The sequence below is a fragment of the Rhinoderma darwinii genome, chromosome 2, assembly GCF_050947455.1.
Source record: "Rhinoderma darwinii isolate aRhiDar2 chromosome 2, aRhiDar2.hap1, whole genome shotgun sequence".
Lineage (NCBI taxonomy): Eukaryota > Metazoa > Chordata > Amphibia > Anura > Rhinodermatidae > Rhinoderma > Rhinoderma darwinii.
This window is the reverse complement of record NC_134688.1, coordinates 187,816,679-187,960,857: the sequence shown is the minus strand read 5'-3', so window position 1 is coordinate 187,960,857 and position 144,179 is coordinate 187,816,679. Positions and strand designations below refer to the sequence as shown.

Genomic DNA, 144,179 nt, shown 5'->3' with positions numbered 1-144,179 from the left:
CATATGTATCCTAGGCTCCAGGGAATGAGTATTTTTTGCAATAGAAAGCTCTAGCTTTCCAATCTTGGCTTAAGGAAAAGCCGGAAAAAGGGCCTGGAGTTGGATTGGGGAAGAGCAGGGCGGGTTCCCCAATCCCTAGTCCATCTCTGTTTGCAGGACAAGGCTGCTGCTCAATTAGCTGCGCCTGCAGCCTGTGTATAAAAAGGTGCAGACACAGTGTGTGTGAGTCTCACCCCTGACTCAGACTGGAGACTACTAAGTCTGGCGTAGCCTTTATTCTATGTGAGTAAAGACCTGTGTTACTTTGTGTCCAGTGCCTGGTAGGAAGGCACTTGGTATAGTTAGATAATATCTTGTTTAGTTAGTGCTCAGACGAGCAGGATTTATTTTGTATTTTGCCTTGTTGTACAAGAGGCTGTTTCTTTGACAAGAATAAAACACAGGCAAAGCCCTGTTATGAACGTTAATGCACGGTGTCCCTGTCTCTGGCTACTAAGAAACCGCTGTACCAACCTCTCCTGATGCTAAACCCTCACAATAGACAAATGTGCACACAGAGAAGCATCCAAAAGAATGTACACCTTCAATTATTTACAATAATATTTATTAAAAAAATATTCACAATCCTATTTAATAGCATAACAAAAAAAGGCATTTAGAGATTTGTAAATAACAGTGACAATGTTGTTTCCTAAAATAACAATAAAAAACACTACAATTGACTACAATAATACTTAATACATAATTTAAAAAAAAAAAGAAGAAAGAACCATCATATATAATCTACATAGGAAAATAACATTTATGCAATTCAATTCAATAAAATATTATCGCCCAATTAACAGAATATATAACTAAGGTTCGCTGTGAAGGATAAGTATTCCCATAAGCATAAAAAAGATTGGCTATAGGAAAACAGAAAAGTCATTTGGGGGCAGCCTGCATGTCAATAGTGTTCCAACCTGTATACATGATACAATATTGAGTTTATCAGGGGTGAATAATGAGCAGTGCTAAAGTCTTTACATGACTGCACACAAGTAGACGGTTCTAAGTAGTTTCCGTAACACAGTTTGATAAATGTTATTGAGTAAAATCCAGCACTCCCTCGCAGTAAAACTCAGTGTTTTATTCCTTCATTTAAAATCAGTGTTGAATGCACTAACAAAGCTTACGCATTTCAAGTCAGTTTGGCCCTAGGGACCAATGCGTAAGCATTGTTAGTGCATTCAACACTGATTTTAAATGAAGGAATAAAATATTGAGTTTTACTGCAAGTAAGTTCTGGATTTTACTCCCTTTTCAATTTTATTCATGGCCTGCGATCCACCAAGCTGTCTGTGCCCCCTCCACAGACCCAGCAGTCAACATATAGGATAATCTGATCACTGGGGTGAGCTGACTATCAATTCTTGATAATTGATACATCAGATTGGTTGCTGTAAGAAATATGTGATATTTCACCATTTGTTCAGCGTTGAAGTTGAATAACACAAAGCTTGTTTTTCTTTAAGGTCCAATCGAAGCAACAAGTTGACCTAATCCAGAACAAAACAACAAGCACATCAGCTTTATTTCTTCCAGAAATGTATGGGCAAGACACCAAAACTGAAAAGAGTGAGCAGAGGCCGAGAGCAAACACATTGCCACATCCTGTCCATGGTGAGAAAACAGCTTTTCTCTGGATGAGGTTGCCTTTTGTTTAGCTTCAGCACGAGAGCTTTTGGAGAACAAATTAATATTCCAAAAGTTGATGTCCTCCATGTACACAATACATCTCAACCAGTGTGTGAAGACTCATTAACCTCAAGCTTTCCTAATTTCTCACAATTAGGTCATTTCTGTAGGGGTTAAAAACACCAGTCATAGGCACAAGTCATCTATAATTTCCATTAAAATGATCTACTCTGTACAATTTGAAAGCAGGCTTCCATGTAAGGAACGTGCACTTTAGGGCTTGTTCACATCACATTTACAGCACTATGTTTGATGTGGGAAAGCTCCAGCGTCTACACCAAACGTATTCATAGGCCGCTATTCACCATGCGTATGCCTTGTGGCACATGCTGGTCCGGTATGCATCGGTATACCCTATTTTTTGCTATTTTCTACAGATAGATACAGGAAAAAAAGTCTACCATGTGGTCTACTTTTTCTTTTTTTACAATGGGAACTATTAGTGATATGTCCGACTATATATGCCTATACCGTGGAATATGTTGCAACCTTCAGTCATCCTCTCGACTAACACCTCCAACGTAGGACTGTAACGTGATGTGAACACAGACTTGATAAGGGTAGTAAACAGTCAGTCATAATAATTTGGATCTGACCAATAATTTTGAAAATGTAATGTATATTCAAGTTTTGTATATCATAGAAATAAAAATATAGACATACTGCCAATGGAGTATTACAAGCCACTTGAATACAGAAGTAAAAACTGGCTAGTAAAGGTCAACCCCTTTTCATGACAGATGTAAGGCCCCATGCACACAACTGTATTTTTTCTCTCCCGTAAATACTGGCGTAAATACGGGTCCTTTGTCACCCGTATTTAACCAGTATTTACGGACCGTGCTTGTAAATACGGGTCCGTAGTCACCGGTATTTACGGATCCGTTTTCTCTGCTTCTTTTTACACGTAGAAGGAGATATTGCACTGCACTAATCAGCAGCCCCTTCTCTCTATCCAGCACTGATCGGCTGACTCTTCTCTCTATCAAGCTCTGATCGGCAGCCTCTTCTCTCTATCCAGCTCTGATCGGCAGCCTCTTCTCTCTATCAGTGCTGCATAGAGAGAAGGGGCAGCCCTTTTGGGAAAAGTTTCCGCAGCGGAAGACGGCGATAGAAAGAAAAAGCAGTTCATACGTACCCTGGCCGTTGTCTTGGTGACGCGTCCCCATTTTGACATCCAGTCCGACCTCCCTGAATGACGCGGCAGTCCATGTGACCACTGCAGTCTGTGATTGGCTGCAGCGGTCACATGGGATGAAACGTTATCCCAGGAGGACGGACTGGAGGAAGAATCAGGGAGTTCTGGGTAAGTAACTTTTTTTTGTTGCAGGTTTTTGAAGGAAACACTAGAAATGTACTGTATATTGTGAGTGCCGCACATGTTACTCACATGGTAATTACGGGAGCATTGCTACGCATGGTACTCACTGTCCAGCGGTAGTCACTGTCCAGAGTGCTGAAAGAGTTACTGCCGATCAGTGCAGCCCCTATGCTCTATCCAGCACTTGATCGTTTAACTCTTTCAGCACCCTGGACAGTGACTACCGCTGGACAGTGAGTACCATGCGTAGCAACGCACCCATAATTACGGGAGCCCCATAGACTTATATGAGCCTGCCCGTGCCGTAATTACAGACTGAAATAGGACATGTTCTTTATTTTTTAACGGCCCGGGCACCTTCCCGTAAGCAAATGGGAAGGTACCCGTGGCCAACAGAAGTCTATGGGCCCGTAATTACGGTCGTTTTTATGTTCGTGTGCATGGGGCCTAATAGAGAGGATTCCTCTCTTTCCCCCTCCTTCAAAGAGCTGCTCATTTAGCATATTGCGTTATATTTCTCCATTTGTGTGTCACATTAGGCTGGGTTCACACGACCTATTTTCAGGTGTAATGGAGGCGTTTTATGCCTCGAATTACGCCTGAAAACACGGCTCCAATATGTCGGCAAAAATCTGCCCATTCATTTCAATGGGTTTGCCGATGTACTGTGCCGATGACCTGTAATTTTACACGTCGCTGTCAAAAGACGGCGTGTACTATAACAGCCTCGTCAAAGAAGTGCAGGACACTTCTTGGGACGTAATTGGAGCCGTTTTTCATTGAATCCAATGGAGAACAGCTCCAAATTACGGCCGTAATTGACGCCTCGCAAAACGCGAGTACGAGCAATTACGTCTGAAATGCAGGAGCTGTTTTCTCCTGAAAACAGCTCCGTAATTTCAGCCGTAATTGACGTTATTGTGTGCACATACCCTTAGGGGAAATGAAGACCAGCCAGCCAGCTTTTCTATATAGGGCCTTTCAGATGGGCAAGGTTTATAAAATCTCCTTTTAAAGATTTCAAATTTAGTTTGACTACAGTAAATCCCGATATCCCACTCTGCCACTCTTGTAACACTTACAAGTAAAAGATATACCTGGATTTTAAGATCTACAGTATGTAGATTTTCCCTTTGCAATTCCAAAGCCGCATCATATTTGTTTGTCAGTTTCCCTTTAAATATATTATTTATAGAGATAAGCAAATCATTTTGCCTTAATTTCCAGTTTCAGGTTTACCAGTCCATATTATACAATGGGAGAATAGATTTTGCTATTTACCTTATTCTCTAAAATTCAATCTCAAACTAAGTGAATCAGTTTTCCAGTGCATCCTAAGGGCTGATGAATGGCAAACTGATTCACAAATTGGAAAAACTTAAATAAAACAAGAAAATGTGCACATCTCAAATTATTTACTCATATGAGATATATCAGCTAACCACTGGACATACTTATTACATTTCTTTGCAGCTACACAATTGTCATTGCTGACAGAAAAAGAGGAAAAATCTCGACACAAACGACAAACATTTTCAGTCTCACAGGAGCCTTCTTGGATGGAATTGGCGAAGAAGAAATCCCAGGCCTGGAGTGACAAGCCTCACATCATTAAATAAGAAAAGACAATGCCTGTTGTCTGTATCTGTCATACTTGACTGGTTATTACAAGCACAAAATACAACTGAACATGTAGAAATAGAGGAACCTCCAGCAGTTTTATATACTCTGATACTATATGAGTGATTTCTAATTTTTTCGCTCGTAGAGGACCATTTTGTTTAAGATGTATATAATACATGTTAACAAGTAAAGCTGTTCATGCTTCAAACCGTTGATCTTAGTTTCTTATACATTGACTTAAATTGTGCTTTTTGTCTGTTTGTGTCAGAGCTTTCTTTTTGTTTTTTTAACAACTTTTATAGATCATATGCTGAAATCTGGATGAAAACTTGAAGGAGAGCAGCCATTTAGGGTCTCCCTGTTCTCTGATAGGTTTGATTCATTGTGAAATGCACCTTTCACATGTAATAAATGCAGCCAGTTTGTAAGGGCCTGTTCACATCAGCGTTGGGCTTCTGTTCATGGGTTCCATTCGACCTTTCCGTAGGACGAACCCATGAACAGAAAGGCAAACGGAAACCATAGATTCCGTTTGCATTACCATTGATTTCAATAGTAACGCTTCCGTTGCAGTTGGTTTCCGTTTGTTTCCGCACCGTAAGCTTTCAGATTTTCCCGTGGAAACAATAGCGTAGTCGACTATGCTATTGTTTCCACTAAAAAAAAGGGAACCTTAAGGAACGGAGACAAATGAAAACCAACTAAAATGGAAGCATTACCATTGAAATCAATGGTAATGCAAACATAAGCTATGGTTTCCGTTTATCGGTTCCTCCAATGGAAAGGTCGAACGGAACCCATGAACGGAATCCCGACGCTGATGTGAACACAGACTTAGATGAACACTATGAGGCCTGTTATGCCCTTTTTGGCACATTTTGACAACAGTTGAAGAGTATTTTGGTCTAAACTAAAAAATCACTAGTGAAGATTAATCCTTTTTGGAAAAGGTATTATGGTTTCTGCGAATAAGGGCGGGTTCACACATGGCGGAATTTCACTTAAATTCCGCTGCGGACACTCCGCAGCGTTATTCCGCAGCGGAGCCGTTTCTCCATTGACTTTCACTTTAATTTAGCAGTGTTCGTTTACACGATGCGTACAATTCCGCTGCGGAGCATAGGCTGCGGAGCGGAATTTGGTGTCCGCAGCATGCTCTGTCTGTTGCGGAGCAGTGGCGGACTCATGGCGGAATTTCTCCATTGACTTCAATGGAGATTCAAAGTTCCGCAATGAAGTCCGCAGCTGTCATGCACATGTCATGTGTGCTGCGGATGCGTCTTGCTTTTTTAACTTGACATTTCTTCATTCTGGCTGGACCTATGTATTTCTAGGTCTACAGCCAGACTGAGGAAGTCAATGGGGCTCCCGTAATGACGGGAGCGTTGCTAGGAGACGTCAGTAAATAGTCACTGTCCAGGGTGCTGAAAGAGTTAAGCGATCGGCAGTAACTGTTTCTGCACCCGGGACAGTGACTACCGATCACAATATACAGCAACCTGTCAAAAAAATAGAAGTTCGTACTTACCGAGAACTCCCTGTTTCTGTCTCCAGTCCGGCCTCCCAGGATGACGTTTCAGTGTAAGTGACGGCTGCAGCCAATCACAGGCCAAGCACAGGCTGCAGCGGTCACATGGACTGGCGCGTCATCCAGGGAGGTCGGGCTGGATGCCGAAGGAGGGACGCGTCATAAAGACAACGGGCGGTAAGTATGAATTTCTTTTACTATCACTAGGGAAAGTGCTGTCCCTTCTCTCTATCCTGCACTGATAGGGAGAAGGGAAGCACTTTTCCCGCAGTCCGCAGCAGCTAGTCCGCATCAATTTTCTGCACATTTTGTGCAGATCCGCAGCCGTAATCCGCAACCCGGATTAGGTGCGGCATTGATGCGGACAGTTGCGGAGGAATTCCGCCATGTGTGGTCATGCCCTAAAGCTTATGGATTGTATCATGAAAAGTTCTGCAGTTGTACGGTTTTCCAATATATTTTTTTGTATCAATTCTTCTGCTTGCTGTCATTCAATAGGAACCTTCATTGTTTACTCCCATGGGATTAAAGTTTGTCCTGATGATGTGATGCTAACTTTACTATAACCGTAAGAAGCCATGACCTGCGGTGATCATCACATGACCAGGACAGATTTTTATCCCCTAGAACAGGAGTCAGAAACCTTCGACACTCCAGCTGTTGTGAAACTACAACTACCAGCATGCACTGACAGCCAAAGGCTGTATTATTCTAGCCAAAGGCTGTCAGGGCATGCTTCGAAGTGTAGCTTCACAACAGCTGGAGTGCCGAAGGTTGCTAACCCGTGCCCTAGAAGTAAATAATGATGGTTTCCATTGAGTGACTGTGAGCAGAGATCTTATATATAAGAAAATATATTTGGAAATTGTACAGGGTGGGCCATTTATATGGATACACCTAAATAAAATGGGAATGGTTGGTGATATTAACTTCCTGTTTGTGGCACATTAGTATATGGGAGGGGGGAAACTTTTCAAGCTGGGTGTTGACCATGGCGGCCATTTTGAAGTCGGCCATTTTGTATCCAACTTTAGTTTTTTCAATGGGAAGAGGGTCATTTGACACATCAAACTTATCGAGAATTTCACAAGAAAAACAATGGTGTGCTTGGTTTTAACGTTACTTTATTCTTTAATGAGTTATTTACAAGTTTCTGACCACTTATAAAATGTGTTCAAAGTGCTGCCCATTGTGTTGGATTGTCAATGCAACCCTCTTCTCCCACTCTTCACACACTGATAGCAACACCGCAGAAGAAATGCCTCTCGATCTGACCCCCTTAGACTTTTATCTTTGGGGTCATCTGAAGGCAATTGTCTATGCTGTGAAGATACAAGATGTGCAGCAACTGAAACTACGGATACTGGAAGCCTGTGCTAGCCTTTCTTCTGCGGTGTTGCTATCAGTGTGTGAAGAGTGGGAGAAGAGGGTTGCATTGACAATCCAACACAATGGGCAGCACGTTGAACACATTTTATAAGTTGTCAGAAACTTGTAAATAACTCATGAAAGAATAAAGTAACGTTAAAACCAAGCACACCATTGTTTTTCTTGTGAAATTCTCGATTAGTTTGATGTGTCACATGACCCTCTTCCCATTGAAAAAACTAAAGTTGGATACAAAATGGCAGACTTCAAAATCGCCGCCATGGTCAACACCCAGCTTGAAAAGTTTCCCCCCTCCCATATACTAATGTGCCACAAACAAGAAGTTAATATCACCAACCATTCCCATTTTATTTAGGTGTATCAATATAAATGACCCACCCTGTACAATACCAAAAATTGAACAATGAGTAAGCTTTATTTGCTTAAACCATAATACCCCTTTTACATGGTAAAACCCCTTTAATAGATACACAAATTTTTAACATCACATAAACCGATGACATATCGCTAAAATATGCCATCACAATATGACCGGGGGTGCAACGACTCCCTGGATCCCCATCGATTTTAAGAAAGAAGGGGCCAAGGCACTGCTTTAGCTCTACATCCCCTTCACATGTTTTTCCCTGCACCACGGTGCTCTCTGTGCGAAGAACTGCTCTATTCACTTCTTGGCAGTGGGACAATCACTGATCATAAAGTGATGGCATATCCGAGTGATATTACAATACTTTATGAGATGGAAAAAACACTCTTCAATATTTCTTTCTGGTTGATCACTAATATAACTGCCATTACAGACCTCATATAACGTCCCATAGCGTTGCCAGACTCCTGAATGATTAATCGTCCATGTTGTGCAGTAATAGATTCCTTGTTCTGATATTGTAGCATAACTAGGCAGGTTTGCCATTCAGCAGTATGACAGCCATATTGGTTGTCAGCAGGCTTTCCCAGAAACAAATATAACTTATAAATGGTTCAATGGTACCAGTATTTTTAAAAACTGAAGAGAGAGACTGAACAATTTGTCAGAACATTTGTCTTTTTTTTGGGGGAAGAGCATTTCTTTTAGGAACAATTGTTATCATTGTGACATTGGTTCCTAAGTTTATCTACAATGAATTCACTGTGGTTAGAACCATATACATATAACCTTAGCAAATGTGTTACATTTTAATACTGTCATGTCTACTGTTCAAATGTAAAGTTTAGAGAACATCTTGAAATAGGTTTAGCATGTGTAAATAAATTATTCTTTACATCTGTGCAATAATAACAGATGGTTTTCAAGAAGTTCCTCCGAGAATATGTAAATGGGGCTCATTTAAAGAGGACGTGTCACCTCTTCTGACATCTCTGTTTTATTAAATACTTGTATTCCCCAAAAACAATGCTGGAGCAACTTAGAACTATGCATTGTGCTGTTCCTATTTTATTCCACTTGGAAATGTTTGAATAAATTGACTACTGGGTGATACCATTCCTCTTTTCAATGGGACAAGTCCCTACGCAGTCTGACACTGTCTAATCGCTGCTGAAATTGTCTGAGTCCGATATGTCAGGGAAGCTGATAGGTCCTCTTTAACAGAGCAAGCTCTACTTTGTGAAATAGAGTACATATTGTTTCCTAAATTAGCCTTTTTTTGCATACTCTTGGATAAGTCCTTAGGCCAGGATCACGCACACAGTTTTGATGCAGTTTTTGGTTCCGTTTTTTGAGCAAAACAGAGGAGTGGTCAGAAAAGAAAGGAGATGTATCAGTCTTTTCTTTATACCTTTCCTTCCTTTCGGATCCACTTCTGGCTTTGGCTAAAAAAAACTGAACAAAAAACTGCATTAAATCATTGTGTGTGATCCTGGCCTTAATGTCCATTGACCATAAGTGAGGAGGCAGAATGTGACCATGCGAGCTGAATTATGTACCTCAGCAAATTACATATATACGATAGTTCATTATAGGTTCATGTGTTTACTAACCTTATATCTTGTTGTAGATGTTGTCAAATTTTGATTTTATTGTGCCTGTATATATTTGTATTATAACGTCTAGCCTGAAATTGTCACCTTGCTTAATACAAGAAAAGAATAAAACAAATTGTCAGAGCTTGATGTGCAATATCTAATGAAGATATACATACTGTTCATTGTGAAGTTCCATATGACTGCTTTTTTTTTTTAGAAATTTCAACCATAGTTTCCAATGTGAATTCTCAACTATAATCATGATCTCAATATGCCGCTGGTGCTTTTAATTGGCTACAAAATAATAAAATATCAGACAAAATGTGTCTGGGCTCTGTTGCATAGCAACAATCTAAGGAAGGATTCACACATGGCAGATTTTGTGGCAGAAATTCTTATAAGGGCTTATTCAGACGTGGCAGAAATTTTCCGCAGATTTTGCCTCAAGTTCACTGCAATTACGCAATGAATCTGCAGCAAAATTTGCATATTTGACAGGTAATTCAGACGTTGCGGATATCTCAGCGGACTTGCCGCAGATTTCAGCCTTTACATTGCTAGGCTGAAATCCAAAGTGAAAATTCCCTGCTTCTCCGCTGAAATTAAAATTCTGCACCGCAGCATATTTTCCGCAACAACTTTTTCCGCACCGCCTGCACGAAGGTATCTAAAAAGCCATCGAAAGTAATTGAAAAAACGTCTGCTGTAGATTTCCACTGCGGACTGTACACAGCAGAATTCCACAGCAATTCCGCCACGTTTGAACATGCCCTAAGGGCTTGTCCACACGTAAGGGTAGAATTGTTGCATATTTTCCGTCGTGAATTGCTGACGGAAAATATGCAGCGGAATAGAGTAGCAGCAAAGTGGGTGTGATTTAACAAATGTCGTCAACATGCAGTAGAAAAAATCAGTCCAGAAATTTACCTGCGGTGCGTAATTTTATTTTCACATCATGTCAATTATTGCTACGGAAAGTGGACTGATTTCCTGCGTTTTTCTGATGTACTGTGTAATTTGCTGCGGAAACACTGCAAAGTTTCTTAGAGGGGGTGGAAATGACATCACATGAAGAAGAAATATCACCATTACACAGCCCTTGAAAAAAGAACGCACCAAAAAACCGCATCAAAATTCAGCACTATTTTCCGCAGTAAAAATGAAAATCCGCACCTAATTCTGCAATAAAAAAATGCATGAAATGGTGTGGATTTTCCCCCGTGGATTGTCTGCTAGTTTATGCATAATTGCTGTGGAAATTTTCCAGTAATTCCATTACGTGTGGACAAGCCCTTACACAGCCCTTGAAAAAAATCGCGCAAAAAATCTGCACTATTTTTTGCAGTAAAAAAAACGCATGAAATGGTGCGGATTGTCTGCTAGTTGATGTGGAAATGCTGGACAAGCCATTATTCTTTTCTGAAAAGCAAATTAGAGGTGGTATGTAAAAGAAAACTGCCTGGCTGAAACCGCACATCCAGGTTTGCTGCAAATCGAAGCCGTTTTCAATTTGTTGGCTAAAGACCACACAGATTTACAAGTAAGCAACAGTTTTACCCACTAATCTGTTCAGCCACTGACAATCAATTAAAAAACTGCTGATTTGTGGCAATACCACATGCCGACGCAGTTTGGCGCAACATGTGAACCCAGCCTTATAATGTGGCCTAGGTTAAGGGGTGGTGGGAAAGCTTTCATGTTTCTGATAAAGTTTCTTTTCAATATTTTTCAACTGTTAATTGGAATTTTAGTAAATCATAGCATATTGGTTTATCAGCTGTGGCCTACTATATGTGTTTCTGTCAGGGCTAACAACTGTTCATAAATTCCTGTTCATAAAAGAAAAAAACCTGATGCATCCATTAGGCTGGGTTCACACGTGGCGGAATTTCACTTGAATTCCGCTGCGGACACTCCGCAGCGTTAATCCGCAGCGGAGCCGTTTCTCCATTGACTTCCACTTCTATTTAGAAGTGTTCGTTTAGACGATGCGTAAAATTCCACTGCGGAGCATAGGCTGCGGAGCGGAATTTGGTGTCCGCAGCATGCTCTGTCTGTTGCGGACCAGTGGCGGACTGGTTGCGGACTCATGGCGGAATTTCTCCATTGACTTCAATGGAGATTCTAAATTCCGCAATGAAGTCCGCAGCTGTCATGCACATGTTATGTGTGCTGTGGATGCGTCTTGCTTTTTTGCCATGACATTTCTTCATTCTGGCTGGACCTATGTATTTCTAGGTCTACAGCCAGACTGAGGAAGTCAATGGGGCTCCCGGAATTACGGGAGCGTTGCTAGGAGACGTCAGTAAATAGTCACTGTCCAGGGTGCTGAAAGAGTTAAGCGATCGGCAGTAACTGTTTCTGCCCCCTGGACAGTGACTACCGATCCCAATATACAGCTACCTGTAAAAAAATAGAAGTTCATACTTACCGAGAACTCCCTGCTTCTGTCTCCAGTCCGGCTTCCCAGGATGACGTTTCAGTCTAAGTGACGGCTGCAGCCAATCACAGGCTGCAGCGGTCACATGGACTGCCGCGTCATCCAGGGAGGTCGGGCTGGATGCCGAAAGAGGGACGCGTCACCAAGACAACGGCCGGTAAGTATGAAATTCGTTTATTTTCGCTAGGGAAAGTGCTGTCCCTTCTCTCTATCCTGCACTGAATAGAGAGAAGGGAAGCACTTTTACCGCAGTCCGCAGCAGCTAGTCCGCATCAATTTACTGCACATTTTGGGCAGATCCGCCGCAGAATCTGCAACGCAGATTCTGTGCGGCATTGATGCGGACAGCTGCGGAGGAAATCCGCCACGTGGGGCCATGCCCTAATTGTATGGGTTATTGTGTTACTTTAAGGCCTCATTTACACGAGCGTGTGCGTTTTGCGCGCGCAAAAAAACGCTGCGTTTTGCGTGCGCAAAAGGCAATTGACAGCTCCGTGTGTCATCCGTGTATGATGCGCGGCTGCGTGATTTTCGCGCAGCCGCCATCATAGAGATGAGGTAGTCGACGCCCGTCACTGTCCAAGGTGCTGAAAGAGCTAACTGATCGGCAGTAACTCTTTCAGCACCCTCGACAGTGAATGCCGATCACAATATACACCAACCTGTGAATAAAAAAAGACGTTCACACTTACCATGAACTGCCTGCTTCCTCCAGTCCGGTCTCCCGGCCGTTGCCTTGGTGACGCGTCCCTCTCTTGTCATCCGGCCCCACCTCCCAGGATGACGCGGCAGGCCATGAGACCGCTGCAGCCTGTGATTGGCTGCAGCCTGTGCTTGGCCTGTGATTGGCTGCAGCTGTCACTTGGCCTGAATTGTCATCCCGGGAGGTCGGACTGGAGGAAGGAGCCGGGACTTATCGGTAAGTCAGAACTTCTGTTTTTTTTTACACGTATATGTATATTGTGATCGAAAGTCACTGTCCATGGTGCTGAAACAGTTTAAGTCTTTGAGCACCGTGGGCAGTGACTGTCTCCTGACGTCGCGTACCCGAACATTTTTTGCCGGGTTCGGTTAAAACGAGTTCGGCCGAACCCGGTGAAGTTCGGTGCGCTCATCTCTAATTTGACACTCCGTTTGGATGTTTGTAACCAGAAAAGCACGTGGTGCTTTTCTGTTTACATTCATCCTTTTGACAGCTCTTGCGTGATTTTCGCGCATGCAACGCAGGACCGTCAGTGTGGCATGCGTTGTTTTCACGCACCCATTGAAGTCAATGGGTGCGTGTTGCGTGAAAAACGCAAGAATATAGAACATGTCGTGAGTTTTACGCAACGCACTCACGCAGCGCAAAATTCACGCATCGTCTAAACAGCCCCATAGACTATTATAGGTGCGTACGACACGCGTGAAAAGCACGCACGTCGCACGCGCGTATAATACGCTCGTGTAAATGAGGCCTCATAATGATCATTTTACAGTTCACAGTAAGTGCTGCTAATGTATTTGTATCAGAATCTAAGATATATACTTATATTACTTAGAATCTTTATTATTCAGTAAGTATTACAATCTGATTGTAAAAAAATGTTGGCAGTCCGTGATTTTTGGATAAGTTGTCCAGAAAAAAGAAAGAATATGGTTGGGAACCCTGGTTTCTAAGTCCCTATTACATTATTAGGGATGCGAGTAGTGGATGTGCAGGTTATTCACTAAATTTAATCAGAAACAATTGTAAAATGGAAGTTTGTTCAAAACTTTAGAATCCAAACAACCTTTTCTAACAATCGTATCTCACTGAAATAATATTATCCTGCATGTCAAGACCTTGTTTTGATTTTTCCCATCTAATTTTCCTATAAATAAATAATTATGGCCATCATGGCATTTCCACAAAATCAGCTGCATATTATCATGAACAGAAAACAGAATAGTGTTGTCTACAAAGAGTGTGTAATATATAGTAATATATAGGTGCAGCATTGGAAACGTATTGGAGACGAGAGGGCATTGATCAGGCAGAATGATAGTCGTGCATCATTTACTGATCAGAGGGCACGGACAGCATTATTGAGAAAAGAGAAGAGATTTAGGAATTCTGGAGAGGTTTATGGATGTGTAACAGTTAATCTTACCAATATTTTTAGGAGACTATGCATTCAATATAAATATTCCAAATACAGTCCTTGTTTTGTGATGCAAATAGTAATACCATTCATCATTTAGACTACACTAGAAAACACAACCTACTAATAACGTGAGTGCCCAACACTGCAGTATATACAAAATCTAATCTTTATTAAAGTTTATTCAAGTCCATTAATAACAAACAATGCATATTTAAAAATAACCCCCGCCCCCCCAGATGGATGCCGATGCCGAAATACGCATTGGGTGCGGGAGCTGTCTCAGGAGTTTTACTTCTTAGGCTGGGTTCACACACCCTATTCACGGACGTAATTCGGGCGTTTTAGCCTCGAATTATGTCTGAAAATACGGCTCCAAAGCGTCGGCACACATCTGCCCATTCATTTGAATGGGTTTTACGATGTACTGTGCGGACGGTCATTTTTTTTACGCGCCGTAATGGACGCACTGAAAAGCGCCTGCACTTTCCCTTACATCTGAAATTCTGGAGCTGTTTTCTCCTGAAAACAGCTCCGTAATTTCAGCCGAAACGGAGGCTGCCGTGTTAACATACCCTTATGGGTATGATGTACAGTATGGCTTTTGTTACATATAGGATGCCATGGTTTGGATATCCTTTTGTATTATTTTGCGCTACATGCACTTTACATGGGTATGCACCTATATCTCTATATACCTATGCTGTCTTAGTACTAATATATGCATCACTAAATATAACCTACTGCTAGTGATGCCGCCATTATTGACATGTAAAGCTAACTTTTAAAGGGTCAGATACTTTATGACTACTAAGCTTATACCAGCACAGGTAGTGGACATAAAACACATGTGGAAACATACCTTTGTGGCCGCAGATAGACTTAGCAGTGCATAGAAAAAGAACTTTGATGGCTCATGCAAATGATCTCGCAAGTGCTCTGAGGGCGTTCCCAAGCCTGGCAAGTGCTCCGGCTCTTGTAAGTAAACCTTGCCCAATGCCATCCCCTTGGTCTTGATTGACGGCTCCACCATTCTGCTACATCACTGTGTTTGGCACTGAAATCTCACGCATGCATCGGTGGAGGTATCAATCAAGACATAAGGGGGAGGCGTTGAGCAGGTTTACTCGTCGCTTACTGGGCAAAAATATACTCAAGGAAACCACAAAGAATTTAAAATTCCATGGCAGCCATAAAACTATGGGGAGTATTCAAAAAGTAACATTCTACAGTTTGCGCAAGCACTGGCTTTTTTGCCAACGATGGTGCTTTCACTTTAAGGAAAAAATGTTCTATATAAATTGAGCTGGGGCCTTTTTATAAATTATATTTATATTACCAGCAGTGCTGAGCCGGTGATAATACTGACACATGGAGAATTAAAACATCACATCTACTTTTTGTGAAGCTCATGGGTATATAGGAATGCTTTCTATAATCCTATTTTAAAAGCATTAAATCCTGAAAACGTGCCCAAAGTAGAAATTTGCCAGGTGCATTCCTGTATTCCTGAGTTGTATGCTCTGCCAAACACATACTAGAGGCATTTTTTCAGACATTACTGTGTACTGTATGCAAGCAATATATTAAGTTATGTAACAGATTAAGGAAATACCTCGAAAGGAAAGTATTCATTGCCTGGTACTAGATTGATAAACAGTTCTTTATAATGTCAGCTATTTGTACTATCTATCTATCTATCTATCTAATCTATCTATCTAATCTATCTATCTATCCAGGGCCGATTCTACCTTTTCTGCTGCCTGAGGCAAAAATTTAAATGGCATCCCCCTGGCTGTTCTACATCACTACCAGCCTCCTCCAACTCGTGCGGATGCGCCGTTGCCTTGTACTCCCTTGGCATGCGTTGTGCAGCAATGAAGACGGGCAGAGTACACCTCGCCGTACGGTGCGTGCCCAAGTAGTACAAGGTAATGGCACATCTGAGAAAGTTGAAGGAGACTGGTAGTGATGTATAAATACCAGGGGGTGTCAATCAAGCATGGAAAGGTGGGATTGGAGGCAGGACTATGTGATTCTTCATGACAGCGGCACTGCCCCATGACCCTTTAATGAGTAGTTAGCATATAGTGTGCGCTGTTTTAAAAGTTGATTTTATAGATTTTGCTGCATCTGAAAGAAACATATAGGGGAATGTTTGGAAATATTTTCAGGTCATGTATTACTGAATGGTTCCCATTAAATATACAATGAATTGAAAACAATTCCATCCGCCCTGCAATTTTGTTATTATAAATATATTCTACATAATTATAGCTCCAGAACCAACCTCATACATATATACAGTACCAGAACCAAGCTCAGTACATATATATATATATACACTACCGTTAAAAAATTTGGGGTCACCCAGACAATTTTGTGTTTTCCATGAAAACTCACACTTATATTTATCAAATGAGTTGCAAAATGACTAGAAAATATAGTCAAGACATTGACAAGGTTAGAAATAATGATTTTTATTTGAAATAATAATTTTCTCCTTCAAACTTTGCTTTTCTCAAAGAATGCTCCATTTGCAGCAAAAACAGCATTGCAGACCTTTGGCATTCTAGCTGTTAATTTGCTGAGGTAATCGGGAGAAATTTCACCCCATGCTTCCAGAAGCCCCTCCCACAAGTTGGATTGGCTTGATGGGCACTACTTGCGTACCATACGGTCAAGCTGCTCCCACAACAGCTCTATGGGGTTGAGATCTGGTGACTGCGCTGGCCACTCCATTACAGATAGAATACCAGCTTCCTGCTTCTTCCCTAAATAGTTCTTGCATAATTTGGAGGTGTGCTTTGGGTCATTGTCCTGTTGTAGGATGAAATTGGCTCCAATCAAGCGCTGTCCACAGGGTATGGCATGGTGTTGCAAAATGGAGTGATAGCCTTATTCAAAATCCCTTTTACCTTGTACAAATCTCCCACTTTACCAGCACCAAAGCAACCCCAGACAATCACATTACCTCCACCATGCTTGACAGATGGCATCAGGCACTCTTCCAGCATCTTTTCAGTTGTTCTGCGTCTCACAAATGTTCTTCTGTGTGATCCAAACACCTCAAACTTCGATTCGTCTGTCCATAACACTTTTTTCCAATCTTCCTCTGTCCAATGTCTGTGTGCCTTTGCCCATATTAATCTTTTCCTTTTATTAGCCAGTCTCAGATATGGCTTTTTCTTTGCCACTCTGCCCTGAAGGCCAGCATTCCGGAGTCGCCTCTTCACTGTAGACGTTGACACTGGCGTTTTGCGGGTACTATTTAATGAAGCTGCCAGTTGAGGACCTGTGAGGCGTCTATTTCTCAAACTAGAGACTCTAATGTACTTGTCTTGTTGCTCAGTTATGCAGAGGGGCCTCCCACTTCTCTTTCTACTCTGGTTAGAGCCTGTTTGTGTTGTCCTCTGCAGGGAGTAGTACACACCGTTGTAGGAAATCTTCAGTTTCTTGGCAATTTCTCGCATGGAATAGCCTTCATTTTTAAGAACAAGAATAGACTGTCGAGTTTCACATGAAAGCTCTCTTTTTCTAGCCATTGTGAGAGTTTAATCGAACCCACAAATGTAATGCTCCAGATTCTCAACTAGCTCAAAGGAAGGTCAGTTTTATAGCTCCTCTAAACATCAAAACTGTTAACAGCGGTGCTAACATAATTGCACAAGGGTTTTCAAGTGTTTTCTAATCATCCATTAGCCTTCTAACACAGTTAGCAAACACAATGTACCATTAGAACACTGAAGTGATGGTTGCTGGAAATGGGCCTCTATACACCTATGTAGATATTGCATTAAAAACCAGATGTTTGCAGCTAGAATAGTCATTTAGCACATTAACAATGTATAGAGTGTATTTCTAATTAATTTAATGTTATCTTCATTGAAAAAAACTGTGCTTTTCTTGCACACATAAGGAAATTTCTAAGTGACCCTAAACTTTTGAACGGTAGTGTATATACAGCACTAGAACAAAGCTCATACATATATAAAGCACCAGAATCAAGCTCTGACATATATACAGCTCCAGAACCAAGCTCTGACATATATACAGCACCAGAACAAAGCTCTCACATATATACAGCACCAGAACAAAGCTCATTACACAAATACAGCTCCAGAACAAAGCTCAATACATATATAAAGTACCAGAACAAAGTTCAGTATATATATATATATATATATATATATATATATACATACAGCACCAGAACCAAGCTTAGTATATATATATATATATATATATATAAAAAAAATATATATATATATATATATATATATATATATATATATGCACACAGCACCAGAACCAAGCACAAAACAAATACAGCACAAGAACTAAGCTCAGTACCTAAATACAGCACCAGAACAAAGCTCTGTACATATATACAGCACCAGAACGAAGCTCAGTACATATATACAACACCAGAGACAAGCTCAGTACATATATACAGCTCCAGAACAAAACTATATATATATATATATATATATATATATATATATACAGTACCAGAACCAAGCTCAGAGCATATATACACCAGAACCTAGCTCAGTGCATAAATACAACACTAGAACCAAGCTCAGCATATATATATATATATATATATATATATATATATATATATATATACAGTGAAGGAAATAAGTATTTGATCCTTTGCTGATTTTGTAAGTTTGCCCACTGTCAAAGTCATGAACAGTCTAGAATTTTTAGGCTAGGTTAATTTTACCAGTGAGAGCTAGATTCTATTTAAAAAAACAAAACAGAAAATCACATAGTCAAAATTATATATATTTATTTGCATTGTGCACAGAGAAATAAGTATTTGATCCCCTACCAACCATTAAGAGTTCAGCCTCCTCCAGACCAGTTACACGCTCCAAATCAACTTGGTGCCTGCATTAAAGAGGCTCTGTCACCAGATTTTGCAGCCCCTATCTGCTATTGCAGCAGATAGGCGCTGCAATGTAGATTACAGTAACGTTTTTATTTTTAAAAAACGAGCATTTTTGGCCAAGTTATGACCATTTTTGTATTTATGCAAATGAGGCTTGCAAAAGTCCAAGTGGGTGTGTTTAAAAGTAAAAGTCCAAGTGGGCGTGTATTATGTGCGTACATCGGGGCGTTTTTAATACTTTTACTAGCTGGGCGTTCTGAAGAGAAGTATCATCCACTTCTCTTCAGAACGCCCAGCTTCTGCCTGATCACGATGTGACGTCACTCACAGGTCCTGCATCGTGTCAGACGAGCGAGGACACCGGCACCAGAGGCTACAGATGATTCTGCAGCAGCATCAGCGTTTGCAGGTAAGTAGCTACATCGACTTACCTGCTAACGCCGATGCTGCTGCAGAATCAACTGAAGCCTCTGGTGCCGATGTGTCCGACACGATGCAGGACCTGTGAGTGACGTCACAGCGTGATCTGGCAGAAGCTGGGCGTTCTGAAGAGAAGAGGATGATACTTCTCTTCAGAACGCACAGCTAGTAAAAGTATTAAAAACGCCCCGATGTACGCACATAATACACGCCCACTTGGACTTTTACTTTTAAACACACCCACTTGGACTTTTGCAAGCCTCATTTGCATAAATACAAAAATGGTCATAACTTGGCCAAAAATGCTCATTTTTTTAAAATAAAAACGTTACTGTAATCTACATTGCAGCGCCGATCTGCTGCAATAGCAGATAGGGGCTGCAAAATCTGGTGACAGAGCCTCTTTAAAGACAGCTGTCTTAAATGGTCACCTGTATAAAAGACTCCTGTCCACAGACTCAATTAATCAGTCTGACTCTAACCTCTACAACATGGGCAAGACCAAAGAGCTTTCTAAGGATGTCAGGGAAAAGATCATAGACCTGCACAAGGCTGGAATGGGCTACAAAACCGTAAGTAAGACGCTGGGTGAGAAGGAGACAACTGTTGGTGCAATAGTAAGAAAATGGAAGACATACAAAATGACTGTCAATCGACATCGATCTGGGGCTCCATGCAAAATCTCACCTCGTGGGGTATCCTTGATCCTGAGGAAGGTGAGAGCTCTTGGGCATTAACTCAACTCGCCGTTTTTGGAGGAAGAGAAATGCTGCCTATGACCCAAAGAACACCGTCCCCACTGTCAAGCATGGAGGTGGAAACATTATGTTTTGGGGGTGTTTCTCTGCTAAGGGCACAGGACTACTTCACCGCATCAATGGGAGAATGGATGGAGCCATGTACCGCCAAATCCTGAGTGACAACCTCCTTCCCTCCACCAGGACATTAAAAATGGCTCGTGGCTGGGTCTTCCAGCATGACAATTACCCGAAACATACAGCCAAGGCAACAAAGGAGTGGCTCAAAAAGAAGCACATTAAGGTCATGGAGTGGCCTAGCCAGTCTCCAGACCTTAATCCCATCGAAAACTTATGGAGGAAGCTGAAGATCCGAGTTGCCAAGCGACAGCCTCGAAATCTTAATGATTTATAGATGATCTGCAAAGAGGAGTGGGCCAAAATTCCATCTAACATGTGTGCAAACCTCATCATCAACTAAAAAAAAAACGTCTGACTGCTGTGCTTGCCAACAAGGGTTTTGCCACCAAGTATTAAGTCTTGTTTGCCAAAGGGATCAAATACTTATTTCTCTGTGCACAATGCAAATAAATATATATAATTTTGACTATGTGATTTTCTGTTTTTTTTTAAATATAATCTATCTCTCACTGGTAAAATTAACCTAGCCTAAAAATTCTAGACTGTTCATGTCTTTGACAGTGGGAAAACTTACAAAATCAGCAAGGGATCCAATACTTATTTCCTTCACTGTATATACACACGGCACCAGAACAAAATTCAGTACACAAATACAGCTCCATAGCCAAGCTCAACACATGTATCCAGTACCAGAACAAAGCTCAGTATATATATACAGCACCAGAACCAAGCTCAGGATATATATATATATATATACACACACATATATACAGCACCAGAACAAAGCTCAGTACCTACATACAGCACCAGAAAAAAGCTCAGTACATATATACAGCACCAGAACAAAGCTCAGTACATATATACAACACCAGAACAAAGCTCAGTACATATATACAGCTCCCGAACAAAACTCAATACATATATACAGTACCAGAACCAAGCTCAGAACATATATACAGTACCAGAACAAAGCTCAGAACATATATACAACACCAGAACATAACTCAGTACATAAATACAACACTAGAACCAAGCTCAGTACATACAGCTCCAGAACCAAGCTCAGTATATATATACAGCACTAGAAGCAAGCTCAGTAAATATATACAGCACCAGAACCAAGCTCAGTACATATATACAGCACCAGCACAAATACAGCTCAATTTATTGAAACCCCTGCCGTATAGGTTTCTACGGCGTAAAACTACAGCTCCCAACATGGCCTGAACAATGATAAGGATATGCTGGGAGTTGCTGTTGCATAAAAAAAAAATCATACCATACATCATTGCACTGCAGATCATATAGTGACTACAGTACTGATTAGAGGCAGAATAAACATTTACATTAAGTGACTCACAGGTGACATCAGATTCTAGTTCTTTTTCTCTTTTCTCCATCCGGTCCAGACCTCAATGATGACTTCTCACAGCCACAGCCCATTTCTGCAGTTTTCCGCTCAATTGTCTTCAGCTTCTCACTTTTCAAACATTTCTGCACCTATAAACGATAAACTTTCATGGTGCCACACACTACACTCTAAATATAATTGCACCATACACTGCACCTCTAATTCCAATAGCGCCATACACTGTGTCCCTGATTATAATAGCGCCATACACTGTGTCCCACACAAACACACACTGTGCCACATGTAGATAGTGCCCCCAAAGAGCCCCCTGCAGACAGTGCCCCACATAGAGCCCCCTGTAGATAGTGCCCCACATACATAGTACCCTCCATAGAGCTTCCTGCAGACAGTGCCCCACATAGAGCCCCCTGTAGACAGTGCCCCAAATATATAGTGCCCTCCATAGAGCCCCCTGTAGATAGTGGTCCCACAGATCTGTACATAGTGCCCACATATAGTCTCCTGTAGGAAGTGCTCCACATATAACCCCCCTGTAGATAGTGTTCAACATATAGTCCCCATGTAGATAGTGCTCCACATATTACCCCCCTGTAGATATTGCTCAACATATAGCCCTCCCTGTAGATAGTGCTCCACATATAGTCCCTCATACAATGCAGTCCTGCTCTTTTCTGAGCAGGTCTGCTGAGGCTGAACTACACAAGCGGCGCGATGACGTTATCGCGTCGCTTGCGGCATTGAAAGACATTTATTGGCAGGGCAGAATTTATTGCCCAGTCACTTAGCACCTTTTAACGACACAAGCAGTGCGATGACGTCATCGCGCTGCTTTCATCCGTAAAAGGCGTGCCCCGCTATTGATTGCTTATCAATGTAACGTGCCCCGCCATTCATTGCTTATGTATGTAATTGTATCTGCGTCCTATAGACGCAGGTACAATTATAGTGCAGGGTGCGGTGATCGCGGCTGGTTGCAGTGGCGCCACCGCCCCCACAGAGAGGCAGCAGGCCACCGCCTGAGGCGGGATGCTCATCTCGCCTCATGGATGGTGCGGCCCTCTATGTATCTATCTATCTCATATCTAAATCTATCTATTATATTTTTATCTATCTATCTATCATCTCATATCTATCTATAACAGGGGCGTAACTAGGAAAGACTGGGCCCCATAGCAAACTCTTAACTGGGGCCCCCCACGGGTGCCACAAGCAGCCCCCCTTATAAATAGTGCCCCCTGTAGAATGTGCCATACAGCCCCCTGTAGACAGTGCTATATAGCCCCGCTTATAGACAGTGTCACACCCCATTTGTAGATAGCGCCCCCACCTCCCCCTTGTAGATAGTTCCATACAGCCCCCCTGTAGATATTTCCATAAAGCTCCCACTGTATATAGCGTTATACAGCTCCCACTGTATATAGTGCCACACAGCCCCCCCTTAGTAGAAAGTGCAGCACAGCCCATCCTTAGAAGAAAGTGCCACACACAGTTCCCTGTAGATTGCGCCACACTCAGCCCCCTGTAGATAGAGCCACAGCCCTCCCCCTTGTAAATAGTGCCATACAGTTCCTCCATGTGTATAGTGCCACACAGCTCCCCATTTTGTATAGTGCCACACAGCTCCCCCCTGTGTATAGTGCCACACAGCTCCCCCTTGTGTATAGTGCCACACTGCTCCCCCTTGTGTATAGTGCCACACAGCCCCTATTTGTGTATAGTGCCACACAGTCACCCCCCCCCCCTTGTGTATAGTGCCACAAGGCAATGGCGCATCCGAGAAAGTTGTATCAGCCAGGGAGATGTCACTCAAACATGGAAAGGTGGGTTTGAAGGCAGGACTATGTGACTCTTCAGGATAGCGGCACTGCCCCATGACCCCCTAATGAGTAATTAGCATATAGTGTGCGCCGTTTTAAAAGTGGATTTTAAGAATTTTGCTGCATCTGAAAAAAACAAGGGAATGTTTGGAAATATTGTCAGATCATGGTGGCGGTTCAAGGGGTTAAAACTACCTGACAGTTTCCCATTAAATATACAATGAATTGAGAACAACTCCACCTGCCCTGCAATTTTGTTATTATAAATATATCCTATATAAACTACAGATCCAGAACCAAGCTGCGACATATATACAGTACCACAACAGTACAGAAATACAGTACCACAACCAAGATCAGTACATAAATACAGAACTAGAACCAAGATAAGTACATATAGACAGCACCAGAACCAAGCTCAGTAAATAAATACAGCACTAGAACCAAGCTCTGACATATATACAGCACAAGAACAAAGCTCAGTACATATATACAGCACTAGAACCAAGCTCAGTACATAAATAAAGCACAAGAACCAAGCCCATACATATATGCAGCACCAGAACAAACCTCAGTACATAAGTAAAGCACCAGAACAAACCTCAGTACATAAATACAGCACTAGAACCAAGCTCAGTACATATATACAGCACCAGAATCAACCTCAGTACATAAATACAGCACCAGAATCAACCTCCGTACATAAATACAGCACCAGTACCAAGCTCAGTACATATATACACAAAACCAAAACCAATCTCATACGTATATACAGCACCAGAACCAAGCTCAGTACTTACATACAGAATCAGAACCAAGATCAGTATATATATACAACACCAGGACAAATACAGCTCAATTTAGTGCAACCCCTGCCGTATAGGTTTGTACGGCGTAAAACTACAGCTCCCAGCATGGCCCGAACAATGGTGAGGATATGCTGAGAGATGCTGTTTCACAAAAAAATCATATCATAATCATCACACTGCAGATCATACAGTGACTACAGTGCCGATTAGAGGCAGAATAAACATTTACATTAAGTGACTCACCGGTGAAGTCTCAGATTCTAGTTCTTTTCTTCTCCCTCCGGTCCAGATATCTATGATGGATTTCTACCGGCCACGACCCATTTCTGCAGTTTTCCGCTCAGATGTCTTCAGCTTCTCACTTTTAAATCATTTCTGCACCTATAAACGAAGTTAAAATTCTCAACACCTCTAACTACAATAGCGCCATACACTGTGTCCCTGATTATAAAAGTACCATACACTGTCACCCACACACACACCGTGCCCCCTGTAGATAGTGCCCCCATAGCCACCGTGCTGCCCTACATATAGCTTCCCCTATAGGTAGTGCTCCATGTATAGCCCACCTCTGTAGACAGTGCCCTACATATAGCCACCCTGTTGCTAGTACCCCACAGGTAACCCACCCCTGTATATAGTGTCCCACATATAGCCCACCCCTATAGAAAGTGCCCTAAAAAATAGCTCCCCTATAGATAGTGCTTTACATATAGCCCACCCCTGTATAGTGTCTCACATATAGCTCCCCCTGTATATAGTGCCCAACATATAGACCCCCCTGTAGGTAGTGGCCCACATCCCCACATATAGACCCCCCCGGTAGATTGTGCCCCACATCCCCACATACAGACCACCCCTGTAGCTAGTACCCCACATCCCCACATATAGACCCCTCCTGTATATAGTGGCCCACATATAGATGACCCCCCCTGTAGATAGAGCCCCCACTATAGATAATGCCATTAACAGTTTTATGAGAGAAAAAAAACAAAAGAACTTTACATACTCACATGATCCCGTTCCTGTTCGCTGATGATGCAGATCTGCTCTCTTCTGAGCAGGTCTGCAGGAGCTGGATGAGCGTCGTCCAATGACGCTGATTGGCAGGGCAGAATGACTTGCCCCGTCAATCAGGGCCTTTCAAGCATGAAAGCGGAGCGATGACATCATTGCGCCGCTAGCCAATCAGCGTCATTGTAAGGCGCATGTATTTGGCTGTCGCTAGCATCGGGCCCCCTCCGGTGCTAGTGACGCCTACAAGCATGAGAGGGCCTGTGTCGCCCATACTTGTTGGAGGCTCGGCGGTGCAGGCCCCATAGTAGCGGCGCTACTGCTGTAGCAGCTATAACGGCTACTAGCGGCGCCACCGAGCATATGGGGGGGTGTCGGCTAGCGGCACGGGCCCCCTCAAGCCGCAGGCCCCGTAGCAGTCGCTACGGCTGCTACAGCGGGAGTTACGCCACTGATCTATAAATCTATCATCTATCTCATATCTATCTATCTATCTATCTATCATCTATCTCATATCTAGCTATCTCGCTCACTCTTTCTTTCAATATATACACCGCGTTCCAAATTATTATGCAAATGTTATTTTTCGCTGATTTTCCTAAATAGTCGATGCAAATGACAGTCAGTATAATCTTCAAGCCATCAACCGTTGGAGTATAATGCAAATTTTATTGAACATATCTCCTAATGATAACAGATTTTTTTTTAGAAGTAAAAAACTCAAAATGCACTGTTTCACATTATTATGCACAACAGAGATCAAAACATTTTAAAGGTTGTAAAGAGAACTAATATGGTAATTTGTTGAATTTGCAGCATCATGAGGTCATATTTACAGAAATCAAAAGCTCTTTCAATAAAAAAAAACTTAGCAGGCCAAGTTACATCTTAACATAGGACCCCTTCTTTGATATCACCTTCACAATTCTTGCATCCATTGAATTTGTGAGTATTTGGACAGTTTCTGCTTGAATATCTTTGCAGGATGTCAGAATAGCCTCCCAGAGCTTCTGTTTTGATGTGAACTGCCTCCCACCCTCATAGATATTTTGCTTGAGGATGCTCCAGAGGTTCTCAATAGGATTGAGGTCAGGGGAACATGGGGGCCACACCATGAGTTTCTCTCCTTTTATGCCCATAGCAGCCAATGACATAGAGGTATTCTTTGCAGCATGAGGTGGTGCATTGTCATGCATGAAGATAATTTTGCTACGGAAGGCACGGTTCTTTGTACCACGGAAGAAAGTGGTCAGTTATAAACTCTACGTACTTTGCAGAGGTAATTTTCACACCGTCAGGGACCCTAAAGGGGCCTACTAGCTCTCTCCCCATGCTTCCAGCCCAAAACATGACTCTGCCACCTCCTTGCTTACATCGCAACCTTGTTGGGACATGGTGGCCATTCACCAACCATCCACTACTCCATCCATCTGGACCATCCAGGGTTGCACGGCACTCATCAGTAAACAACACGGTTTGAAAATTAGTCTTCATGTATTTCTGAGCCCACTGCAACTGTTTCTGCTTGTGAGCATTGTTTAGGGGTGGCCGAATAATAGCTTTATGCACACTTGAAAACCTCTGGAGGATCCTACACCTTGAGGTTTGCGGGACTCCAGAGGCACCAGCGGCTTCAAATACCTGTTTGCTGCTTTGCAATGGCATTTTAGCAGCTGCTCTCCTAATCCTATTAATTTGTCTGGCAGAAACCTTCCTCATTATGCCTTTATCTGAACGAACCCGTCTGTGCTCTGAATCAGCCACAAATCTTTTCACAGTACGATGATCACGCTTAAGTTTTCTTGAAATATCCAATGTTTTCATACCTTGTCCAAGGTATTGCACTATTTCACGCTTTTCGGCAGCAGAGAGATCCTTTTTCTTTCCCATATTGCTTGAAACCTGTGGCCTGCTTAATAATGTGGAACGTCCTTCTTAAGTAGTTTTCCTTTGATTGGGCACACCTGGCAAACTAATTATCACAGGTGTCTGAGATTGATTACAATGATCCAAAGAGCCCTAAGACACTATACCATCCATGAGTTTAATTGAAAAACAAATAATTAAATGTTTATGACACTTAAATCCAACGTGCATAATAATTTGGAACACGGTGTATATATACAGGGGGGGAGGGTGCATAAGTAGGCAAACAATTTAAATAGTATTTTATAAAATAACAAAACAATTAAGTACACACACTTATATGTTCCATTTGGCCTCCCTCACTAATTACACATTGCTGTAATTTAGTTTTTATACTCAAGCATACTTTGGTTCTTTAATAAGTTCTTTATTGGCATTGATTTCTTGCTTCTTTTATGAACTGAATCGTGTTATCAACCGTGTGTGGTTTCCTTGAATATACCTGATCTTTGATAACTCCCCAAAACAAAATGGCCATCGGCATACAGTCTGGTGTCGTGGTGGCCATTCAACCGGGCCTCGTCTACCTATCCACCTATTGGGTAATTTTTCATTGAGAAAATTATGCACCGCCAGGGCCGGGCTGGGGATGAAATTCAACCCTGGCATTCGAAAGCACACAGGCCCACTTGTTGTTTGGTGAATGTGAAATATATGGCCATGTTCATACAGGGCAGATACGCTGCGTAAAAGTACACAGTACCAAAGAGTGGGGCAATTTTTCTGGTGGAAGACAGTGGTTAAAAAGAAAAAGCTTATACTAACCCCAGTCTCCGTAATCATGGCGGAACTATCACCTGTGTTCAACTGAGAAGGCCGGCATTGACGGAGAAGTATAGAGAAGTATAAGGGATTTTTTTTCTGAGCTTTTCCGCCGCAATAATCGCAAAACCTGCAAAAGAAAAGCAGCGATTCCAAAACATAAATTGACATTCTGCGGATTAAAAAATAGCACTGCAGGTCAATTTATGAATGTTTTTTCGGCTGATTTTAGTGTGTGGATGAGGTTTGTTTAAATCTCATCCACTCTGCTGCTACTGTATTACGATGCAGAAAATCCACAGTGTTTATTGCTATTTGTGGACATACCCGGTTTGTTCGCTTGTAGCTTATGAGAAGGTGTGGTGAGTGCAGCATGGCTACAGTATATATCATATAGTTACGGCTGTACCTGGTATTACAACTCAGTCCCATTAACCCTTTCCCACCGCAGCCATTTTTCGGACTTTCACTTTCGTTTTTTTCCTCCCCAGCTTCCAAAAGCCATAATTTTTTTATTTTTCCATCAATATTACCATATTACCATATGAGGGTCATTTATTGTACCATATATTGTACTATATAATGTAGTGGGGAAACTGGAAAACAAATATTTGTGGGATGGAATAAGAATAAACAGCGATTCCTCAAACTTTAGGGGGGTTTTGTTTTTGCGGTGTTCACCCTGCGATAAAAACGGAGGTTAACTGTATTATGTGGGTAAATACGATTATGGTGATACTAAATTAATATAGTTTTTTTTTATGTTTCTACTACTTTTACAAGAAAAGACTGATTGTTAAAAATAAAATTTGGGTTTATTCGCCACATATTTTTCCGTCGATTGAGCGATATGAAGGCTTATTTTTTAGTGGGCGAGCTGTAGTTTTAATTCCTGATACATGAGACTTTTTGATCACTTTTGATTACATTTTTTGTGGGAGTTGAAGTGACCAAAAAACAGCGATTCTGGCATTTTAATTGTTTACGTCGTTCACCGTGCGGATGAAATAATTATATATTGTAATAGTTCAGACTTTTCCGTATTACGGATGCGTCGATATCTTAATTTTTTTTTTTAGATTGAGAAAAGGGGAAAATGGGAAAAGGTTTTTTCTTTTAACTTTTTTTATTTATTTATGAAAAAAATATTATTTTACTGTTTTTTACTTGGGGACTTCAACCAGCGATCCAACTTGCATGATATACTGCAATATTAACATATTGCAGTATACCGTGATACTGACACTCTCCTATGAAGCCCTTCAAATATGGCAGACGTGGGGGCCTTTATCAGGCATTCAGACTGCCATGCCAACCAACGGCACACCGCGATCACGTTGCAGGTGGGGCATTGAAATTTTACAAAAGGCCGCCCCTCTGTTTCTAGTCACTTAAATGCCACGGTCGCTATTGACCGCGGAATTTATTGGGTTAAACGAGCGGGATAGTGATCGTTACCCTAAAGTGTAGGCTGTAACACACAGCCAACACGCTCATTCTATCGAGCAGGCTCAGTCAGTGCGGCCGCTCCATACTCCCCCACCCGACGTGCACCGCATATATACGTGTATATATACGGCGGATGTCGGGAAGGGGTTGTCTGGTTTCAGAAAACTAATATTATTAAAAGTATCAAAAGTATAATTTCTGTATTAATTCCTCACAGTTTTCAAGATCCCTGCTTGTTGTTATTCAGTAGGAACTTTCATTGTTCACTTCCAGTGAATAAAATTCTGTCCATGGTCATGTGATGACACAGAGGTTGTATTACAGTTATGCCTTATTCAGACGAGCGTATAGCTCGGCCGTGTGACGGGCGTTTTTTAACGACCGTCACGCGGCTGCATGTAATTCTATGGGGCTATTCACACGGCCGTTGCTTTAATGGACTGTGTGAAGGATCCGTGAAACATTAGGTCTTGTCCTATTTTTGTCTGTTTTCACGGAACTCTCAATAGACTCAAGTCTATGAGGGATCCGTGAAAACAGGTCCTGCACGGGTGCGAATCGGCCGGGAAAAACTGACGTTTTTCATGGCTGATATGACACAAGCTTGTTTGAATAAGGCTTGACAGTATGTGTTTCAGAGCTGTGTCTTTTAACAATCCCAGCATCTGTGTGTCCATCACATGACCATGGACAGAATTTTATCCACTGAAAGTAAACAATGACTGTTACCATTGAATAGCAGCAAGCAGAGATCTTAAAAACCATGAGTAATTAATACAGCTACTTTGAGATATACTGTAAGAAGTATAGAAAACCTGTTACACGGGTTTGCTAGCAAAAGGAATGCAGTGGTCTGTTAATATATATAAATGCCCCCCCATAACTGCCCCTACACAGTATAATGCTCCCCATAGCTGCCCCCACACAGTATAATGCCCCCCCCCATAGACACCCCCACACAGTATAATGCCCCCATAGCTGCCCCCACACAGTAAAATGCCCCCATATCAGCTCCACCCACAGTATAATGCCCCTCATAACTGCCCCCACAGTATAATGCCCCTCATAGCTGCCCCACAGTATAATGCCCCTCATAGCTGCCCCACACAGTATAATGCCCCCCATAGCTTCCCCCACACAGTATAATGACCCCTATAGCTGCCCCCACAGTATAATGCTCCCAATAGCTGCCCCCACAGTATAATGCACCCCATAGCTGCCTCACACAGTATAATGAGCCCCATAGCTTCCCCCACACAGCATAATGCCCCCCATAGCTGCCCCAACACAGCATAATGCTCCCCATAGCTACCCCAACACAGTATAATGCCCCCCTCCCTCCCATACACAGTATAATGCCCCCCTCCCCTCCTAATATTGTACATATTGGGGCATTATCCTCCACCCAGCGGGGGAACGGGGATAGATAAGTATGTATGTTATTATTTTACTATTAGGGCCGTACATATGGGGGCATTATACTGTGTATGGGATGGAGATGGGGGCATTATACTGTGTATGGGAAGGAGGAGCGCATTATACTGTGTATGGGAGGGAGGGGGGGGCTATATACTGTGTATGGGAGGGAGGGGGCATTATACTGTGTATGGGAGGGAGGGGCGGCCTTATACTGTATATGGGAGGGAGGGGGCATTATACTGTGTATGGGAGGGAGGGTGCATTATACTGTGTATGGGAGGGAGGGGCATTATAGCTACGCCACTAATTACTCATTTCTTCCTCAGTCTTCTGGCTGTGGGCGGAGCTAACTGGCGGTTGGGCTGTGGGCGGAGCTCTATGTGAGCTTCGGACACCACGGTCTTCTCGGTTATATAATAGATAACAGTAATTAAAGAAGGGGCCGCAGCGCTGATTTAGCCCTCTTTCCCCTTTACTGTTTTTCCCTGCATGGCGGCATCTCGGCCACCGGCTGTGTCCTGAACAGCAGCACTGCTCCATTCAAGTGAATGTGGACGTGCTGCAGTTCTTTGCACCGCCGGTTAGCCGGGGTGCTGTTTTGCAGGGAAAAACAGTAAAGGGGACACAGTGTTAAGTCAGCACTGCGGCCCCTTCATTCTCAGGTGGGGGACCCAGATGTCGGATCCCCACCGATCATGAAGTAATGGCATATATGTGCTAGAGGTTGTGCAAAGCTTAAAATGTTGCGTGGGTGAGGAGGTATGCTCTAGTTGTAAAAAAACATGCAATGTATGAACATACTCTTACCCCCACAAACACCACAAAAATGGATGTATAATCCCCCCTCTTACAGTACACAGGGCTAATACAACCCCACCCCCCACATACAACTCCCATTTTACACAAAGCATAAATAGTCCCCAGCACACAGTATCCTCTCATCACTTCCCCACCAACATCACACAAGATCCTAATCCCCCCCCCCCATAAAGCACAGAGTATCTGAAACAATGTCTCCCCTACCTTCCACCACAACACATGACCCTGCATCAGACACTTTCCAGCCCAGAGATGTGCAGGAGATTGTTCCAGTGTCTCCAGGTTGCAGATAGGGCAGAGTCCTGCATCCTCCTCCTTCTGGTGTTTTTTCATTCATTGACAGGAAGCAGTGGATGTTATCAGGAAGACTACCCCTCCACATACAGCCACGTGCAGCCAGAGAGCCCTCTCCCTCCATGTCCTGCACTGGTCTGTGTGCAGTCAGAGCTTACCGTTTGCTGATTGGTGGAGCACTTGTCAGCTGACAGGCTGTCTACCAATCAGAACTTCTGCTCAGTAAAAGAAGCTCTTATCAGCTGTCTGTAGCAGCTGATCAGAGCATGAAACAATGTCAGAGCGGCCTCCGAGCTGCACATCTGGCATTTGCCAGAATTTCCAGATGGGCAGTCCGGCCCTGCGCACCGTTAAAGCAGAGTGCGGACGGCTCCATCTTGCTGAAAACAGATGTCTTCAATTTCATGTTCCGACTGCAATTGTGGTATTACATTTTCTTGGAGCATGATAAGGTACAGGTCTGAGGTAACCATTGAATTGTAGAAGATAGGTCCAAATACCCATTTACATGAAAAGGCCGCCAAAACTGTAACCCCAGGGTGATTCAATTGTTGCAATGGAGTTTTCTGTTGAGTAATAAACAGTAATGCCATCTCCTTGTGTTTCTTCATCCAAAATTGCAGCACAAAATTGTAATTAGACTGTATGAAAAATCTCCCCCTGTATAAACACAGTTGAGTCACATTATTATGACTACCAGCTAATATCCAGAGTAACCGCCGTGACGGGCTGGGACTGACTCAGTAAGGTGCTGGTAGATTGTCTCAGATATCTGGAGCCATGCTGACTGCAGTGCATCCCACATTTGCTGGAGGGTGCGTGGGGGAGGATCCATAGAGCGAACAAGACGATGGAGGTCCCACAAATGCTCAATTTGGTTCAAGTCTGGTGAACTAGGGGGCCAGGGAAGTACTTGGAAGTCTTGGTCTTGCTCTTCCAACCACTGTCGGACATTTCTAGCCGTGTGACATGTCGCATTGTCTCGCTGGAATATTCCATCTGCCCCAGGGAAGATGAACAGCATGTATGGGTGGACGTGATCTGCAACGATGGATTCATACCCAAATTGGTTCAGAGTGTCTACCACATGGATGAGTGGACCCAGATAATGCCATTAAAAAATACCCCAGACCATAACGCTGCCGCCACCAGCTTGCATTCTTCTAGCGATGGTTGCAGGGTGTTTGTTCTCTGATGTTTCTCGCCTGACACGCCAGTGTCCAACAGTTCGATGAAGCAGAAAACTGACTCATCGGAGAAGGCAACCCTTTGCTAATCATTGGTGGTCCAATTCCGATACTGCCGTGCAAATTGAAGTCTTTTCTTTTTTCGATACACCTTAGTTAGCATAGGAGCAGTGACCATACAGCTGCTTTGGAGCCCCTTACACAGTAGGATTCGCTGAACTATTGTTGTAGACACATGTTTGGTAGCCGCCTGGTTGATTTTCACGGTGAGCTGCTCCACTGTAACGTGTTGTTCGGCCCTCGCGCACCTACGTAGCCGACATTCACCTCTCACATCAATGGCACGTGGTTATTCCCAATGGTGCCATTTGTCCACTCACTATACACTTTCACCACAGCAGCACGCAAACAGTTCACAAACTGCTCTGTTTGAGAAATACTGCCACCCTTGGCCCGAAAGCCAATAATCATCCCTTTTTGCAACTCTGATAGATGGTCCCTTTTACCCATGACAACAACGAGTGATATGTGTTCAGACAGCCTATTGCATAAGGGAGTCATTGACTGTCCCTAATAAATATATTAATGCATTATTTTTTATGTGGGTTGTTTTGCTAAGCTTGACCTTGTGAAGATATAATGTGTAACTGGCGAAGTGACACGTCTTTGGGGTGCCCTCTGCCGTCTCTTGAATTTTTGGACAGGTGGGTGACAAGCCTTATGCCAGCCATTACATCTTGCACAGCCTTTACTTACCTCCCTATGAAGCCAACAGAAAAAAAAATCATCATACTCTGTATGTATAAGTTATTTTCCTCTAGAGGCATTGTTACATACCGAGTCCAACAGTGCCTGTATGGCGGTGCACTAATAGTGTTCCATACTGCTATTCAGGCTCAATGCAGTGGGCTCTGCCGTGTTCCTAAGCCCTAACTGTCACCTGCCAGGCTTCAGAAGCCCAGGCGTTACATAATGATGACCACCCACCGGCTCTTACGCTGCCTGGCTTTCTCCAAGGAGGATGACCAATGGAACCCAGCACCGGAATCAGAAATTGGAATTATTTCTTTCTTTTTTAATGAGATACGGCTCACTAAGGGGCACAGGTGAGAGCTGGCAGGATTCTGTCTCAGCTGGAGTTTTTATTTAATTACATGTTATGCATTGTTATCAGCTAGAAAAAAAAAGATGCCGTGAATAATTAAAGGATATCTTCATTATTCTTCTTAGTGAGACTCATTAGCCTCAAGAACACCATGTGAGGTGGTTCTCTGGTAATCTTCATGCTTACAGTTCATTCTCATTCTGTGGAAATCAGATCCACTTGCACTGTGCTTAAACATGGTTGGCAATTTAAAAATGGAGTGTAAAGCATGCTGAGGGACAGAGCAGCAGTCTGAGCTTCTGAACAGAGAGAAAGTAAATGTCAGTCCTCTGCTACATAATGCACACAACAAAGTATGGAGCCATATGCCGTACAGGCGCTGATGGGTGCAGTATGTATGGAGATATTCTGCCCTAGAGGCAATACTTTTAGAAGAGGACGCCTCCATATATAGAGCATGCCACTAAAAAAACTATATGCCACCATGTGTAATCGGAGGGATATAGGTATCGTATTATATCTCTGTACAACTCGGATCAGCTGAGCATGCATTTTTATTTTAATTTGGAGAAAGGAATAAGCCCTTATCTGCTGGAGAACAAAGACTTGGGAATGTTCCCCTAATGGCAGACATCAGGGACATACAAGTTGCCCCCATACACATTAGATTGTTAGCCAAAATTGTCAGGTATAGCTGCCATTTGTCTAATGTTTATGTCCCGCTTTGACCCCCTTCTGTACCCCACCCCAGGGATCAGCTGTAATCTTTGGGGAAACTTACTGTCACGGCGCGGGGTGTGGAGCCACTGGACGTACCGTGTAGCGGGGTAGCAGCTGGCCAACTAGGTACAAAACAATGTCTATAGTCCAGAACGGGTACCTGAGGCAATGTAGACAGTAGCGGAGACACAACTTGACTTTCACAGTCGATGGCACCGTGGATGCAGCAGAAGACACGACTTGACTTTCATAGTAGATACGATAGCACGGGATACAGGGTATAGGCAGCAGGAACGGGTGACACTGGGAACTGGAAAACACTGGGAGACCATTTGCCAGACAAACTTAGGTATACAACAACGCTCAGGCAAGGATCAGGTGGGCAGAGACACTTTTTATAGTCCAGCAGCCATTTGGGCTAATTATTGAGTGATGACAGCTGGACACGTACTGGGCCTTTAAGGCCGGGCACGCGCGCCTTGCGGGAAACAGTCCGAGGACCCGGAAGTGAGTGCCTGCGTCTCCCTGGAGGGAGATGTCGCCGAGAAGACAGATGTCCATGGCTGGGGCCGTCAGAGGGTAAGTCTGAACGACGGCCCTCGGCCATAGACGTTAGAGTATCCCCCCTCTTACGCCCCCTCTTCTTGGGACCAGAGCGGGAGAGAAATCTCTTCAATAGGACAGGGGCATTGATGTTCTCCTCTGGCTCCCAAGACCTCTCCTCTGGACCAAATCTCCTCCAATCCACCAAATAAAACGTCCTTCCTCCCACTTTCTTGGTGGCCAGGATCTCCCTCACTTCGAAAGTTCCAGACGAACCACCAGGAGCCACTGCGGAACTAGAAGTCCTGGAGTAGCGGTTCAGGGCCATGGGCTTCAGCAGGGAGACATGGAAGGAGTTAGGGATCTTGAGGGAAGGAGGCAGTCGAAGCTTGTATGACACAGGATTGATCTGTAGCATAATCTCGAAGGGGCCAAGGAACCTGGGAGCAAACTTGCAAGACGGCACCCTCAGCCGGATATTCCTGGAAGACAGCCAGACCTTTGTACCTGGAAGAAACGGGGGGGGGGGGGGGGGTTCTCGTCTTCTAGTGTCTGCCTTTCTCTTCATGTGGTCCACCGCCAGCAGAATAGAAGATCGTGTCTGTTGCCATATCTGCAGAAAGTCCCTGAAGATAGAGTCAGCTGCCGACACCTGGGACATAGTAGAGACAGGCAGAGGTATTCGAGGATGTTGGCCATAGACGATGGAGAACGGACTGGAGGTGGTGGACTCAATGGTATGGTTATTATAGGAGAACTCAGCCCATAGGAGCAGCTGCACCCAGTCATCATGCCGTCTGGAGACAAAGTGCCACAGATAGATCTCCATAATTTGGTTAACCCTTTCGACTTGTCCATTGGACTGAGGATGATAAGCCGAGGAGAAGTCTAACTTTACACCGAGGAGGCCGCAGAGTGCTCTCCAGAACTTTGAGGTGAACTGGACCTCTTGATCCGAGACAATATGCAGAGGCAAGCCGTGCAGACGGAAAATGTGTTGAACGAAGAGGTCGGCCAGTCGAGCATCAGAAGGCAGACCATTCTGGGGAACAAAATGAGCCATTTTAGAACAACGATCCACCACCACGCAGATCACACTGCATCACGCAGAGAGAGGCAGATCTGTGACAAAGTCCATAGCAACATACCGCCAGGGGGCATCGGGCACAGGCAGTGGTTGGAGCAGACCGGCTGGTCTGGAGTGGGCAACTTTGTTTGCTGCACACACCGTACAGGAGGAGACAAAGTCCATGACGTCTTTGGGCAGCAGAACTGATGGGCAATTAGGTCTCGTCTCATACGGGCACCCGCGTGACCTGCCAGCTTGGAACTGTGACCCCAGCAAAGGATTCTTCCTCTGTCTGCCAGACATACAAAAGTCCTTCCTGGAGGAATGTCTCTAACTTGCAGAGGGTTAACAAAATAGATGCAGGAAGGGTCGATAATATTCTGTGGAGACTCCACAGTGTCCTCTGTTTCAAATGACCTATACAAGGCATCGGCCCTCACATTCTTGTCGGCAGGTCGGTAGTGGAGTTCAAACCGGAACCTTGCAAAGAACAATGACCACCTGGCTTGTTGAGGATTCAGCCGTTGGGCCGTCTGTAGATAGGTCAGGTTCTTGTGGTCCGTGAAGACCAGGATAGGATGAGCTGTGCCGTCTAGTAGGTGTCTCCACACCTGCAGGGCCAGCTTGATGGCCAGTAACTCCCGATCCCCAATCGAGTAGTCGCGCTCTTCGGGAGAAAACAGCTTGCAGTAGTAACCACGTACCACCACCTTGCCTTTCGAACCTCTCTGGAACAAAAGTGCACCAGCACCAACAGAGGAGGAGTCCACCTCTAGCAAAAACTGTAGGGATACATCAGGATGATGAAGAATAGAGGCTGACGTGAAGGCCTTTTTTAAGGTTTTAAATGCGACTTCAGCCTCTAGAGTCCATATCTTGGCATTCATACCCTTTTTAGTGAGGGTAGAGATGGGAGCTGTCAAAGAAGAGAAGTTGGGAATGAACAGTCGGTAGAAGTTGGCGAATCCCAGGAAGCGTTGTACGGCCCTTAAGCCTTGGGGGCGAGGCGACTCCAGGACAACCTTGACCTTCTCAGGGTCCATTTTGAGACCCTGATCAAAGATGATATAGCCCAGGAAGGGTAGAGAATTCTCTTCGAACACACACTTCTCCAGCTTGGCGTAAAGCTGATTCTCCCTTAATCGAAGCAACACCTGGTGGACATGACCCTGATGAGTCACAAGATCTGGGGAAAAAATCAAAATGTCATCGAAATACACCACAACCCAGACATAGAGGAGATCACAAAAAATGTCATTGACAAATTCTTGAAACACCGCGGGGGCGTTACACAGGCCGAAGGGCATAACCAGATATTCGTAGTGTCCATCACGTGTATTAAATGCAGTCTTCACTCGTCACCCTGATGGATCCGGATTAGATTGTAAGCCCCCCGCAGGTCTAGCTTGGAAAAAATTTTTGCCCCCGTATGCGATCAAAGAGTTTCGAAATCAAAGGCAACGGGTACCTGTTCATCACCATGATCTGGTTGAGGCCTCGGTAGTCAATGCAGGGTTGGAGGGATCCATCCTTCTTCTTGACAACGAAAAACCCGGCTCCGGCCGGGGATGAAGACTTTCGTATGAAGCCCCTCTCCAAATTCTCCTTAATGTAGGCTGACATAGACTGGGTTTCTGGCAAGGAGAGAGGGTATACTCTACCGTGAGGAGGGGACGAGTCAGGAACCAAGTCCATAGGACAATCATATGCTCGATGTGGTGGCAGTGTCTCTGCTTCCGTCTTGTTGAAGACATCTGCGAACTGAGAGTAATAAGGAGGCAACCCTGCCAGTGGCTGATGCGGAGAAGACTGGGCCGGATGAACATGCACCAGACAGCGGTCGAGACACTTGGGACTCCACTGGAGAACCTCTCCAGAGTTCCAATCCAGGACTGGGGCATGTAGACAGAGCCAAGGCAAACCCAGCAGCCTTGGGCAGGACAAACAGGGAGATGAGCTCAGAGTGAAGAGCTCCCACTTGGAGCCTTAACGGCTTGGTCACAGACAAAACTGGGTCAGGCAAAGGCAGTCCATCTACCGAGGCAACGATTAACGGTCTCTCCAGCATAACAGTGCGCAACTGAAGAAGATCCACAAGGTCTTGGCAGATTAAATTGGCTGCGGAGCCAGAGTCCAGGTAGGCAGAGACTGGATGAGGTCTCTCGCCAGCGACGATGGTCACAGGAATGAACAGTTTGGAGGAGAGTTCTCTATTAAATACTGTATCGCCTAGGGTTGTCTCTCCAACCAATCCCAGGCGTTGGGGTTTCCTTGACTTCTGAGGACACAGACGCATGACATGGCCAGTGAGGCCGCATTATAAACAAAGTCCAGTGGAACGCCTTTGCTGTCTTTCTGGAACGGACAGTTTAAGCCAATCCACCTGCATAGGAACCTCGGGCGGAGCAGAAGAAGAAGGCAAGAGGGGTTGCTGGAAATTGTGCGCCAGTCTAGGAAGCCGTCTCTCCTGTAGAATCTCTTGAGATCCCTCTCTGAACCTTATGTCCACTCGAGAAGCCAGTAGTCAGGTTGTCCAAGGCAGCTGGTAGATCTCGAGCAGCAAGTTCGTCCTTGATCTCGGTGCGATAGGCCATGCCAGAAGGATGCTACCAAGGCCTCATTGTTGCTGGACAATTCTCCTGCCAGGTTCCGGAACTGGATGGTGTATTCGCACACGGAGGCTTCCTCCTGGTGCAGGTTAAAGATAGCAGTGGCTGCCGACGAGTCTCGTCCAGGCTCCTCAAATACGGAACGGAACAACCGCACAAACCCCTGGAAGACTCGGGTCTCGGACGTTCCCAGATTGGATTCGCCCACGCCAGGGCCTTGTCGGCAAGTAGAGATATAATGAAGGCGATACTGGCTCCGTCCGAAGGGAATGCTCGGGCGTGCAGAGTGAAGTGGATATGGCATTGGTTCAGAAACCCCCTGCATGAACCGAGGTGGCAATGGCAGCGAGAACCGAGGATCCGAACCGGAGCTGCCAGGAGGTGTAGCAGGATGGTCGATCGGAGGAGCTTGAATAGGAGCAGTGAAGGAAGTAGCTAGTGCCCCTAGCTGCTGTGCCATGGAGTCTACTGCCACAAGGGTTGATCCTGTTGTGCTTGCTGATCCTGCAGGTCCGCCTGCATAGCTTGGGAGGATGACAGGCCCTTGAATTGGCCAGCGGGGTGCATGGCCTGAGCGTACTGTCACGGCGCGGGGTGTGGACCCACTGGGCCGTACCGCGTACCGGGGTAGCAGCTGGCCAACTAGGTACAAAGCAATGTCTATAGTCCAGAACGGCTACCTAAGGCAATGTAGACTGTAGCGGAGACACAACTTGACTTTCACAGTCGATGGCACCGTGGATGCAGCGGAAGACACTACTTGACTTTCATAGTAGATACGATAGCACGGGATACAGGGTACAGGCAACAGGAATGGGTGACACTGGGAACTGGAAAACACTGGGAGACCATTTGCAAGACAAACTTAGATATACAACAACGCTCAGGCAAGGATCAAGTGGGCAGAGCCCCTTTTTATAGTGCAGCAGCCATTTTGGCTAATTATTGAGTGATGACAGCTGGACGCGTACTGGCCCTTTAAGGCTGTGCACACGCTGGCGTGCGCGCCCTGTGGGAAACAGTCCGAGGACCCGGAAGTGAGTGCCGGCGTCTCCCTAGAGGGAGATGTCGCCGAGAAGACAGATGTCCATGGTCGGTGCCGTCAGAGGGTAAGTCTGAACGACGGCCCTCGGCCATAGATGTTACACTTGGTAGCAAGTATTCAATTTCCCTGCAGCGCCTTCACAGGGGAAATTAAGCATTACAAAATGGCCTTTCAAATCAATGCGTTGTCTGTGTAATACAGGACAGGTCCTCCAGACCAAGAGATGCTTTCCACTCTGGCCAATATATGAGGATCATGAACCCGCCTCTATTCACTCAGAATTTCCTAATGGGGTATATGAAAATGGGTTTTGTAAACTAGACAACCCCTTTAAAGAGACACTCCAGTGATAATTTTTATTGTGGCTGCCATTTGTAATGTACACCTGGTAAAAGGTAGGGCAGGTCATCCTCTTACCGGGTGCTTTGTTGCAGAACTATCGGCTGATTCTTACAGCGTTTGCTGTGTGAACCAGAAGTCTTTTTCACTATGCATTCCGATGAGATGCTCAATGTGAGTCTCATAGGAATGAATAGTGGAAGAGACTTCCGGGGGTATAGTATGATTTTTTTTATTTTATAATTCTGGTATTATTTGTGTTTGTCAAAGTGGGAAAATTGTCCTGGCAGCGAATGGTTATTAAAGGGGTTGTATACAATTTCTCTCAGAAACAGTGTCATTCTTGTCCATAAATGGAGTCTGGTATTGCAGCTCAGCCCCATTCACTTTGGCCAGTCTGAACCTGCATTTGAGTGTTACCACAAATTCAAACACGCATAGCACAGGCAACATATGGGATTTCTATGTCTATTACCCCTACCCGACATCTGTATGTATACGGTTCTGTTGGCAAGGGGTTCCCGCACAGCGCAATACCATTACGGTGCGGGGACGGTGCGGATATAGAAGCTGAGCCTGCCCCTTTACCAGTGGGTGTCAGCTATATATTACGGCTAACACACTGCTGTAGCGGCCAGGATGAGAGTTAGCTGTGATCCCGGCCATTTAACCCCTTAGATGCCACAGTCAATAGCAACCGCAGCATCTAAGTGGTTTGTAGCCCATCGTCCACCCCCCCCCCCAGCAACGCGATCACAGGGGTGCCGATGGTTGCTATGGCAATGAGAGGCCTAACAATGGCCACCAGGTCTACCTATTAGGCCCTGCCACAGGGTCTTTTTTGGGGGTGTTTCTTATGTTTTGGCACCTCAATGTCTCTGCAAACCTACTGTGGTGCCTAGAAAACATCCTAATAAAAGGCGGCCCCAAAATCCACATGGTGCTCCTTCATTTGTGAGACCTTTGTTTCAGACCATTAGCACATTATGGCCACAGGCGGGATATTTCTAGAAAATTGCAGAATCTGGGCAATAAATATTAAGTTGCATTTCCATGTTAACACCTGCTGTTACAGAAAAAAAAAAAAAAAGGATTAAAATTGCTTTCATTCCTGTAAGTTTCGAAATGCTATTTTTAATAATTTGCTGGTGCAGTTTTTAAAATGGGGTGATTTATGCGAGATTTCTAATATAGACACCTCAAAACCACTTCAGAACTAAAATGGTCCCTAAAAAAATAGCTTTTGGAAATTTTCTTGTAAATGTGAAAAATTGCTGCTAAAGTTCTAAGCCATTTAAACGTCCAAGAAACAGGAAAGATCGTTTAAAAAATGATGCCAACATAAAGTAGACATATGGTAAATGTTAACCAGTAACTATTTTGTGTGGTATTACTATCTGTCTTACAAGAAATTAAATTAAAACTTAAGGAAATGCACATTTTTTCTGTTTTTTTTTTTCAAAATTGTAGTGATTTTCACAAAAAGTACACTTTCTCACGACAAAACAATCCCACAACTACTTGGATTTTTAAAGCATTCAAACGTTATTACCACATAAAGTGACACTTCATATTTGAAAAATGAGAAGGTCAAAACTGGCTGCATCAACAAGGCGTTTAACCCGTTAGTGACCGGCCCATCGTGTTTTTACGTCGGTCACTAACGGGCCTTATTCCGATGCCATAGACTTTTTTACGTCGCGGCATCGGAATAAGTAAACAGAGCAGGGAGATGTCAAATCTCCCTGCTCTCAGCTGCCTCTGGCAGCTGAGGGCTGGGAGCGTCCCTGCTCTGCCGGGTGAGATCGATATTAGTGTCGATCTCACCCGTTTAACCCCTCAGATGCGGTGCACAATAGCGTGCACCGCATCTGAGTGGTTTTGGAGAGAGGGAGGGACAGGCAGTATTGCAGTGTATTATAAATGCAATCGCAGAATCGCATATTATAGTCCCCTAGTGGGACTAGTAAAAAAGTGAAAAAAAAGTTTAATAAAGTTAATTAAAAAAAAATGTGAAAAAAAATTAAAAACCCAGCTTTTCCCCTTACAAAATGCTTTACTATTAAAAAACCAAAATAAAGTAAAAAAGTTACACATATTTGGTATCACCGCGTCCGTAACGACTCCGACTATAAATCCATTACATTATTTAACCCGCACGGTGAACGCCGTAAAAAATGTAATAAAAAACTATGGAAAAATTGTTGTTTTCTGTGAATACTGACTTTAAAAAAATGTGATAAAAAGTGATCAAAAAGTCGCATCTACTCCAAAATGGTACCAATAAAAACTACAAGTCTTCCCGCAAAAAAAAAAGCCCTCATACAACCGCATCGGCGAAAAAATAAAAACGTTACGGCTCTTCAAATATGGAGACACAAAAACAAATAATTTTGAAAAAAAAGCGTTTTTACTGTGTAAAAGTAGTAAAACATACAAAAACTATACAAATTTGGTATCGTTGCAATCGTAACAACCCTCTGAATAAAGTTATTGTGTTATTTATATCACATGGTAAACGGCGTAGATTTAAGACGCGAAAAAGTGTGGCGAAATTTCAGGTTTTTTTCTATTTCCCCCCAAATAAAAGTTAATAAAAGTTAATCAATAAATAATATGTCCCCCAAAATGGTGCTATTAAAAAATACAACTTGTCCCACAAAAAACAAGACCTTATACAGTTATGTCGACGCAAAAATAAAAAGGTTATAGCTCTTGGAATGCGACGATGGAAAAACTTAAAAAATGGCTTGGTCATTAAGGTCTAAAATAGGCTGGTCATTAAGGGGTTAAATAATGTATTTTTGCGTACATATTTTTATTGCTATCAGATAAATGTAATATTTTCAAGCCATAGTAACAGTTCTTGTATAATAGCCCAGTCTTACAAAGATAAATTAGGCAGTTCTGTTCTAACTAGTTCCCGATAGCCCACTGTAATTATACGGTGTTCGGTCGAGGTTCTTAAAACCTGCGCCATAGTATATATAACTAGAACCAGCACAGCCCTTAGGGCAGGGGTCTCAAACTCGGCCAGGTAAGTGGGCCACATATAGAAAAAATTTGAAGTTGACGGGCCGCAATACTTTCAAATTTGATACATTACAAAATTATTGTTAATTAATTAGTTATTTGAACTACTATAACACTATGTTACTATAATACTACATTACTATAACAATACTACGTTACTATAATACTACATTACTATAATAATATCGCTAGGTTTAAACTTACCGGAAATTTGCGAGATTTCTCCACGTCATTATTTCAACAATCCACTTTTACAGTTTAAGTGTCGCTAAATGCAGTCCGGCAGCTCAGTTGGCAGCGTTTGGCAGACACACAAATGTCAAAATTAGGCAGCCCCTTTTTAGATCGTGCCACAGTGCCCTCTGTAGATACTGCCACAGTGCTTTCTGTAGATACTGCCAAAGTGTCCTCTAGATGCTGCCACAGTGCCCTCTGTAGATGCTGCCACCGTGCCCTCTGTAGATGCTGCCACCGTGCCCTCTGTAGATGCTGCCACAGTACTCTCTGTAGATGCTGCCACAGTGCTCTCTGTAGATGCTGCCACAGTGCCCTCTGTAGATGCTGCCACAGTGACCTCTGTAGATGCTGCCATAGTGCCATCTGTAGATGCTGCCACAGTGCCCTCTGTAGATGCCGCCACAGTGCCCTCTGTAGATAATGCCACAGTGCCCTCTGTAGATAATGCCACAGTGCCCTCTGTAGATGCTGACACAGTGCCCTCTGTAGATGCTGACACAGTGCCCTCTGTAGATGCTGACACAGTGCCCTCTGTAGATAATGCCATAGTGCCCTCTGTAGATAATGCCACAATGCCCTCTATAGATAATGCCACAGTGCCCTCTGTAGATGCAACCACAGTGCCCTCTGTAGATAATGCCACAGTGCCCTCTGTAGATAATGCCACAGTGCCCTCTTGTAGATAGTGCCACAGACATCCCCAGTAGATAGCTCCATTGGGGCTCCCTCTAAGAGTGGAATCCCCAGCCAGAGCGTAGGCTCTGCTTCTGCGTGATTTTTACGCAGCGTATCCAACCCGTGGGAACCTGGCCTTAGACTTCCATAGGTTTTTTTCCCTCTTCTTAAAACGCATGTGTCTGTGTGTCGCGTTATTTTATGGTGTTTTTCATGGCTTTTTTTCGGAATAAATCATGTGTTGCAAAGTGAAATCCTTGCATCACATGATCTTTGAATCACATGATTTACAATGTGGAAAACGTAACCTAAAAAACATAGATAGTAAAACACAAAAAAAGACCACAAAAAAAAACGCATGTACCTTTTTACATAATGTTCCCCATTCATTGGTCCCCTACGCAAATAACCAATAATCTAAAGACAATCTGTAGACATTTAAATCTGCCATGCCGTACTTTTTCAGCCAATTGTCGACCATAACATCAATTTGGTAAGGATAGATCTCTCATAACACACAGGGGGAGTACAGACTATCATCATTTTATTAAACAACAAGATTGTGTAAACTCAAGCCAAAGGATTACTCTCATTAAGGCCTCATGCACACGACCGCATTTCTTATTGCAGTCGACTGCGCTATTGCTTCTGCAGAAAAAACTAACTAAAACCTTACGGAATGGAGATAAAAGGAAACCATTTGAAGCGGAAGCATTACCATGGCCCAGGGACGAACACAGACTGCAAAGGATCCCTATGCAAAGAATGTGCCTGAGCCCCTCTATAACCGAACCCCCCCACTGCACGCATATAAAACTATACAAATTTATATTGCACATTTTATTACTAGTTTAGAACACAAGTAACAAATATAAATAATACAAATAAGTTCAATATTTAATAACTAAATATGACACAAAGTACTAATGTAACTAACTTACGGTATAATGATTTAAAAGATATTATCTTGCTCATTTGACGGTACATACTATAATTGGACAGTGGCTTTGAGATGACAGAAACCCCGGCCAGAGCATCAGCAACGCTCTGGCCGGGGATTCCACTCCTGGAGGGAGGCCCTGACGTCACTGTCCATATATGGAGCGGAATCCCCAGGCAGAGTGCTGCCGACGCTCTGGCCCGGGATTCCGCTCCTGGTGGAGCGCCTGACATTACTGCCCGTATATGGACAGTGACATCAAGTACTTTTCCGAGTCAGGCGTCCCGGCCATAGAGCTTGTGATGCTCTGGTCGGGGACTCCATAGTTGAAAGCCCAGGATCGGACACAGACTGCAGAGCATCCCTTTGCAAAGAATGGGCCTGGGCCCCCTATAACTGAATCCCCCCCAATGCACGCACATAAAATTATACAAATTTACATTGCACATTTTATTACTAGTTTAAGACACAAGTAACAAAGATAAATAATACAAATAAGTTCAATATTTAAAAAATAAATATAACACAAGGAACTAATGTAACTAACTTATAATGATTAAAAAGATATTATCTTGCTCATTTCACTCGGCATACTATAATTGGACACTGACATTAGGGGCTTTGAGATGCTAGAATCCCTGGCCAGAGCATTGGCAATGCTCTGGCCAGGGATTCCGCTCCAGGAGTAGCCCCAGACATCACTGTCCAAATATGGACAGTGATGTTAGGGGCTTTGAGATGACAGAAACCCCGGCCAGAGCGTCAGCAACGCTCTTGCCGGGAATTCCGCTCCTGGAGGGAGCCCCTGATGTCACTGTCCATATATAGACAATGATGTAAGGGCCTCTAGGAGTGGAATCCCCGGCCAGATTGCTGCCAACGCTCTGGCCGGGAATTCCGCTCCTGGAGGAGCCCCTGATGTCCCTGCCCATATATAGACAGTGACCAGGGCCGGCCTTACGATAGATGGCGCCCCGTGTGAAATAATCCTTTGGCGCCCCACCCCATCATTAAAAAAAAATGCCCCATAAAAAAGTATAATGCCCCTTTAGTGCCCCCATACAGTATAATAATAATATTTAATAATATAATATATTACAACCCCTTCAAGGACACAGTATTTTGACCTCTAATTGTCCCCACAATATTATGCCCCCTGTAGTACCCCTACACAGTATAATGTCCACTTAGTGGCCCCCACACAGTATAGTGCCCCTGTAGATTTTGCCATATAGCCTCCCTGTAGACAGTGTCATAATCCCCCACCTCCTCCCTGTAGATCGTGCCATACAGCCCCCCCATCTCCCCCTTGTAGACATTGCCCCCAAACAAAAACAAAAATTGTACTCGCGTAGGCCCCGTTCCCACGACGAACTGAGCTGCTCCACAACGGGATCCTTGCGTAGGCTGGCGTGATCTTGTAGCCTAGTACAGAGTTTCCCAACCTTTTTGGACTCGAGGCAGCACTGGAAAAATAAAATTTCCTCAGGGCACCCTACCAAAAATTGTTTTGAGAAAGACAGAAAATGGCTAAAAACAAGCACTACACTCGTAGAGTATGTTCACACTGCGTATTTTGTAATGCAAATAGAATTTGTTTTAAAATTCCTTCAGGAATTGACATTTTTTTTTCCGAGCGTCGCAGGTATTTTCTGCCTCCTATTAATTAAAATTGGAGGTCAGAGGTGGAGACCATTTGAAGACCATCAGCCCCCCACTCACAGTAAAATAACCATCAGCCCCTCACTCACAGTAAAATAACCATCAGCCCGCCACTCACAGTAAAATGACCATCAGCCCGCCACTCACAGTAAAATGACCATAAGCCCCCCACTCACAGTAAAATAACCATCAGCCCACCACTCACAGTAAAATGACCATCAGCCCGCCACTCACAGTAAAATGACCCTCAGCCCAGTACTCACAGTAAAATAACCATCAGCCCGCCACTCACAGTAAAATAACCATCAGCTCGCCACTCACAGTAAAATGACCATCAGCCCGCCACTCACAGTAAAATGACCATCAGCCCGCCACTCACAGTAAAATGACCATGAGCCCGCCATTCACAGTAAAATGACCATCAGCCCGCCACTCACAGTAAAATAACCATCAGCCCGCCACTCACAGTAAAATGACAATCAGTTCCCCACTCACAGTAAAATAACCATCAGCCCGCCGCTCACAGTAAAGTGACCATCAGCCCACCACTCACAGTAAAATGACCATCAGTCCCCCACTCACAGTAAAATGACCATCAGCCCGCCACTCACAGTAAAATGACCATCAGCCCACTACTCACAGTAAAATGACCATCAGCCCGCCACTCACAATAAACTAACCATCAGCCCGCCACTCACAGTAAAATGACCATCAGCCCGCCACTCACAGTAAAATAACCATCAGCCCGCCACTCACAGTAAAATGACCATCAGCCCGCCACTCACAGTAAAATAACCATCAGCCCGCCACTCACAGTAAAATGACCATCAGCCCACTACTCACAGTAAAATGACCATCAGCCCGCCACTCACAATAAACTAACCATCAGCCCGCCGCTCACAGTAAAATGACCATCAGCCCACCACTCACAGTAAAATGACCATCAGTCCCCCACTCACAGTAACATAACCATCAGCCCGCCACTCACAGTAAAATGACCATCAGCCCGCCACTCACAGAAAAATGACCATCAGCCTGCCACTCACAGTAAAATGACCATCAGCCCGCCACTCACAGTAAAATGACCATCAGCCCCCCACTCTCAGTAATATGACCATCAGCCCCCACTCACAGTAATGACAATCAGCCCCCCACGCAGAGTAAAATGACCATCAGCCCGCCACTCACTGTAAAATGACCATCAGCCCACCACTTACAGATTCCCCCTGTAGATAGAGCCACACAGCCCCCTTGTAGATAGCGGCACTCAGTCCCCTTGTAGATAGTGCCACACAGCCCCCTGTAGAGAGTGCCACAAGCCCCCTTGTAGATAGTGCCACACAGCCCCCTTGCATAGAGTGCCACACAGCCCCCTGTAGAGAGTGCCACACAACCCCCTGTAGAGTGCCACACAGCCCCCTGTAGAGTGCCACACAGATCCCTGTAGGTAGTGCCACACAGCCCCCTGTAGGTAGTGCCACACAGTCCCTGTAAGTAGTGCCACACAGCACCCTGGTAGGTAGTGCCACACAGCCCTCTGGTAGGTAGTGGGAGACAGCCCCCTGGTAGGGAGTACCACACAGCCCCCTTGAAGGTAGTGCCACACAGCCCCTTGTAGGTAGTGCCACACAGCCCCTTGTAGGTAGTGCCACACAGCCCCTTGTAGGTAGTACCACACAGCCCCTTGTAGGTAGTGCCACACAGCCCCCTTGTAGGTAGTGCCACACAGCACCCTTGTAGATAGCGCCACAAAGCCCCCTTGTAGATAGTGCCACACAGCCCTTGTAGATAGCGCCACACAGCCCCCTTGTAGATAGCGCCACACAGCTCCCTTGTAGATAGTGCCATACAGCCTCCTTGTAGATAGTGCCTCACAGCCCCCTTGTAGATAGCGGCACTCAGCTCCCTTGTAGATAGTGCCACACAGCCCCCTGTAGAGAGTGCCACACAGCCCCCTTGCATAGAGTGCCACACAGCCCCCTGTAGAGAGTGCCACACAGCCCCCTGTAGAGTGCCACACAGATCCCTGTAGGTACTGCCACACAGCCCCCTGTAGGTAGTGCCACACAGTCCCCTGTAAGTAGTGCCACACAGTCCCTGTAGGTAGTGCCACACAGCACCCTGGTAGGTAGTGGCACACAGCCCTCTGGTAGGTAGTGGCACACAGCCCCCTGGTAGGGAGTGCCACACAGCCCCCTGGTAGGGAGTGCCACACAGCCCCCTTGTAGGTAGTGCCACACAGCACCCTTGTAGGTAGTGCCACACAGCCCACAGCCCCCTTGTTGGTAGTGCCACAGAGCCCCCAGCCCCCTTGTAGGTAGTGCCGCACAGCCCCCTTGTAGATAGCACCACCCCCCTCCTGGAATATGGCACCACTCTAGCTCCCTGAAGGAGCGGAATCCCCGTTTGGCCGGGATACCGCTCCAGGAGTGCTCCGCTTGATGTCTCTGTCCATATATGGACAGTGACATTAGGGGCAACTCCTGAAGCGGAATACCCGTCCACAGCATTGCCGACGCTGTGACCGGGGATTCCACTCCAGGAGAAGCCCCTGTCGTCTGTGTCCATTTATGGAGCGTGACGTCATTGGCTTCTCCTGGAATGGAATCCCCGGTCACAGAGTCGGCAACACTGTGGATATGGATTCCGCTTCAGGAGTTTCTCCTGATGTCATTGTCCATATATGGAAAGAGACATCAAGCGGCGTGCTCCAGGAGCGGAATCCCCGGCCACACGGGGATTCCGCTCCTTCAGGGAGCTACAGTGGCGCTAGTAGATAGCAGAGCAGGGAGATACTTCCCTGCTCTGCTATAGTGCCGTCGCTACCGCTGTAGCAGCCGTAGCGGCTGCTATCGGCACCACCTGGTGTCGCCGCTAGCATTCGCCATGGCTGCTACAGCAGTAGCGATGCTACTGAGTGAAGAAGTGCCCGGGCAGAAAAGCGACTGCTGAAACAAGCAGGGGAAGGGGGCAAAGGCACAGGTCGCACACCCCTAAGGCCGACCCTGACAGTGACATCAAGGGCTTTCCCAAGTCCGGCGTCCCCGACCGGAGAGCTTGTGATGTTTTGGTTGGGGACTCCATAGTTGAAAGCCCTGATATCACTGTCCATATATAAAGGAAAGAGAGTGTGAGCAGCACAGCAGAACAAAAGAAAGAAAATGCTTGACAAAGGCTGCATTGAGCAGCTGAAACATTGCACTGATGAGAGAATAAATCCATTTTTCTAACGACATCAGTTTGGAGTGCTGCCTCCCTTTTCTACTTCTTGACTGTCCATATATAGACAGTGACGTAAATGGTTTCCCCAGGCCCAGTATATTGCATATTGCAGATGTCCAGCGGAATCTGAAAACATGTGCGCAGGTGTCTGACTGCTGGTCTTCGTCACCTAGTGACCAGCGTCACTGTCAAATGTTGCATGCAGCAGACAGTTCACGCCGCACCATGCCCCACCTATCCTCGCATACGCGTGGCAGACAGGCCTTCTTACGGCAACTCGCAGATTGCCATCAATAACATATGAGAAGGAAGGGGGCCCGATTTGTGAGTCGCCGAAAGTGCACAGGGAAGGGGCCCGCCCCCTCTGTCTGCCACGCTGAACTATGCGCACTGTGTGGTCAGCATTTGGGGCAACTGAGTGGGCCCACCTCCCCTCCGAACCGGCTTTACTGGCGATATGTCCACCACTGTGGTCGCCTCCTCCTCCGACATCTCATCCCCCCTGCATGCCCCCAAATGGTACCAATCAAAACGAAAGCGCGGCCCGCAAAAAACAAGCCCTCACACTGCTCAATAGACGGAAAAATAAAAAAGTTATGGATCTTAAAATATGGTGAAAACACAAAACAAATTCATTTTTGACAATTAGGTTTTTTTCCTTGTAAAAGTAGTAAAACATAAAAAAAAACAATACAAATTTCATATTGCCTAATCCTATTGACCTGTAAAATAAAGTTAACATGTAGTTTTTACCACATGGTGAATGACGTAAAAACTAAACCCAAAAATCAATGGAGGAATCACTGTTTTTTCCATTCTACCCCACAAAGGAATTTTTTTCAGTTTCCCAGTACATTATACAAATACAATAAATCATGCCGTGAAAAACTCGTCCTGCAACAAAACAATCCCTAAGCCCATGTTCAGACGTGGTGGAATTGCTGTTGAATTCCACTGCGGACAGTCCACAGTGGAATTCCCCAGCAGCCGTTTTTTACATTTGTTTCTATACATTTTTAGGAAACTTAGTTCAGACGTTGAGTAAAATAACTGTGCGGAAAAATTAGGCTGCGGTGCAGAGTTTTCCCTCCGCAGCATGTTGCGGAGCAGCAGCAGAACTTCACTGCAGATTTTAGCCTTTGCAATGCAAAAACTGAAATCTGTGGCAAGTCCACTGTGATATCTGCAATGTCTGAATTACCTGTCAAATATGCAAATGTTGGTGCAGATTCGTTGTGTAATTGCTCTGAATCTGCACGAACCTTTGCAGCGGAAAAATTCTGCCATGTGTAATCGTGACCTTATACAGCTATAGCGACAGAAAAATGTTTGTGGAATGTGTGGAAGAAAAATTGAAAATGAAAAACAAAAAAATGGCTGCGGCGGGAAGGGGTTAAAGTACCAACAAGCAGAATGTGTAGGTAGGCAAATTTTTTATGTTTTAATCTAAAAAAAACATGGAACTATAGAAACTCCAAATACTTCACAACATTGTCTTGCATTTGATAGCGTCTAAACTATAAATAGTTTCCTAATCCATTATGAAGGGATTTCCAGGCCATGCTTTCCAGGCGGAAAAACATAAACCCTTATGGCAGCACCCTTCTGAGGCTTCAGTAATTGTCTAGCCAGTGAAAACTCTTGATAATGTACAGATTAACTTTTATTTTGGATTTTTATGTAAATTTTACCTATAAAATCTTATAGTTGAAGCCTGCCAACCTTCTATAAAGGCAGCACAGATCTTGCTTTGAAGCCCTGCCATTACGTACCTCTTCTTCCTGTCTGCTGTGACATTCACTGAGATGCTAATTTTTTTTTAAACATTTTTTTTTTTACTAGGATTTTTTTCCAAAAATATAACATAAAACAAAGAAACAGGCACATGTACCTTTGAAATGATGTCTGTTAGGCTGGGTTCACACGACCTATTTTCAGACGTAATGAAGGCGTTTTACGCCTCGAATTACGTCTGAAAAAACGGCTCCAATACGTCGGCAAACATCTGCCCATTACTTTCAATGGGTCTTACGATGTACTTGTGCCGACGACCTGTCATTTTACGCGTCGCTGTCAAAAGACGGCTCGTAAAATTACAGCCTCGTCAAAAGAAGTGCAGGACACTTCTTGGGACGTTTTTCTCATAGAGTCCAATGAAAACAGCTCCAAAAACGGCCGTAAAAAAACGCAGCGAAAACGCAGCAAAAAACGCTGCGAAAAACGCGATTTGCTCAAAACACGTCTGAAAATCAGGGGCTGTATTCCCTTGAAAACAGCTCTGTATTTTGAGACGTTTTTGACTCTATGTGTGAACATACCGCCGTTAACGAGAATGGTGGTCGACGCATCAGTAACGCGAGGAAAAACTGGCAATTTCATTAAACAACTGTATATGTAGATTACTAGTGTTGTTTTTTTATATGCTACCACCACATGTCACATACAAGTTTATCTAGAAAATTCTTCAAAAAGGGTTTTAGCTTCATCAATGTTTTTAGAGGCTCCTGATATACATGTTATATGTAGACAGTACAAATGTAAGGTTATTAGCAAGCAAACATTATATATCCTCAATAGATGAAGTCTACATATCACACATACCCACAAATATGTGCAGGGATAGAACCACTGTCTCTTGTAGAGCTAGAAATCCTGACACAAAGCCTTATCCCATGGGCAGAATAAGTTCTCTTAGTGCCAAGGCAGGGTTTCAGAATGTGCCCCTGCCCCCACTGGTCCCTTATTTGATGGCTATTGGATGGACCAATTGATTTTCACTTGCCGCACTGAAGAGAAGCGCTCATTGCCACCTATCAGCAACTTGAAAATAGCGTCCAATTGGTTGTACAAAGAAACTTAAAGGGGTTGTCCGGGAATACATTTTATTTCAATTTTAACTTAATTAGTCATATATAATAAAATTTCTAATATAGTGTCTGCTTACCTGTGCCAGCGTTACCGTGTTCCGATCTGCCGTCACGTGACCGCACCCAGGGTAAATTTTTTATTTCCTGTGAGGTACCGTGTCTTTGCTCAGCCAGCCCTTCTGGCTGAGAAAGGCACGGTGCGTCATCAACTACATTTCCAGGCAGTGGGCCTCCTTTGGTCCTGCCGCCTGTAGATGTAGTTGATGACGCGCCGTGTCTTTACACAGCAGGAAGTGCTGGCTGAGCAAAGACACGGAGCGTCATCAATCTTAGTACACGCCCTCTCCTCCTCCTGTCTCGTCGTCCACTCCTCCTCCTCCTCCTTCTTCACTCTTGGAGCTCCCGCACTGACGTGCCTGTGAGAAGGAGGAGGAGCGGAATCCCTAATCCGTTGCCGAAGTCCATGATTTTTCCTGGAGCGGTCCCCTACTCCTGAAACGGAATCCCCGGACACAGCGGCCAGGGATTCCTCTCCAGGAGAAGTCCCTGACTTCAAGGTCCATATATGGACAGTGAAGTCAGGGACTGTTCCTAAAGCGGAATCCCCGGCCACAGCAGCCAACGATGTGGCCGGGGATTCCGCTCCAGGAGAAGTCCCTGCCTTCACTTTCCATATATGGACACAGTGACGTCAGGGACTTCTGGAGGGAATCCCCACCGCTGTGGCCAGGGATTCCGATGCAGGAGAATTCCCTCACTTCACTGTCCGTATATGGACAGTGAAGTGAGGGACTTCTCCTGGAGCCGTCCCATACAGGAAGGGGGGTGACTATGTACAAGGGGAACATAGAGGGGAGTGGCAGAATGCAAATAGCTGAGATGCTTTGGAGGAAGGGGGGGTTGCAACTGTCTCCTCGGATCATGGATATGGTGGGTTACAAGACAGGAAACAGCCAGTAAGGGATGTAAACAGACAGCAAGGGATGTAAACAAACAGAAAGAGCAGCAGAGACGATGGAGATCAAACAGAAACTGGTTAGACGTTTAATAGGGGGTATTAGAGAGGGTAAACCAAGGTTCGGGGACACTTGTTAGAATTTTTTTTTCCTGGACAACCCCTTTAAAGAGGCTCTGTCACCAGATTTTGCAACCCCTATCTGCTATTGCAGCAGATAGGCGCTGCAATGTAGATTACAGTAACGTTTTTATTTTAAAAAAACGAGCATTTTTGGCCAAGTTATGACCATTTTTGTAGTTATGCAAATGAGGCTTGCAAAAGTCCAAGTGGGTGTGTTTAAAAGTACAAGTCCAAGTGGGTGTGTATTATGTGCGTACATCGGGGCGTTTTTAATACTTTCACTAGCTGGGCGCTCTGATGAGAAGTAACATCCTCTTCTCTTCAGAACGCCCAGCTTGTGACAGTGCAGATCTGTGACGTCACTCACAGGTCCTGCATCGTGATGGCCACATCGGCACCAGAGGCTACAGCTGATTCTGCAGCAGCATCAGCGTTTGCAGGTAAGTCGATCTTACCTGCAAACGCTGATGCTGCTGCAGAATCAGCTGTAGCCTCTGGTGCCGATGTGGCCGTCACGATGCAGGACCTGTGAGTGACGTCACAGGTCTGCACTGTCAGAAGCTGGGCGTTCTGAAGAGAAGAGGATGTTACTTCTCTTCACAGCGCCCAGCTAGTACAAGTATTAAAAACGCCCCGATGTACGCACATAATACACACCCACTTGGACTTGTACTTTTAAACACACCCACTTGGACTTTTGCAAGCCTCATTTGCATAACTACAAAAATGGTCATAACTTGGCCAAAAATGCTCGTTTTTTAAAAATAAAAACGTTACTGTAATCTACATTGCAGCGCCTATCTGCTGCAATAGCAGATAGGGGTTGCAAAATCTGGTGACAGAGCCTCTTTAAGTGCAGTTCGATTGGTTGGCTTTTATTGTATATAAATTGTGCCTTGTCTCAATGGCGCCCTAGGTGGACACATACCCCTTGACCGGGCCCTGTCCTAATAATGTATTTTGCTAGTTAGCTCGGTGGTTTCTGAACACCCGCTCACAATCAGATTCAGATTGACCAATGATAAAGGGAAATAGTGTTCAAAAACAGTTGAGTGATGAAACATTTATTGCAGTGTTTCTGGGATCTCTCCCTAGAGACTTGAAAGCAGCTTCAAGACAATACAGACTAATCAATAACTTTCTGCATGATCTTACAGAAGGAAAGCACGGACATTCCCTGCTCATTTCCTGCCCTCCTTACTATCAGAGGTATCCTTGTAGGAACGAAGTGAAGGACAAGGAATGGAAAGGGTTGTATGCGCCTTCCTTAAATCCTAGAATTTCCTGCCTTTTATTCAGAATTTGATTACGTAAATCTATATGGTGACCTTTGTCCAACATTGATGACATTGTCACAAGGTGACATTTCCAACAGTAATAGAATCATCGACAATGACTGTAGCCAATACAACCGCAGTGTGATGGAACAATCTAGATCTTCACCTCCAGGTGCCCTTTAAACAATAAAATGTTCCCATACAATGCCAAAAAATTCTGTATAGCTATAAAAATGGCACTAAGGTTAAATTACATGTACCAGAATATTCCTAGATACTTCTAGCAAGGCTTGTATAATTATTGTAAGATTTGGGTTGCCACAATCATTATTTAACACATAGTCCAATATGTATAATATAATAATAATAACAATAATAATATTATTATTATAATAATAATAATAATAATAATAATTTTATCTATCTATCTATCTAAAATTATTATTATAATAATATTATTATTATTATTATTATTATTATTATAATTATATATTATAATAATTATAATAATAATAATCCAGGTGTATAATATGTATGCAAAAAGGTGGAAATCATTCTGGGCACAACTTTCTAGCATTTACATAATTTACAGCTTATTATCCCCCACACCTAGGAGAAGAGTGGATAGGAACTCTCTTAGGCTTGTTTCACACAGTGCAGATTTGCAGCAGATTTTGCATGCATTTTTTTAAGCCGAGACCAGGAACGGAACCTTAAGGGCAAAGCCCCACGTGGCGGAATTGCTCTTGAATTCCGCTGCGGACACTCCGCAGCGTTAATCCGCAGCGGAGCCGTTTCTCCATTGCCTTTCACTTCTTTTTAGTAGGCTTAGTTTAGACGAGGCTGAAAATTCCGCTGCGGAGCATAGGCTGCGGTGCGGAATTTGGTGTCCGCAGCATACAATGGATGTTGCGGACCAGTGGCGGACTGGTTGCGGACTCATTGCGGAAGTTCTCCATTGACTTCAATGGAGATTCTAAATTCCGCAATGAAGTCCGCAGCTGTCATGCACATGTTATGTGTGCTGCGGATTTGTCTTGCTTTTTTGCCATGACATTTCTTCATTCTGGCTGGACCTATGTATTTCTAGGTCTACAGCCAGACTGAGGAAGTCAATGGGGCTCCCGTAATTACGGGAGCGTTGCTAGAAGACGTCAGTAAATAGTCACTGTCCAGGGTGCTGAAAGAGTTAAGCGATCGGCAGTAACTGTTTCTGCACCCTGGACAGTGACTACCGATCCCAATATACAGCAACCTGTCAAAAAAATAGAAGTTCATACTTACCGAGAACTCCCTGCTTCTGTCTCCAGTCCGGCTTCCCAGGATGACGTTTCAGTCTAAGTGACGGCTGCAGCCAATCACAGGCTGCAGCGGTCACATGGACTGCCGCGTCATCCAGGGAGGTCGGACTGGATGCCGAAAGAGGGACGCGTCACCAAGACAACGGCCGGTAAGGGTATGTTCACACGAGGGCGTCCGTTACGGCTGAAATTATGGGGATGTTTCAGCCTGAAAACATCCCCGTAATTTCAGCCGTACCGGCATGTGCAGGCGCTTGAACGCCGCGTCATTTACGGCCGTAATTAGCGCTGCTATTCATTGGAGTCAATGAATAACGGCTCCAATTACGGCCAAAGAAGTGACAGGTCACTTCTTTGACGCGGGCGTCTAGTTACGCGCCGTCATTTGACAGCGGCGCGTAAATATACGCCTCGTGTGAACAGACAAACGTCTGCCCATTGCTTTCAATGGGCAGATGTTTGTCAGCGCTATTGAGGCGCTATTTTCAGACGTAATTCGGGGCAAAAACGCCCGAATTACGTCCGTAAATAGGCCGTGTGAACATACCCTAAGTATGAAATTCGTTTACTTTCACTAGGGAAAGTGCTGTCCCTTCTCTCTATCCTGCACTGATAGAGAGAAGGGAAGTACTTTTACCGCAGTCCGCAGCAGCTAGTCCGCATCAATTTACTGCACATTTTGGGCAGATCCGCCACAGAATCTGCAACGCAGATTCTGTGCGGCATTGATGCGGACAGTTGCGGAAGAAATCCGCCACGTGGGGGCATGCCCTAACAGAAGAAATATACAGTATAAAGGAACGTTTTATAGGTCTGCTCTCTTGGATCTAATTCTGGTTTTGGCATCAAACAAATACATGCAAAATCGGCAGCAAATGTGCACTGTGTAAACAGGGCCTTAAAATCCACCAAAGATGTGAGATGATTTTATTTGACACATTTGGAAAAAATTACAGAAAAAAACGCCATAGCAAGAGCATGCTGCGTTTTGAAAAAAATAAAAACAACTGAAGCCAAAAACACTACAAAAACAACACAAACTAAAACACTGTGTATGTAGGCTTTCTCATATTTTACAATGGACTTTGAAGTAACATCTGGCACAGCGTTTTTGGGCAAAAAAAATATTCAATAAAACGCCAGCAAAAACACGAGTAAATGTTGTGTGAGAATTCAGTCTTAAAGAGGTACTTTTCCATTTAGTTAAAATATGTCCAAATTATAGCTGTATGCTATATACTATGGGGAGATATATCAAAGTTAGTGCAAAGAAAAGTGAATTAGTTGCCCATTACAACCAATCGGGTTGCTGCTTTCATTTACCAAAAGGCCTCTGAAAAATGAGAGGTGGAATCTGATTGGTTGGGATGGGCAACTACTTCACTTTTCTATTGCACCAGTTTTAATATATCTTCCCCAATGTATACAGTGCCTTGAGAATTTTCTTTCAAGGTCTGGCAGTAGGTTGTCGTATACAAACAAGTTTACATGCAAAGATCAATACACAGTGTACTATGAGAAACACACATCTCCCTTGACGACATTTATTTTCTACTATATGTTAGGGCTTGTCCACACACAACGGAATTTTCTGCCGCAATTCCGTTGAAAGTCAAAGGTTTTCCGCTGCGGCAAAAACGCACGATTTCCTGCGTTTTTTGCGGCAGTAAATGGTGCGTAAATTGCTGCGTTTTTCCCAATGTTATAAATATGCACCGCAGGTCAATTTCGACTCGGAAATTTTATGCAGCATGTGGATGAGATTTGTTAAATCTCATCCACTATGCTGCTACTGTATTCAGCTGCGTTTTTTTCGGCCGAAATTACGGCCGGAAAAAACGCAGCATTTCCGTTACGTGTGGATGAGCCCTAACACAATGGTCAGAGGCTCACTCGATATGTACAGTGTTTAGCCGGATCGCTATTCTCTCTCCTGTCACACAGAAATGTTTCCCATTCACAGTGATATAATACTCTACGCATGCCTTTCACAATAATAGTAAAATCACAGTTGTGGATCTCCCATAGAATATTTTTAAAATTGAACACATACAGTATAAGGATTTTTGCTATAGTCAGACCAAAGATATCAGATTTTTGCAATAATCGATTTGTTCAGATGCACTAACGTTTTTCTGATCTGATGACTTATCGTTATTGTCTTAACATGTAATCTGATAATGAAACACCAATATGGGGAATAGCAGGGCGCAATTTTGCGGAGATAGAAACAGAAGAAATGCCCATATTCCTGTGTGGAAATGGTCGACTCTGACTGATGTGTCAATAAACAATTACTGGGGGCCATAATGTATGCATGTAAGGCCCTATTCAGACAGCTATAATACCGCCACATTTCAGGGTCCATATTACTACTGCGACACCCAAGCCTGCCTGGTTCTACTAAACAGATCACTATGGGGTTCTATGGTAAACTAAGCTTGGGTCAGTAGAATTGCTGGGGGTCTGTGTGTTGTGGTTGTGTTATGCAGGGTATACAGGGGCTGCACAGGGCTAAGTCAGCAAACTCATCCCTTCCCTTTTTCCCATCCCTTGGTCAAACTTGATGGGCATGTGTCTTTTTTCAACCGTACTAACTATGTAACCTTTGCCTAGCTATGATTCTGGTATTACAGGCCCTAAAAAAAATGGCCAAATTATGGTCCCCTAAAACTGGCCCAAGGTGGCCATAGACATTACTTGTTGGCAGATCCAGACAATTTTGGATATATCTGCAGATAATCTACAGGGCCAAGTGGTTGTGGGTGAGATTAGTATCTTTATCCTGCTGTGCCATGATGCAAGGATTGTTCAGTCGTTTTATTTTTTTGCAATTGCAACATGACATCCATGAACAGATCTTTCCACAGACATACAGGATTTTTCGCATGTAAACTTGATTTGTATTTTGGGCAGTATTAAAGGCTATGTACTCCTTTGAAATCATTTTTTTTTTTTTATAATGATAAAAATGTCAGTCAGCGTGTTTGGTGCAACTTTCATTCAAAATACTTTTTATTAACCCCTTAACGACCGGCGTATAGTGTTTTTACGTGGCAGTGGTCTCCGATCATATTTAACCCTTCAGATGCGACGCTCAATAGCGAGCGCCATATCTGAGTGATTTTAGAGGAAGGGGGCTCCCACTCTCATCCCACTGGCATCCCCCCGTGCATCGCGGTCTGCCGATGGGTTCTATGGCAGCCTGGGGGCCTAAGAAAAGCCCCCAAGTCTGCCTTTAGTAATTGCTTGTTAGACCATGCCAGAGGCATGACCTAACAAGTGCCTGTCAGTTTTAGGCCTCATTTACACGAGCGTGTGCGTTTTGCGCGCGCAAAAAACGCAGCGTTTTGCGTGCGCAAAAGGCACTTGACAGCTCCGTGTGTCATCCGTGTATGATGCGCGGCTGTGTGATTTTCGCGCAGCCGCCATCATAGAGATGAGGCTAGTCGACGTCAGTCACTGTCCATGGTGCTGAAAGAGTTAACTGATCGGCAGTAACTCTTTCAGCACCCTCGACAGTGCATTCCGATCACCATATCGAGTAACCTGTTTAAAAAAAAAGAGGTTCGTACTTACCGAGAACTTCCCGGCCGTTGCCTTGGTGACGCGTCCTTGGTGACGCGTCCTTGGTGACGCGCCTCTCTTGACATCTGGCCCCACCTCCCTGGATGACGCGGCAGTCCATGTGACCGCTGCAGCCTGTGCTTGGCTTGTGATTGGCTGCAGCTGTCACTTGGACTGAATTGTCATCCCGGGAGGTCAGACTGGAGGAAGAAGCCGGGAGTTATCGGTAAGTCAGAACTTTTTTTTTTTTTACACGTTCACGTATATTGGAATCGGAAGTCACTGTCCAGGGTGCTGAACCAGTTTAACTCTTTCAGCACCCTGCACAGTGACTGTCTCCTGCCGGGTTCGGTCAAAACGAGTTCGGCCGAACAAGGTAAAGTTCGGTTCGCTCATGTCTAAGACACTCCGTTCGGATGTTTGTAAACAGAAAAGCATGTGGTGCTTTTCTGTTTACATTCAGTTTGACAGCTCTTGCACGGATCACGCAGTTCGCACGGAAGTGCTTCCGTGCGACCTTCGTGGTTTTCACGCACCCATTGACTTCAATGGGTGCGTGATGCGCGAAAAACGCACGATTATAGAACATGTCGTGAGTTTTTTTCAGCGCACTCACGCTGAGCAAAACTCACGGACTGTCTGCATGCCCCCATAGAGTAATATAGGTGCGAACGACACGCGTGAAAAGCATGCGCGTATATTACGCTCGTGTAAATGAGGCCTTACACTGACCGGCAATAATACACTGCAATACCGAAGTAGTGCAGTGTATTATAATAGCGATCAGAAGTCTGCACAGTAAAGTCCCCTAGTGGGACTAAAAAAAAAGAAAAAAAAGTTAAATAAAGTTTGAAATAAATAAATAAATGTTGCAAAAAAAAAAAAAACTAAAACCCCCCACTTTTTTCCCTTACAAAATACTTTATTATGAAAAAAAGTAAAAAGTTACTCATATTTGGTATTGCCGCATCCGTAACGAACCGAACTATAAAACGATTACATTATTTAACCTGCACGGTGAACGCCGTAAAAAATATATTAAAAAAACAACGCCAGAATTGCTGTTTTCTGTTCATCCTGCCTTCAAAATAATTTGATAAAAAGTGATGAAACCGTCGCATCTACTCCAAAATGTTACCAATAAAAATTACAATTCGTCCAGCAAAAAACAAGCCCTCATACAGCTGCATCGGTCAAAAAATAAAAAAGTTCTGGCTCTTAAAATATGGCGACACAAAAGCAAATAATTTTGAAAAAAATTCGTTTTTACTGTGTAAAAGTAGGAAAACATAAAAAATCCATATAAATTTGGTATCGCCGCAATCGTAACGACCCGCTGAATAAAGTTATTATGTTATTTATACCACATGGTAAACGGCGTAAAATTAAGACGCAAAAAAAATTGCGAAATATCTGATTTTTTTCCAGTACCCCACTAAAAAGTTATTAAAAAGTTAATCAATAAATGATATGTACCCCAAAATGGTGCTATTATAAAATACAACTTGTCCCGCAACAAAAAAAAGTCCTTATACAGCTATGTCGATGCAAAAATAAAAAAGTTATAGATCTTTGAATGCGACGATGGAAAAACTTACAAAATTGCTCGGTTTAAAATACGGTACCTTCGGTATAAAAATATTTTTACTTTTTGAGATACAGCTGCTTTGTATCCTGTATACAGAGCAGCTGTATCGTACGCTGAGACCTCAATCCATCAGGTCAGCAGCACTGACGGGTTCAGTCTCAGCAGCTTCTGCGTGTCTCTGATATCAGATCTAAGTTCAGTCCCGCGTACCTGATGGATTCAGGTTTTAGCGCATGATACAGCTGCTCTGTATACAGAATACAAAGCAACTGTATCTCACAAAGTAAAAATATTTTTTAATAAAAAGTAATTTAAAAGTTGCAACAATCACACTGATAGACTATTAAAAAATAAATAAATAATGATTTCAAAGGTGTACATGTAAGAAATCCTTCAGTACTGCGATACATGCAGCGTGACACTGCGATCAAACAGTGATCTTCGCCCTTGCGACCTGTGCCGTGGCCAATGGTGCGGTGAAGTCCTAGCCTAAGTGTTCTGACCAATGAAGATTTGCCTTGGTTGGAATCAATAGTTTTTCGCACCATAGACGTAACAATTAGTACACTTATTATAGTCGTTTAGATTGTTAACATTAATCGTTACAGCAGTTCACACGTCGCGGACAATTTGCGTTTTTGTTGCAATTTTGCTTACTCAGCCAAGAATTGTGTCTATTGTTCTTTGTGCTATACAGCAAACTGTATACAGTAACTTTTTCTGCTGTTCTTCCTTGTTAGAAGAAAACCTTTACTGATATATATCTGTAGTTCATAATAAACTACGTAGCATATGTTTCCATGTCGTTATCGTTTGTGATCTTTACTGCGGATTCTTAATAGTTAGCTGGTGCTCACAGCTGGAAAATGATGCGAAAAACAGAAGTATTATCCAGCTATGAGGAGGAGGTTGCCAGTCCCTACATCCGCCCTACCTGCCCTCGGCCTGTCTGATGCTCTCCCCTCCCCTGCTCTCAGCCTCATCCTACAGATCTGCCTATGCTGTCAATCATGCAGCAGGAGCACGGCCGGTGGGCGTGGCCTCACTGACAGACCTTTGGGTCGGTTTCCCTGATGACAGTAAGGTTCCCGCCCCTGCATGCTGGGGATTGGACCCTGCTCATTGGTGGGCGGGACGCGGGAGTACGGCCGTTGTCGGTGTAGGTGTAGCGGAGGCGGCGGCAGTGAGGGACGGATCTGGGGTGACAGGATGTACGGGGACCCAGCTGCGACCGGACACAGCATGGAGACTGGTGTGTGCAGTGCGGCGCTCAGGGGATAGAGCTACACGGAGAAGGGAAGAAGTGAGTGACCGGTAGCCTCAGCACGGAGTGTGTGATGTGTGAAAGAGGCTGCAGGGGGGAGCTGGCAGCCATGCAGGGCAGGGTGTAGTGCACAGAGGGCATGCGTGTGTATTGAGCTCTGTGGGCCCTATCTATGCACCTCACACGTCCCTCTGACCACAGCGGAACAAGTCGTAGACCTGCAGCAATGTACCTCCCGAGGATGCTGCGCTATCCGGCTGCTGAAAGGGTTAATACATGCCCTCTAATATCACGTTGTGTCCTAGAACGTCCTAGACGGCGGATACGGGGGTCACGGGCTGCGTATATGCCTCGTATACTGGCTCAGCCACTGTACACACTACCTTCTGAAACATTGTGCACTGTGGATACTGTCACCCGCACTGCTTACCATGGCAGTGCCTAGTCTCCGGAATATTTCTCGTAGTGTTCCCCTTTAAGCAGACCTTACATGTGGGATTTGTCTTCTCCCGTTTCATAGTTGTAGTCCTTTTATCGGAGGACACGTTCTGTGTGTCCTGACGGTGCCAGTCACTGGCTCTAGTGTTAGAGGTTGGACATTGGTAAAGGTTTGGTGACGTGGGCTGGCACCTGTGTATGGAGCTTCATATGGTCCTTTCTTGTGGATCGGTGATTCAGATAAGATGTATATATTAGGGAATTGCTATTCATGCACTTTCCTAAGGTAACACTTTCACTTTACTAAGGGTGAATGGCAGGAGAGTTGGCAGTGCCTACGTTGCAGGTGTGCTTCTGGTGATATGTCCCCCACCCACGACGCGGAGATATAGGATAAGATAGTCTGGGAAGGTGCTGCCTGAGGTGACTCTCTCCTCAATCGTCCGGGCGCTGTGTCGTGGATGGAAAGAGGGAGCTGCGGATTGTTTTCAGTTCTGTTGACCTCATTGGAAGAATAAGGGTATGTTCACACGGCAGCGTCTGTAACGGCTGAAATTACGGGGCTGTTTTCAGGAGTAAACAGCCCCGTCATTTCAGCCGTAACGGCATGTGCAGGCGCTTGAACGCCGCGTCCATTACGGACGTAACTGGAGCTGGTTTTCCATGGAAAACGGCTCCATTTACGTCTGAAGAAGTGACATGACACTCTTGACAGCGACGCGTAATTATACGCCTCGTGTGAACAGACAAATGTCAGCCCATTGCTTTCAATGGGCAGATGTTTGTCAACGCTTTCAAGCCGTAATTTCGGACGTAATTCGGGGGTTAAAACGCCCGAATTTTGTCTGTAAATAGGCCGTGTGAACATACCCTAAAGTGACCAACAATAATATATGTATATACTGCCTAACATTGACTCTCACTATATGTAGAAAACGCAGGAAATACTCGTGTAACGGACAGCAGAAATAAATACATTTACACTTCAGCTGTAGCTCAATAGTTAAAATCCCTTATGTAGTATTATAAAAAGTCTCCGTGTAGCCCTGGCATTATGTAATATGGCACCCTGATAAAACACAGAGAGCGAAGACGTAACAGGAACGGTAGAACAGTGAAGTCATTGGAAAGATAAACCTCCGTAGGGGCGCATTAGAGGCATTACATGCACCCAGTGGACTTTACTACATAAACATCATGCATTATCCTGTATTACTGTCACAGTACGGAAAGCGTTAACCACTTCTTGTCATTTACCGTGAAGAGATGATGTGTCATTTTCCTGTAAGTCGTATTCTCAGTGATTGGCGCCTCCTTCACATAGACTATTTTTCTCAGGGCATTTTTAACGTGCATTTCTTGTCTGGCATTGTTGAAGTTCTAAAGAGAAGCCAATAGGAAAAGCTGTAATAAAATGCCAGATCTAGAGCATTCTGCGTTGGGGGGAAAAAACGCCACTGACCCCACAAATTACACCAACGGAAATGCTATGTATATAGCTCCTATCACTATAGACTTTAAAGTGGCATTTGGCTCCAATGTTTTTTTTTAACTTAAAAATGCTATGAAAACACCAGAAAAAAATGCAGCAAAGGGCTGTGTGTGAGTCCAAGTCAGAGTGCGAAGCCGCTGGGCACCGCATAAGTTAGATTTCAAGTTATTCATTGATGTCCACTAGCGGCTCTTTGATACTTGTGTGTGTAGGCCTGGGGGGACTTTTCAGATGTACCCTTGATCCATTACTACATGACAGTTCTAATTTTTACAAAAATGTGGTGAATGTTGCAGTTTAGGATATGTTCACACCTGCGTTGTTGTGTTCTGTTCTACTCAAAGGAGCAGAACAAGGAAATAACTGAAGCAACGGTTCCATTGTGCAACAATCGCCGCTGACTGATCCCTTTGGCTTTAGTGGGTTCCATCGGGGTGTCCGTGATTTTATTGGAGATAATTACCGGGTAATCTCGGCCGGATCGGTGACTGAGACCCCTAATGGAGTCTCCAACGCAGAGGTGAACGAGGCCTAGGATTCCTCAGAATGCAGTTTATTGTTAATGTATTGGAGACACTTCACATCTAAAATACAAAAACCACAGGTTCTCGCAGAGTTGTTCACTGTTTATTCAGCTACTAATTTGCCTTCCGTTTCTGGGAAAGCTGGATGATAACCAATACAGCCGCTATTACAGCTCGCCCAGGGGATGACACCCAACTTTCCTAGAAACCGCTATAACAAATAAATTGCTAGTACAATCTTACATAAAGAGTACCTTCAGTTTTCGCTTTCTTTTGATTTCCAGCACGCAGACCTCCCAGGTCTCCATGACATGTCAAAAGATTACCAGGAATAGCGGGATACTGAATGAGATCATTTCACAATTTTTAGTTCATGGAGTTAAGGGGGGAAATGCACTTGAAATATCATTGGTGAAAACTGCTATTAATGAGTTGTCCTTGTGATGTTTACCTCATGAATGAGAAGTGTCTTCCTGGTCCTTGAGGAAACCCTTTTCTAAGGGTCTATGCTGCAATGTATACAGTATATACATGTTCTGGTTCTCTGTAGAGCCCTTTGAATAGTAAATTGGGCCCTGGGCTGCAACAAAAGTAGGTTCCCCCCGCTTGTCAATTTTAGACGCATTTCATCATACATAATACTATCATATCGCCCTACTACCATATACAGCCTACATAGTACCACCATAAAGTGCCCAAATAATATGCAGTATCAAAATAATTTATTAAAGAGCCCACATAATACTGCCATATAGTTCCCAAATAATACTTAAATTCCCCAATAATACCACCATACACATTTTAATAATACTTGGGGGTTCTAGTTTGCTCCTGGGGTTCCCATCCTCACAGGCTCCTTGGTAAATGGGGGCCCTGGAAATTGCTTCGTTTGCCAGCCCCCTATATCCGGTCCTGAATGGATATTCAAAGGCAATCTGCAGTTTAAAAAAAAAAAAATTTGGGGCCTTATTGGTAGTCATATTAGCAAATTAGTGTGACGGTAGAAACTTTAGGGTAAGTTAAGGGCTTGACTCTCTTTGACCTCTATATTCTCCTATAGGTAACCTTGTGCACATTTTTCTACCTTCTGACATGTCCCATGTACCATATAACTCATTGGTGACATTTGTCTTTGACATGTCAGAAGAAAGAAATGTGTGCACAAGGTTATCTATAGGAGCATATAGAGGTCAAAGAGGATCAAGCCCTTCACTTATCCTAAAGTTTCTGCCTTGACACTAATCTGCTAATATGACTACCATGTCAGGAGAAATGTGTGCCCCTTTTTCAGTGATTTGTGGGGAGTAAACAGACCACCACAAAGGTCCTTCTTATCTTCGCTATAGCTGTATACTTGCATAGAGGGTCACTCTAAAATGCTGTAAGTACTAGGAATCATCAGGATAGCTTTCTTTCAGACGTATTAAGATACACTCATAAAAAAGTTTGCACATTGAATTGGACTGTCATTTCTGAGACCTCTCATCTATAGAGTATAAGTGAGATGCTTCACAAGTAGCTGTATTTTCAGTTGTAATTTTAGGCATTGTGAGTAAATACCAGTCCCCCAGGATTAGATTTATACCATTACATGTACTTTCTTTACTGTTAAATCCAAACATTATTATTTGTGCTTTTCAAATAAATTGACAAATATCAAGTACTGTAGAGGAAGGATTGGGTTATTATAAGATATTAACATGTGAATAACTGACATCTGTTGTTCAAGAATTCATTTATAGGTGCTTACAGACATAAAACTAAAAGAGTACCGGACTACCATCAATGACACATGTTTAGGCTTCTACTGTAATAGGAAAGTACCCTGAAATATTCCAATGCCACTTGTCAGCTATGCTATGTAGACTGAGGCATGCTCAGCACTGTCATCTCAACACACACACACATATACACTATACACATTACTTATCACACTTGCATCTAATTAAAGGATTATTCCAACTTTATAAAGTGTAACCAGACGCCAGGGACACACACCGATCCTGAGAATGAAGGAGCCGCAGAGGTAATCTAGCAGTGCGTCCCCTTTATTGTTTCTCCCTGCGCAGCAGCGCCTTGCCACCCACTGTGCAGGGAACTGCAGCTCCGTGCAGAGCTAAGTGGCCAGGGATGCCGCTGTTCAGGGAAAACTTAGTAGGGGACACACCACTAAATCAGCTCTGCGGCCCCACTATTCCTAGGATAGTTGGGGATCCCAGACGTCAGACCGCCACCGATCATAAAATGATGACATTTCTTATCAATGTGCCATCAATTTATAAGATGGGAATACCCCTTTAACAAAACTAAAATGAGGTACATGACATATTCCCTTTAAAGAGGACCTGACACTAGGTCCTACAAAGTGAGTTAGTAATCTCACCTAATAGCCGCTGTGTCTAAGAGTCCAGCGGTGTTTGTCCTGTACTTGTGCGTCCCCCTGTTGCTGAGCTATGGACCCCTCTTTATTTAGCAACCAATATGGAAATGTACCGCTAATGATTATTAATGGGCGGGGCTAACACTGAGCCTCTGACGCTGACCTATCAGCATGAGGCTGTTTACTCCTGTCTTTAGGAAACAGCCTTACGCTGATAGGTCAGCGTCAGAGGCTCCGTGTGTATCTCTGTGACAAACTGATCAGCGGGGAGAACAATAGTGAAGCAGGGCGCCCTGTATGAAAGCCGCTGTGCCATGGAAGATATAATCGGCAAATTTACCTGCTATTAATGAGTGGCATCACAGCGACTGTCAAACAGGTTCACTCATTTATACATTGAGCGTGCTCGCATACTGCCAAGTATTCTGAGTGGGTCACAGCCGGCGTGGTCTCACACGATGACGCTGGCTGAAGACGGTCTTTAGGAAACAGCCTCGCTCTGATAGGTCAGCGTCAGAGGCTCAGTGGTAGCTCCACCCATTAGGAATTGCTGGCAGCCAAACCCACTTGGCTAGCCAGTGGGTCATTTCCATATTGGTTGCTAAATAAAGAGGAGTCAAAAGCTCAGCTACGGGGGGACGCACAAGTACAGGACAAACACCGCTGGACCCTAAGACACAGCGCCTATTAGGTGAGATTACTAACTCACCTTGTAGGACCTAGTGACAGGTCCTCTTTATGCAAGATCTAAATTTAGAAAAACTCTGAAAACAAAACACAATCTCCTCCCCACAGTGTCCTTGCCCCCCTATATTCATTCCTTGTTGTGCCATGAGCTCACTGGTATTTGAGGTGATATTTTAGATCGGTGGTTTGCATGAATTGGCAAGTAAAGTGTTCAGTAGCTGCATCCTGTTTCTGAGGAACAACCATCATATAAGAAACACTGCTGTGCAGGAAGCCGTTGATCGCTGTAGAGAGAACCAGTGCTTATAGACTTTTCATGATCAGGACAGCAGTGTGATGCGATTATGCCTTCTTTTTTTTTTCTTTCTCATTCTACCTGAAATGGGGACTTTTTAGACTACTGGGAATTTCACGGTCTACTTTTGACTGTACTAGTAATATAGGGAATTCCCCTGTAAATGTTAATAGCAATGTTCAGCTTCATAAGCCTTTACTGAAACCTCCTTTGAACCCGTACTGATAGGAATGTAACTACTAATCTTATAGAAGTTATACTGTGTGGTTCTTTGTTACATGAAACTTTTCGTGCTCAACCATAGCACCAGACTTTCCTTTTATTTAAAACATATTTTCTCTGTTTGCCTTTTAGATAGGAAAGAAACGGGCAAAGATCTGAAGGTGAAGTTGCCAGGAGTTGAGCTGGAGATGTGAAAGAACGTCATTATGTTGTGTGTAAACAGAAGAACTGAAAGTGCCCTGTGCTGCCAGTCCAAGCAGTTCCATTGATGCATTCCCAGCGCTGTGTAAATAGAAGCATACCTTTTTCCGTTTTTCATCGTTGATACCTAGAGCAGACATTACAGAACCACTGTGATGGTGCAATGAAATGAGGCTCCGAAATGGAACTGTGGCCACCGCGTTAGTGTTTATCACTTCTTTCCTTAGTCTGTCCTGGTACACAGCCTGGCAAAATGGGAAAGGTAGGTCGTTGGACTATTAAATTATTCTACAGTACTACCAAGAAAAGACTATGTATACCCCTTCTTGTCATAATATATATTTCTGCACAGTGACGTACTATAAGGCTACATGTACACGTTGCATATTATGCTGTGGAAAATACGCATCAATACGCAGGAAAATCTCAGGTAAAAAACGCACCTAATCGTGCGTTTTTCAATGCATTTTGTTTTTGTGCGGTTTTTACATTTTGATGCGTTTTCGGTGCGTTTTTATGCTGTGGGTTTTGGGGCGATTTTTCCTCAGCACTAGGATACAATTCGCAAGCAGAAACGCAAGATAAATTGACATGCTGCAGATTTTAAAATCCCCCCCCCGCAGGTAATTTTACGTGCGGAAAAATACTGCAGCGTGTACATGGGATTTCATTGACTATGCTACTATGGGGGGATGGAGCTATTTTATAATTTCACAGGTCTGCCCTGTGATGAGATTTGTGCCCATGGCAGGTAGTCCATGTTCCAGTCAATCGTATTGCTAGTATAGCCTAATTCCTGCCTAATATTTCGTTATATACAGGCTAATGTACTGTCATATAGACATATTCCAGTGCATTTTAGTAAATAAAAAAAAATAAACCTCAGTAATCAAAATGGCTTTGTTTTTTTTTAAAAACTGAAAAATAGACCACATTATTATTTTAAGAAAGAACTAAAGTTTATTAAATATACATTGTAAAACCCCAAATAACATGGACATATACGGACCAAATATAGACATATCTGGTATTTTTTATAGCAACCTGTACAATAAGTGTTATTATTTGACTGTCTATGAACAGCGTCTTCTCTATTTCCCCTATAATATAAGTTAATAAATGTAATCCAAAGTGGTGTGTAAAAAAAACTTATCACTCCTATTGCAAAGAATGTGAACCCAGCTGTACTATCTAGAAACCTGTATCCCATAACAAGAAGTGTGTGTGGGTGTGTATATATATATATATATATATAATCCCTTGCTACATTAGAATGTAGAAATAAAAGAAGGAAATATAGTACATAATATAAGGTTAGACATGTTTATTTGTTTGAGGCAAATGTTTTTGTTTTTTACAGTTTTGCGTATAAACGGAATAATAATAAAAAAGAGTAGTGTTCAATATTCTTCTATGGGAATATAATAATAGTACATAATATACAGCAAGAGTCAGCTCACACTGCAGATTTTGCGTGGTGGGTCCCGCCTCGGAACTATACCTCCTCCTATTGACTTCAATGGGAGGTTTGGGCGAATCTGTCCGAAGATAGGGCAGGACGCTTCTTTTTCCCACAAGCTGAAAAAAATCAGTTAGCGGGAAAAAGAAGCATCCGACTCCCATTGAAATGAATGGGTCCCGCAGCAAAAATTCCATAGTGTGAGCAGGGCCTTAAAGATATTCATATTCATATTTAAAGAGGCTCTGTCACCAGATTTTGCAACCCCTATCTGCTATTGCAGCAGATCGGCGCTGCAATGTAGATTACAGTAACGTTTTTATTTTTAAAAAACGAGCATTTTTGGCCAAGTTATGACCATTTTTGTATTTATGCAAATGAGGCTTGTAAAAGTCCAACTGGGCGTGTATTATGTGCGTACATCGGGGCGTTTTTAATACTTTTACTAGCTGGGCGTTCTGACGAGAAGTATCATCCACTTCTCTTCAGAACGCCCAGCTTCTGGCAGATCACGCTGTGACGTCACTTCCCCAGGTCCTGCATCGTGTCAGACGAGCGAGGACACATCGGCACCAGAGGCTACAGTTGATTCTGCAGCAGCATCCGCGTTTGCAGGTAAGTAGCTACATCGACTTACCTGCTAACGCCGATGCTGCTGCAGAATCAACTGTAGCCTCTGGTGCCGATGTGTCCTCGCTCGTCTGACACGATGCAGGACCTGTGAGTGACGTCACAGCGTGATCTGGCAGAAGCTGGGCGTTCTGAAGAGAAGTGGATGATACTTCTCGTCAGAACGCCCAGCTAGTAAAAGTATTAAAAACGCCCCGATGTACGCACATAATACACGCCCAGTTGGACTTTTACAAGCCTCATTTGCATAAATACAAAAATGGTCATAACTTGGCCAAAAATGCTCGTTTTTTAAAAATAAAAACGTTACTGTTATCTACATTGCAGCGCCGATCTGCTGCAATAGCAGATAGGGGTTGCAAAATCTGGTGACAGAGCCTCTTTAAATCACGTGTAAAGCATTAAAGTTACGTATGTTGGATATAGTTTTCTCGTTTTACTATTGTAAAATGGTTCTAATGTAGCAGACGGACTACTTACTCATCATCCAAGTGTCTCTGCCTTGAGTGGAACAATTGTAGTTTTTTTTTTTTTTATGCTGTAAGGCCAGACTAGCAGCCACACCAATATTGCACTCAAAAAAAATGAATAAAAAAGTGTGTGGATTTGTTTTTATTTTATTTTTTTTAATAAAGAAGCAGCTCTTGGAACTCTTTCCTATTGACATATTAGTAAACTTAATTTGCTATCTTAGCCCCATTAAAATCGGCGGAGAAAACATTCCATGAGCTAGATCACCAGGGCAGACCCTTTAATTCAGGGCAATCAACAGATGTGCTTAGATAAACCAGTGGGTGCAGATTGCCCCGCACTTCTATTTGCGGCTTTGCTAGATAGCATGTACGCTATTCAAATTGAGTGTAGTGAGTGGGACCACACAGCTACTTTTATGGCACCTTACATACTAATGTGCAGTGGATGCAGTCCTCAAAAGGTTAATCCGTTTGCATAGAGGGCACGCTTTTCTGGCTTGTTTTTCATATGGGTTCTGTTCAATGCCCTAAGTTTAAGGTTGTATCTCTCTGGTGAAAGACTAGCTTTAAAAAAGGAAGCCGCATGGCTTAAAACCCTAATGTATGAATGAGAATTTAGAAGTACTTATTCAGTAATGTAAAAGTCCATAAAGGGTTTTATGAAATTAAATCTGATCCCCAACTTTTTATATCTTGTGAGTCACATTCGATTTTGAGTGATGGCCGGGAGCCGCTTTTAAGTTAAAAAAAAAAATTTAAACTTAGAGAAACATGAAATTTCAATTTGCAGGTAAATATTTCAGTTTGAAATGTAACACACTGGTATTCCACCACCCAAAACGGCACCTGTCTGGGAATTGGCTATGTCTGTAATATTGTTAATGTGGATGTCCTATTGTAGCAAGTGCATATGGTTATAACTCGGGGTTCCTATGGCGAGCCACACAGCAGGGTGTTGGGGAGCACTGGCCTAGACTGTATAAAATTGCATCTACTTCTCAGCTGAGAGCAGGACTGGCCTGTACAGGTTTTCAGCCTCTGGCTGCAAACAGGAATGTTTTATTTACGGAGTGCAAGTCGAGATCTTGAAAATGATGAAGATTAGATAGATAACTTTTCCGTGGTGAAACATTATTTACATAAAACTGGAAAACCCTTTAAGTGCTGAAAGATGATCTGTCAGGTTTTTATGTTGTCCTGTCTGAGGGCACCATAAAGCAGTGACCGACACGCCGCAGACTTCAGCAGTCTGTCGCTTAGTCAGCAATGTCCAGTAGTTTAGGAGAACTCACATGCTATACTTGAGGCACATGGCCAGCATTGCAGACGATGAGTCTAATGATACACAGCCCCTCTCCCCCGTCCTCCAGCCGCTGATTGACACATTTCTCCCTATGCACCGTGAAAATTCAGCCACAAACTGCACTAAAAATGTAAAATACATTGTGTGCACCAAATTTATTATGTGATTTTTAGATACTTTTTACACCTTACCAGACCGTTTTGAAACGAAGTAAGAAAAAAGTGTCTAATATTTCTATCACGTTATGACAAATGTATCATACAGCGTCACATCCAGGGGCTTCCACCAACATTAGTCTGGCCATGATTACATGAATTTGCAATTTTCTGATATTTCCATATTTCAGATGGTTTAACACTCTAGCTATTACAGAATATTTCCCTGCCTTGGTAATTCATATAGTCCACTTTTTTAACTTGTTTTATAGTCTTTAAGGTGTTGGCCACGTACTAAAACAGCTGTCAATATGGCTTAAATAGATTGCGACAGTTTAACCCCTTAGATGCTGCGGTCAATAGCGACTGCGGCACCTTCTGTCACCCATTGGCGGCCCGCAAATGCGATCGCAGGCTGCCGATAGGATGCTATGGCAGCCAGGGGGGCTCACTAAGGCTCCCAGGCCGGCTATGGGTATATGCCTATTAGGCCGTGCCAGAGGCATAGCCTAATAGATTGTCCGTTAGTTTTAAACCGACAGGCAATAATGCTTTGCTATACCAAGTATACCATAGCATTGTATCAGCGATCAAAAGATTGCATTGTGAAGTCCACTAGAGAGTCTGAAAAAATAAATAACATCAAATAAAAATTATTTAAAAAGGTGAACAGTAAAAAAAGATATTAAAAAAATCACTTCTTTCCATAAAAAGTAATTTTATTTTATAAAAGTTTTGAGAAAAATCATAGGTACACATACACAGTCGAGTCAATTATGACCACCTCCTACTATCGTCGTTGACAGCACGTAGTCCATGAAGGAAGTGATAGGTCGTGGGCTGGCTTGGTGAGTATATAAGGTGTGCGATAGGCTGTCTGATAAATCACCCTTTACCCATGGCAACGAGTGATGTGTTCAGAGTTGCAAAAAGGGATGATTATTGGCTTTTGGCCTAAGGGTGGCAGTACATGTGTACGGGACTTCTGGCAACATAATCATTTAGGCTTCAGCCACACGACCGTGAAAAAAGATTGTCCATTTAAAAACTCATTATTTATCAGTTTCTCATGTCCATTTTGCATCAGTGTCTCCAAATTCTCATCCATTTCCACTCCGTCTGTCTGTTTTTCATGGCGGTTAAAGAAAAAAAAAAAAAAGATGGATTTAATTTGTCAGGGTTTTTGGTCCCAATCCTCTGAAAACACCACAGTGCCCACATAGTGCTGCAATGTCCTTGAAGATGGTGCCCATGTAGATAGTGCTCATATATAGTGACATCAGTGCCCACATGTAATGACCATATAGTGCCACAGTGACCATGTAGATAGTTCTACACCCCCTATCAGATAGCACCCCCCCCCCCCCCATTAGTAGATCACAGCACTCTCTCCCTTGTAGATCGCAACCCCCCTACCTTGTAGAACGCGTGGCTGCCACTCGGAGCTGAATTCCCAGCCAGAGATTGCTGACGCTTTGGCTGGGGATTCAGCTCCTAGTGGGAGCTACATCGTTGCGATTTACAAGGGAGGGGGGTTGCGATATGCAAGGGGGGGGGGTGGTGGTGGGATATTCAAGGTCGTACTATGTACTAGGAGTCTCCACGGAACTGCTGTTCTGTACTGTATCATTTTGTTCAGTACAGAACAGCAGTCCCATGGGGAAACAGGAACCGACCAGGCACAAACAGAATTGTGAGAGCCCTTGAGGGTGAATTAATCGAATTCATTTGATTCATCGCCCAGCCCTACCATGATGTAATCTCCATCTCCTCCCACCTAGATCTGACAAGGTCCTATCCGTGTCTATCCTCCTCTGCGCCATGCTGAAATCTCGCACATGCTCAGTTCATGCTGCAGTTTCCTTAAATGCTAAATTATTTAGGGGTCCAACCGCTAAGACCCCCACTGATCGCCAGAATGGGGGATCCGATCCCCCTTTTACCCCAGCCGCAAGACTGCGGCTAGGAGGAGTTTAAACGAAGCATCGGCCGGGTATGTGCGGTGCTGCTCCATTTAAAGTCTATGGGGTTGACGTAATTAGCCGAGCACGGCTGTAGGCTGGAATACCCATGTGATAACGTATGCAGTCTATATTGTGAAATCTGGAGACGGTTTAATAACATGTCACATGGTATGATCAAGTCTCATAACTTTTTATTCTAAGTCGTATGCCTGGGGGTTTTAGAAAGTCACCAACTTCATTAGAGTATTTAGCATATCTTTTTTTATTCATATTACTTTATGTTTAGTGTTTGGAGCAGGTACACTATATTATAGGGCTGTTATTTGTTTGTCAGGTTTGTGTAAAGCTCAGATACACTCTGGATATCTGTGACTATAGAAAACGAAAAGACAAATGTGCATTGTCTACAGGGAGTCTATGGAGTCCATCTCTTGTCTTGTTAGAAGTTCAGGATGCTGCCGTCTGCTTCCCTCAGTCCAGGGCTACAATGGGACTTTTTGTAATGCAGCTGATTGATTTTAACTATTGAGTGACTGCTGCAGTCCACAGGATTGCATTAAACTCAATGGATTCATTTTGACTGCAGCTGTAGCTCAATCATTAAAATCAATCCGTAGCACAAAAAAAGTCTAGGTGTAGCCCTGGTCTTATACTTGTACCCGTCCTGTTTGTTCATGAGACAATATTCCAAGTGTCACAAACATAGGCTACTGCTCTGAAGAACTCTGAGTGTAATACATGGTCACCAATTTACTAGATTCCCTTGCAGCTTCCCTCAGTAATAGTCTATCGCTGATGGACCTAATGACTCCTGGAGAGTGGGGTCTGGTCTGACTACTGCCCTTTACATCAGATTCTCCTTTTAAAGTGTAAATCCCTTAGTATTGATTTGTGCAGAAACAATTAGCTGTATATGAATCCGTGTCCCCCCAGTAGAGTAAGCATCTGCTAGCATGTTGACAAGTTAGCTGGGTGGGGGAACGTTGCTCCATACTAAAGAATGGAGCATCCTTGCTTTATTATATACATTGCTAGAACATATACAAACTTATGGTTTCCGCAAAAATAAAATAATGGTATAATATAACCGTAGGCGTGCTCTAATAAATGTTATCCGCATTATGTGCTGTCTGTCAGGGGTAACCGGGAGGCCAGGTCTTTCTGGTAGAATGCTTTATTAGCTGTTATTGCTATATTCATGTCATTATGGCTGTAAAATGCTGTGCATATTCTTTTTGCTGCTTTTATTATAAAGTTTTTTGTTAGTAGATGTTATCCTGTAGTGTACGGAAGATAAAGCAGACGTTGCTAACAATGAAACGCACCAGCAGAGGACAGGAGGGGGGTCCTGGCCCCTAGGCGCTAGCGATGAGGCACAGTGGAGGCATAAGTGCTGCAATATAAGGCTGGGTTCACACGACCTATTTTCAGACGTAAACGAGGCGCATTATGCCTCGTTTTACGCCTGAAAATAGGGCTCCAATACGTCGGCAAACATCTGCCCATTCATTTGAATGGGTTTGCCGACGTACTGTGCAGACGACCTGTAATTTACGCGTCGTCGTTTGACAGCTGTCAAACGACGACGCGTAAATGGACTGCCTCGGCAAAGAAGTGCAGGGCACTTCTTTGCCACGTAATTTGAGCTGTTCTTCATTGAACTCAATGAAGCACAGCTCAAGATTTACAAGCGTCTCAGATGGCTCGCAAAATGCGAGGAGGAGCATTTACGTGTGAAACGAGGCAGCTGTTAACAGTCTGTCTTTTCACATGTAAATGCCTCTCATCGTGTGAACATACCCTAAAGGAACGTGCCAAAACGCTACTTTATATATTTTTCTGGCAGGGCTCCAGATGGCAATAATGATTGCAAATCTGACCAAGACTTTTCAAAAGCCACCCAAATTTTTTCTCCAGTTGCCATTTGCAACCACAGTTGTTATAAACTTGAGCCACCAGCTGAGAAGCTTCAATGGTCTTCTGAGATGTACTGAAGTCAGTCAGCACGGTCCCATACTGACGGCTCAGGACAATTCTAGTGTATAACACTGCCTCTCTCTCCGGTTCCTATTATAGGTACAAAGCCCTGGAAGTCATTTGACTGGCTCCAGTGCTGCCATTGTATTATAGTAGAAGGCTGCCGGTATGTGAAGAATGCAGAAGGCTCACGTAATTTGGAATTAAACATTTATTTTGAATTTCCCAAGAGCTAGGGTCATTTCACTGAAAACATGAAAGCTGTCATTCCTAATACCCACTAATTACAGCTCTGGAGCTGGCGAACTGCTGAGAGGTCTTGGCGTGAAGTGGGCACAGGTGTTACTACCTCTCTATTAATGTATTTACAAGCAGCTACCTAAGTGATGGGCTGTGTTCATCTCAATTTAAAGGGGTATTCCCAGAATCGACAATTATCACCTATCCACATGATATGTGATATTGTCTGATTGCTGGGGGGCCCCACCGCTGGGACCCCCACCAATCTTGAGAACTGGGGTCCCAAACTCCCGGTTCCTACTCACTGCACCACCTGCAGTAAAGAGGAGCTTGAATAAAGCAGCGGTCGAGCAATGTGCCCGCCACTTCATTTAATGTCTATGGGAATGACATTAACAGCTGTGCGCTGTACTCTGCTGTTTCCTACATTCCCACAGACTTTGAATGGAGCATCATTGCGCATGCTCATTCGCTGCTCTATTCAAAGTCCTTCTCGTTGCCGTTGAGCAGTGAGCCCCGTTTTTTGTGATCGGTTGGCGTCCCGGCGGTAGGGCCCCCAGAGATCAATCAATTTAACCTATTTTATGGATATGTGATTTGTCCATTCTGGGACAATCCCTTTAAGTCACCACTGTACTACGGGAAATATGAGGGAGAGCTGGAGCTATATTAAAGGGGTAGTCCAGCACTAGGAAACCATGGCTGCTTCATTCCTAAAATATTACCCCAACTGTTCACAGCCTAATTCACTTCAATGGAGCCAAGCTGTAATGCCAGCCTCTACCCTTGGACAGGTGCGGTGCTTTAGCTGGCAGAAAGCAGCCATGTTTTCCTCATCCTGGAAACACCCCTCCATGTTCCAGTCTGGGGCTGGAAAAGTAACAGGAACATGTTATACCTCAGCCCCAAGTTGACACAACGTAGAATAGAAGTTACCCGTTTCAGGCCAGGAAGAGGCTGAGTGTAGAAGAGTCGAACGCAATGTATTGTCTCCAGTTATCAACCGTTTCAGGCTGGGGAGAGGATGACTAGTGTTCTTCAATGGAATGGGTAACAAGAAGTGCAGAAACTTCCCCACAGTGCAAACGCTGCCGCCTGTCAGTTCAGACTTGTGTAAATGCTTTCTTTATAATACTAGTTATAATATTGATTATTAATTTGCTGACCAAAGTAATTTGACTCATACATTTTTATACTTTGTGGCCAAGGGCGCCCAAGTGACTTTTTAAGCCTGGAGCCCTTGTCTGGTAAATATTACATTTGTCTTTAACACGTCAATGTGGCCTTTCATTTTTTTTAACTTTTTATATACCTTATTTATTGTACTTTGTGCTCTGTGCAAGAACATATATACGGTAGATATGTCGTATTACTCCCGTGGTGGAGGATCCAAGCTCTCCTGTAACTATAAATACACCTTCAGACGTGGTGGATTTGCAGTGGAATTTACAATCCAATACGTGTGGATTGTTTTTTGTAGAGGAAAAATTTTAGCGCTGAAATATGTTTTCAAATCTGCAATGTTATGTTGCGCAGAAGCCTTGGATTTTCATCGCAAATTGCCTCCTTTTAATGTATAGGTTGAATCCGCAGCACAATATGTATGTAACACATGCAAATTGTGCTGCGGATACACCGTGGAAAAAGTCTGCCATGTATGGACTAAAGAGCCATTTACACAGGCCAATAATTGTCATCTGAACCGCTTGTTCCCGACTACTGATTTATGTAAATGAGCAGGGATCAACTGACAAATGAGCAAATACTTGTTTTTCGAAAAAGTCCATGTAAAAACGCATGCGGTTTTTTTCAATGCAGTTCTAACTGCAAGCCAACAGCAACGTGTGAGTGGACCCTAAGACGGCTTGGTACCAATGTGACTTACTAGAGTTTGTAAGCATGGAGGCAAGTTACCCTTTTGCGTGTTGTTTTTAATGATCGATGTTTTTTGGTGCGGACAGATGTTACATTAAAGTCTGTAGTGAAAGATAAAATGCACTTCATAAAACTACGTTTTGCTTTGTGGTGTTTTTGAGGCCATTTTTTGGTCCGTGGCGTATTGGTCGCTGAGGGGGGCACCCTGAGGTGACAAGTTACCTGTAAAAGGACAACCAGGTACCATATGTCCATAGTTCTGGGGCAGAATCATCACACGTCTTTTATCCTGAATTGATGCTGGAGGTTTAGCTGCACTTTTTAGTTAATACATGAAAATACTTGTTCCCTTTAAATTTATTCCGGATTAAGAAAGATCAAATAACATATACAAAGAGATATTCAAGACCTGATATTTAGTTTGACAGCAGTGTTGGCAGTCTTTGAAGATTGTTCTTGGCAAATCCTTAGAACTTCTGTTGGATAAATACGTTCATGGTAAACTTAATCCATAGTATTGCATTTTAGAAGCCACAAATATTTCTATCGGTTTTATGTTTTCATTTATTTTGTTCTATTTTTGTGTGTGCCGCACGGACATCAAAAGACTTAGACGTGGGAATCCCACGGTGTTTTTAATAACTTTTATATTTAATCTCTTTCATAATTGAGAAGCAACTTCTACAATAAAAAAAAGACTTGCCGCCTTCCAGGTCCCTCCAGTATTTGTATATATGTCACACTGACAATTCAGGTGTGACTGCAGGTTATTACAATTTTTCGCTCCTACGTTCACACTCACAAGGGTCCACGAAGTTGAGATACGGGAAGTAGTTTGGTGGGGTACTCAGTTTGTAGGGCTAGCTTTTCCTGTGCCTATTTGGCATGAGGGTAACAAGGTCAAAACAATTTTCCTTGGCTAACAAATTATCTGATTCCTTAACCCTACAAGTCTAGGATTTTGTTAGTCGGAAAAACAGAACCACCAGTACCCCCTTCATGTCACAGACACGCATAGGCACAGCTAAAGTAACTATAGAGTGGGAGAAAATATACAACTCTCCATATCTCCCCTTCCTAGATCAATGTAATTTTAGATGTGGTGAGGGAATTTATTTTTTTCTGGGTATTTTGGTTAACTGCAGTTACAATGCATTCAGAAAGTCTTCGGACCCTTTCACTTTTTTCACATTTTGTTATGTTGAGGCCTTGTGCGAAGATGAAAAATCTTACAGTTTTTGCCCATCATTCTGCACTCAATACCCCACAATGCTAAAGTGAAAACAGAATGTTAATAATCTTTTCTATTTTATTGAAAAATAAAATATTTCATTGACATAAGTAGTCAGACCCTCTTCTCAGTACTTTGTTAAAGCACCTTTGGCAGCGATAACAGCCTCCAGTCTTCTTGGGTATGATGCCACAAGGTTTTCACACCTGGATTTGGGGATTTTCTGCCATTCTTCTTTGCGGAGCCTCTCAAGCTTTATCAGGTTGGATGGGGACCGTCGGTGGACAGCCCTTCTCGGGTCTTTCCAGAGCTGTTCAATTGGGTTTAAGTCTGGGCTCTGCCTGGGCCACTCACGGACATTCACTGAGTCATCCCTAAGTCACTCCTGTGGTCTCTTGGCTGTGTGCTTAAGGTCATTGTCTTGTTGGAAGGTGAACCTTCGGCCCATTCTGAGTTCCAGAGCACTCTGCATCAGGTTTTCATCAGGAATATCTCTGTACTTTGCTCCATTCATCTTTGCATCAACCTTGACCAGCCTCCCTGTTCCAGCCGCTGAAAAACACCCCCATATCATGATGCTGCCACCACCATGCTTCACTATAGGGATGGTATTGGGTAGGTGATGAGCAGTGCCTGGTTTCCTCCAGACATGACGCTTAGAATTGAGGCCAAAAAGTTAAATCTTGGTTCGTCAGACCACCGAATCTTATTTCTCACTGTCTGAGAGTCCTTTAGGTGGGTTTTTGCAAACGTCAGACAGGCTTTCATGTTTATTTTACTGAGGAAAGGCTTCTTTCTGTCCACTCTGCCATAAAGCCCAGAATGGTGGAGTGGTGCAGTGATGGCTGACCTTCTGGATGTTTCTCCTATCTGCACACCGGATCTTTGGAGCTCAGCCAGAGTTGCCATTGGGTTCTTGGTCACCTCTCTTACCAAGGCCCTTCTCCCCCGATTACTTAGTTTGGTGGGGCGGCCAGCTCTTGGAAGAGTCCTGGTTGTTCCCAAGGTCACTGTGCTCTTGGGAACTTTCAGTGCAGCAGATATTTTTGTACCCTTCTCCAGATCTCTGCTTCCACACAATTCTGTCTCTAAGCTCTACAGGCAGTTCTTTCCTCCTCCATGGCTTGGTTTTTGCTCTGATATGCATTGTCAGCTGTGAGACCTTATATGGACATGGGTGTGTCTTTCCAAATCCTGTCCAATCAAATATATTTACCACCGGTAAACTCCAAGTTGTAGAAACATTTCAAAGATAATGTAGAGAAATGGGAGGCCCCTAGAGCTAACCTTCAAGTGTCTTAGCAAAGGGTCTGAATACTTATGTCCATGCAAAATTTGAGTTTTTCATTTTTAATAAATTTGCAAAAATGTCTAAAATTCTGCTTTTACCTTGTCATTATGGGGTATTGAGTGCAGAATGATGGGGAAAAACGTGAATTTTATTTGTTTTAGCACAAGGCCTCAACATATAATAAAATGGGAAAAAGTGAAGGGGTCTGAAGACTTGCAGAATGCATGGTATACCTGAATGTTCAGAGTTTAGTGTTAAATAATATTAAAATTAACATAGTTATCCTCTTAATGGTTTTAATGATATCATGGCTTCTGTTTGCAATGGAAGTCATGCCACTGTGACAGAAGGTCCTCTAAACATTCATGGGGTCCGTCTGAGTCTCCATCTTTGACATCAAGAATAGCGCTGCATACTGCATTATTTGTGCTGTCAAAAATGATACCCTGACTAATCCTACCCATGCAAGTGTAGACCGAGCTTTACATCCAGTGTTCATTTTCCCCTATAGAGATTTTTAAAATAAAGTGTTGTTGGATTACCACTAAAATGTTTTTTAAAATGTACACTGTATCTCTAACCTCTTTTTTGCAGCTTTAAATGGACGTGTAGTCGTTTTTTGTTTTGTCTTACGACAATACGGCTGCATGGTGGACGTACTTAACTCCTTAACGGCATCCAACGTACTAGTACGTTGTTGTCATTAAGGGCTTAACGCAACACAACGTACTGATACGGGGGACCCTGGAACAAGGCCAGTCCCGGAGCTAGCCTCCGATCCGGCCGATTAACCCCTTAGATGCAGCGCACAAAAGCCAGCGCTGCATCTATGGTGTTTCCTAGCAGATCGGAACCCGGCAATGCAAATCGCGGGGTCCCAATGGCTGTTCTGGCAGACCGGAGGCCTAACAATGGCCTCCTGTATGCCAAGTACGGAAGCCTGATGGGTCCCGTCCGGAGGTGGGCCTAAAAGGCTTCCGGTCGCAAAAGAATGATGGCTCAGGAGTTGAGTCTGCGACATCACCACTGTATGTTACAGCTGACACAGTGATGTAACAACAGGGAACGGAGCTATCCCTGCCATTAACCCCTTAGATGCCGCTATCAAAAGCGATAGCATCTTAGTAGTTTGTAGCGATTGGCATCTACACGATGTGATCGTGAGTATGCCGATCGTTACTATGGCCTGACAATGGCCTCCTGGTCTGCCACATACGATGGCCTATTAGGCCCCGTCCAGAGATGGGACCTAATAGGCTTGCTGTCAGTTAATGACTGACTGCTCTAATGCATTGCACTACCCACGTAGTGCAATGCATTAGAGTAAAGATCAGAGGTGCAGGGCCTCAAGTCCCCTAGTGGGACAAAAAAAAAGTTGGATAAAAGTGCAAATATTTAAAGTTTTAAGTTAATAAAAACAAATACTGCCTTTTTTCCCATAATATGTATTTTATTATAGGAAAAAAATAAAAACGTTGTAAAAAAAACGACCCAAACTATAATGTTGTTTTTCCGGCACTGTGAACACCGCAAAAAAAAAAATTTAATAAAAATCAATGCCAGAATCGCTATTTTTTTGATTTTATCACCACCCCTCCCAAAACATGGAATAAAAAGTGATCAAAAAGTCGCATGTACTCCAAACCAGTACCAATAAAACCTACAACCGATCCACAAAAAGACCATACACCGCTTTTTTACATGAAAATAAATAAAAGACTATAGTGACAAAAAATAAATAAAAAAAATAATTTTATTGTGCAAACGCTGCAAAACGTAAAAAAAAAAACTATACATTTGGTATTGCCGCAATCGAATCGACCCGTAGAGTAAAGTCATTGTCATTTATAGCGTGTGGTGAACACTGTAAAAAAAGAATAAAAAATTCGTCTGAATTGCTGGTTTCTGGTGACCTTGCTTGCCAAAAAATGGAATAAAAAGTGATAAAAAAATTGTGTGTACCCCAATATGGTACCAATGAAAACTACACATTTTCCCTCAACAAATAAGCCCTCACACCGCTCCGGAGCAGAAAAAATAAAAAGGTTCTGGCTCTCAGAATATGACCACGCAAAATGTGCAGATTGTTCCAAAAGCGGATAAGATTGGGCGCCATTTATCAGTGCAACACTGGCCACATATCTGCAGATTATTATTTATTTACCGCATTATTATAAACTTTTATTATGCCCTGATGTACTCTGCACAGATTACATATGCCCCCATATTATAAACTGCAATATCAGCAAAACCCCAAACAGAAATACTACCAAGCAAAATCTGCGCTCCAAATGCCAAATGGCGCTCCCTCACTTCTGAACCCTACAGCATGCCCAATCAGCAAGTTACGTCCACATATATGGCATCGCCATACCCGGGAGAACCCGCTTAACATTTTATGAGGTATTTGTTTTCGGTGGCACAAACTGGGCACAACATATTGTGTGCTAAAATGGCATATCAGTGGAAAATTGCAATTTTCACTTTGCTCCATCCGCTGTGCATTCATTTCTAATGGAAAAATACCCGTGGGGTCAAAATGCTTACTATATTCCTTAAAAATCGGCAAACTAGACCTCAAATGCACATGTTGCTCTTCACTTCTGAGCCCTGTCATATGTCCAGTCAAATGTTAAATGCCTTGAGGGGTGAAGTTTTCAAAATGGGGTCACTTCTTGGAGGCTTCCACTATACTCTGGTACCTCAGGGTTTTGCAAATACAACATGGCGCCCAAAACCAAGCCAGCAAAATCTGCATGCCAAATAATGCTCCTGCCTTTCTGAGCCCTGTCGTGTGTCCCAACTAACGCCATATGGGGTAATGCCTTAATCAGAAGAAAATGCTTTTCAAATGTTGGGGCGCTTTTTCTCCTTTTTTATTCCTTGTAAAAATTGAAAATGTCCATGTTTTGGCAGAAAAAAATGTAATTTTCAATTCCACAGCATAATTTCACTAAGTTCAGCAAAAGCCTGTGAGTTAAAAATGCTCACTATACCCCTTGATAAACTCCATTAGGGGTGTAATTTCCCAAAAGGGGTCACATTTGGGGGGTTTCCACTGATTTGGTACAGCAGGGGTTTTGCAAATGCGACATGGCACCCAAAAACCATTTCAGCAAAATCTGCGTGCCAAGTAGCGCTCCTGCCTTCCTAAGCCATGCTGTGTATCCAAACAGCAGTTTATTATCACATATAGGGTATTGCCGTACTCGGGAGAGATTGCTTTACAAATGTTGGAGTGCTTTTTCTCCTTTAACCCTTGTACAAATAAAAAAATTGCAACATTTTAGTGGACAAAATGTTGATATTCATTTTCATGGCCTAATTCCACAAAAACCTGTGGGGTCTAAATGTTCACTATACCCTTCTATAACTTTCTTGAGGGCTTTAGTTTACCAAATGAGGTCACTTTTGGGGGGTTTTCACTGTTTTGGTGCCTCAGGGGCTTTGTAAATACGACATGGCTCCCGAAAACCATTCCAGCAAATCTTGAGCTCCAAAAGCCAAATGGTGCTTCTTCCCTTCTGAGCCTTGCCGTGTGTCCAAACAGTTTATTACCACATGTGGGTTATTGCTGTAAACGGGAGAAATTGCTTTTCAAATGTTGGGGTGTTTTTTCTGCCTTTTTCATTGTAAAAATTGAAAATTTCCACGTTTTGTCAGAAAAAATGTAATTTTCAATTTCACAGCATAATTACACAAAATTTAGCAAAAAAAACCGGTGAGATCAAAATTCATAAATATACTCCTCGATAAATTCCTTCAGGGGTGTAGTTTCCCAAATGGGGTCACTTTTGGGTGGTTTTCACTGATTTGGTCCCATAGGGGCTTTGCGATTGTGACATGGCGCTGCAAACCATTCCAGCAAAATTTGAGCTCCAAAAGCCAAATGGTGCTCCTTTCCATCTAAGCCCTGCCGTGGGTACGAACTGCAATTTATTGCCACATATGGGGTATTGCCGTTCACGTTACAAATATTTTGGGGTGCTTTTTTTTTTCCTATTGTGAAAATGGAAAAAAAGTCTGAGCTAAAACTACATTTTATTAGCAAAAACCTTTTTAGGTTTTCATTTTCACAGCCTAATTACACTAAATTCAGCAAAAAGCCTGTTGGGTCAAAATGATTACTATACCCCTCAATAAATTCCTTCAGGGGTGTAGTTTCCCAAATGGGATCACTTTTGGGTAGTTTCCACTGATTTGGTCCCGCAGGGGCATTGCAAATGTGACACGGCACCCAAAAACCATTCCTGCAAAACTTGAGCTCCAAAAGCCAAATGGTGCTCCTTCCCTTCTGAGCCCTGCCGTGGGTACAAATAGGAGTTAATGACTACATATGGGGTGTTGCCATTATTGGGAGAAATTGCTTTTCAAATGTTGGGGTGGTTTTACTCCTTTATGCCTTGTAAATATTGAAGATTTCTAATCTGGGCAATAAAATGTGGAGTTGTGTTTCTCTGTTAAAACCTATTAAAAAAATAATTAAAACCGATTTCCTGCAAAAAAAATTACATTTGTAAATTTCACCTCCACTTTGCTTTAATTTCTGTGGAACCGCAAAAGGGTTAAGGAACTTTCTAAATGCTGTTCCGAATACTTTGAGGGTGCAGTTTTTAAAATGGGGTGTTTTATAGTGGTTTTCTAATATATAAGGCCCTCAAAGCCACTTCAGAACTGAACTGCTGGTCCCTGAAAAATAGCCTTTTGGGATTTTCTTGAAAATGTGAGAAAGTTCAAAAAAACAATGGCAACATAAAGTAGACATATGGGAAATTATAACTAGTAAGTATTTTGTGTGGTATTACTATCTGTTTTACAAGTAGATGCATTTAAATTTAGCAAATTGCTAATTTTTGAAGTGGTTCACCCCAGGAGATAGTGACCTAACGGACAGAATTAAAACATTGAAACTACGGAAAAGAAAAACAATACCTTGGTATTACAAAAGCCATTTGATATATTGGCACAATAGGCGTCTAATGATTGTTAAAAAAGCACTCCAGTATCTTTTTTTTTTTTTTTAATGTAAGAAGCAGCCATGTCCATTCCTTGAGAACACCAAGAAGTATTGCAGCACACATAAGATGAAGCAAACTTTAGATCTTGATTCCCCCCATGCAAGGCTTTGGTTCCATAAGGGTGGGTTCAAACATAGCAGATTGTGTTACAGAAATTTCAGCTGCTGAAAATCCATTCATCTGTATGTGGTTGTTTCTGCAGCAGATGCATTGATTTCTGCAAGTTCTATTCTAATGAAAGTGATTTTCAGTCGCAGAAATTTCCCATTGCCACTGCCTCCCATTGATGTCAATGGGAGGTCAGAGGCGTAAACGCCCGAAGATAGGGCATGTCCCTTCTGTTTCACGCGAGACGGTTTTTCCGCTCGCGGGAAAAAAACGCTTCCGCCTCCCATTGAAATCAATGAGAGGCATTTTCGGGCGTTTTTTGGCGCGTTTTCCGATACAGAGTGGAAGCTTAAAGGAACATTCCAGCCAAGACTGATAAAATGTATTATGACTAGTGCAGGGCCTGAGAGGGAGGAGCATGACTAATTGCTTTGGTATTATTTTTTTTTTTTTTTTTTGTCTGAGTGTTCCTATTAGGGTATGTCCACACTTACAGTAAACACTATCTCATTACGAGAAATCCGCAGCATATTACAGTAGCAGCAGAGTGGATGAGAACATGTCAATTTATGCTTCGGAATCACTGCTTTTCTGTTTTGAGGTTTCCCCATTGAATTCCATGGGGAGGTAAAACTCACAACAAATAGCAAATATTGTGATTTTCAGGGCAGAAAAGTGGCAATTCCACTGCAAAAAATGGAAGCTCACAAAAAAAAGCTTATACTTACCCCTTTCTCTGTACTTCTCCGTCCATGCCGGTCTCCGGGGATGACGTTTCACCCCATATGACTGCTACAGCCGATCACAGGCTGCAGGGGTCACATGGGATGAAATTATATTGGTTACCAAGTAACTGAACTTGTATCTATCAATTACATATATCCCCTGCTGGGTCAAAAAAATAGGATTTTCTAATGGCAGGGAAAGCCCCTCTTAAAATGTAACTTTTATTAAGTTATAAATAAAATGTGAAAAAAATGAACACCCTGATGGTGTTCTGTTGAATAAATACTGTTAGGCAAATCAGGACGTACGGAAGACTCAAAAAATAAGTATTGCAATACATGATACTAAATCTGAATGGTATTTACCCTCCTAAGTGTCCGCCCTATGGATGTTAGGCTATTGGAGACTCACACCTGTATAAGCAACGTCCCTGATAGTAACCAACCAAATGCTATTAAAGCGCTCTGAAAAGAGCGACCACTGGTTGATTTGAGTCGGGGGCCTGTATTCTATATATCCCTATAATTAAGCTTCAACATGTTTCGCCAGTAATTTTAGCTGGCTCATCGGGAAGCAAACTGATATAATAACGGGATGCATTCAAGATTGCCAGTGGCCACCATGGGATGAAACAACGTCCAAGTATGCACGGATAACAGGGACACGCTGCCATGACTACAGAGAATGGGTTAAGTATAATCTTTTTATATGTTCTTATTTTTAAACGCTATTTTCGGTAGTGGACATTCCTCCCAAAGAACTGCACAATTTGGTGCGGTTTTCTCTGCGGGTTCCAGGGTGGGTACGCGCTTTACTTTTACGCAGTGTATCCACCATGTGTGAACATGGCCTTTTAAAGTGGGTTTCCTACCCCTTAAAGGGTAACTAAACGCTCGACAAACTTCAGACATGTCAGTTTTGATTGGTCGGGGTCTGAGCACTGAGACTAATCGCTAAAACGAAGCGGCAGAAGCGCTCGTGTGAAAGCTCAGCCGCTTTGTATCTGTTTGGCTTTTTCCGGAAAGCCGATGTAGTGGAGAATAGGCTCATAGACTTTCTATTGAGCCCGTACTCCGATACATTGATTTCCGGAAAAAGCCGAACAGAAACGAAGCGGCTGTGCACTCACGAGCGCTTCTGCTGCTTTGTTTTAGCGATTAGTGGGGGTCTCGGTGCTCGGACCCCCACCAATCAAAATTTCTGACGTGTCACTATAACGTGCCAGAAGTTTGTCGAACGTTTAGTTACACTTTAAGGCCTAATTCATACAAACGTGTCCGTTTTGCGCGCGTAAAAAATGCAGCGTTTTGCGTGAGTTGCAGTTCCGTGTTTCATCAGTATTTGGTGCGTGTCTACGTTATTTTCGAGCGTATGGCATCCTTTTGACGTTTACAAAATGAAATGAAGGTTTTCTTTTTCCCATTATTTCTTGAGCAACTGGTGCGCGAATCACGCATAGCACACGGATGTGCGTCCGTGTGCTGTCCGTGATTTTCACGCACCCATTGACCTCAATGGGTGCGTGATGCGCAAAAAACGCTCAAGTATAGGACATGCAGTGAGTTTCACACATTGACTTGCATGGGTCCATGTGACGTGCGTGATTTTCACGCACGTATCGCGGACGTGAAATACGCTCGTGTAAATAAGGCCTTAAATAGGGTTCCAGAATGGCCTCAGACATGTCTAAAGAAGACTTATCTACACTCCATACATATTTGTCTTATTCTACAGACCAACTACACTTGTTTAGTTTATTTTGATTTTATACAAATAATGTTTTGTAGTCAGGCAACATAATATTCCATCATCTCAGTCTGGCATTGTATATCTGGGAATTCCGGGCGAAAAAACGCACCAAACTGGTGCTGTTTTTTGCCTGGAATGTCTGCTGAGAAAAACTGCCGCAATTAGCAGGCCTGCCCACCTGGTATGACGGTTTCATCCCAGGACTCTGCTGCAGCCTGTGATTGGCTGCGGCGGCCGCGGTCACATGGGACGAAGCATCATCCCAAGCGGCCGTCCCTCTAACGTCATCCAAGTCGGCGCTACGTCCTGTGATTTGCTGCAGCGGTTACATGGGAGGAAGCGTCATCCCAGGAGGCCGGCCTGGAGGTAGAAACACGGACTCCTGGATAAGGCCCCATGCACACAACCGTGAAAAAACTCCATAATTGTGGACCGCAATACGGTCCGCAATTACAGACCCGCCCGGTTCTATTGGCCGCGGATACCTTTCCGTAGCGCTTCGGATAGGTGTCCGTGCCGGGAAATATGGAGCAAGTCCTACTTTTCGGATTTTACGGGCCATGCTCCCGTACTTTGTATGGGAGCACGGCACGAAAATGCGGGTGTCGGCGGCCGGCCGTGACCGCAGGCTGTGATTCCGGGCACGGCCGTGTGCATGAGGCCTCAGTATAAGGTTTTTTTGGTTTCTGAGTTGCGTTTTTTTGCGGTGGAATCGCTGCAAGCCCGCCGTAAAAAAAACGCAACAACTGCTATTTGTTGCGGGTTTTACCTCCCAATTGAATTCAAAGGGGAAGACCTGCACCAAATAAGCAGCGTTTACGCAAATACAATTACAATTCTGCACCGCATGTGAATTTCTGAGCATTTTTTTCCGCTCCGTATTTACACAGCGTGTGGATGAGATTTGTATTATCTCATCCGCTTTGCTGCTACTGTATTTTCTGCGGATTTTCCGCAACTAATTCAGTTGCGGAAAATACTCAGTATTTACGCAACGTGTGAACTGGCCCTTACTAGGCTAGGTAGTCCCTTCTTTATGGGGATCTCCATTTCACAATCTAATATGTCAGTATATTCTGTCTATAGACTTAATGTAACTTTTCACTGTACATATACAGCTTGGCCCATAGCATACAATGATATTTTAGGATGGTTTTCGAATCTAACTATTTTGTCACTGCCTGTTGCACATGGACGCGGGAGTAGAAAGCGCTCTTATTCTTAGTCGGTGGGTACCAGGCCCAGCTGTGAGATGTGTGATACTGTGTGGGGCAGCTCGGGTTAGCGTACTGCATCCTACTGTAAACAGGTTTCTGTCTAAGAGTGTGCGTTTTCATGGAAATGCAAACATTGCAGAATTTGTAATGAATGAAGCTATTGACGTGCGCGGAATAAAGAGCTCCTTTCAGCCCTCTGTTTTTATAGAAAAACGGTATGTTCCAACGACCGTCTTCATTTCTGGAAGCTTTCTGCTTCGGCTTTTGGAATGGCAGAAAATCAAACATCACATGCTTCTTTCCTGGAAGATTTATGTTGTGACTTTATTAATATTATGTGGTACAAGCTGAAGCATGAACAGCGTTGGTGGGCACAATATCTGCCAGCATGTCACGCCAGGTACCCACTTTGGCTTTAGTGGACTTGTGATTTCATAAAATAAATATAAATCACATTTATTCGAGGATAAAAAATATCCATTGACGTCAAGAAGAAATTCCATAACTTCCTGACCATTGGGGTTTTTCTTGGATAACTTTTGTATCCGGTTAAATGTAGTTTCCGTCCCGTGCGTGGTTGTAACATGGAAACCATTATCTGCTCCACCTTCAGACCATATTGCTTTTAACATACACTCCTGCGACTTCTGTATAAATACTAGTACAGACTGTTTTTGTCAGCAAGCAGTTTGCTTTAGTTTTTCAGGTTATTAAATTAGAAGTAATTGGTTGCTATGGGCAACACCTCCACATTTTTGTCTACTGATTGTGAATTTTTTTGTGTTTGTTTTTTTTTCCTCCTGATTGATTCTCCAATATGTAATGACTATTGAACAGCAAAGTTGTTTGTATTGGATGTCCTGGAGTATAGTACGGAGCAGAAGCTATCAAGACGTAGACTATCGAATGCCAAGCAAGCCGTAAGAGCTCACTAACTTTATAGATCCGGAAGTGTCTGAAGATCCGTGTGAAAACGACAAGAGTTCAGGATTTATTAAAACATTATAGTTACTTAAAAGATGAAAAAATGATTTAAAAAAATAAATAAAAACTGATTTAAGTTTTCTGATGACCTATTCTTTTAATAGACAATATAGATTTGCTTACATTCCCTTTTCTGCATACAGTATACGTGTTTCTGCATACAGTATATGTGTTTCTGCATACAGCCATTTCCTTTCTTGCCGCGGGTTCCGCCTCTGACTTCCCATTGAAATTAATGGTAGGCAGGAAAAACCTGCAGCGCTAGTTTCCAAATGTTTATCGCATCGTTTTTTTGCTCGCGGTCCTTGCATTAGCTTTATGTCCATGGGCGAAGAACGCCACGAAAACCTCTGCAAAAAAAGCGCACGCAGGTCAAAATCTGCCTGAAGGAATTTAAAGGCCAATATTATTTTATTAATTTTTCCAGTACATCCCTCATGACAGCACTACAGGAGGTTGCCCTCTTGACCTCTGTAGGGACAGGAAGACAGAGAGGTAAAAAGGCCCCTCCCACCACCAGTGTTCTTCCTGTCCCCACAAGGGTCAGGAGCAGAGAGTGTCGCTCCTGTATTAGTGCAGGAAAAAACTCGGGCAGGGGGCAAGATCGGGGGGTCCGTGCACTCCCCCTTCTCTTCCCCCTAAAGCCCAGGCTAACACCCCTCATACGACGGGTCCCTTAGCTCCCTCCCTAAGACACCTACCGGAGGAATCCTAGGCAGGGTTCTGGTAGTGTGTGGGGGCTGGGGTTTCCCAAGCAGGCTTCGGCCGGACCGCGGACCAGGCGGGGACCGGCAGCTCCATAGGCATGGACGCACCGGCAGGGATCCTCGCTGCACCGCATAGCAAGCCTTAGCGCCGGCTATGGCGGCTGCACTCCAGGTACACGCTGGACGAATAGCCGACCGGATATGACGTCGGGCTACTTCCGGTCCGCGGCCATCTTGGAAGGCGGGAAATTCAAAACGCCCGCATTTAAAGGGACACGCACAGGTATGTAGTTAGAGCTGATAACTCTAACTTGGATTTATTTTTTGTGGTTTGCATATTGCATTGCCTGTTACCTGTCGCGATATGGAACTTCCTCGTCCTGATGGAACTCCAGATATGTCCCAGGGTCACGTGAGTCTCACCCTTGGGGAAGGGTATGACCCCTTATGTATGTACACCATACTTTACCTACCTTCTGTTTTCTCTAGGAAAAAGATTTCTCTCAGAGACAAACTGATAAAAAGAAGGTTAAAAAATGTGCGACTTGTGCAAAAAAATTGCCAGAGTCCCATAAAAAACAATTGTGTCAGGATTGTATTGCCAAAATACTAAAGGAGGAACAACCAACGTTCATGTCCGAACTTAGGACTATGATTCGTGAGGAAGTGGGTCAGTCAGTAGCCTCCCTCGCCACTCCGCAAGAAACTCCCTCACACTCCCGGGCAAAAAGACCACGGATTGAAGTGGATCAAAAATATTGGCCTCCTTCTCAGGGGTCGGACTCTGAACAGGAGTGCTATTACCTATCGGAAGATGAGTTAGAAGAAAGAGACTAACTCTTACCTTCAACTTCTTCCACTCAAGAGAAAAAATTTTTCTTCTCTTCCGAGATGTCTGATACCCTAATTCAAGCAATACGGGAAACTATGGATATTCCCGAAGTGGACCAACCACATACCATCCAGGATGAGATGTTTGGAGGTCTAACGGGAAAGAAAACAAGGGTTTTTCCGGTAAACGAAAATCTTAAAAGAATGGTGACAACTGAATGGGAAGATTCAGAAAAAAGGCTCTTCATTTCAAGAGATTTTAAGAACAGACTTCTCTTTGATCCAGAGGACACTAAGCCTTGGGATGAAATCCCAAAAGTAGATGTCCCAGTCGCCAGGGTTGCTAAAAAAACCGCAATCCCCTTTGAAGATTCCTCTCAGTTGAGGGACGCCATGGACCGAAAGGCAGACTGACTACTAAAAAGAGCGTGGGAATCTTCCTCGGCCTTGATCTCAACTAATATCGCGGCCACATCAGTAGCAAGAGCAATGTTCATATGGCTAAACCAGCTAGAGACCCATCTGATGATGAAGACATCACGACAAGAGCTACTAGAATCTCTACCTTTACTAAAAATGGCAACCGGATTCTTAGTAGACGCTTCAGCGGAATCTATTAGATTTGCTGCCAGGAATGGGGCTCTCTCAAATGCTGCTAGAAGAGCATTATGGCTCAAAATGTGGTCAGGAGATACTAAGTCCAAAAACAAGTTGTGTTCTATCCCATTTACAGGGTCTCTGATGTTCGGTCCTCTCCTTGATAACATACTGGAGAGTGCAACAGATAGAAAAAAGGGGTTTCCTGAAGAGAAACCAAAAAAACCCCCTCAATTTGGAAGATTTCGCCAACAGAGGGATCCTACTTCACAGAACTACAGCGGGAAAGGGAAGTCCGGTCGCTGGAGTTACCCCAAAGGGAAAAGGGGTCGAGGATATCTCCTTAACCCAAATAATTCATTCCAGCCCTCAAAGCAATGACGCCAAGAGTGTGGGGGGAAGACTCCTACAATTTTATCCCGAATGGTCGAGAATAACCCAGAACCCCTGGGTTCTAAAGATAATAGAAGAAGGATACAAAATAGAATTTTCCTCCATTCCTCCAGAGAAATTCCTAATAACCCAGTACCAAGCAAAAGATCTTCATCAGGTACTTATCCAGGACGTCCAGAAATTACTCAGATTGAGAGCCATTTCCCCAGTTCCCCACAACGAGATATGCAAGGGCCACTATTCGAAAATCTTCTTGGTCAAAAAACCAGATGGTTCCTACAGGACAATAATCAACCTGAAGTTCCTAAACAAATGGGTGAATTATCGGAAATTCAAGATGGAGTCTATCAGATCGACTATTCCTCTAATAAGGGAAGAGGCATCAATGTGTACGATCGATTTAAAGGATGCGTATTATCACGTTCCTATCCACCCCGCGTACCAGAGATTCCTCAGATTCGCAATTCAGGACGGTCCTTCCATTCTCCACTTCCAGTTTGTCTGCCTCCCCTTCGGCCTTTCCTCCGCCCCCAGAATTTTTACAAAAATTATGGCAGAGATCATGGCATTCATAAGAAGTCAAGGTATAGTAATTATCCCATATCTAGACGACTTCTTGTTGACAGCAGATACTCCTGCTATCTTAGTCAGTCATCAGTCACAGGTTCTTTCCCTACTACAAAAATTGGGATGGATAATCAACTTTCAGAAGTCGAGTCTTCCTCCCCAGAAACAGAAGGTCTTCTTAGGAGTACTGCTAGACTCCTCCCTTCAACATTCCTTCCTCCCAAGAGAGAAACAAATACTCCTACTGGCAGAAGTAAGAAAATTTTGGGGGAAAGACGCCTGTTCCATAAGGGAATGTATGCGGATGTTGGGAATGATGACATCTTGCATCCAATCTATTCCATGGAGCCAATTTCACTCCAGACCCTTACAGAATCTGATCTTATCCCGGTGGGATCGAAAACAAAACTCCCTGAATTTAAAAATGCAAATTTCCGAGACTGTGAAATCATCTCTCCTGTGGTGGCTCTGCACAAACAACATAGACAAGGGAGTCCCCTGGAGAACTTCTCCTTATGTAGTGATTACCACAGATGCCAGCAAACACGGCTGGGGGTCAGTAATCCAAGACCAACACTTTCAGGGCACATGGACTGGTCAAATGAAGATGATGTCTTCAAACTTCAAAGAACTAAGAGCTGTATGGGAGACACTTATAAGAGCTTCACCCACCATAAAAGGGAAGCATATAAGAATTTTATCGGACAACACGACAGCAGTGTCCTTTCTTCGCCATCAAGGGGGAACAAGACACACTCTTCTTCAGGGCCTCTCTGCACAAATTTTCAGTTGGGCAGAAGAAAACGTCCTATCAGTCACGGCAGTCCACCTAAAAGGCTCAGAGAACCTATCAGCAGATTTCCTGAGTCGGAAAAAAGTAGACCCAGGAGAATGGTCCCTAAACAAGGAAGTCTTTCGTTGCCTAACCCGAAATTGGGGTTATCCACAAATAGACCTGTTTGCCACGAGGAAAAACACTCAAGTAGAGACATTCTTCTCCCTAAATCTCAGAGACAACCCATTGGGAGTAGATGCATTGTCCCAACACTGGGACATGGATCTGGCCTATGCCTTTCCTCCGTTTCCTCTAATACCAATGGTATTAAGAAAAATCCAGGAAGATTTGACAAAGCTCATCATTATTCTTCCCTATTGGCCGAAAAGAAGTTGGTTTCCAATCGTACAATACCTAGCGTTGGAAGATCCTATCATGCTCCCAGTCAAGGAGAATCTTCTCTCCCAGGGTCCCTTATTCTTCCAGGGAATAGAGACTCTGAAATTGTCAGCCTGGATCCTGAAAGGCAGATCTTGAGGAACCACGGTCTGTCAGACGAGGTAATTTCAACTATCTTATCAAGTCATAAAGAAGTTACCTCAAAAATCTATCAAAAGATTTGGAAGAAATTCTGTTCCTGGCATGGAATCCCAGGACCAGATCCCTTTTCTCCCAACATTGCAAAAATCCTAGATTTTTTACAATCGGGATTCAAAAAAGGACTTAGCCCTAGTACCTTAAAAGTGCAGATTTCAGCCTTAGGTAATTTTTTTAACACTCCTCTGGCTGAACATCGGTGGATCAGAAGATTCACCCAAGCGGTCTCTAAACTGAAACCTTCCCTAAAGAAATCAGTTCCTACCTGGGATTTGAATGTGGTGTTAACGACTCTTTGTGAGCCCCCCTTTGAGCCGCTCGACAAAATTAGTATGCATTTTTTAACTCTAAAAGCTGCATTCTTAGTCGCTATTACTTCAGCAAGAAGGATTGGAGAAATCCAATCTCTATCAATCATAGAACCGTACCTAAAAGTACAAGAGGATAAGATCATCCTAAAGCTGGATCCCTCATTTATTCCAAAGGTATCTACCGCTTTCCATAGAGAACAAGAAATAATTCTACCTTCCTTTTATCCAGATCCAAAAGACCAACAAGAAGAAAAATTCCATTGCCTGGATGTCAGGCGAACAATTCTTCAGTATCTGGATAGAACCTCCTCCTGGAGACGAGATAAAAATCTATTTGTCCTATTCGGGGGAAAGAATAGAGGAAAGAAAGCCTCAAAAGGCTCTCTAGCGAGATGGGTAAAAACCACCATACAAGAAGCCTACAAGTCCCAAGGACTATGTGCCCCACAAGGCATCAGAGCCCATTCAACAAGGGCAGTCTCGGCATCCTGGGCAGAAAGAAGAGAAGCCTCTATTGACCAAATCTGCAAAGCTGCCACTTGGTCAAGCCATCATACGTTTTACAAACATTATAGACTCGATGTGCTGTCCGATACGGATTTAAGTTTTGGACGGAAAGTCCTCCAATCCGTAGTCCCGCCCTGAGCATTATAATCTGGTATTGCTCCTGTAGTGCTGTCATGAGGGATGTACTGGAAAATAGCAATTAGACCTACCGGTAATTGTATTTCCAGGAATCCATCATGACAGCACCATTATATTCCCTCCCTTATTGAATTCTGATTTGTGCATTTAACATGTCAGTTATTATCCCTAGAAATAAAATAGGGTTGCATCCATCCTGGTGTAGTAATTGAAAAACACTGGCAAGTGGGTGGTGGGAGGGGCCTTTTAACCTCTCTGTCTTCCTGTCCCTACAGAGGTCAAGAGGGCAACCTCCTGTAGTGCTGTCATGATGGATTCCTGGAAATACAATTACCGGTAGGTCTAATTGCTATTTTTTTTTTTTTTCTGCCTTCAAAAAAAAACTCTGCGTGAACAGTGTGAATCTTTTTGATTTTCATTGGTTTTACATTTTCAAATAGAATTTTCCATAGTTTCCTTTCACATTTAGCAAATTAATCAGTACAGTACTTATGTTTTCCTCTCCACACACATTACAACTCGTATAAGTAATTGGTTTTGGGGTTTTCCCCCCATTAATTTAGTTTAACAAAGAATTATTGAATGTAGAAGGTCCCACATAGAAGGGTAATGTATGTTCCCACCAATGGGCTAAGCTTTAATTTCCTTAGTAACTGACACCCACGGTGTCCTATAAAGTGCAGGTGTAAGGGGCACTAAACAAAAAGTTTTATATTGATTAGTTGTGCTGCTGAATGTCGCCGATTGTTCTCGGTTATCAGCCATTAAGGGACTGTAGAGGCTTGCTTTAGTGTTCTTCAATGTGGTGTAGAAAATTGTAACTTACTTGTGATCACTACTGTCTCAACTAAATCTCCAGTTCACCTCCAGATAATTTGTGTGAATGTTATTGGCAATTTCCCGAATAAGCCGTTAAATTCCGTACTTTTTAAGAAATTTCTGCAAAACTTTGAATCCCGTGACTCGTGTATGTTCTTGACTATTTTATGCAAATAGAGTAGAAATATTTTAAGATGTAGCAATCTGGTGATTTCTCTCTCCCCCCCCCCCCCCCCCTCACATGGGCATTAGTTCCTTGTTTTGTTTTTGATATCTGTTTCTCAAGATACACTTGTTTGAAGCATAGTATACAGGCAACCAAGACTATTCCCGCTGGATCGAGTTGCTGAATTTCTAATTAATATTGGTGTGGAAGCGGCTTTATTCTGAAAGCTGTAAACTTGCTAATGACAGAATTCGGAACGAAAATGGTCCACTTTGTTCTAATTCTGCTCACGGCGTATATTTAGAAACCTCAAAGACAAAAAAAGAGGAACGCTGACAAATAACGGGAATTTCACACGGGACGCTAAATTAACCATACAGTAACTGGATCTGAAAATAGAGGGAAGTTACATTGTGAGCCTCACTTAGGACAGGGACTGAAGTGACCTCTTACAATTTGTGTACATCGCTGTGGAATATGTTGGTGCTGTTAAAAACAACAATAAATAAATTTGGCTTGTTGGTTCAGTAGATAGGATAGAAAAATTGAGGCACTCACCGTTGGTTGCAATAAACTTCTTTTATTCACTGATCATGGTCTGAGAGATGTGGAGTAAGCCTACGGCCGTTTTGCTTTGCCACAAGCTTTTTCAAGGCCCTGGCGTCTCTTCCTCTCCTTGATCATTATATACCCTGCTCACACATGAGTATACACCGTATCCTTTACATTCAAAATAGCAAAGAGAAATGCACTTTTTTATAGAACCGGTATGCACAATGGCCACAATGGAACATACAAATAACAGATTACATCAATTTTATACATAGTTACATCTATACCAAAAAGGCACTAAGAGCGTTCCGATCATTCAGACCGAGGGGTCCTAGTGCCTCAGTTTTTAAAATAATTTCATTCCCCCCCCCCCCCCCCTTTTTTTTATTTTTTTTTTTAAAGTAGCTGATGTATATCTCCCCCGGACTATGTCAATTTTATTTGGATAATCCCTGCAAAACGCATACATGGAAAATCATTATCATGACTCTCTCGTATATGTTGGATTAACCTTGGACAGCCTTTTCCATATTCAAAGAGCAAACATGTTCACCAAAACGTTTTTACATGGGAAAAACAATTCGTCCCATGTACAATCTACCACATGGGCAAAAAAAATGACAACCTGCAAAACGCAGTATGTAGTCTATCGACTCAACGTACAGCCCCCTATATTAAGGGTCCTAGTACGAATTAGAAAATCACAAAATCTACACTGACCACATCTATGGTCCTATTTCTGATAGCCAGCTTTCTTTTTCCCTATGGGATACAAAACGACCTTTTACCAATAAGTATTTTAAATTCGGACACCTCCAGTTTGAACCACTAATATAAAAAAGTACACCCTGTATGAATAATTGTACATCACACTCCATTGAAGTGGGACCATGCGGCTGCATCCACGCCATTTCCATACGGTAGTAAAAAGCTCAATTAACATACAGGACTTCTTATCTGTTAGATTCTATAAATCTGGTGACCCATTCCCTTCCAAGGAATTGTAATACACTATGTTGTTGTTGTTGTTTTTATATATAAATGAAATGTGAATTGTACTAAAACAAATTCATTACTAACATTACTAAAGAGTTTATACAATGTAAAGAATATATAGTATAATATGTATCCCATTGGGACAATCAAATGTCATTTTTATTGTGTTCCAATTTTTGTCGGTTACATTTTTGTGAAAATTGTTTCGTAGAGAAACCTGGTGGGGGGAATTATTTTCTATTGTGATGTGAAACCGGAAAACTCTTATTCATTTCTGTATAAAATGTAACTTATTGAAACCTATTGCCATGACTTTATTTCTGCAGAGAAATTGGTGGCCTACCAGCGTGAATTCCATGTTTTGAAGGAACGCCTACGTATAGCTGAACATAGAACTCTCCAGCGCTCGTCGGAGCTCCATGCTATTCTAGAACAATTCCGGAGGGCCGTGTCGGAGGCAAATGGGAGCAGAGATGCATTAAGTCATTTTTCAGGTAAACTGGCCTGACTTCCTTTCATACCCCTTTTACAAACCATAAACTTTCTATACACTTCCTAGATTTTCAGTTTTTTTTATGAACAGTTAAAGTAGTTCTCCAGGGAAAATAATTTAACCATAATATAGTGACTGGTAAAATGTGGTCCCAAGAACCGATCTTGGGACCACAGCTAAGGAGTCCAGGGTTTCCCCTATACTCGGTATTATTTCAGCTTTTACTTTTTGATTGTTTTTTGATCGGTCTTGTGCTTTTTCACTAAATCTATAAATAAATATAATCCCAGGCCCTGCGTTTCCCCCTCCAGCATTTTTGTCACGTTACAGATCCAGATGTTGTTTTCTGATATATGTATACAGCACTCTTTGTAATACATGACTGTTATTTGTATTTGTGCATGGATGTGAGAGAGAAGATTCCATTAGGATGTTTCTTTTCTTTGGACACAGTAAGAAATGGGCCACTGTTTGCCTGCAGTCTCGGCAGCGTATACTGACTGGAGATTATACATAGCTACAGATGTCACATTATATACAGACCAGTGGCTTGTGATGACATACAGGAGGAATCCCCTGTAGGCCATTATTTAGAAAGGACTTCTTATTCCACAGTTTATCTTAAAGGATAAGTTTGGTGACAGTGCGGGAATAATTACAATGAAATGAGATCATGATCAAATTACATTACTCGTGGTAGAATGCCTAAATGTTGCATATAATATTCACACTTGAGTCTATATATATATATATATATATATATATATATATATATATATAATCTTTGAAGATTGCTCTGTCTATGGTGAGCTGTTGAGAACTTCTGATGATCAGTATAGCTAAATATCTCACAAATAAGGCATGTTCCTCAAGCTCGAGCGTATCCGTAAACGTGAATAATATGGATCATATTGCAACCGTATAACAAATCCATATTATCGGTCTGTATTACTAATAGGCGTTCTTCCAGGGAGGAGATTGAATTCCATTAGGCAGCCTCTTTAAAATAGTGATGACATACTGTATTTTGAACACTCTCCATAGACTTCAATGGACTTTTTTCATCCGTAAAATGTATAAAAAGTAGCCCACTCTGCAGTCAGAAGTTTGTTGAACGTTTAGTTACCCTTTAATATTATTATTCAAGACAAACCATGCTTTTTAACATGCTTTTTTTTGTGTTGTTTGATGAACTCCCATTGAGAGTCATGGGAGGTTACCTACCAAAACAAAAAAACGCTCAGCGTGAACCCAGCCTTGTGGATTTTTTAAATAATATACTAAAGTGTACCTCTAATTATGAACAAAAATCTGCTATGGTTAGTTATGCAATATATCTACCTAGAGATGAAATTCAGGTTTACCTACCACTAATGGGAGCTCGCTGGATAGGGTTTTATAGATCTCCCATTGAAAGTAATGTTAAACCTGTCTTCGGTTAACTCCCAAGCTCCCTCTAGTGGCGGCTGCTGCAGGCAGGCTGAATTTTATCATTGTAATGCAGAAGGCTACAGGAATCACAGAAGATTGGGGACATACAATTACAATGGGAAAATATTTATATTGAAGCAAACATATGGTGCTTCTTGGAAGGCTTGAGTTAAATGCACACATTTTGGACATAAAGTTTTTGGAAATACACTTCACCAACAGTAAATAAGTCTTCTAACTTGGCCTCAATATTCAATCTGAATGTGTTACATTTTAGGATATTCACTTCATTGTTGATTCACAATGATTCCGTGTATCACAGAACTCTAAACGACTTTATTTTTTGTCTTTTTTTTTTTTGTTTTTTTTTTCAGATGAAGCTCAAAAATTGTTAAAAGATTTAAATGACAGAAAATCTCTTCAAGTGCCAAATATTTACTACCATATGCCTCATTTATTAAACCACGAAGGAAGCCTCCAGCCTGCTGTGCAGGTTGGTCTTGGAAGAACAGGAGGTATGAACTTCCAAGATAAATGCATAGCTCATATCTGCCAAAACCATCAATTCACTGTGTTTTTCTCATATTTCTTTTTATTCTGTCTCTGTGTACTTTTTTCTCTCATTCCTGTTTATCCCTTTCATTTCTGTCTTTCCTTCAACAGGCTAATTTTGTCTTTTACTTAAAGGGTTATAATTTTTATTTTATCTAGCCCTCTTATTCTTAAAAAAAAAAAGTATATCCCATACAATTCTTAGATCAGGTGGCCTTAGATTTCATATTTGTCAGCTGATCCCGAATTTTTCCTGAGATTGGTTGTTTCTGCTGAATTGAACTATGAGCATTAGGTTATGAGCAGATCCCACCAAAATTTACTATATCTGTCCACCTTTAGGCAGCGGTATGCTTAGCATGTCTATATAAATTGTCTAAACCTTTTTCGGTGTTACGTGGTACTGTATCATTGGCTCCACTTCTAGTTAAAGGGTTTGTCCGGTTTCAGAAAATTACTTTATTAATTAATTACTCTTGTTTTTCAACATCTCTGCTTGTTGTTGTTCAGTAGGATCATTCATTGTTTACTTCCAGTGGATAAAATTCTGTCCACGGTCGTGTGATGGACACACAGGTGCACAGCTCGTTACAGAGCTTGTCTTCTAGCGAGCCAAGCATCTGTGTGTGAATTAATACAGAAAGTATATTGGAAAATTGTTTAACTTTTAATTATACAAAAAATAATTTGCTAAAACCGGAATGATTATTTATCTCCAATGATAAATTCTGTCTAGCAGAGTGGACCTGTCATATTCCGGTGACCGATCCGCTTTAAATTGGGCTTCACAGATTAGTCCCGTTTTTTATAAATATAGCCTCTTGCCTAATCTGTAATTATTTTTTTTTTAAGTATGTATTTTTTATTTTCCAACAATTACAGACAAATGACCAAAAATTCAACATGTCCCATGGCAATAACATCTCTGAACATTGATATCAATATGTTGCAGAAAATATAGCCTACAAGTCATATAAATTATTGCAAAGGATCCTCGTTAGCGCGGTACGAGAGATTTTACCCCAAAAACAAAGGAAAAAATGTTCATAGGACATGTAACACATAAAGGAAACTATAAAGAAAGGTGAAGGGAAGGATAGAAGAGGGAGGGGAGGGGGGGAGAGAGAGGATGGACACGTGTATCCACCAGCAGTACCACAATTCCACACTGGTGTTTAAGGAATCATAGCCTGATTGGTGTCACACCAGACAACTGATGCTCCAGGTACCAGCCTAATCTGTAATTTATACAGTAGATAAAAATCACACCCTGTGCTAAGTGTTAACTGTTTGCTATCAGAAACCATGGTCTATGACATGTTGTTTATCCTCTTCCCGACATCCGCCGTATATATACGGCGCTGTCGGGCAGGGGTTCCCGCAACGTGCAGTAGAGCCCGCACCATTACTGCTGGGTGTCAGCTGTATATTACAGCTGACATCCTGCTGTAACGGCCAGGACCGGAGCTAGTCTCAACAGAGAGCACAGCATCTGAGGGGTTTTGAGCCGACCAGCAGCCCAGCGACATAATCGCATGGTTGCTGATGGTTGTTATGGTTTTGGCCTCCGCTTCTGCCTTGTATGCCTGCGGCAGGTCCACATAGGCTTGCTATCAGTGAATCACTGACTGCTCTAATACACTGCACTACGTATGTAGTGCAGTGTATTCATAAAGAGATCTGAGGTGCAGGCATTCAAGTCCTCTAGTGGAACAAATAAAAAAAGGTAATAAAAGGTTGTAAAAAAAAAAAAGTAAATGATGATAAAAGTTTGAAGTTAAAAAAATCCCAAACTATTTTTTTTTCCCATAAGTCTATTATTGGAAAAAATGAAAAAAAAACACATAAAACTATTCATAATTGGTATCGCCGCGTCCGTAACGACCTAATCTATAAAACTGTTACGTAATTTATCCCGCACGGTGAACGCGGTAAAAATAATACGAAAAAACAACACTAGAATCGCTGTTTTTAGGTCACATCTCGCGCAAAATGCTGTCACATACTCCCCCAGTAACTTTATCGAAGTGTCTTGAGAGTGAATAGACATCGCCTCCAGCCAAGACGCGATGTCTATTCACACTCCCGACACTTCGGTAAAGTTTCTGTGGAACTTACAGCACAGAGTGTCATTACAAATGTTGGGGTGCATTTTCTTCTTTAGTCTTTGTGGAAATGTAAAAAAATTAGCTAAAACTACATTTTCTTTGAAAAAAATGTAGATTTTCACAACCTATTTTCAATCTCTGCAAAATACATGTGGGGTCAAAATGCTCACTATACCCCTAGATAAATTCCCTGAGGGTGTAGTTTCCCAAATGGGCTCACTTTTGAGGGATTTCCACTGTTTTGGCACCACAAGACCTCTTCAAACCTGACATGGTGCCTAAAATATATTCGAATAAAAAGGAGGCCCCAAAGTCCACTAGCTGCTCCTTTGCTTCTGAGGCCGGTGCTTCAGTCCAGTAGCACGCTAGGGCCACATGTGGGATATTTACTCAAACTGCAGAGTCTGGGCAATAAATATTGAGTTACATTTCTCTGTTAAAACTTTCTGTGTTACAAAAAAAAAAAAGATTAAAAATGAATTTAAAAAAAAATTGTCTTTTTTAAATGTCACCTTTACTTTGCTTTAATTACTGTGAAACGTCTAAGGGGTTAAGACATTTTCTAAATGCTGTTTTGAATACTTTGAGGGGTGCAGTTTTTAAAATGGGGTGACTTATTGGGGGTTCCTAAAATATAAGGCCCTCATATCCAGTTCACAACTTAACTGGCCACTGTAAAAATAGCCTTTTGAAATTTGCTTGAAAATGAGATTTTGCTGCTAAAGTTCTAAGCCTTGAAGCGTCCTAGAAAAATAAAAGGATGATCAAAAAACGATGCAAATCTAAAGTCGACACATGTGGGATGTTAATTAGCAACAATTTTGTGTGTTATAACTGCCTGTCTTACACGCAGATACATTTAAATTGAGAAAAATGCAAATTTTTGTAATTTTTCGCTACATTTTGGTGTTTTTCACAATTAAATACTGAATGTATCGAGCAAATTTTGCCAGATTCGCTTGGATAGGTAAAAGTATTCCAAAGTCATTACCACATAAAGTGAAACATGTTGGATTTGACAAACGAGGCTCTGTCAGGAAGGTCAAAAGTAGCCACAGCGAGAACGGGTTAAGAAGCAAACTGATTTTACTAATAACATGTCATTGAGTAACTTGTTGGTAGGTTTTCTTATTTTTGGGTTGCTGGCTAGTTTTCAACTTTTTTTTGCTTTTTTGTTTTCTCCTATCAGTGTCAATTGTAATGGGCATCCCAACTGTAAAAAGGAAAGTTAAGTCTTATTTGACCGAGACTTTACATTCATTGATTGATAAATTGTCTCCAGAGGAAAAACTTGACTGTGTTATAATAGTCTTCATTGGAGAAGTAAGTACATCCTAAATAAATGCGTCTGTTTACCTGATCTATATTTATAGATGTATACATGACTGATGTGAGTGATTTTATGTGGTTTTTACGGCACAGCCTTTCTTAGAGTATTGTGAAATAGAACCATACAAAATATTTTTAGACAATAAAAATATTTCAAATCATTTAGCTATACAAGAGAAGCTAAAGTAAACACATGTTTTATTTGTTCTCTGACGTGTTATTTTTTATTTTTTTTTCCTAGACAGACCTTGAATACGTACATAGCGTGGTTGGCAGTTTAGAGAAAGAGTAAGTTCTATTGATAAATGCATATACATAAATAACATGCACTCAACAGTTAATTATTAGCCGGGATATTGATGATGGGGACGTGTTAGTTATCCATAATTGTTAATATCTGCTTTTGACGCTCTTCATAATACTTTTTAAAATTAGCTCGTGTTGGCAGGTGCTAGATTGTCGAATTTTTCCTTAAAGAGGCTCTGTCACCAGATTTTGCAGCCCCTATCTGCTATTGCAGCAGATAGGCGCTGCAATGTAGATTACAGTAACGTTTTTATTTTTAAAAAACGAGCATTTTTGGCCAAGTTATGACCATTTTTGTAGTTATGCAAATGAGGCTTGCAAAAGTCCAAGTGGGTGTGTTTAAAAGTAAAAGTCCAAGTGGGCGTGTATTATGTGCGTACATCGGGGCGTTTTTAATACTTTCACTAGCTGGGCGCTCTGAAGAGAAGTAACATCCTCTTCTCTTCAGAACGCCCAGCTTCTGACAGTGCAGATCTGTGACGTCACTCACAGGTCCTGCATCGTGACGGCCACATTGGCACCAGAGGCTACAGTTGATTCTGCAAAAATAACTACAAAAATGGTCATAACTTGGCCAAAAATGCTCGTTTTTTTAAAATAAAAACGTTACTGTAATCTACATTGCAGCGCCTATCTGCTGCAATAGCAGATGGGGGTTGCAAAATCTGGTGACAGAGCCTCTTTAAGGTGGTTTTACACGGGCAGAATTGTTATTAAAACTTCAGTACTGTTCACTCGTAGTTTCTACTAATGTGGGTGGGTCATCTAAATTTCATGGTTAGTTTCTTGCCTATAAAGGGAATTATTTCATATTGTTTGGGTGCACTTCTTAACCCCTTCCTGCTGGAGCCATTTTTCGGATTTTCACTTTTGGTTCCCCCACCTTCCAAAAGCCATAACTTTTTTTTTTTTTTCTGTCGATCTAGCCTTATGAGGGCTTGTTTTTTGCGTGAAGAGTTGTAGACTTTTACGGCACCATTTATTGCACCTTATAATGTTGTGGGAAACTGGAAAAAAATTCTTTATTATGTTAAAATTATGTTTTACTACTTCTACAAGTAAAAAACGAATTGTTAAAAATGAAATTTGCGTTTTGTCGCCTTATTCTGAGAGCCATAACGTTTTCCGTCGATTAAGGGCTTAATGTGGGGGAATAAAATAATAAATGAACAGGTACTCGCCCTGTAAAAGGCCCCAGCGCAAGCATAGGTGTAACCAGGGCCATCGTGGTTGTGGGCGCTTGGTAAAGCCATTGATATGGTACAATACACGGAGTGAAATGACTCATTTGGCCTCATTTAAAAAAACTGTCTAAGAGTAAAACTGGCCTTGTTGTCCATAGCAACTAATAACCGTGCAGCGTTAATTTATTTCACTGTTTTGGGAAAGTGAAAGCTGCACTGTGATTGTTTGCTATGGGCAATAAGGCTAGTCTTAGACAGTTTTTTTTTATAGATGCTTATAGATTATTTCCAATATATTGTAGGTAGTCACTGCTAAACACTCAGCGTCTGAGGGCCTGTAGGTAAACCGACCGATAGGAGAATGGTGTTCCTTCTAGATCGAGTGAATCAATATTTACAAGAGGGAGGCAGTTAGATATTGATTATGCAAATAAGTAACTCATAATAAAACAGGGTCACAATCTTTATACGTAGAAGTGAAAAATAGACAGGTAAGGCCTTGTTCACATGGTGTGTATTCGACCCATTTTTGCTGCGTTTTACGCAAAAAAAGTGTCAGGTCAATTCTTGGCACGTGAAACGCGCCAATAAAGCACCTAATTCCCATAGTCAATGGGAGTCCTAATTACGCGGCAAAAAAAGATGCGACAAAAACGCAGCAAAAAAGTGTCAAACGCCTGTATTCTAAAAAGCGTTTTACAAAAACGCTAGCGTTTTTGACACGTTTACACGGCAGGTTTTTTGAGCGCCGTGTGAACAAGACCTAATAGAGGCATGTGTGTAATATGTGCCATTCCCTGAATCCAATGTAGGGACTAAGACAATATGTAATATAATATGATAGACTAGATAGATGTACGTGACTCAGTACTGAGTTTTCTTATCTATTTAGACACGTTAAATTCTTACTAAGAAAGCACTTTTCTCTAGAGCCCCAATATTGGCTTCTGACTTGTTATATGTTCAGTTTTGGTTTTTTAGGAGTGTCTCATCCAGTCACTCACCTTAAATATTTGTATCTTTCCATTAGATTCTCAACAGAAATCGGCTCTGGTTTAGTGGAAGTGATTTCTCCGCCTGCTACCTATTATCCAGACTTAACAAATTTAAAGGAGACATTTGGAGACTCCAAGGAAAGGGTTAGGTATGTAATACAGAGGTAACACTATAATGTTACTCGAATAATTCCCCCCCCCCTGTAGGTAATGCCACCTAACGCCTCCCTTTAGAAGCAGAATCCCCGATCGGATCGCTCTGGCCGGGGGATTCCTCTTCTAGAAGAAGTTCCTGATGTCTCTGTCCATATATGGACCGTGACGTCAGGGGCTTCCTCTAAGATTTGGCAACGCCGAGGATTCCGCTCCAGGAGTAGCCCCTGACGTCACTGTCCATATATGGACCGTGAAGTCAAGAGCTCCCTCTAGAAGCGGAATCCCTCTAACAATGCGCTTTCCCATTAATGGCAATGGGAATCTTAAATCATGCTTTTTTTCAGCGAGTGAAATGTGCCAAAAGACTCGTCAAGTACATGCCGTGTGAAACAAGGCCTTATTTGTAAAGTGACAGCTGCAATGTCATTTTGTATACATATCCTCCATGGTTTTGGTGGTTGTTTGGGAGTTACAGCTGTACCCTCAGATTTGTATTTTTTAAATGCCCTTTTTTTGTCATGTATTGCCCCTTTCACAGAAGGTGTAAGCCATGTGGGGTTTAATTTGAGTCGTTTATACTTGTTACCTATAGGAATAAATTTTGCACTATAATAACTCAAAGTAGATTTGAAAATCTCCCATTTATCATTTGTTCCATTATTTGACATTAGTTCTTCCCAGTCCATATCCTGAATTGCCGCCCTCATCCTGGGGAAATTGGCTTTCTTAAAATTAAATGTTTTTGCCCTCCCAGCCTGCGTTTGTTTTTTACAGTATAGGTAAAATGTAACTATATTATGATCACTGTTACCGAGGTTTTCACGAACATTGACATTCCCAACAAGATCTGCATTATTAGAAATTACCAGATCCAACAGAGCTTCACCTCTAGTCGGGTCTTCCACAAACTGGCCCATAAAATTTTCCTGCAACAGGTTGAGGAAATGTCTTTATGTATTCATGTAATTTGAGTGTGATAATATATATTTATGCTGTTTATTTTGATCTTCTGTACAGATGGCGAACCAAACAAAATTTAGACTATTCTTTCCTAATGATGTATGCTCAGAGGAAGGGTAATTATTACATCCAGGTAAATATTTTTTTTGTTGATTTTGTAATCCATAGTTGTAGTTAAAAATTAACCCAACTAGCACATGCTTTAAACCATATTTTATGGTTTAAGCTTATTTTAACATCTTAATACTGCATATCTATTGGGCCTTAAAGAGGATCTGTCACCGGATTTGCAATACAAACTGCATGCATTATTAAAAAGATCTCCGACCTGATGAGACTGTACTTTGTACTTACTTTGAAAATCCATGCCGGATTTCAAAATAAGCATTTTATGAGACCAAGTATGTACATGAGACCAGTAGCATAACTATAGGGGTCACAGATTCAACCAGGCACCGAAGGCAGGGGGGTACGTTTCCCCCCCTGCACCACATCTGTTCACAATTACTATAGCAACTGTGGCCTATGTTGTGAACAACATGGGCCCCTGTTACTACAGGAACAGTATACTTTCCCCCTCCGCTCCTGAGTTGGGTCCTCATCGCGTTCAGGACTGTATGCGCAGTGCAAATAATTTTGTGACACTGAATCACGGTAGAATCCAGTTCTACGTCTGGAGATGAAGAGGACCTAATTCAGGAGCCGGGTTGGTAAGTACAAATATACTTACTACTGAGGCTGAAGCTTAATCTGTGTAATACTGACTATTGAGCCACTGTTTTTTAATCCTATCATGTGTGATACTGTCTGCTCGGGCCATGTATCCAAGCCTAGCATGTGTGATACTGTCTGCAAGCTTTGATATCTGAGGGTATGTTCACACGGCAAACGAAAACGTCCGTAAAATACGGAGCTGTTTTCATGTGAAAACAGCCTCTGATTTTCAGCCGTTTTTTATGCATCAAGCGTTTTTTATGGCCATTTTTAGAGCTGTTCACGGCTCAAGAAGTGACATTCATTTCTTTTTTTACGGGGCGTTTTTTTTATGCGCCGTTTTTACAAACGTCCGTGTAAAAAAGTGCCCTGTGGGAAAAAAACACAGTTTTTCTCATTGAAATCAACGGGCACATGTTTGGAGGCCTTCAGCCTTCGACTTTTTAGCCATTTTTCAGGGGTGTTTACGGCCCAAAAAACGGCTGAAAATAAGCCATGTGAACATACCCTTAGTCTATCGTGTGATACGGTCTGCTGAGAGAATGTATCTAATCCTGTCATATATTTATACTGTCTGCTGAGACAATGTATCTAATCATATCCAGTGGCGTAACTATAGGGGTCATAGTCTTATGTTGTCCCCGATATATCTATCTATCGATCTATCTCATGCTTGAGAAAGGCCCATGTGGGCTGAAACGTTGCACTGAAATTTGGGTGAATAAACCTTTTTTTCACTGAATTGGAACCTGTGTTGTGCTGCCTATTCGTTTGGAAATATATATATGTGGGACTGGAGTCTGAGGTCCTAAGGCTTGTGCACACACAACTACGCATACTTTGCGTTTATATGTGCTGCTCTTCCTTTTTCTATCTATCTATCTATCTATCTCTTTTAAGACCCAAGCCATGCCCCTAGCTGCTAGTGCTGCATCGATAAGTTATTTAAGAGACAGATAATTTTGGGGGACCCAAGAAGAACTTTTTCACCGGTGCCCATGAGCCTTTAGCTATGGCCCTCCATGAGACCAAGTATACGCATGAAGTAATCTCCATCTCCACCCACCTAGAGCTGACGAACTCCCATCACTGTCTTTCCTCCCACCTAGAGCTGACAAGCTCATATCGGTGTCCCTCCTTCACTGCACCATGGTAAAATCCTGCAGATGCGCAGTACAAGCTGCAGTCTCCCTAGCTCTGCAGTAAGCGAACCTGTCTTCCAGCAGCAGTTTTAGTGTGGAATTACAGCTTCTAACTTCATCTGCTTCTTTCTTTTACTTCATTGCCGCTTGTACTGAGTATGTGTGAGATTTTGCATGGTTCTGGGGAGGAGGGACACTGATAGGAGTTTGTCAGCTCTAGGTGGGGGGGGGGGGAGGAGATTGGGATTACATCATGCATATACTTAGTCTCATAAAATGTTCATTTTAATATCCGGCAGGAAAACTTTAAAGTGTACCTATACTTGCATAAAACTTTTGACATGTCATAGTGCAGAAGCGCTTAGGTGAGCACTGTGCCACATAGTTTCTGTTCGGCTCTACTCTGTTTTCCTCGGAAAGCCGCACAAACCGTGTACAGGCTCAATAGAAAGTATATGAGTCCGTTCACCGCTTTATCGGCTTTCCGAGGAAAGCCAAACAGCCGATCAGAAATGAAGTGGCACAACTCTCACTTCAGCTCTTCTGTTGCTTATTTTAGCCATCGGTGGGGGTCTCAGTTTTTTTACCTCCGCTGATCAAAATTTCTGACGTCACTATGACATGTCAAAAGTTTTATGAAAGTATAGGTACACTTTAAGAACGAATTATACTACCAGTCTTTCATGGATTTAAGTAATGGGTGAAGTGAGTACACCAGCTTCATCAAGTCTAAGAGATCTATTTAATAACGTATGCAATTTGTATTGTTCAGAAACGTCCCTGCAGAGTTATATGTGTTCACCAGCCGGAGATTTTAAGACGTTCAGTGGTCCGCAAATGGTTAATATAATTTATTTTATTTTTTTCCCTTTTTTTTTCTTGTGCTTTAACTTTGGGTGTGGGGGGGGACGTGATTTATTTATCTTTACACTACATATTTTCCCTGTAAGGGGGGCTAGTGTTTTTACGGCGCTGCATAATAATCCCCTGAATAGTTTCCGGAGTTCCACATAAAATTCACTGGCACGTCACTGCTGCACCTAGGTAAGCAAGTGTCGGGAACCACAGGCACAGCAGCGCGGGAGGGGGACTATTAGGCGAGTAAGGTCCATTTGTTCTTTTAGAGCATTTCCTGCAGCCAGTGAATTTTATGGGGCACTCGGGAAAACCCCTTAATTGTTTAAAATGAGTGTCGCACCCTAAATAATTAAAAATTAAACATTTTTATTCGAAATCATAACAAAAATGTTCTTGTGTATTGATATTTCTGTTGCATTCTTGGTATGGCGCCCCCTGGTGTCTTTTGATTTTGTCACCGGACATTCATCTAATCTGCCAACTCTTGACAGCCAGCACAATAGCAGGAATTGCTCCACAGCCTGTGTACAAGAGGATCCGGGTGGTGGGACTGAGCTATGGGCATGTGTGTCCGCCGGCACATGGATATATTAGATGGGCGTTCTGAGAGAGAATCAAACACGTGTGTAACAGCAATATCTAGACACAGAATGTTTTTAAATGATAGTAATTGAGAAATTGTTATGTTTTGGGTGATGTAACAGATAATTGTCATATTTCATCATAGGGAACCGGTTCGCTTACACATATCAATGTATTAATATTCATTTCACTGAATAAATAGTGAGAATAATGTCTTGTATCTTTACAGCTTGAAGATGATATTGTTGCCAAGCAAAATTACTTCAGTACGATAAAGAACTTTGCACTTCAACTGTCTAATGAAGAATGGATGATACTGGAGTTTTCTCAGTTGGGATTCATTGGTGAGGAAACGTTAACATTGAATTATGGACACACAGTATGCTGTACAGATAATAGCGTGAGCTTAAGACCTAATGCACACGACCGTGCAGTATTTACGGTCCGTAAATTCTGCACGGACAGGCCGCGGACTGTCATCCGCATTTGCGGACCATGCTCATAGTAAGAAGTATAGGAGCACGATCCGTAAATGTAAAAAATATGATATGTCCTATTTTCTGCGTCTCATTTCTACTGCCCGTACATATACGGGTAGGTATCTGTGGCCAATAGAAATGTTCTTGTATTTTATCCACAATTACGGGTCCGTTATTGCGGATTTAAACTACGATCGTGTGCATGAGGCCTCAGTCTGTGAGAGCTGAACCACCAACATTGTGATTTACAGAAATTTTACCCACCCCCCGCCAACATGTCGCATTTGAGGCTTTCACATTAAAGGAATATTACAGCAGACTTTGTTACTTTGCCTGCCACTCTACATAAATAGATCTAGACCCTGTGCTAAAACATTGTAAAGAACTTCACTCATCGAGTATACTCATTACATCACATTTGTAGCAGAACTCTGGCAAGTTTTAATGCAATTGACCCTAATTCACATGTGTAATAAGAAAATTCCTAAAATATGACCTGCTGGGAGTACTATAGTTGAGAAACACTGGCACAAACCTTACTTCTATTTATGGCTAATGCAAGGTATCTTCGCATATGCTGTAATAATCCCCATACATGACGTTGCGTGACATTGCCACGTGCTACTTAGGGTTTAATTTTGCTCTGTTTAGTGTATAGGTAATACTACTGGTTTTGTTTTATTATTGCAGGAAAAATGTTTCAAGCTCCTGATATCACACTTATTGTCGAGTTCATCTTTATGTTCTACAAAGAGAAGCCTATTGACTGGCTCCTGGACCACATATTATGGGTAAAAGTCTGTAACCCAGAAAAAGATGCAGTAAGTTTTGTGTGCTGTTTTTACGACAAATTAGCAGTGTGTATCACCTCTACTGGTATCAGTACAGACATAAGCATCAAACATGGGCCTAACATCACATTGACAGTAGGCATCTATCTTTGCTGTAGACAGAACATACTCCTCCTTGGTCTACTATATGGATTATATTCCTTGTACAGTGCAAATCTGTGACATAGTTGCATATTAAACAGAGCATCAACTGCTGCCTGGACCAGCAGGTCAAATATATGAAGACATTGCAGGAAATGAGTCATAGATATTTTTCTGCATATTTTTTTCTTTAAAGGGTAACTAAACTTTCAGAAAACTTCTGACATGTCCCCACCGATCACTATGACATGTCAGAAGTTTTCTGAACGTTTAGTTACCCTTTAAGAAAACAAAATAATTGAGTTCTTTCTAGGAGTGTGCCATTATCAATTTCTCCACCATGAAAGCTTTGACAAATTTAATGCAAATACAAATGTTTGGTGTCGTACTTTACAACTATGTTAAAAACATATATTGAGGAATAGATTTGATCAGTATTAGGGTTATATTATGTGTCAGAGGTACACCAGAACCGCTGTCGTCCAAGCTGTCAGTCTAGCTCACTGATAGATTCAGCTTACAGTGGCGTTCTGCAGCTTCTATGTACAGTTGATGCATAGGAGCTGCAGTGCTGAAACAAAGCAAATTTAATAACTTTATGTATATTCTGATGATAAGCACTTTTCTAAAATACAAAGTGTCACCAAAGGTTTCCATAGCCTTTAAACACAATTTGCCTTTCCCCTAAAATCCTCTTTAATGGGGTCCATGTAGCTGCTGTAAGCAATTTTATTGCATTGAAGAGCTGATTCAGCAATCACTTTGCCTGCAAAATTGATATGTAAAAATGTATGTGATCACCAATTGATTTCTCTCCTTGACTCTGTAGGGATACGATTCAGGAATAGTTGTTTTTTCATCCTGCAGTCACTATTTTGGGAAATTCAATGGTAATCACATCCTTTATGTCAGATTTGTAGGCACAGGAAAAGCTAAATCATCCTTTTAGTTTAGTAACCATGTAAACAATGATATCTCCACTTCCTGAAGCCCTGGGATTATAACTTCAGATTATTTTTTATCTGTGTTCTAAATTACATTGATACTTATTGAATATTGGAATCGCTCTTATTTTGCATATCATGGTTTTTTTCTTAAATTTGGGAAACATGTGAAGTAATAATTTGTGTCTATAATTGTACTTACTTTTTTATTTATTTATTCTTAGAAACATTGTGACCGGCAGAAATCCAATCTTCGAATCCGGTTTAAACCTTCCCTCTTCCAGCACGTTGGTCTGCACTCCTCATTAGCAGGGAAAATACAAAAACTCACAGTACGTGAAAGACCCGTTTTATACAGAATTATTTCATATACTAAAATTTCTCAGCAGCTCAATAAATCTTGTATTGGAACCAGGGCCGCCATCAGGGGGGGTATTTGGGGTTACTGATGTGAGGGGCCCGGCCAAGCCTAATTGAAAGGGGGGCCCGGCAACTGCCGCGACTTGCCTTTGGTAGAAAACAACGGGCCAGTTTTTTTCACCAAAAGAATGTCGTGAGCTGCGGGCCCCCCCCCCTCTCGTCATGGAGGCCGTCAAATACCGCCCGCCTGCGCGCGCGACCGATGGCGCGCACCGCAAACTGCGCCCTCGCGACACCCCGGGCGTGCGCCCTCGCGACACCCCGGGCGTGCGCCCTCGCTACACCCCGGGCGTGCGCCCTCGCGACACCCCGGGCGTGCGCCCTCGCGACACCCCGGGCGTGCGCCCTCGCGACACCCCGGGCGTGCGCCCTCGCGACACCCCGGGCGTGCGCCCTCGCGACACCCCGGGCGTGCGCCCTCGCGACACCCCGGGCGTGCGCCCTCGCGACACCCCGGGCGTGCGCCCTCGCGACACCCCGGGCGTGCGCCCTCGCGACACCCCGGGCGTGCGCCCTCGCGACACCCCGGGCGTGCGCCCTCGCGACACCCCGGGCGTGCGCCCTCGCGACACCCCGGGCGTGCGCCCTCGCGACACCCCGGGCGTGCGCCCTCGCGACACCCCGGGCGTGCGCCCTCGCGACACCCCGGGCGTGCGCCCTCGCGACACCCCATGGACACAACTTAACTGGAGCCTGGCTGGAGGTGAAGGACTGGACATCTGGACCGAAGACATCGAGTGGGAGCCAGCAGCTCTTCTGACACAGTGAGTAAAGTGTCTCCAAGTGCTGTTTAAGTATGGCCCTGTTCACACAGAGTATTTTGCAGGCAGAAAAAAAATCTGCCTCAAAATTCCTTAAAGAATTTTGAGGCAGATTTTGACCTGCTCACACTATGTTGCCGCGTTTTTTTGCTGCGTTTTTTGCCCGCGGCGATTGAGGACAGCAGACAAAAAAACGCAGCGAAAAATGCATTTTCTGCCTCCCATTGATTTCGATGGGAGGTCAGAGGCGGAACCGCGGCAAGAAAGGACGTGCTGCTTTTTCTTTTTTTCCGCGACTTACTCCCATTCATTTCAGATTAAATCAATGGGAGGCGGTTTTGGAAGTTGTTTGGTGCTGATTCTGACGCAGTGTCCGAGTCAATATCAAGGCCCAAAAACTCTGTGAACTGGGCCTTATTGTTAGGGCTTATTCAGACGAACGTGTAATACGTCCGTGCAATGCGTGTGATTTTCACGCGCCTCGCACGGACCTATGTTAGTCTATGGGGCCGTGCAGACTGTCAGTGATTTTCACGCAGTGTGTGTCCGCTGCGTAAAACTCACGACATGTCCTATATTTGTGCGCTGTTCGCGCATCACGCACCCATTGATGTCAATGGGTGGGTGAAAATCACGCCCAGCACTTCCGCAGCAGTATAAACTGAATGAAAACAGAAAAGCACCACGTGCTTTTCTGTTTACAAACATACAAAGAGTGTGTCATAATGATGGCGGCGTGATTTTCGTGCAGCCGCCATCATTATGACACTGTTTGTAGCACGTGGTGCTTTTCTCCTTTCATTCATAGTTTATACTGCTGCGGAAGTGCTGGGTGTGATTTTCACCCACCCATTGACTTCAATGGGTGCGTGATGCGCGAACAGCGCACAAATATAGGACATGTCGTGAGTTTTACGCAGCGGACACACACTGCGTGAAAATCACTGACAGTCTGCACGGCCCCATAGAGTAACATAGGTCCGTGCGAGGCGCGTGAAAATCACACACGTTGCACGGATGTATTCCACGTTCGTCTGAATAAGCCCTAACAATAAGGCCCAGTTCACAGAGTCTTTGGGCCTTGATATTGACTCGGACACTGCGTCAGAATCAGCACCAAACAACTTCCAAAACCGCCTCCCATTGATTTAATCTGAAATCAATGGGAGTAAGTCGCGGAAAAAAGAAAAAGCAGCACATCCTTTCTTGCCGCGGTTCCGCCTCTGACCTCCCATCGAAATCAATGGGAGGCAGAAAATGCATTTTTCGCTGCGTTTTTTGTCTGCTGTCCTCAATCGCCACGAGGCAAAAAACGCGGCAAGATAGTGTGGGCAGGTCAAAATCTGCCTCAAAATTCAGTGCGCGCTTCCAGGTGGCCGAGGGTGCGCGCGCGGGCGGTCGCGGGTGCGTGGACACTCGCAAGTGCGCGCGCGAGGGAGTTTGCGGGTGCGCGCGATCGGTGTTTGACGGCCCCCATGACGAGAGGGGGGGGGGCGCGCAGCTCACAACATTCTTTTGGTGAAAAAAACGGGCCCCATTGCAGGGGCCTGTTTTTTTTCTACCAAAGGCAAGTCACGACAGTTGCCGTGCCCCCCTTTCAATTAGGTTTGGCCGGGCCCCTGATGGCGGTCCTGGGTAGCATGATATGGTGCTGGACGGAGTACCGTTAACAGGCGGTGCCACGGTAGGGGGGCCCAGAAAATGTAGCTGTATGGGTCCCTGAAATTCCTGATGGCGGCCCTGATTGGAACTATAATTTGGATGTAACTAGCAGGCAAAATTGTGACTAGTCCAAGTAGTTATCAGCTGTTCACGTCATACAGCATTCAGGTACATAAGTAAGATCCAAAATACAATCTGAAAAATCGACTAAAGTTTTTAAAGTCAAACAAGTCGTTTAAGTTATTTATCAATTGCGAGTCTCATCTTGTAAAATGATTTTTTTTTTTCTAAACAGCAGCTAATGTTTGGGATAGCGCTTCGTAACAGAAGATTCAGCTTGCTGGTGACTTTTGGCTAGTGATATACTAGCAAGATTTATTTCTGTGTACGTTTTGTTTGACAATAGTTGTGTAATAACCAGCATCACTAATTTGACTTAGATACTTGCAGAGTAGGTGTACAGTATTATAGCTTTGGGTACTTGGCGCTAATGAGCCTGTAGATTTGGAAGATGGTTGATTTTGTTTTCTAATCTCCATTCTTTCTAGTCTTGAGTTGTGAGGATTTTTTTTTGTTTTTATCCCCTTAAAGGGGTTGTCCAGTCCCTAAAAATTGATGGCCTCTCCTCAGGAGAGGCCATCAATAGCTGATGGGTCGGGATCTGACTCCCGAGACCCCCACCGATCAGCTGTTTTGAAGGGGTCGCAGCACTCGTACGAGCGCTGCTTCTCCTTCATTTCTACTTGCTCACTGTGAATCGCCGACACATGTAGCGGCGATTCACAGGTATTGCGGTCGTCTTCTCCAATTCACTTAAATGGGAGAAGAAGGCTGCAATACCTGGGTATTCAAGTAGAAATGAAGGGGAAGCAGCGATCATACAAGCTCAACACTCACTGATCGACGAGGGTCCTGGGAGTCAGACCCCATCCCATCAGCTATTGATGGCCTATGCTGAGGATAGGCCATCAATTTTTAGGGACTGGACAACCCCTTTAACCGCTTTAAAGCTCAGTGACGTACTCGCGGGAGTAACGGCCATTTCGGCCATCTTCCCGACGCATACATAAGCTGTGGCAGCTGCTGTCGCGTACAGCAGTTGCCGCAGCTCCTGTAGCGGGGACAGATCGCTGTGTCCCCGCTGATTAACCTCTTAAAAGCCGCGTTCATTAGCGATTTGCGGCTTTTTAGGGGTTAAGCTAACATCGCCAGCCTGCTACACGTTTGCGGCCGGCGATGGTGACTGGCAACCGGACACCTAACAATGGCGTCCGGCTATGCCATCGACGGAAGCCTAGTGGGTCCTGACAAAGTCAGGACCCACTATGCTTGCTGTCAGTGAGTAGCTGACAGCTCTAATCCACGGCACTACGCATGTAGTGCAGTGTATTAGAATAGCGATCAGGGCCTCCTGCCCTCAAGTCCCCTAGTGGGACAAAGTAATAAAATTAAAAAAAGATGTGTAAAAATAAGAAAATAAACGTTTTAGAAGTAAAAATCCCCCGTTTTCCCTTATCAGTCCTTTATTATTAATAAAAACAAATAAACTATACATAATTGGTATCACCGCGTTCGTAACGGCCTGAACTACAAAATTATTTTGTTATTTATCCCGTGCGGTGAACGGTGTAAAAGAAAATAATAATCTGTACAAGAATCACAATTCTGTGGTCACTTCACCTCCCAAAAAATGGAATAAAAAGAGATCATAAAGTATGTACCTAAAAATGGTACTGATCGAAAATTGCAGTTCGTTACGCAAAAAATAAGTCCTCGCACGGCTTTCTTGATGGAAAAATAAAAAAGTTCTGGCTCTTAGAATATGGCAACACAAAAAGTAAATGATTTTTTACAAAAAAGTATTCTATTGTGCAAACGCCATAAGACCTAAAAAAAACTATAAAACATATGGTATCGCCGTAATCGTATCGCCCCGCAGAATAAAGTGAATATGTATTTATAGCGCACGGTGAACTCTAAAAAAAAAAAATAGACTAAAAAAACAATAGTAGAATTGCTGTTTTTTAGTCACCACGCCACTTAAAAATAGAATAAAAACTGATCAAAAAGCCGCATGCACCCCATGAAAACTACAATGAATTCCTCAAGGGGTCTAGTTTCCAAAATGGGGTCACTTTTGGGGGGTTTCCACTGTTTTGGCACCACAAGACCTCTTCAAACTGAACATGGTACCTAATAAAAAGGAGGCCTCAAAATCCACTAGGTGCTCTTTTGCTTCGGAGGCCGGTGCTTCAGTCCATTACTGCACTAGGGCCACATGTGGGATATTTCTCACAAACGACAGAATCTGGGCAATAAGTATTGAGTTGTGTTTCTCTGGTAAAACCTTCCGTGTTGTAGAAAAAAATGGTATAAAAAGGATTTTCTGACAAAAAAAAAAAAAGTAAATTTCACCTCTACTTTGCTCTAAATTCCCGTGAAACACCTAAAGGGTTCATAAACTTTCTAAATGCTGTTGTGAATACTTTGAGGGGTTTAGTTTCTAAAATGGGGTGTTTGATGGGGGTTTCTAATATATAGGCCCCTCAAAGCAACTTCAGAACTGAACTGGAACCTAAAAAAAAATAAAAAATTAGGCAATACTTATACTTATACTGATAATGAGCAGTGCCCACCCCGAGATGACCCCAGTTTTGACCGTTTGTATAAACGGAGACCCCTATTAGACCGTTCCAGTGCCCGGTTTTCCCAAGCATACACTCCTGAGAATATTATTTATATTGAGGAGTCCTTCGTACATTTTAATTCCGCCAGTACCTGCCGGGTAAGAGGGCAAGGTATGGCATGAAGCTGTATAAGCTGTGCGAGAGTGCATCAGGGTATACCTACAAATTTAGGATATATAAAGGAAAGGACTCCAGTATTCAGCCCCCAGAATGACCCCCTTACTGGGAGTTAATGCAAAAATTGTGTGGGATTTGGTGCACCCACTGCTGGACCAGGGTTACCACCTCTACCTGGATAATTTTTATACCAGCGTCCCACTCTTCAAGTGCTTCGCTTCCAGAAGTACTGCGGCATGCGGCACTGCTAGGAGAAATCTGAGTGGCCTCCCTAATACTCTGCTTGGGCAAACAAGAAGGGGTGAGAGCAGGGCACATTCTAGCAGCAACATATGGTGTGTCGAGTACAAGGACAAGAGGGATGTCCTTGTATTGACAACAATACATGGCCCCACCAGTACCCATGTACCTGTACAAGGTACCAGTACAGAGACCCCCAAACCAGACTGCATCCTGGACTACAATAGGTACATGGGAGGGCTGGACTTGTCAGATCAAGTCCTGAAGCCCTACAGCGCCATGCGGTGTGGTACAAGAAGCTGGCCGTGCACATCATACAGATGGCATTGTACAATACGTACGTGCTACGTCGATGTGCAGGCCAGATGGGAACTTTCCTGGAATTTCAAGAGGTGGTTATCAAGAACCTAATCGTTTGGGACCAAGAAGGGGGGGCACCCAGTACTTCTGGAAGCGAGGCCATACGCATCATACCAGGGAAACACTTTCCAGGAGAAGTTCCCCAAACTGGCAAGAAGGAAAAAAATCAAGAGGTGCAAAGTCTGCTACAAGAGGGGGATAAGGAAGAGCACAATATATCAATGTGACACGTGTCCCGAAAAACTAAGGCTCTGTATGAAAGAGTGTTTTAAAATGTATTATACATCCCTTGATTTTTAATCTACCCCAGTTTTACTTACACTGTTGCACTCCGCAGAGCTTATGACCCTCATCCTTCCCCTCTGAGCCCTGCTCCGTGCCCAGGCAGTTGATAACAGCCACATTGCCATACCCGTGAGAACCCACATTACAGTTTATGGGGTGTATGTCTCCGGTCAAAATGCTCACTATACCTCTAGATCAGGGGTCTCAAACTCGGCCGGGTAAGTGGGCCGCATATAGAAAAAATGGGAAGTTGACGGGCCGCATTACTTTCAAATTTGATACAATACAAAATTATTGTTAATCAATTAAGTATTTGAACTGCTATAATACTACATTACTATAATAATAATACTGCATTACTACATTACTATAATAATACCGCATTACTACAATACTACATTACTATAATAATACCGCTAGGTTTAAAATTTGAGATCTTTCTCCACGTGCTTATTTCAACAATCCAGCTTTCCAGTTTAAGTGTCGCTAAATGCAGTCCGGCGGCTCAGTTAGCACACATGTCAAGATTGGGCAGCCCCTTTTTAGATAGTGCCGCAGTGCCCTCTGTGGATGCTGCCGCAGTGCCCTCTGTGGATGCTGCCGCAGTGCCCTCTGTGGATGCTGCCGCAGTGCCCTCTGTGGATGCTGCCGCAGTGCCCTCTGTGGATGCTGCCGCAGTGCCCTCTGTGGATGCTGCCGCAGTGCCCTCTGTGGATGCTGCCGCAGTGCCCTCTGTGGATGCTGCCGCACACCCCTAGATAAGGCCACAGTGCCCTCTGTAGATAAGGCCACAGTGCCCTCTGTAGATAAGGCCACAGTGCCCTCTGTAGATAAGGCCACAGTGCCCTCTGTAGATAAGGCCACAGTGCCCTCTGTAGATAAGGCCACAGTGCCCTCTGTAGATAAGGCCACAGTGCCCTCTGTAGATAAGGCCACAGTGCCCTCTGTAGAGAAGGCCACAGTGCCCTCTGTAGAGAAGGCCACAGTGCCCTCTGTAGAGAAGGCCACAGTGCCCTCTGTAGAGAAGGCCACAGTGCCCCCTGTAGAGAAGGCCACAGTGCCCCCTGTAGAGAAGGCCACAGTGCCCCCTGTAGAGAAGGCCACAGTGCCCCCTGTAGAGAAGGCCACAGTGCCCCCTGTAGAGAAGGCCACAGTGCCCCCTGTAGAGAAGGCCACAGTGCCCCCTGTAGAGAAGGCCACAGTGCCCCCTGTAGAGAAGGCCACAGTGCCCCCTGTACATTCTGCCACAGTGATGTCAGGGGCTTGCCCAGAGCTGGAGTCCCAGAGCAGAGCCGCTTCTGGCACTCTGCCTGGGATTCCAGCTCTGCTCCTGACATCACTGTCCATATATGGACAGAGATGTCAGGGGCAACCCCAGAGCTGGAGTCCCAGGCAGAGCGCTAGTAGGCTCTTCCTGGGACTCCAGCTGTGCTCCTGACATCACTGGGACTCCTGCTCTGGGAAAGCCCCTGACATCATTGTCGATGTATGGACAGCGATGTCAGAGGCTTCCCCAGAGTCCCGGAGCAGAGCCGATACTAGCGCTCTGCCCGGGACTCCGCACTGGGGAAGACCCTGACACACTGTCCACATATGGGCAGCGATGTCCGTGAATTCCACAGAGTCCCGGAGCAGAGCCTGTACTAGGGTTTAAGGGGTTAAGGACGCAGTCAATTTTGGCCTTGAAGCAGGGAATTTTTCAGCCACAACGTTTACATTTTTCCATTTACATGCATATATGAGGACTTGTTTTTTGCAGGACTAGTTGTATTAGTAGGCAGCATTTATTATAGGGCTTAACACAAAAACTGCCCATAGCAACAAATCACGCAATGATTTTAGAAGTGAAAGCAGAGCACTGATTTGTTGCGATGGGCAGATTTTATAAATACATTTTTCTATTCGTTGTGTGTTGACTTCTGAAATGCCATGTAAATTCCATGTCTGCTATCCTGAATATAAGCGCTACATGTATGACTATTTCTGCTTTTCCTTTAGGATAAAGACTTCTTAAAACCATTATTACATAAAATTCATGTGAATCCTCCAGCTGAAGTTTCAACATCTTTAAAAGTATATCAAGGTCACACTCTAGAAAAGACATACTTGGGGGAGGACTTCTTCTGGGCCATCACCCCAATTGCTGGAGACTATGTTCTGTTCAAGTTTGATAAGCCGGTGCATGTGGAAAGGTTAGTAGCTTTAATGGACTACTACTCAGCAATAGCATCTATTTATGTTTATTGCATTCTATTGTATCTAATATTTATGTATCCTGCATCTAAGGCCTCATTCACACAAGCATATCCATATAATAACGATAATTCCAGACCCCAGGTCTGTGATTTATTTTAAACTGTATTTTCTGCAAGTGTTCAACGTAAATTTGTATAGTACATGAAGGCTGGAGCTAGACACTGAAAATGTGTTGTCCTGTCTGTTTTTTTTTTTTCAAATGTACTTGTAAAAGACAAAGAATGTGTTTTGGATAAAGCAAATGATAAGAAGTATTTTTGTTGAAGTTAATTTGGAAAGCTATTTTTCACGGTGACCTATGGCCAATGACTTCTTTTTTTTTTTTTAATGGATTCCTGTATAATTTCAGTGGATTAAATAGGGACTTGTTACCTTATTTCCATTTTGCATGGTCTTGCAGTTCCCGAAACGCAGTGTGAACAATAGATATTTTCATTCTGGTTCTCATGGTTACCGCTACACAAACGTACATATCTCTATTGCATTTGTAATTTTAGCTGACCATATAAATTTAGATAATAGCCGTCTGACACTTATGAAATGTCCGTTTAAGATAGTTGTACACCTCTCGTTTTTAGGTCCAATATTCTGTGCTGATTAACCCTTTCAGGACCAAGGGTCATTAATGCCCCTGTGTCCAGGTCAAATTTTTCCATTTTTGATATGAACTTTAAACGATAATATCTTTACAATTACTTTGAATATCACAAATATTATTACTTTGTTTTTTTTTTTTATAAGAAGTATGCGGCTTACATTTTCTAGATTCGTTTAATTAATTCCATGGTTTTTATTATGAACAGGCAAATCACTAAAAATGTTAAAAAAAATCCACTTTTTTTTGTTCTATATAAATATCTAGATTATTTATTTATATATATATATATATATATATATATATATATATATATAGACGAAATCCTACATTTCTCAAGCATGGTGATACATTAACATAAGTGGTATTTAAAGCATGTGTCTCGTTTACATAGGTAGTAATCATTATAGCATTGTTCATATATAAATTACAAAAGTATACATAATACAGAGAATTCATCAATTGTAATAAGGGTGAGTACATGTAAGGGCCTGTTCACATCACCATTCGCTTTCCGTTCTGGGGTTCCGTCTGAGGTTTCAGTCGGGTCAACCCCGCAACGGAAAGTGAAACTGAAACCACAGCTTCCGTTTCCATCACCACTGATATCAATGGTGACGGAAACATTGCTAATGGTTTCCGTTCGTCACCATTCCGGCAGGTTTCCGTCTTAACGACGGAATTAATAGCGGAGTCGACTGCGCTATTGATTCCGTCTGAAAAACGTAAACCTGCCGGAATGGTGACGAACGGAAACCATTAGCAATGTTTCAGTCACCATTGATATCAGTGGTGATGGAAACGGAAGCTGTGGTTTCAGTTTCACTTTCCGTTGCGGGGTTGACCCGACTGAAACCTCAGACGGAATCTCGGAACAGAAAGCGAACAGTGATGTGAACAGGCCCTTAGTGACACTTGTATAGTAATAAAAACATAAACAGACATTACAACAAGCATATATTTACTTGATTGACGCTTAATCAAAAATACAACAATTTGTGCCAGGATTGGGATTTCAGGGCCACTCACCAATCGGAGATGAAATATGTAAATCCTTATTGATGTACTAGTAACATAAGACCGTGCGATGGCTAACTACATTTGCTACAGAGTGCTGCTACTCTCTATTTGTGTATATGCGTATGATGTGTGTATACGCTGTTGCAGCTCTGTAACAATTAGTAGTCTTCTCTCTCCGTCACCCTGGATCGTTGTGAGGGGTGAGTGAAGAGGGCTTTAAGACTATATTAACACGACGTGAAAGGCACTTAAAAACTGATCGACTGTCCGTTTATCATGGCTGTTTTGCATCAGCGTGTCACGAAATTTGAATCCATTTTCCGGCCATCTGACCATTTTTAACCGCCATTTGCCATCCGTCTCTTATGGCCGTTAAAAAATAAAATAAAATGGATTAACTTTATTCGTTAGGTGTTTTTTTTTTTGTCTCAAACCCCTGAAAACACCACAGTGCCCATGTAGATAGTGCCGCAATACCCCTGTAGATAGTGCCAGATCGCCCACTGTAGAAAGTACCAGTGCCCACATTATGCCCACTGTAGATAGTGTCAGTTTCCCCTGTATTTTGGCCAGACCCCCCCCCCCCCCCCCCACTGTAGATGGCACCACCTAAGCTCCCTCTAGGAGCGGAATGTCCGGTCAGAGGGCTCTGGCCGGAGATCCCGCTCCTAGAGGGAGCCCCTGATGTCTCTGTCCATATATGGACATTGACATAGGGGCTCCATCTAGGAACGGCATCCCCGGCCAGAGCGATCTGACCAGAAATTCAACTCCTAGGTGGTGTTATCTACATGAGGGTTGACGCTATATGCAGGTGGATGGCACTATCTACATGGGGGTCGTTGCGATCTACAGTAGGGGTGATGCTATATGTAGGGGGGTGGTACTACCTACAGGGGGGATGGAGAGACGTCTGGGGCTCCCTCTAGTAGCGGAATCCCTGGCCAGAGCTCTCCGACTGGAGATTCCGCTCCTAGAGGGAGCTTAGGTGGCGCTATCTACAGGGGAGTTGTGTGTGGTGCTGTTTACAGGGGGGTGTATTCCGGGGTTCTCAAAGCCCCGGCAGACAGAGTGCAGCACTGATATGCATGACACTTGCACGGGGCATCGGCAGTTGGAACGTATATAGCTGTATGGCTGTCGTGAAGGGGTTAATAATTTATAATATATCTTTATAGGGGTTGCAGCTCTCTATGTTGCATTACATCAATGGTCATTCACTTGAATGGCCGGTATGTAATGCTACATTCCCTCTGCAGCAGCCGCAACTTCCCTTGGCAATAACCGATTGCCGGGGAGGAAAGAAGCCGGACACATGACGATTAGCCGGCTTGTTTTTGAAAATGGGTTGTCTTCATAAAACAACCACTTAAAGGGAATCCCTGTGACGCGATTGAGGGACATATCTTATAAGGATAGACAGCCCAGGGTCCGTTAAAGGAACCCAGGGCTATCTGACCATATTTCCTGTTAGGGCATACTTAGGTATGCCCTAAAAGCTGCCTGTATACTATCAGTACAAAGGCTAATGTACTGGCATATAGATATATGGCAGTACATTAAAGTAAAAAAAAAATCTAAATCAAAATTTTAAATTCTCCCTTTGGGATTAAAAAGAAATAAAAAGTAAGTTAAATTAATTGAAAAAAAAAGATGTTAAAAAAATAACAGTAAAGAAACACACACATGCATATTTTTTGCAATAAATACATTTTATTAAATATAAGTCTCAAAACATAAAATAATATACCAATTTTTGATATTGTCACAACCGTAACAGCCTGCATAAAACATTTATAGCATCATTTATGGTGATCGGTGTATGCTGTAAAAAAAAAACCTGTGTAATTGTTTTACTGCTGAGATTTGATTGCCCCCGTGTTGCAAAAAATGTGCACCATCCAGCTTTTTCTTGCATGGACAAAGAACCTTTACTACTTTGACATGCTGTCGTTTTCTGTCATTGAGAGGGTTTTTTCCACTATATGTATACAATGCGTTAAGTTCTTTTGATGGGATATGTCATAAAATATTGATCACTTGAGATCTGACCACTATTCCTGAGAGCAGGCTGAGTTTAGTCATTGAGCAAAGCTGAACATGGGCAGTCTTTCATTATTGATAGGGACTGCTGAGACTGCACAGTTCTCAGGATCAGTGTATGAATGCTGTGACCCCTATTGATCCAATTGACAATAAACTATTCTGGTAAGGAAAACCCTTTAGTATTTGCACAGAGTTTGGAGAGCTGTTGACTGTACAGTTCTCGAGAAAAACTTTTTAAGAACCTGTTTACACAATTAATTGTGTGCGGTTTTCTCCAGTGGTATACAATTTGCTAAGATTATTCATTGATTTTTTTAGGTATCTTTTCCGCAGTGGAAACCCTGAACATCCTGGAGACTTGTTAACAAACACAACTGTGGAGGTTTTACCTTACCAGGTATAGTAACTGTATGTAAAAGTTAGTGGAGATATATTAGTGGAGAAAATTTGTTTTTAACGGCTGTAAATGAGATAAATAAGTAAAAGAAGCAGTACTTACCTATCCTTTCTCCTGACTGTCACTAACTGACGCTCCCGCGGCACTCCTGGTAGTCGTTAACATGCACGTTGCATGTGACCTCTGCAGCCAATCAGAGGACTCGGCATTCATGTGTTGTATTTCTTGTGTTATGCCAGAAATACGATTTGTCAGCACTGAGCCCTCTGATTGTTTATATGCATGTAGCATGTGACCAATCACCGGGACTGCCACAGGAGCGTCAATGCTGGATCACCAGGAGAAGGAATAAGGCCCCATGCACACAACCGTGCCCGTAATCACAGCCTACGATTGCGGGCACGGCCGGCTGCTGACGGCCGTCCACATTTTCGGGCTGTGCTCCTATACAAAGTATAGGAGCATGGCCCGTAAAACACGAAAAAACGGACATGCTACATAATTTCCGCCATGGTTCTACGGCACCGACACCCATCTTTAGCACTACGGAAAGGTGCCCGCAACCAATAGAACCGAATGGGTCCGTAAAACTGTGGTACGGTCCACGGTTTTACGCTCGTGTGCATGGGGCCCAAGTCCTTCTTCTTTTGCTTATTTATTTTAACCCCAAAATTTTTAGAACCCAGAAAACCCCTTTTGATGTGACTACATTAATTTAGAATTACATTGTTTATTAATCATTGAATTGTATGTTGACTTGAAAACCATATTACGCAGTTTACTTTAGAATAAATATGAATAAAAAGTTGAGCAACTTTGTAAATACATTAGAGACTGTTAGTGCAGAGCTGCATTTACAATTCTTCATGTTTCAGAGCTGAAATGTAGTCTACACAAGGCACTATACACTAATATGGCATTAAAAGAAATAACTCTATTAAGACTATTGACGGTTTCCATTAATGTGTAGGATAAATCCAAACTATACTCCTGGTCCAGGATAAAAAGGAGGCACTCCTCTGGCGGGAAGCTCTCTGACACAAAAGGACATTTAGATAATTTAAAAGGTATTTTATTCTTGTCTACAAACAGGACAACGCGTTCTGGAGTACAATGGACCCCTTCTTCAGGTCGATAGGGCATGTCATGCGTTGTCCTGTTTGAGACAAGAATAATAAACTTTTTAAATAATCAGAACATCCTTTTGTATCAGAGAGGTTTGCTGGGGAGTATTGACTGCTTTTTACCCTGGTCAAGGAGTCCATTTTGGATTTATCCTGCACACTTCAAGAAAACTCCTAGTTGAGTTGGCATCATCTGGAAAGTGGAAACTGGCATCAGCAGCATCCTCAAACCCTACATGGCTAAATATAGTGTTGTACCTATATATCAGCCCAACACAATAAGGTGAGCCTGTTTAACCGTTGAGCAGCTGTTCCTATTTACCGAACACACTCAATCTATGCAGCGCTAGTTCTTTCCTTTTTCTCCAGCCCTGTACACACTGACTGTTTCCAGTAGAGTTGTGAATACAGCACTGGACTATATTATGTGTGTCACCCAACTGAAAAGCATATTCAGGAGGAGCATTGTGAGGAGATGTCTCTCAGCTGCTACCCCCGATCTCTGGTTTTGGGAGCTGAATTATGTTTAGTGTTCAATTATGTTCCCTTTATGGACATCTTATCGTTTCCATCGAATAAAATGACTGTCTAATAAAAGAGATGCATTTATCATGATAATGAGGATTGACACAATGCTTCTTCTTTTTAGAAAGATATTTTGGATTTAAGGAAGGAAACCAAAGACAAGCACCTTTCAGATGGGTTCTTCAGAATAGGTAAGATCCTGTTTCAATGTCTTTGAACTGCTTAATTAATATCAGTTCACATTGCAAGCATTTACTTGCTAGTAATACTTATAAGGTGTCCATAGAAATAGTCATTGACTCGCTATTTAATATGCATTTGTTCTTCAGCCAAACGGGTATTTTATTTTTATGGAGGTATCGAGACAAGTGGCTGCCATAAATTTCTGGTGCCAAATCTTAGTTCCTTTTTAAGTTGTGTGCTGGCTAGTGTTGGTGTTACATATTAATCAGTCACATCACCATTGTGCGGCCTCAAACTTTCCTCCTTTTATAGAAGCTCTGGCCATTGGGAATATGAATGTGAATGTAAATGTAATGCAAATACTGTGGTGTCCGCATTCCACATTTAAAAGTGATGGTTAAAAAAAACAAAAAAAAAACTACAATCTGTCAGAACAAGACACTAAATTGGCAGCTGCTATGCAGGACTTGATATGTGCTCTCAGGGACACCTTACATGTTTAGGATGACTTCCCCTCTTAGGGATGGGTGTCTTTTTGCCGTTTGCAACACCAGCCTCTGCTTTTCCAAAACTACAGCGAGTTTGAGGAACTCCTCTCCAAGGAATGGAGGCACCCTGATAGGCGCTTGGCCTCCTCCAAGAGGACAGATATGCTCTTCTCCTTTAAGGAGGATTTGGTTTCCAAATGGGCTGTCTTGCCAGTGGATTCGACTTTGTCCAAAAGCATCATACTACCAGTGTCAGATGCCGGTTCCTCATTGTGATTTTCTCGATAAGCGATTGGATTCTCTAGCTAAATCCGCTTTTGTGGCATCAGTTTCTACCCCCTGCCCAGCATTCGCCTCTTCTTAGGTTAGTAGAGCCTGAGCTAAACCGCTTCACCAGGGTATTTTAGAAGGAGCTTTGCAGTAGGACCTGATTCATCTGGCCTACTAGCTTATCCATAAGTTCTTATGTGAGGCCTCCCTAGAGTCTGCCCGTTTCACTGCCAGAGTGACCGCTAATTCGCTATGGCGTTACACTACTAAGTTTGGTTTAAATACTTGGTAGCGGACTCTGCTTCTAAGAAGGCCATTACTGGCATTCCTATTGCTGGGGGTAGATTCTTTGGTAAATGCCTGGATGAACTTCTTTCTGAGGCCATGGACGGCAAGAGTTTCCTCCAACCTCAGAACCATCCTCGATGCGAACAGCCTTCTTTACGTTCTCAGAGGATTCGTTCCTTTTGTAACTTCTCCTCTCAGAAGTCAGAGAAGAGGACTAAACATCTCACAGAATGCGGACGTCCATCCTTCAAGCCTAAGCCCTTCTGGCGTTGCTTCCCTAGGCCCCAGAAATCTTCCACTTACAAAACATCTTCTGCCTTAAGGTGTCTTTTCACTTGTGGTGGGACAACGTCTTTCCTATTGGACTGATATAGCTTTCTCAAGTGGCCGATGCCTGGGTTCAAGAGGTGGTGTTGACAAGATAGCTTTCCTGATCCTTCCCCCAGGTCGGCTCTTTCGGTCAACCCTCCTCGAGGCCCCAGAATGCGCTTCTGCTTTTTTCCAGGCTGTTCGCTCTTATCTCCTTCAGGAAGTGATCCTCCACCTTGCACAGTCAGAATGTTTCCAAAGATTCTACTTAACCCTCTTCTCGGTAGCCTAAATGGATGGATATGTCTTGGACTTTAAGAAATTTAGTTGCTTTGTACTAGCCTGAAGGTTCCGGATGCAATCCCTGTGGTCAGTGGTCGCCTCAATAGAACAGGACAGATACCTTTCCTCCGTCAACATCTGCGATGCCTGCCACCACATACCTATTGCAAGGGCCGACAAGCATTTCCTTTTACTTCGCTGTTGGTTCTCAACCTTTTCAGTTTATCGACCTTCCGTTCGGCCCTGTTACTGCTCCCTGGATCTTCATTAAGGTCCTGGTGACTCTCATGGTGCTTCCCTGTGCCAGGGGAGTTTGTTATCCCTTACCTGGATGACCTCTTGGTAAAGGCTATTACCAGAGAGGACATTATTTAGTCTCAGGATTACCCTGAACATCTTGAACAGAGTCGGATGGATCACTAACAGAGAGACGCTGTTTCTTATGCCAGCCCAGCGCATGAAGAGTCTTGGTATGATTTCAACACTAGGACGGCTGTAGTTCTCCTCCTGGTGGACCACATCAGTGCCATACAAGCCGAGGGTGACTCCCCTTCAGGCCTTTCAAGGCCAGTCCTTATGCCCAATTCTATATGAGGCCTCTCCAGGGGACGATATTCGCATGTGGGGACAAATCTCAGGATTCCCTGGACAAGTTGATCCTCCTGCCCCTATGGGTTCCTCAGGAGTTACACTGGTGGGATACCTCCCCAGCCATCATTCATGGCCAGTCTTTCCTGCTCCATTGGCTGATCATCTCGACGGATGCAGCATTTCTGGCTGGTGGGCGGTGTTCGGCATTCACACGGTTCAGGGCACGTAGTCGAAAGAAGAAGCTCTGCTGCTGATCAATCTTCTGGAATTGACGGCCATCTTCCTACAACTCTGCCATTGGACTCCACTTCTTCAGGGTCCAGACCGATAACTCTTCGGCAGCACCATGAACCATCAGGACTGGACCAGGAGCAGAGTGACAATGAGGGTGTCTCCTCGAATACGCCACTGGGCGAAGAATCGCATCCCATCCCAGCTGTGTTAGTGGTCCCTGCGCTGGCTCTGGACATATTGGCTGAAGACTTTCTCACGCAGAGAAAGCTGGATTAGGCAGAATGTTGCTTCGTGTCGAGATTTTCCTCAAGATCTGCTGGAAATGGGGCACTCCAGATGTCAACGTCTTTGCATCCCGTCTCAACCACAAGGTTCCAGCATGCGTGGCCAGGGCTCAGGATCCCTTCCCTCCCTGTCTGCTACTGCCCAGAGTTCTCAAGCAGGTCAAGACGACAGCATGCTAGCCATCCTTGTGGCCCCAAACTGGCCTCGACAGGCCTGGTAAGCCAACCTCGTCATTTACTACGGCCCATGGCGTCTTCCGCAGCAACACATCCTCTTTTCCCAAGGTCCGCTGTTACACCCTACTTTTCCTTTGCTTCGGTGAATGGTGTGGCTGTTGAAACCGAGGTTTGGAGACCCCACAGACTTTCTGAAACTGTCGTTCAGGCAAAGTTAAGGGCCCGGAAGCCTCAATTGGCCAAGGTGTACCACCATATGTGAAAGGCCTATTTAAGATTGTGTAGTTTCCGTCCCTTGTTGTGTTCCATACCTAGGATCCTGTTCTTCCTGCAGTCGGGTCTAGATCAGGGCTTTGGCCTGGCTTTTCTGCAAAGCCAGGTCTCCCTATTCCCTTTCAGCGAACGCTGGAATCACAGGGTGTGGTACATACTGGCACGTATTGTCCCTCATTTATGGAATCCCACATCAATGAGAACATTGTGCTCCCTTCACTCTGTCCCCTAACATCCCACCTAAGCTATCTACCTTGTTCAGACGCTCATTAAATCATTCCTAAAGTTCATTCCTCTTGGAAAACTTGTGTCCAACTTCAAAATCCACAGTGCTTCTCTGTTGAGGAGTAGTTTCCTCCAATCCCCTCTCCTTTTTGGCTTAAAAACTCTTTCTAACCCACAGACATAAAACGATCCCATATTATGATGGTGGGTCTCTATGAAGTGCTTAGCCGCTCCTGATCCATTCGATTTATTGAGATTTTTTTGTGTCCGCTACATGTTCGGCAATTCGCTTTTTAAATGTTCTAGTAGTGCAGCCTACATATTGTAAATTACATTTTTGCAATAGATGATGTATATTATATGGGTAGTGTTGCAGTTAATGAATGATTTAATTGTAAAAAGCGCTGTTAGAAAAATAAACTACATTAGTACTGTTTTGCATAACCGCACACATGGCGCATCTCGTGCAACCGCATTTGTGTGAGCCAGTGCTACTGAGCCATGTCGTTTTGTTGGAAGTATTTTTAGGGAAAACACTAGGTGAAATTAAGTTACCTATTGTGACCGAGTGCCTGGCTATGAAATTACAGCCAGTTTTCATAATATCCTTCAGTGTGGGGTCTCTATCCAATATAGGAAGATATCATTTCACTATAGACACTATCGGTTTGTAATCCGCACTAAAAGGAGTTGAGCAAATCATCTTCTTTTTACAGTATTTCCCTGTCAATGCTTCTCTTCTTGGAGTATAAATATTCATATCTTGATTTTGCATTTTCAATTTTGTTTGCTCGATTAAGATTGGACGTGGAATAGCCTCGTGCTTTTAATCTTATGTCTATTATCTTGCATTCTCTCAAAAAATCGTGATGTTGGGTACATGTTCTTTTAGCTCGTATGTATTCGCCTATTGTTAGATTGTCAATCACATGTTTGGGATGTGCACTGCAAGATAGTTCCCTAATGTGGGTTTTCAATATATAGATTACTATGTATACACGCCTGTAGCTGATTTCCTGTGAGTGAGCGGTCTAGAAATGAGATTACGGAATCTGTATCGAATGTGAAAAACAATTTGTTATTATTATTGTTTATATAATTTACGAATTCACGTATCAATGTAATAGATCCAGACCAAATTATCTAAATGTCATCCATGTAAAGACTGTAATAATAGATATTCGTATTATATGGATTCAAATTGGTGTAAATAAAATATTCCTCTCACCAGGAGACATAGATATTTGCTAGGGAAGGTGAAGATTTTGCCCCCCATCGAGTAACCCAAACACTGAAGATAGAAATTATCATTAAACAGAAAATAATTATGTTTCAAAAGGTAATTCGTGACATCAATAATGTATTCCTGCAGTTCCTCTTTGTAATAAGTATATTTGTTGAATTGATTCTTAAGAGCTATAGTGGCTTTTTCATGTGGAATTGAGGAATACAGTGCTGTGATGTCACCGGTTACCCAACTGAAATTGCTTTCCCATTTTAGTTTGTCCATTGTTTTTAACACTTCCTTGCTATCTTTAATATAACTGGGCGATCTCTTCATAAGAGGTTGAAGTTTATGGCGCTGTCACTTTATATGTGGGCACTATCCACAGTGGGCACTGTGGCACTATCTACAGGGTCATTGCAGCACTATCTACATGGGAACTGTGGTGTTTTCAGGGGGTTTGGGCAATTAAACAAACAAATTAAATTCATCCGTTTTGAAAAGTTATCCTAAACCAAAATGCTTGAGACACTTATGTTTCTGTAATTTTACGTAAGGAAACTTTGAAGATGGAGTTGCAGAAGGACCTGTAGATCATGGGCTAAATCCTGTTTCAGCATTCCGACTTTCAGTTATACAGAATTCCGCGGTTTGGATTATCCTTAATGAGGTAAGTACCAGTGCAAAATATGTCGGGGGGGGGGGGGATTCTTAAAAAGGATCGGTCAGCTTTGTTAGCCATACCCCCTTTCCCCCAAAAGTGCCACAGAAACTGGCATAGAAAGGTTGGTAAGTTGCCCCTAATAGAAAGAAAAAAACCACACATAAAATAATGAGTGTGTGTGTTTATATATATATATATATATATATATATATGTGTGTGTGTGTATATATGTATGTGTATATATATATATATATATAATTAATATCTGGCCTATTTGCAAAGTTTTTTTTATTTTAGATGCATTAAATCAATACAAAATTTGTTACAAAGTGTAGACTTGCTCTTAAATCAGCACAGAATTGGAGCGAATCATTGATTCTTCAAGAATTGGAAAAGTGAAACAGTCACCCATAGTATGCATTTTGGGAGAAGCAGCAGATGTACATGTTGTTTTTCTATTACCTTGAAGCTACAGCCAAGGTTGTTTTCTTACATGTTTGCACTTTTTTTTAAATTCTTTTTCTGTTGCTTTTTTTTTCCTCCCCAGATCCACATAAAAAAGGTACCAACAGACTGATACAAATATTTCGATAGAAGAACCTATTCAAGAACTGCCATTGGTGAACTGACACCCCACTATCATCACTGCCTGTTAAATACATTTGCATGCACCTTCATTTTATTTCTTTTCAATTCTACCTCTGTGTAACCTACTGTAGATAGAAGATTGTATGTATTCTTCTCATTGGAAAAAAATCTCAATACTCCAAACTATTATACAGTGTCTGTTCTTCAAAGGATACATAGTTACCATGCGTATTCCATAGGAAAGCTTTAGAGACCACCCCAAATTGATATGTCTCTAGACTATGGCTTGTCCAATGCAATATAAGGATGTGACATGTGGGTTCTCTTATACAAATACTGAATGAACAATACTGTTATAACATATCACAGACAATGGGAGGGATGTAATTAAAAGAAATCTATTTTGTTTTACTAATATGTGTATTTTGTAGATAATCCGGGACAAAAATCTATAATGAAAATATATGAATCTATATAAAATATATACACACAACCAGCTAATATATTTCTGATCTAAAAGGACACATTTGTGGTGCTGTACAGTGTTTAATGATAGATTTCTTACTCTTAGTTGTCACATTGGTCTGTATATATACTGTATGATGTACACGTTTATCATATAGGGGGAAGAAACAAGCTGGCTTTGACTGGTAGTAACCCTGTTTTTAAATCCTCTTACGTTTTTTTTAAGATTGTCCTCTTTTTAAGATGTTTCAGTAATTCCATGTGATGGAGAATAAACTGTATTCTGCTCCCCTTTCTTGTAATATGCAATGCCAAGTATACATTGAGAGGGGGGTAAAGTCTTCATTGGTAGATAGTGAACATAGTTTACACCAACAAGGTTATGTTCAGCTTGCTGAGCCCAGTTCAAGGCCATCAGTGTCCTGCTGAATCCCACAACTTAAGTTTTACGTAACCGTGTGGTTTTATTAGTGATGACAAAAGGCTCAAGCTTGAACTAAGGGGAATCGAAGTCAAAGTGAAACCCAACAAGACAGAAGTTACAGCCTGTCCTATCTTCATAAGGAAATAATTTCTCATCCAAAGGTGGCTATAGGTGTGAGATAGTTGGCCAGTCCGATTGTGTTATAGGGATAATCTGCTTGTTTATGTTGAATGTTTCAGAGCAATGGCAAACTATTGTATTTATTTAATATTTTATGGAAATGCATAAATGATCAGCAATTAATAAAAATCAACCCATGTAAGACAATGAAAACCTTAATCATTTAGGACTGTTGGCAGAATTTCTGATATATAATAGACATTACCTATGTGTGCCTAAAAGGGAATGTCCATCTTTTACTATTTATTTTTATTTTGTTATATATTTATAGGGGCTGAAGCTCAGAGTTCCAAATCATTTGCTTCCCTTTACACAGATCTAGAGTTGTATAATACCGTTCTAGCTATAGCCATCACTAGGGAGGCTCAAGAGTTACTGCATAATGTTTTATTAATGAGTTCAATTTATGTCATATACAGTACATTTCGCAGGTCCTTTTTAATTTATAGGGTTCCTCCAATAATGTTGCCACCACATCTCTAGGCAGATGGCGGGAGACATGACTGGGAGAATGGGTTGTCTGTTTGCCTAGACAACCGTTTGATGCCAAAAGACTACTGCAAAGCTGGGATTCTGACCACAAGGACTTTACTGATCGCCAGAACAAAAGGACTGATCTCCCTTTGGCATTTTCTCTGCACAGCGCCACTCACGTCCAGCTGCTGTACAGAGAATAGCAACTCTGCTCCATTCAAGTGAATGCCACAGAGCGATGGAGTCCCTTTGTTCTAGCTATCATTGGGGGGGTCCTAGAGGTTGGAGCCCCATCGATCAGTAAGCAATGCATATCCTAGCGATCGACTGTTTGGAGCTCTGTATCAGAAAAATGAAGTCTTATAAAAAATATTAAATAAGCACCTATTTATAGACCTTATTTTGATTGAATGAACAAACTGTTCAAGAGTGGACATTCACTATAAGGAAGGTGCCGTTCAATACACCATCGCCATTAAAATTGCCCTCAAGGCTATAACATAATAAATGCCTTCAGTTGCATTCATATTGGATTATTGCCCTGGTACACACTATCGGTTTGTTAAGATTAGCACGGCCCATCTCGAGCAGTTGGTCAAGTGGCCTGTACACGGACAGTTACGTTCTGGAACGTTAAAGGGTTTCTCTGGGATATATATTTTGTGTCCTCTTGTTCTTGAAGAATATTATGCTTTTCAATGTGATGTTTGTTTAACCCCCTGCCTTCGCCGCCCACTGAATTTAGTGCTGTTGTGCAATGTATGGTACGTGCCATGGCTGGAGCTGGGAAATCCTAAACCGCAGCAAAAAAAAAAAAATCTTCTCTGTGTAATGTGCGGGCGTCTTATACTTTGCACGGATAGCAAGGGGCATGTACAGATATGAGTGACTCCGCAATGTTTGCATACATTGGCGCTGAGTTCCCTTGGGGCCATAGAAATGATCCTTTTTTTTTTTTTTTAACAAATATATTTTTTTTCTTTAAATAAAAGTGGGCATAATAAAAATTCAACTCTCAGACAACCCCTTTTGTTAACATGCCGTTATTTTTTTTCCTATTACACACAGTATGCATCCTAAATGTTGACATAAAGTGTTACCTAATAGAAAACGGAACGAATAAAGTGTTTTGTATTATTTGCAATATTGCTCACTTGTAAAGTTATTGAACTTAAGACGTGCGAAAAAAGTGCCTACAAATGAGATCTCTAATTCATTGGGGGGAGGGTTAACAACACTTAAGGCGCTTTGTTATTGGCTGCTGTTTTAAGCGATGAGTTCTTCTATTTTGCTATGCAGATTCAATATAATTTTTTTTGTTTAATGTATTTTGAAATCCCATTTTCTGTATATTTTCCTGTGGCAGCCAGCAGTGTACAATATTTCATGGTATATTATTCTGACCCTTATATAAAGACTTTGTTCTTGAAAATAGAACACGCTGCTGGGAATTTTTTTCAATTTAACGCAAACATTTTCAGGAACCTTGGCTCCGATTAAATAAGTGCAGGACCACGGAGGTAGATATACTGAAATCAATATGTTTGTATTTGTTTTACTATGGGGTTAAAACTATTTTATGGACACTACAGAGTTTCTGGAAAAACATGATGGATAATTCTGTGTAGCAGGAGCACTACTATTTGGCCATAAAAAAATAAAAAAAACCGCAGCACATACATCTCAGGATATCAAAATAGTGAAGAAAACTTTTATTCCACCATAATAAAAATCAACGTTTCAACCCTAGTGTGAGTCTTTCTCAAGATATTACACCTTTGCACACGACCAAGTTCGGGCCGTGAAAAAGGGTTCGTGTGCCGGATGGATTTCCTGGCTCGCCGGCGGTACAGGTGAACAGGACGCCTGCCATCATAGACACTTTTTGATGCTAGGAGTCCCTGCCTTCCCACTGAAATGCTGTTTCGTAATGAACAAAATTATGCAGTATGGAACAGCAGTTCCGTGGGAGGCAGAGACTCCTAGCATCATAAATTTCTATGATGACAGGACCCCCGTTCACCTGTACCACGGTCTGGCTGGCAAATGCAGCCGACACCCGGACCGTTTTTCACGGTCCGAACGCGGTCGTGTGCAACTGCACTTGTGCAAAGTGCAGTTTATATAGGGGATATGACACCACAACATCCATTCCATATACAAAACAATCAAATTGATACAAACCGTTACATCCATAAATATGTGCAACAATTATATATTTATTCACTTACAGAACTTTCATAGATGGAAACACCGACTCTCAATCCAAATAGAGCAACTTGATTATAAATATACATCAAATCGTCATCCAGCCATCCCTACTGCCCCTGCGTGAGCCTCTGCCTACATAATGATGGCATTACTGTCTCCCGTATACCGCGATCACATGACCTTGCATCAATACGCATGTCACGTCATCGCGCACTAGTTTCCGGTATCCTAGATACCTGCTACATGTAATCAGCGTGTTGTGTCCTAGAATAAACCTGCATACAAGCGTCCAATCTCCCTGACAACCGTTCGGATGGGAATGAAAGTAGAGAATACACCTACAGGCAGGTAGCTGACTTAGAATTTATTATAATTATTACAATAAAAGGCCTATTTCTCAAACATTCTCACATAAAGCCATGCTAGAACAATTAGTCTACCGTATTAGTCCCCCAGACATCTAATATCCATGGGTCACTCATTCAGCGATCACCTATATCTATAACAGGAACAGGACAAAAGCAAAGAATGACAGACCAGCATGGTCGACCCCCCCAGGACCACCACGCCGGCATCTCCAATTAGGAAGACAACTCACAAAGAGAACAACTGGTGGAGGCCATACAGGAGCACCCACCGAGAGGAGATGACCAAATTGGTGATAGCCCATCTGTGGGAGAAACCCATAGAACAGATGAATGCGCAGAATTCCACAAACCAGAATCAACCCATACAACCTAGGCCAATTCCGCAATAGGGATAGCACTAGGGATGTTTTTTTTTTAAAATCATGCATGTACCTCCCTACCAATATAATAACATATACGAATAAAAATAACATGTAAAGCGCAGGTAAGGTTCATATGGCAGAGGGATGCTGTTCGTCGGATGTAACAGAGATTATTGTATCCAGTCCGGAGTTCCATCGTTACATTGTCATATATGCAGAAACAATGTAAAAAAAGATACATTTTATTAACCATATTAAAAACAACATAACTGACCTCTTTAAATAAAGCAGACCTATTAGGTACAAATCTTCGTTACATAGCACTTCTCTTAAAACGCCTCAGCAATGTGACATATACACGAATCTTAGTTGAATAAATATATAATTGATGCACATATTTATAGATGGAATGGATTTGATTGTTTTGTTTATGGATTTGAATGTGGAATTGATGTTGAGAGGTCAAATCCCCTATGTAAATTGCACTTTGTTTAATTGCTTTAGAAAGACCTACACTAGGGTCGAAACTTTGCTTTTTATTATGGTGGATTAAAAGTTTTCTTCACTATTTCGATATCCTGAGATAAGTGTGCTGCGGTTTTTATGATTGTATTGGAGTCGATATGGCTACGACTTGACACGGCCTGCACCGGATATATGCTTTACTTGCAAAACTACTCTCCATAAGAATAAGGCTGGGTTCACACGACCTATTTTCAGGCGTAAACGAGGCGTTTTACAAGGCTTATAAGTTTAGCAGCAACTTCTCAAATTTTCAAGAAAATTTCAAAAGCCTATTTTTTTAGGGACCAGTTCAGTTCTGAAGTGGCTTTGAGAGCCTTATATATTAGGAACCCCCACAAATCACCCCATTTTAAAAACTGCACCCCTTAAAATATTCAAAACCGCATTTAGAAAGTTTCTTAACCCTTTATGCGTTTCACAGGAATTAAAGCAAAGTGGAAGGGAAATTTACACATTTCATTTTTTTTTGCAGAAATTCTATTTTAATCCATTTTTCCTGTAAGGGTATGTGCACACACACTAAAATACGTCCGTAATATACGGACGTATTTCGGCCGCAAGTTCCGGACCGAACTCAGTGCAGGGAGCCGGGCTCCTAGCATCATAGTTATGTACGATGCTAGGAGTCCCTGACTCGCTGCAGGACAACTGTCCCGTACTGTAATCATGTTTTCAGTATGGGACAGTTGTCCTGCAGCGAGGCAGGGACTCCTAGCATCGTACATAAGTATGATGCTAGGAGCCCGGCTCCCTGCACTGTGTTCGGTCTGGTACTTGCGACCGAAATACGTCCGTCAATTACGGACGTAATTAGTGTGTGTGCACATACCCTAATACTGAAGGTTTTGACCAGAGAAACACAACTGAATATTTATTGCCCTGATTCTGAAGTTTTTAGAAATATCCCATTTGTGGCCCTAGTGCTCTACTGGACTGAAACAAAAGTCCCAGAAGCAAAGGAGTACCTAGAGGATTTTTGGGCCTTCCTTTTCTTAAATTATATTTCAGGCACCATGTCAGGTTAGAAGAGGTCTTGTGGTGCAAGAATAAAGGAACACCCCGAAAAAGACCCCATTTTGGAAACTACACCGCTTGAGGAATTCATCTAGGGATGTAGTGAGCATTTTGACCCCACAGGTGTTTCATAGATTTCATTAGAATTGGGCAGTGAAAATGAAAAATTACATTATTTTCCAATAAGATGTAGCTTTACCTCAAAATTTTTAATTTTTTTCAACAAATAAATGAGGAAAAGCACCCCAACATTTATAAAGCAACTTCTCCAGAGTACGGAAATACCAAACATGTAGTCATAAACTGCTGTTTGGGCAAGCGGCAGGACTCGGAAGGGAAGGCACGCCATTTAGCTTTTGGAGCGCTGATTTTGCTGGATTCATTTCTCTGCACCATGTCGCATTTGTAAAGCTCCTAAGGTACCAGTACAGTGGAAACCCCCCAAAAGTGACTCCATTTAGGAAACTACACCCCTTGAGGAATTAATCTAGGAGTGTAGTGAGCATTTTGACCCAACAGGTGTTTCATAGATTTCATTAGAATTGGGCAGTGAAAATGAAAAATTACATTATTTGCCAATAAGATGTAGCTTTACCTCAAAATTTTTTTTTTTTTCAACAAATAAATGAGGAAAAGCACCCCAACATTTGTAAAGCAACTTCTCCAGAGTGTACGGAAATACCAAATATGTGGTCATAAACTGCTGTTTGGGCAAGCGGCAGGACTCGGAAAGAAAGGCACACCATTTAGCTTTTGGAGTGCTGGATTGATTTCTCTGCACCATGTCGCATTTGTAAAGGTACCAGTGCAGTGGAAACCCCCCAAAAGTGACTCCATTTGGGAAACTACACCCCTCAAGGAATTTTTCAAGTGGTATAGTGAGCAGTTTGACCCCACAGGTGTTTCTTACACTGGGCAGTAAAATAATAAAATTTAGATTTTTTTCATAGAAAATGTTGCTTTAGCCACAAATTCATAATTTTCACAAGGGGTTAAAGGAGAAAAAGCACCCACAGTTTGTTACGCAATTTCTCCTGAATACGGCAATACCCCATTTGTGGAGATAAACTGCTGTTTGAGCACGTTGCGGGGCTCAGAAGGTAAAGAACACCATGCAACATCTGAGGCCTACTACGATGGCATTTGCTGCCCTGTGTCATGAAAACAGAGGCTCTGGGGTATCAAAACATTAGAAACCCAGAAAAGAGACCCAATTTAGGAACTAAACCCCTCAAAGAATTCAGCTAGTGGTATAGTGAGAAGATTTAGATTGTAATGTAACAACTTTCAAGGTATTCATCTAGGGGTATAGTGAGAATTTTTAAATTGTGAAGTGACAACCCTCTAGGTATTTATCTAGGGCAGGGGTCTCAAGCACGCGGCTCGCGGGCCGCATGCGGCCCCTGGGGCTGTCATCTGCGGCCCGCGGGACACAGAGCCGCTAGTATCGGCTCTTCTCCGAGACTCTGGAATTCCCTGACATTGCTGTCCACATATGAACAGCGATGTCTGTGGCTTCCCCAGAGCCGGAGTCCCGGGCAGAGCGCTAGTACAGGCTCTGCTCCGGGACTCTGTGGAATTCCCTGACATCGCTGCCTATATATGGACAGTGTGTCAGGGTCTTGCCCAGAGCGGAGCAGAGCGCTGGTGTCGGCTCTGCTCCTGGACTCTGTGGAATTCCCTGACTTCGCTGTCCACATATGAACAGCGATGTCTGGGGCTTCCCCAGAGCCGGAGTCCCGAGCAGAGCGCTGGTGTCGGCTCTGCTCCGGGACTCTGTGGAATTCCCTGACATCGCTGTCCACATATGAACAGCGATGTCTGGGGCTTCCCCAGAGCCGGAGTCCCGAGCAGAGCGCTGGTGTCGGCTCTGCTCCTGGACTCTGTGGAATTCCCTGACATCGCTGTCCACGTATGAACAGCGATGTCTGGGCCTTCCCCAGAGCCGGAGTCCCGAGCAGAGCGCTGGTGTCAGCTCTGCTCCGGGACTCTGTGGAATTCCCTGACATCGCTGTCCACATATGAACAGCGATGTCTGGGGCTACCCCAGAGCCGGAGTCCCGAGCAGAGCGCTGGCGTCAGCTCTGCTCCGGGACTCTGTGGAATTCCCTGACATCGCTGCCCATATCTGGACAGTGTGTCAGGGTCTTCCCCATAGCGGAGTCCCGGGCAGAGCGCTAGTATAGGCTCTGCTCCGGGACGCTGCGGAATTCCCTGACATATCTGCCCATATATGGACAGTGTGTCAGGGTCTTCCCCAGAGCGGAGTCCCGTGCAGAGCGCTATTATCGGCTCTGCTCCGGGACTCTGGGGAAGCCTCTGACATCGCTGTCCATACATCGACAATGATGTCAGGGGCTTCCCCAGAGCAGGAGTACCAGTGATGTCAGGAGCACAGCTGGAGTCCCAGGAAGAGCCTACTAGCGCTCTGCCTGGGACTCCAGCTCTGGGGTTGCCCCTGACATCTCTGTCCATATATGGACATAT

General features: G+C 43.0%; 2 protein-coding genes and 1 long non-coding RNA gene across 6 annotated transcripts in view; 2 read left to right on the top strand and 1 right to left on the bottom strand.

Annotated features, from left to right (window-relative positions):
* Positions 1 to 4,855, top strand: part of CRACDL (CRACD like) — a 29,984-nt gene extending 25,129 nt beyond the window's left edge. The window contains exons 9-10 of the mRNA XM_075850320.1: positions 1,515 to 1,662; positions 4,532 to 4,855. Of these exons, the coding sequence (XP_075706435.1) occupies positions 1,515 to 1,662; positions 4,532 to 4,677 (294 nt within the window). The 3' untranslated portion in view covers positions 4,678 to 4,855. The remainder of the gene's footprint in view (positions 1 to 1,514; positions 1,663 to 4,531) is intronic.
* Positions 1 to 32,128, bottom strand: part of LOC142740898 (uncharacterized) — a 49,133-nt gene extending 17,005 nt beyond the window's left edge. For both annotated transcript variants that reach the window (XR_012880913.1, XR_012880914.1), the window contains exons 1-3: positions 31,916 to 32,128; positions 28,028 to 28,154; positions 9,579 to 9,669 (exon numbers count right to left, since the gene is read on the bottom strand). This is a non-coding gene — a long non-coding RNA (uncharacterized LOC142740898). The remainder of the gene's footprint in view (positions 1 to 9,578; positions 9,670 to 28,027; positions 28,155 to 31,915) is intronic.
* Positions 32,129 to 63,186: 31,058 nt separating this feature from the next.
* On the top strand, positions 63,187 to 138,356 carry MGAT4A (alpha-1,3-mannosyl-glycoprotein 4-beta-N-acetylglucosaminyltransferase A). 3 transcript variants are annotated; one of them, XM_075852619.1, is made up of 16 exons: positions 63,187 to 63,321; positions 69,504 to 69,834; positions 100,255 to 100,422; positions 102,227 to 102,367; positions 105,702 to 105,835; positions 106,083 to 106,129; positions 108,362 to 108,475; positions 109,500 to 109,575; positions 112,968 to 113,082; positions 113,908 to 114,038; positions 115,318 to 115,425; positions 123,624 to 123,817; positions 127,861 to 127,939; positions 129,713 to 129,779; positions 134,975 to 135,087; positions 135,629 to 138,356. In XM_075852619.1, exons 2-16 carry the CDS (start codon positions 69,741 to 69,743, stop codon positions 135,656 to 135,658), a joined length of 1,611 nt encoding a protein of 536 aa, XP_075708734.1. In that variant the 5' UTR covers positions 63,187 to 63,321; positions 69,504 to 69,740; the 3' UTR covers positions 135,659 to 138,356. The 3 variants fall into 3 exon arrangements, with proteins under 3 accessions (XP_075708734.1, XP_075708733.1, XP_075708735.1); XM_075852618.1 differs by having other exon boundaries at positions 63,187 to 63,372; XM_075852620.1 differs by lacking the exon at positions 108,362 to 108,475 and having other exon boundaries at positions 63,187 to 63,372.
* Positions 138,357 to 144,179: the final 5,823 nt, after the last annotated feature.

Coding starts and splice junctions, on each gene's coding strand:
- MGAT4A (XM_075852619.1), top strand. CDS start 69,741: ATGAGGCTCCGAAATGGAACTGTGGCCACCGCGTTAGTGTTTATCACT. Junction 108,476..109,499: donor GACTCCAAGGAAAGGGTTAG/GTATGTAATACA, acceptor TCTTCTGTACAG/ATGGCGAACCAAACAAAATT. Junction 127,940..129,712: donor TGGAGGTTTTACCTTACCAG/GTATAGTAACTG, acceptor TCTTCTTTTTAG/AAAGATATTTTGGATTTAAG.